This window comes from Acartia tonsa, chromosome 11, assembly GCF_053477335.1.
Source record: "Acartia tonsa isolate MP-2025a chromosome 11, ASM5347733v1, whole genome shotgun sequence".
NCBI lineage: Eukaryota > Metazoa > Arthropoda > Copepoda > Calanoida > Acartiidae > Acartia > Acartia tonsa.
This window is the reverse complement of record NC_137270.1, coordinates 9,094,994-9,239,172: the sequence shown is the minus strand read 5'-3', so window position 1 is coordinate 9,239,172 and position 144,179 is coordinate 9,094,994. Positions and strand designations below refer to the sequence as shown.

The following is a 144,179-nucleotide window of genomic DNA, read 5'->3' as shown; positions in this document are numbered from 1 at the left end:
CAACTTTCTATTAAAGCTATATAGTCTACTAGCGGCTTCGCCCCTAGCCTCTAGGGGCTTTGCCCCAAGAGGTTTTATCAAACTAATTTTTCGTGTTTTAGATTTTAAAGAAAATTTTTTAAAAATTAATTTTTTTGAGGGGGGGGGGGGTATTTTTCATTTTTTTGGGGGGTTATGGGTGTCCCATCCCCCCAAGAAAATAGTTATAAGCCTTCCCAGGACCTATTAGAAGCTACCCTGTGAAGGAGAACCCGATCGGTTCTGCGGTTAGCGAGATCCTTCGCTACAAACAAACAGACAAACAAACAGACAGACAAATAGAAAGACAAATAGAAAGAGAAACCAACAGTCATCGTTCTACTTTGTATTATAGATATGAACCCTTGAAATTGCATATAATGCCAACAATTTCAACAGGAATTGGTTTTAAAATGAAAGCAAATCAAATTACAGACAGACAAACTGACACCCTACTATCTAATTGTCCTAATTATTTATCATAAATGAAAGTTATCAAAAAAGTTATTGCTAATTGGAACAAATCATAAAAAAAGTTTTTTTTTTCAAAGCTTTTCTATAGTTCATTTTTTCGGCTGTTCATTTGGCTGTAGGAATGCTCTGGGCTACGCTAGCCTTTTCTATAAGAAGGATAATAATATTCTTGCGTAAAGAAACACAAGAAAAAATATAGATGGATAAATGGACAAAGTAGAGAACATTCAACATACCAAAAAGAAAAGAATTTGTCAATTTTGTAGCATGGTTAATAGACTGTCATAACAAGTAAATGTTTACTGTATGGGATATCTTCACAGATAATCAGCATTTTATTTTAAACAACAACTAAAAAATCACATTCTCCCCATAGCATTATGGATGGAAGGGCTGACAAAAGTGAGATAAATTATAGAGAAATTATTGAGAACCAATTAAAGCTCCATTAAAAGCATAGATGATCCAATCGTTCTAGTTTTTTTTCTAGACTTAAAATCATATAATACGGTAAAACACAGACAGACAAACATCTTTTACATTTAGTTATACATACAACTTCTAGATTTGATACATTGACATTTCAGCCTTTTTTATCCTATGTTGTCATTCTATTATAAGTATTAGAATGGAATACTAGAAAGTAATTTTATGATAACTTTTAGAACTTATTTTAACAGTAATTTATTAGTCACTGGCGGCTGCGTCCCTAGCATTTAGGATATCTGTAGTCCAAAACGCATAAAACCATCCCAAGACTTTAATATAGGCAGTGAAATGGATTAACGCCATCCAAGGACCTTTTTGAAAAATGGATCCCACTCTGTTAAGCAGTTAATTATCAAAATCTTAAGCATCATATAAAAAAACTACTTACTACTTTATAAAACTGGATAACAAGAAACAATAAGCACTATGGCTATTTACTCGGCTATTTATAATAAGTTAATTTCATAGCAATTCAAGATTTACCTTGAACTTAGATGTTTTTGTACTTAGCAATTCGTGTTTTTCTTGAATTCAAGATTATACTTCAGTTTTTAGTAGCGTAGCTACTCTATAATTCGAAATGTCCGGCCGTCCGTCCGTGTAAGACAGAATAGGGGAAACGTGATTTTCTCGGCTCCTATTAAAAATAGACAACTGAAATTTTTTGACAACATTCCCATTATTAAGCAGCACAATTAACTATAAAACATCAAGGGCGATCAGACCCTTTTTTAGCAGGTTTTAGGCTATTTTTGTATGTTTCACATTTTTCTCCATATCTTCAGTGTTTATGGTCCGATTTTAAAAATTTGTACAGTTATTGATATCAAAATTAAATTTCCTGTCGTTTACAGAAAACAACCATGACGGCCACACTGCTATCTTACAGGTTTTAGGCTATTTTTGTATTTTTCACATTTCCACCATATCTTCAGTGTTTATGGTCCAATTTTCAATTTTTTTTCAGTTATAGATATAAGAATTAAATTTCCCGTCGTTTAAAGAAAACATCCATGACGGCCAGACTGCCTTTTTGCAGGTTTTAGGCTTTTTTTGTATTTTTCACATTATTCTCCATATCTTCAGTGTTTATGGTCCGATTTTCAAAATTTTTTCAGTTATAGATATCAAAATTAAATTTCCTGTCGTTTAAAGAAAACAACCATGGCGGTCAGACTGCCTTTTATCAGGTTTTTGGCTATTTTTATATGTTTTACATATTTCCCCATATATTTGGTGTTTTTGGTTCAATTTTCTAACTTTTTTGGGATAAATCTACTTTTACGTATTTCCATCCACGATTTTTTGTGCTTCGCTACTTATGGATGTTGTCATCCTTGTTTAAATCTAATTAAAAAATCTAGGCCTTAGGATATTCTTTGGCAACCAAGTTAAATTATATTATACTTACAGCTACGCCCCCAAAAATTAGGGGTTGAGTTCAATCCCAATTTTCTATTTTAGTTTCAAACAGAAAAAAAGTAAAAGAACATGGAGATTTTTTAGGGGAGGGGGTTGCGGTACACTCCCAAAACAAGCTATAAATCTTCCCGGGACCTATGAGAAGCTAATCTGCAAGGAGAACCGTATCGTTTCAGCAGACAAAAATCTTTCTATTTAGGATTTATCTTATTTGCATTTGTAACCTTCCCCCTTTAATATCTTGTTTTGGTCCTTGCGTGACGTTTATTTCAGGGATCTAAAGGGAAAAGACAATGGCCGAAAAATTGATGTACTAACCCAAACACAATACACAAAACTACCACTTCTGTAGATTAAAATTAGTTGTTGAAACGTTTAAACAATCAACTTAATAAACTATCCAATCAAAATTCACTAATGTCCCCAAAGTTATTAGGCTAAAAAATAAGAAAACTTTGAGGACTAGTGTAATAAACAGCCAATTGTTCCCCCCTCTCTTTTTTTGCGTATGTACATCCTTGTTTAGAGCACATATTGTCCTTGGTTTAATACAATTTAAATTCCAAACATTGAAACGTGTAAAGGTATATGTCGAAAGCCTTATTTCTAATAGGACACTCTTAGTCTTTAAGTTTTAAAAGAATATATCTATTTACTCTACTTTTATGTTATTCTTTAATTTGTACGTTAAAATCTCACTGAGTTATCCCTTTTGGAAGATTCACATATGTCCGATGATAGCTTTATGCTATTTTGTATTAAGGTATCAGACTAAGGCTTTTAAGGTTTTAGGCTAATTTTCTGCATCGCTCCTCTCTGCTAGATGCGCAACCGTTGATAAATTATCAAAAGTAGCTACACGTAGACTTAAATTTATTATTACACTAGTTGTCAAACAAGGTTTTGGCCGACGAGATGATGCCTTGGCTACAAACCTTACAGATAGAAGGACTTGCTCTTTATGCTGAAGAGCTTCGTTTTTAAAAACTTTCCAAAACAAAACTAGTAGTCTCCCTTTTTTAACATTTAGCACATTCTTCCAGTAACACTTTGAAACATTACTGCTATGCAACATTTTTTGGGTTGTTTCCTCAAACCATCCAAATTATGGATCTTTCAATAATGCTTTTAATTTCTTTTGGTTTCTTAAACTTAATTATGATTTCTCTTGAATTAAAGATCGGAGGTATTTTTCCCCATAAAGTAAAAAACCTTTCTTAGATCTAAAAGAATCTTCACTGTAAAAGAGAATCATATAAGTTCAGCAGTATAGCGAGATTTAACAGGCAGACATCCTATTACCTTTATTCAAGGATAAACCACTAAAAATTTATTTAAGTCGAACAAATAAAAAATGTAAAAAAAAGCATTACATGCATAGTTACAGGAAACAGCGTAAAGTTCCTCCAAGAAAATGACATCATACAATTCAAAGTACTAATGATAGGCCAGTATGTATTGTGATCGACCAATGGTAAAATCTTATCGGTCTCTGTATTGTATGACGTCATTTTTTGGCGGCAATTTACGCTGTTTCATAGTTATATTGATATTGAGTGAGGGTAATCTCTATGAAACACGCCTTTCGTGCTAAAATATACAAATACAATAAATGTTTTTTTCTTGGCTAATCTAAATTTATCCCACATCGTAAGAATAAAAGATATTTTTCCATTTTTCAGTGTTTGGCTGCTGGTATTTTAATATGAAAACTTTTAACTTTTTGGCACTAGAACTTAGAACAAAAGAAAAAACAGAGAACAAAATTAGATTTAAAGATTCGGGTATAGTCCCTTTCGTGACAACGCCTCTTAAGGGGCGTTTCGGCGTATTTTCACAGAAGCTTTTCTTCTATTTCTAGCCCCTGCGGGGGGCTCTAACCCCGTGGGGCCAATGGCTTAATCCTGCGGGGCAATCACCTAATCTAACATAACCTAACCTAAAATAACCACTCAACAGCTACTATGAAAATACGACGAAAAGAGGTGTTGTCACGAAAGGGACTATACCCAAATATTAATATATCAACAAGAAAGTAGTCTTAATGTCGTTAATATGACAATATGTCAGCCATGATCACTTTTGTCTATAGCAATTGATATATTATTACTTGGATGTTACAACAGATTTATCACGTACTCTGATAATGTAATACTTGCAGCTGGCTAAAATAACGATATCCACCCATACCAAAATCCTTCCCACCTACTGGATAACAAACTGACCAATAAATTAGGTCCATATTAGCAAGCTAAATTGACGACAAATTTTCTTCTCACAGTATATTCCACGTATATTCTATATCCATACTTATAGCTTTTTCAATGGGGTCATTTGGATAATGGTATATCTATTATATGTCAGGCATGATCATTTTTATTTAATGTCATATAGTCGGTATAAACTAGTAATGGCTTTATTACTACCTGGATCTTACACCAGATTATCATGTTCTCTAGCCGGATAAAATAACGACCCCCCCTATTGTATGAACGAACCGAAAAATAAGTGATGGTTATGTTAGCAACCTAAATTAGACAAAGGAACAAAGTGAATTATAGATTAGATTCCTACTTATTTTTTAAAAAAGTTTACAACAAAATTAGCATTCAGCAATGTTACATATCCTTTTTTGAATTTTAAGCTCGACAGACAGTCCGACGGACAAAGTTAATTACATACTGGGTGCTCATTGATAAAAAAAAAATAAAAATAGGCCGTCCATCTCAAACAGCAGCCAGTTAAATCCCATTTCTCCATTAGCATTACAGACGGATGGACATATAGACTGTCATACAAAGTTGAATATAGAGTAGCTTTGATATCAAAAAGATTAATAAACATAATAGAACGTTAGAAAACCTGAAAAATCTCATATTAATAATAAATTTCCTATAATATGAAATTAAATGTCAATTTAAATCGTTTTTTTTTAAATATAAAAATATATTCCATCAAAAATACCTTTAGAAAAAATCATTTTGATTCAACATCCATAAAAGGGAAGCTCTAAAACGATAAGACAAACAAATATTACAACTTGTAGAGTGTTAGAACTTAACAAGCCGAATATAAATGTTTAAGTTTAAATAAAATTGTTGCAAAACTTTTAAATACAGGATACAGAGGACATACTTACATTTTTATTACTTAATTATAGAAATGCTTCGATTTTTTTCTTGTTGCAATAGGAATCAGCATTCCAAAAATTAGATAAGTACTGACTTTCTATTAACGGTTATAGAGTTGCTAAGCTTTCTTAATTGTACCTAACTCACGAAACAAAATAGGACAATTCTAACATTCGCTTTTGAAATCCCAAAATATTTTATGCCAGCATACTGCTACAAAGTTTAACAGGTCTTCCAGATGCATGTTGATGTAACGGGGTAGAAAAAGAATGGGGTGCGCACTTTTTACCCAACTTTAAAAGTTAATTTTGAGAAAAGAGACTTTTCTTATACTTCCACTCTACCTTCCATCTTAAAGTGTGAATACATTTCAACAAAAATACATCTGAAATAAGAAATAATGTTTTAAATCAGGGGCGTGCACAGGATCAGCTCTGACACCCCCATGAAAATAAAATCAAGGCGTGTGGTATTTTTTAAGGATACATAATCAACACACAAACTTTTTTTCTTCATCTTTTTATGAAAACAAATTTACAATTAACCAATAAGAAGCCAGTATTCACTGTGGTAAAATATATAGCGGCCTCTCATTGGTTAATTGTTATTTTTTTTCTGACGTCATAGTTCGACACTTTTACTGTTTTCCTTTTCATCCTTGCCTGTTTTAGGGGGTTGTATCAATAAGGTGTAGATTCTTGTCAAGTGGGGTATAAGGGACGTTCATCTTTGGCAGCCTTCTGTTTTAAATAAAAATTTAACAATGGTTTGTTTCGCTAAATTAAATAGTGAATTCAGAATCAAGAATCAACTTGGACTAATAATATTAACTTGCCCTTATCTATGTTAATTTAATGATATGTCAATATGTCTTTGTCCCTCGCGTCTTTTCTCGTAGTAATATCTAAAAAAAAATAAAACCTTCCTTTTACCATTACAAGACTTTATTTTGAATTATGAGTTCTTAGACTCACATAAATCAAATTATTAAAAAATATGACTTAAAAATTGCTATTTTTTTCTCATATTCTTATTTAGTTTTCAGGGACACTTTTGTTAAAAGTTTTTGTGTGGCACAAACGTCTAAAAGTGTTGTGTAGCTACTAAACTAAAACTTAAACATTTTACATATATTATCTATCTATCCATCTATCGAATCATTTAGCCGGTAATCTATCTATATATCTAATTTAAAGTCTCTCTATTTATCTATCTACCTATATATTTATCTATAAATTCAACCATCTACTTTTCATTTATAAATCTATCTATCTTCAATCTATCTATTCATCTATTAACAAGTGTATTTATTCATCTATCTATTCATAATCTATTTATCTGTTTTTTTTTATATATTTATCTATATATCTCTCCATCTATCAATTATTTTATATATCTATCTATTTATATTTCAATTTTAATATCTAAATATTATATTAATATACCATGTTTCTTCCAAAATATTAGCTATCTATCTAATCTATTCATCTAGGTATACTTAAATAGAATCATGATGGATAAAATAGTTGTTTAATTTTGTTGTCCTACTTTTAAAATGTTTATTCTTGTTTCTTGCATTTTGAATGTCCTAGTTGAAAGACATGTAGGTAAGTCTAAGTGCCAGAAAAGTATATCAAATTCTAAATACACCTTTTGTTTAAATAGAAAAACTTTAATTTTTTCTTCTACATATTTACTTCTTCGCAGTGGGAGAGGTGACATGATATGCTCAAAATTTTGGGTTACTTTTTTACAGATTTTTATTTTTATACCTAATCTCTGACCAATCCATATGTAACCATTGGTTTTGTGTTAATTAATGTCAGCTTGACTTTAACAAAACATTTAAAAATGATTTTATGAAAATATCAAGCAACGGCATGCACAGGACTTTACCAGGGGTGTTAGGAAATTTACGGGAGTAACCTATCCCTGTTTTCTTACTAAATTATTAAATAAAAAAATAAATATAAACTATTAATTAAAAATATAATTTTTATATAGCTTAGAGAACCTAATAATTATAGAATTGTAACGCGTTTAAAATTGTAATCTTGTTTCTAAGATTATGAATATTTTAAATCATGTTTATAGTTCGCAATTTTCATCAAAATTGTTTGTGATACGAATTCTCAAAAATACACAGTAGAACGAAGTCTGTCTCTCTATCTGTTTGAAGCTTAAGATTTCAGAACTGTTGAACTGATTTGGTTCTACTCTTCATGATATATAGCTTGTTTATTATTATTTATTAAAAAAATCAAAACATTAAAAAGGCAAGAATGCAAAAAAAAACTATAGAATATTTGTGATATTTTTTTAGTTTTTATGCTTTTTATGATTACAATTCCATATCCTGTATTTTGTATGTTTACATGTTGCAAATATTTTTTTAGTGACATGTCGTCGCTAGGTCCTAATTTATAGTTATCCATCATTATGATCTATCTTTCTATCCTTGTTGATAGCGAAGCTTTTCTACCTATAGTCCGTAGCAGGTACATCTGATTGTGAACTAAAGATTGTTGGAATCGATTAAACCCTTCAAGCAATTGGATATTTTTGAATATATAGATTTTTAAGAATGTTTTGACATCCACGTCCTTGTCCACAAAGTACTTGTGATGATATTTTCAAGATATGATTCCTTTAACGATTAGGCACGTGGTCATTCTTTAGTTTTATCTTTTTCAACATTACAAGAGGTGTCACTCCATATAGGTTCATTATTAATAAGTGACTAAAAAATCTGCCATTCGACGTCATAAAAATGAGGGAGTTGAGAGGAGAAATAGGAAAGAAAACCCCTAAAAAAAGGATGGATAATCCCTCATTTCTATGACATCACATCACTGGTTTTTGAGTCACTTTGTCCCACTACATGATTGTCCTATTGGGATTTGCCTCTATGAATGTTCCCATCCTTGTATCGATAGCAATTTTATTTTAGAATAGGATACGAAATTTAGTAAATCTTTAAACTTTATCTCATAGTCTTAAACTTTACTCTTACTAAATATGTAATTAACTGTTTTTGTTTCTTCTTTGAATTTCCACTTATTCTTTGTATTTACTATCCCTGTCAAAGATTTTAATGTCATGAGCCGTAAAATATTTTTGTAAAAAATGTTTATTGACACGTTTACTTATTTAGATGTAGAAATAAGTAATAGGATTAATAAATAAAAGCTAAGCCTAGCCTAATAAATCAGAGGTTTAGACAATCGAAAATTAATGAATATTAATATAATTTTGTGTTAGTCCATCATGTTTAATGCAGGATACTAAAGTCGGCATATATAGCAAGACTTACTTATGACATAGGACTGTATATTACACTGGTACCCAAAGTTTTATAAATACATTATCTCACTCGTTGGCCTAAATCCTTGGGGTACAAACATTAATTTATCATATCTCAAGATCCATGTGATTTTGGGAGTCAATTTTGATGTGAAATCTTTTTTTGATTTCTTAATTTTTGACTACACTGTTTTTCTATTTTTTTTTCGTATTGATTATTCTTGATAAAACTCAAAACGGCACGCAAATTTTTTAGGGCATTTTTTGCTTGTTTTTGCATGGGTTTATTTTAGGAAATTTCGCGAAATTTGTCTGATTCGTGCTAAATTATTTACACATTTGCGAAAATTGATTTTTCTATATTTAATTTCCAAGAAACTTGTTTTAAGGGCAAAAGTTTGGGCAACGAATAAAAACGAGGACAATAAGTCGACCGGGGAGGGAGGGGACATTGGGATTTTTATTATACTAGTCTCCAAAGTATTATAATCGTTTTTTTTATTCGTTTGCTTAGCAACGTTGGATACTTTTATTATTGGATTTTGATTGATTCAAGTGTCCAAACGTTTCAATCACCAATTGTAATCAATAAAAGGGAAATTTTGTCTATCATCATTGGGGACATCAATTCATTGGTCTTATGCCTTTAGATCTCTGGCAATAAGTAGCGAAACGTACACACAAAAATCAATTAAAATACGAAATACTCAAGCTGCTAAAATGAATCCGACTTGACTTGTTATTCCGAATCGGTAGAGGAATCTATAAAAAAATAATAGTAAGAAGGAGATAGAAAGACCAAAATAATAATAGTTATTTCTCACATCGTATTATAAACGGCTTTCCGCGGATATAGAATGTACACTTATAACCAGTTTTTTAAGCCCCGAGGTGCCGAAGGCACGGGCTAAAAACCGGTTTTTAATCTTATGATTGTACATATTTATATTCGTAGAATACTGGATAAAATACGATGCTAGACATAGTTTTTTTCGTATGGATAAGAACCGGTTCCTATCCACCGGATTTGAATGAATTCGAGAAATTAAGATATTGTGTTTAGAAACTTGAGGGCAAAGAATGATTAGAAGCAAAAAAAAGATTTTAGAAGAAATATGAATATATATTTTAATTTAACCAAAATTTTGATAAAAATCATAGTATTATTTATAGATTTATTATTTAAATAAACGAATCCTATTAAATTAAAACGTAACATTTACATCTGTTTGATATTATATAGATAATATTATCAATACATTAAAGTTTGTTTATCCTTTTTAAAAAGAAAGTTTAATTAATTTTATTTTAACTCTATTTAGACCTATGGATATATGGAACATAAAATTATTACAACTTTTTGGATCATTAAAAAAACACAATTATTGATTAACAATAATTTCTGAAATAGGCAGTAATATTCTTTTGTCTTAAAATATGTTGATATCTTATACATATTGCTGAGCTACATATGGACATAATAGTTCTTGTACGTTGTCTTAATTTATTAAATGTTTTTCTAGTTTGGCTTCGAAACCGATTAATATCCGCTGCTGGATTAGAACCAGTTCTCAGCCATACTTAAAAATCATGTTTAGCATCGTATTACAGACAATTTTCCACTTATTTTAGGATAAATATCTCAAATTTTTTATTTTAATATCTTTGGAAAGATGTCTATAATACGATGTGATAGATGACTATCAAAAAGCTTTAATGACTTTATCATAAATGATGCGCTAATTTTGAATAATATCATTCTTTTTCTCTCTCGAATATTCAAATTGATTTTTGAATATTTTCTTAAATACATTTGGTATGAAGACCAGGGGCGTCCAAGGTTTTTATTTTGGGGGGGGGTAAATACCCCCTCCTAAATGGTTGGGGGTGCCTACGGCACCCCCAGGGTAGGGGTAAATTTTGAATGGGGGGGGGGTAAAATGAAAAAAATTTTGGGGGGGGGTAATCGCCCCATTACCCCCCCCCCTTGGACGCCTATGATGAAGACATATTGACTGATGAATATAAACAAGTTTACAGTAAAGATTTAACAAGGATAAATATGTTCAATATAAGAGAAGCTTTAGAAAAAATGATGCTTGAAAAGATTTTCTAAAATATTAGCATTGATACCCCCCCCCCCCCTCCTTTTTTTTCTTCTTTAAAACAAACTTTAAATAAGTTGGAGGGGTTTCTTTGTGACTTACCTATTCAGGGACCCTAACCCTTCTGGGCTACCTGTTACCCAATATAACCTAACCTAACTTAATCTAAAGTAATAAATAAACAAACAAAGTTGATTTACTCAAGGAAGAGTGGGGTCAAGTGCCTAAATATTTGTTTAAAACAAGCTTTGCTTAAAATATCAACAACCTCCAAAAATCTTACTTTGCTGACAGACAAACAAACAGACATTAGATTCTCAGTGTAGCTTGAATACTCAATATGTCTCCATGCTAGCTAACACATGCGAAATTCATAATTATTTTGAAATTTGAACACAAATAAATAACCCTATTGTGTTATGAATGTTAAGCTCTCAGGGATGTAAGGTATTATTCTTGAATCACATTAAAACTAAAGACGTTAAAAATATGTTAAAATAGGATAAGGAATGCCATGACCTCAAAACAATCACAACTTTAAAAAACACATATAGAACTAACATACAAAGATGGTGCAATCAAAGTGTTGGTTGTCTGTTGGGTGTTACTTGACCTAATACTCTTGTTGTGAAAGTGGGGTCAGAAGGAATGTAATGACCATTATACAGAAAAAATTTATTACAATACATAGTTAGGCCTTACTGAGAAAGAAAGGTCGTGCAATTAAATTAAACGGTACATTTTCTATAAATATAAATTCAAATGTTGAATCTCCCTTGAATTTCTTTTCGGAATAAATTTTACAATCATTAGCATAAAATCATTAAGAAATAGATAATTGTAATATAACAAAAGGACAATTATGTTCAAAAGTAGCGCTAAGATTAAAAGCCAACATCAATGTTTTTTAGATATTGAAAGTATCATGCATTCAGAATATTGATTAAAGGACAATTAATTTTATTTTGGAGATTCTTAGATAAACAAAACGGTACGTAAATGTGCAAGGGTAAATATGGTTGAAAGACTAATTAACATACAAATCAATAGAGTATTTAATTCTATGTATAACATAAAGTAGTATTTTTTTGTTCTTCTTAGACAGAATCGACGGATTTTTTATTTTAGGATTACTTAAGTATAGAGACATTAAAACAGTCATTAGATCTACTAAAAAGCACTACAAACATCTTAAACCTAAAAAATAAAATCTTTGAAAATCTATATCCTTCTTTGAAAAGGATTCATTAATTAATATCTTAATGAAACAAACAATTCATATTACATACATATGTATATCTGTCGCAAATGAGATTTTAACAAGGAAAAGTATGCGTTAAAGTAGCGCAGCAACAAATAAAACTGTTTTAGTAGAGCAGAGTTTTTTTTCCATTGAAAGCTCATTAGATTTATTTATTCAGATTTATTAAATCTATTTTTTTTTGAAATTCTACTTTAATATTATATTTACATGGGCTGTAGGTTCTGTGTTCGAATTGGGCTGTAAAATAGCCTAAACCCATAAAGAGAGTTAATCTAAAAATATAATATCCCATAACCGATGTGGAGCTTCCCTATGAGTGGAGAACTATATCAGTTCAGTGGTTAGCGAGATCTTATTAACGGAAACAAAATATCATATTATCAAAGCTTATCTGAAAGCATCAATGAACTTTACACTTTCAGTGAATATTATCGTGCCCTATAATCTTGAACAAAATTTGACAAATAAATCATAAATTTTACGAAAAAATATCTATTAGAAATTCATTCTATTTAATTCTATTCTTAGATTTCACATTTAAATGATAAAGGATGCTTATGCTAAAAAAAAGAGCGAGTTTATCAAATATTTGATTGCTAAATTCTAATCTGACTTAAAGTGTTTAAGAAGATGCTAGATAATTGAAAATATACAGGTCTTTGGTTCAAAAAAAAACTTTTACAATATAGGTCTTAATGATTAAAATGATAATGAGGACACAGATTTCAAATCAAATGATTTTTGGGTGTTATTATTTTACTGAATGAATATCATTTTCTATCCTTAAAGTAACAGGATGTGTGTTTGTTTTCTGTATGTCTGTTTGTGTGTCTGTCTGTTTGTTTGTACCGAATGATCTCGCTAACTGCTAAACCGATCGGGTTCTCCGTAACCGGGTAGCTTCTTATAGGTCCTGGGAAGGTTTATAACTATTTTGGGGAGGGTACCACCACCCACCCAAGAGAAATCGCCTAAAGAATTTTTTTTTTCAACTAAAATTGAAAATGGGGGGGGGGGAAGCCCCCCGCCCCCCCCAATTTTTTTTTTACTTTTTCTTTTAAAATCTAAAATGATAAGTTGGGTTATCAAATTCGACTCCCTCCTCAATTGCCCCTAGAGGCCTCTTGGGGGCGTAGCCGCTAGAGTTGTTTATATAAATAGAAAGCTGTTTGATTTAACTTTAATTTTGATTTTTTAAGAAAATTAAATTTCATTTAATTTGAAGATTACTAGTTTCTAATATTAGACACTTCTCTCTCTTTCAAAGCGAGACTCTTCTAAACTTAATAAAAAATTTTATAATTTTTTTGACTGATCTTTGCTACTTATGGATGTTTTCATCCTTTTTTAAATATTATTTTTCTAAGTTAACGTCACCATTTAATTCAAGATTGATTTTATATCAAACAAAATGAATAACAGTTTGTCTTTTATCAATCAACATATAGAAAAATTATAATCAGATTTAACAATTTTAATTGTGTCCATGAATACCGCAGCAAGAATAAACTCGAAAAGGAAAATAATATATGTTTTTTTTTAATAATGGCTAGATGTAATTTTATAATTTTTAATAAATTATTTATTTTAACGTTTTAATGCACAGACAGAACCTATCTTTATTGTAGCTATGATACTAAAACTAGAATTAACAATTTTAACAAATCTACATATTTAATATTTATTTTAGTTAATGTATTAATATTTTGTGTTATGTCAATCAATAATCTTTAATACAATAATATGAATTAAAATTCCATATCTTTAACACATATTTCAAATATTTTTTTTGAGGTAGTGATTCCTGGGGCGATAAAATACAATGCTATGAGCAAAGCATCTTTATAATCAAGCCTAAAAATTGAGAAATGTCCTTTAACACGGTCCTTTTTAAATTCAGTATAGGATAAAATTTAAGTAATATTTCATTACTTTAAATCAATGTTATGCTTATTAAGTTAGTTTTGTTTTGGTCCAGGTTAGGTTTTAGGCTATTTGTTGGAAAGGTCTACCAACTCCAAAGAAAAATGGACCTTACAAAAAATAACCTCCCACCTAATTTTTCTTCCCTTTTTTTCTAAGTTCAGGAGGTTGCAAATTCCTCCCCCACTTGGGACGAGCCTTAAAGTCTAGGGGTGAAACCTTGTAGTTCTAACATTAAACAAGTAGATTTATCTTTTTTGACAAAAACTATAATTCTTTTCTTGAATTTTGTGCTTATAGCCGTAGAATAACCTATTTTAATGTACTAGAAGTCTGGATATTAGAAGTGCAGTAGAGTAAATAATCTCATTTTTGTTGTAATACCTTTTAGAAGCGGAGCTACTATAAAACTCAACTGACTGTCTGTCAGTCAGTTCGTACTGCTATGCGAAAAATAGATTTACTCTTTGAATTTTTGCAATTTAAGACAGCTGACTAAATCATAAATGGAATTATGTTATTAGGTGAATATCTATTTCAACATCATAATTTTTATAGCTTGCTGTTTCTGTACTTCTAAAAGACAAAATCATTCTTGTTTTTCTTAAAACTACCAACGATAACTCTACAAATGTTATCTCCAAAGTTTGAGTCTGAGTAAAATTATTCTAGCTAAATAGTTTCTATTCTTCTACTATTCTATAAAACTAATTATTTTCCATGGAATTGCGTGAGACTGCCACCAAGGGGTTAAACTTGGAAAATGTTCATAAAAATTATGCTTCTCATAAATATGACTTTACTGAAAAGTGCTTTTCATGAGATTGTTTGTTTGTTAAGGTTTTATCATCAGGAAGGGAGGTGATATTGTGCTGTTTATTACACTAATCCCCAAGGTTTTATAATAACGTTTTCTTATTCTTATTCTTTGGCTTGAAAACTTTGGTTAATATTGTGAATCTCCATTGGGGATGTACATCAATTTATTGGCGATTGTCTTATCAATTTAGATCTCTGTTTTGTTATCCACTTTACTATAAAAGTTTTCCATTTTTATTGAAGGCTCTTACTGGTCATTTGATGACAATTTTTAAAAAAAAATTTAGTCTTTGGAAGGTTCCGTCACTTCCGTCACTTCCTGCCCCATTACAATACAGAGCTCCTTGGTTCTAGTGACACAACCGCAAGTATTATATGAAATTTTAAGGTCTTTTTTTGTCTTACTGTTAATACCTTAGTAACCACCAATCTTATCAAGCTTAACTTAGGTCCTGAGATGATTTTGGGCTGTTTTATTTTAAGCTTAAGTATTTAATCCTCCCTTACACTTTATATACTATTTTTATTTTATTACTTTCAGGCAAAAAATATTGCTTATACAAATTTTATTAAAATAAATATAATTTCAAAGAATGGTTTTAACATTGTCCATATTTTTGAGTATAACTAACATAACTACCCCACTATAAGTTCCACACAGAGAAAAATTGAAACTTTTCCTTTTATTTTTCTTTTTTTTCTGGCAAATTTTTGTGCTTTTCAATTTGAGCTTGTTATTTTCTTTGTTGGTGGACAAAAGTTTCTTTTACTGCATATAATTATATTACTTGTTTAAACTTTCAGGGATATTTTCTTATTTCAGAGAATAAGATATCTAAAAACAAGGATGACAACATCCATAAAAGCGAAACTCTGAAATGGTACAACAAACAATATTAACACTTGTAGAGTGTCAGAACTTAACAAGTCGAAACAAAATTGTTGCAAAACTTCTTAAATACAGGATACTGTTTGAGGACATACTTACATTTAATTGATTATAGAGATGCTTCGCTTATAACATTGTACCTTGTTGTATTAGGAATCAGTATTCCAAAAATCTGATAAATAGTATAATTATCAGGGTTCGGAAGCCGCGCATAAGCCGCGTGTAAGCCTCAGTGAAATCTTCATTCTATCACTAGAAAATTCAGCTGGATGTATAAAACTGCTCTTTAGCAGACAATCCTTCTTTCTGAAATTTCTATTTCTGCTCACAAGCAGGTTTAAAACTGAGGTTTATGCGCGGCTAAGGCGCGGCTTCCGAACCCTGATAATTATTACATGTAAAAATCAGAATGTTGTAAATGGCCGTACGGACTGTTGGTAACGATTTAAGAGTTGCTACGCTTTCTAAATCATACCTATTTGTTATAGGAATCATTATGCAAAATTTGAAATCGATGGTACAATTCTAACCTGTTAAAATAGACGAAAATAGCTAACCATTCCACTGAGAAAGCTATCTGTTCGTGACGGACGTACGGACAGACCAACCGATCCTAATTAGAGAAACGCTTCGCTTTAATACAGATTTATTAAGCAAAAATGTTCTAAAACATTCTTACAGCATAAATAAGAGTGACGTTTTCTCCCCAATTAATTATTGTTTTTGTACAGCTTCTTATTCACAAGAGGTAATGACTTTTTGATTAGCAGTTAGACAGAATTATATTATGTAACCAGCAGTAACTTTTATTTGCAAAATATTAATCACTTGCGGCTTCGCCCCTAGAGGCCTCTGGGGGCATTTAATTGTTTTTTTTTATATTTTAAATATCTAATTTAAGAAATAATTTGTCTATGGTCAATCAGTTGTTAAATTCATGTCTCTACGCAGCGCCACTACGCTATGTAGCACAAGGACTCTAGCTACTTATAAAAGCGGGAAGTTTGTAAATATTTTACTCAACACACTAAATTGTTACAATTTTCATGAGAAATACGCATTTTATAAGGCATACAAAACGCTCTAATTTTCGTTCTATTTAACGTAATTTTGTAATTTTTTTTGCTGGTTATTTCATTTTACATATACTTTTATCATTTTATCAAAAAAAAATTTATCTTTTTTCATCATTTTTTGGAGAAATTAATGCTTAAACTAAGGGTATCTTTAAACGCAAAATTGACGCACTTAGAATTAAAAATGCGTATTGAGTACAAAGGGGGGATAATTTCAAGACATGCATGTTCCAAAGATATCTTTTTTTCCATAAAATTTTAATGTTTAGTCCACCGGAGATTACCCTGAAAATCATATATCAATTTAGGAAGATAATTTTTGTAGAATAGTTACTGAATTTACAACTTCATGTACTCCGAAAGTATAGTTAAGATCAAAGGCGTGCAAAAGGTTGGTGTAGGGGTTGTTTACACCACCCTTGTAAAATTAAGGGGGATGGATACACCTCCCTAGGTGTCCACCCATGTCCACCCTCTTGACAAGAGATTATACCCTCAGATACACCCCTCTATAAATTCCAAGGGGGTGTAAAGGAAATAAATTTACACCCCTTAAAATAAAGTGGGGATGGGGGTGTTTAAGGAGGGTGTATTTAAGCAAGTCACTGATTCAGATAATTCTATGCTATCTATTTTTAGGTAAATTAATTACCAGACTTTACTAAAAAAATCTTTCAATATTCTGTACAACTGTACTGTACAACTTTTAATTAGTAAATTGAGACATGAGGAAACTCTCATACATATGTAGGGGTGGGGGGGAAGTTAATGCAACCATCCCATAATTAATTAATCCAAATTTTGTTATAAAAATTGGCATGTGTAATCATTAGTAGGTCTGTTTTTCAAAATTTAACAAAAAGTTAAGCTTAGGGGGGGGGGGGGTTAAGGCAACCATCACGTAATCAATGCACAAATGGCACCTAGATTTCGAGTTTCATTACAAAACTTGGCATGAGTAATCATTGGTAGATCTCTTTTCCCAAAATGGAACAAAAAGTTGGAAAAGTAATGGCTAATGGCTGTTTAGCCATTTTTGGGCTATTTTCAGGGCAAATCCAGCAATAATTACGTAGGAATCATCCATTAGGGATAGGTTTTAATGGGTGTTGAGCTGAAAAATACTACCAAAAATAGTGGCAGCTGGGTAATGGCTTATAAGGATATAAAAAATTGAACATTTCCATGGAATTAAACTTTTCTTAATTAACATTATAACTTTATGTCATGGACATATTACTAAAAACACTTTTTTAATTTCTAGATTTTGCTGTCATAACAGCTGAAAACTGCCAAAAATGGCTGAGAACAGCTGTCAACAGCCAAAAGTATATATTGTAGATTAAATCATCCCGCCATGGAAAAATTTTGAATTTTTTTTGCCCCCAGTAAAAATGTGGTTGATTTAAGCAAAAAAATGACCCATGCTAAATATTTTTTTCTGTGATGCAATAATTGTGACCTCACGAGGACTTCAAAGTTTTTGAAATCTGCAAAAAGAATGTTTTTTTAGTTCTTTTGTGTGATCTCAATTTTAAAGATTTTTACAAAATTTCATTTCTAGTATGTAAAAATAAACCTGAAAGAAGGCGTATCAACTTTTTCACTTTTTATTTAAGATAGCTAGCCGGTTCTTTTAGTAAGTAGTAGATGTAAAATTTTTCATAGAATTCAGATATGCAATTGGTTTTTTTGTAGACCTCTTATTTTTTAAGTAATTTAAGTTTTTTAAAACGCAACAAAATAAAAGAAGAAAATGGCCAGTATGAACAAAAATAGTAAGATCTTTAATTTGACACCTTACTTTTAAAATTCTGTTGAGTAATTATTGAAGAAATCAATTTTTTTAACATCGGTTTAACTAAAACTTTGAAGTAAAATATAATCTCCCACAGGCATAAAAAATAGGGGTTCATATATACCTTTAGAATCAGAAAAATATTACGAATCCATTGTAAGCAAAATTGAAAAAAAGTAAAAAAATAAAAATAATAAAAATGGCCTAATGTATTATTTTTTACAGGTAACACTTAATTGTAATTATTAAACTAGCCAATCACAAGTCTCAAAAATTGACTAATCGGGAAGCTTAACCTCAAAACCTCAACCAATAGAATTGACAAAAAAAAGGATAATGTTCATAGAATATATACAATAGATACTACAATGAAAATAGTGATACTTACATAACATGTAAAGAACGAAAAATTATGAACAAATATGCTTCTATCTGTTTATAAACTTCAAAACAATGCAGTTAAAAATGCTTTATTGTTTCTTGTGTTTAAAAAATATCTGTTACATTGTATGTGTATTTATTTAGGTTTATTTCAAGTTTCAAGTTTTCAAGTTGTTCAACCCTTTAAAGCCGAAAATTATGATTCTTAAAATAAACTTATATTTTTTATTATAGTTTTATAAAACTTTTTCAATTTAGCTTACAATGGATTCATAATATTTTTCTGATTCTAAAGTTATATATGAACCCATATTTTTTATGCCTGTGGAAGAATATATTTTACTTCAAAGTTTTGATTAAACTGAGGTTAAAAAAATTGATTTTTTCAATAATTACTCAACATAATTTTAAAAGTAAGGTGTCAAATTAAAGATCTTACTATTTTTGTTCATACTGGCCATTTTCTTCTTTTATTTTGATGCGTTTTAGTACCTTAAAACCGACTTAATTATTTTTTTAAAAAACTTAAATTACTTAAAAAATAAGAGGTCTACAAAAAAACCAATTGCATATCTGAATTCTATGAAAAATTTTACATCTACTACTTACTAAAAGAACCGGCTAGCTATCTTAAATAAAAAGTGAAAAAGTTGATACACCTTCTTTACCAAAAAAATGGAGCAGTCTCAATTATAACATATGAAGGTGTAGCAAGAAATCTGCAAAGTCAAATTCCATTTTTGCAGTTTTTCTTACCTAACTTAAAAAAAATTTTAATTTTGTTTTTCTTTTAGATGTAGTAACTACTGGACCAGGCAGTTACAAAATTTTAGCTCAATATATATCAATTTTGCTCACCTTCTAGCACCAAACCCCACTTTATTGATAGGAAGACCATTAATTTTATTTGGGGTTTCCCTCAAAGTTTTTACACAGATAGTGTTCATATTTATAGTAAATTATGGCCTCAAATATTGTATTATTTATGTATGCAATTTTAAATTTGGAAGATGTGACATGTCTAGGGTAGGTTTTTTCAAAAACATACTTTTGCTTTAATGTATGTTAAATTATACCAATAACCATGTTTTAATTTTCAGTACCACCAACTTCCCAGCTAGAACTGGCTGAAAACAGCTGGAAGTGGCCAATAGTATGATAAGTAGATAGGGCTTTTGGTGTATCTAGGGGTAGGTATTTATGGGTGCTGAGCTCAAAAATACCACAAAAAAATTCATTTGGCAGCTTGCTAATGGCCGCAGCTCAGCTGGGAGCGGCCAAGAGTAGAATGAGTAGATAGGGCTTGTGATATGTCTCTAGGTAGGTTTTTAACAGTCTGTGTAACAGCCCCAGCTGCCAAATGGATGAACCCCCACTATTTATAGTAGTATTTTTGAGCTCAGTACCAATAAAAACCTACCCCTAGACATGTCACAAGCCCTATATATATACTCTTCATACTCTTAGCCACTCCCAGCCATTTTCAGCCAGTTCTAGCAGCTAGTACAAGAAATTTGAAAAATGGATATTTAAAGCAAAAATATGTTTCAAAAAGTTGATTACTATGCAATTAATGATAGTTTCGCCCTGAATATAGCCCAAAAACGGCTAAATGACTGAGCCGCCAGCCATCACTTTTCCAACTTTTTGTTCCATTTTGGGAAAATAGATGTACCAAGGATTACTCATGCCAAGTTTTGTAACGAAATTCGAATTCTAAGTGCAATTTGTGCATTGATTACGAAATGGTTGCATTAAGCCCCCCCCCCCTCCCCCTTAAACTTGAGTTAATTCCTTTAATGATCTTGATAGATATATGTTTATAACTTTTAATATATTTTACAATAGTTTTTAAAGTTAATGTTGGGAGGGAGATATATCCCAATCCTCTTTTTATAAAAAAAAAATTTAAAATGTAATAAATTTCTTATGTAAAGTAGTTTTGGTAAAATCTTAATAAAATCGCTCTTGATTTTAGTTAAAGGGGGCTGTTAAAAGTCATAAGTGGGGTGTCAAAAAATTTAGTTGTTAATAAATTAATGGAATATAACCTGATATTATAAATTTGAAACATATTTTTGATGTACAAAGAGATTAAAGGAACATGTATTACACTTTTCTTCATAGAAGAAATTGAATCATTTTTTATTTGTTTTTTTCAACACAAGGTTATTTGTGTATCTCTTGGTACAAGATACCACCATATTATTATTAGTTAAATCTAATTTTTTATAAATTAAGTGAATAAGTCTGTTAGACCAAGGAGGGTAGAAACTCAGCAGATAGACAGACAGACGGGCAAGAAGAATTATCAAAGTTTTACTAAAATAGACAATTAATTAGATAAAATCTAATAGAGAACCTGTGAATGATCAGACAGACAGAGGGACAGACAGACAGACGGACAGACAGACAGACAGAGGGACAGGTAAATAGTAACAGACAGTCTTTGAGGCATTAACAAATTAAAATTAGGCTATGCTAAATGATTCATTGAAATCCAAAAGAGAGGCAGTTAGACAGATAGACAGACAAGTGTCGGGACAGACAGACAAAAGGACAGACAGACAGAGGGACAGACAGACAGAGGGACAGACAGACAAATGGGTATTGCCTAAAACAGTTTGGCTGCTATATGAATCATTAAAACCCACCGTAGAAAAGAAATTTACATTAGTTTCTTATTACGATACTCAACGCCCCCCCCCCTCCCCCACTCAAAGGGGTATATTATTTCTTAAAATCAATAAGTGACTTTTCACTGTTTCAGCTTAATAATATTGAATGTACTTTTTATTTCATCAATTTATCTTAAATAGAACGAAAGTTATAATCATTTTATTGTCTACAAGAAAAATGCTTTGAGTAAAAATCAACATAATTGTCAGTAAAAACGTCATATTTATGCATATTTACACAGTAAATAAATTTTGAAATTGTATTTTATTGTAATGAATTACTTAAGGGGGTTGTATGAATTATCAAAAACCTAAAAAAAAACTAATTTGGTTAAATTAGTCCAAGTAATGATTGATTTAGTACAGTACGTATGAATAAGTTGTCAATTTCCTATCAGAGCCTTTGTGGTAGAGACATTCATACGTTGGCAACACTATGCGGCAGGAATATTTCAATTTTTTTCCGATTTTATTGTGATTTCTCTTGGGAGGGTGGTGGTACCCAAAATAGTTTTAAACCTTCCCAGGACCTATGAGAATCTACCTTGTTAAGGAGAACCCGATCGGTTCAGTGGTTATCGAGATCCTTCGGTACAGACACACAGACGAACATCCTGTTACTTTAGTATAAGGATTAGTAGTAAACTACTCTATAACAAGGGTAAGTGTGTCTGTACATCTAAAAATGAAGACTAAATCAGTTAAATCTGACAACATATGGGATAAGACAATGGACAATAAATACATATACATACAACCCTAATAAGTATAAACAAAATTATATTACCTATTTTGTAAAAGGACAATATGTCTTTTTAATGAATTAATCAATTAATTAATTAAGACAACGTATAAAATAACGTGGTTATAAAACTTTGGTTACCAGTTTAATTTACAGTCCAAAGTCACCTCTCAAAATAAAAGACTTTTAACAATTACACAAATAAAATACATCATATAAATTGCATACATTATGTTTTAAACCAAAATATAATCTGCATATTGTTTTGCTTGTCTTTGTTTGTTGTCCAATATACTTTTTATATTTTACATAATAAGGTATTGGATGACAGACAAATGAAGGGTCTAATTTTGTACAGAATATATACTTCATAATGTACATATGGCGTTTTCTTAATTTTTTCAAATATTTTGAAAAAGATTTATTTACTAAACTGTACAAAATAAAGATGATTATAATGTCAAATATTAATTAAACTTTATTAAGTAGTATTTTAGTTGTTATTTTACTTTATTCTTTTAAAATTTGTGTACATTCTTAGACTACTGGGTATCTTTCACTAGGGTAATTAATTAATAATGACGGATTCCAAGATTTATGATTAATGTAATTATTTGTATTATTTGGTATTTAATTTCCCAAAGAAACTGTTCTGGGAATTGTTAATTTGTTGTTATTGGTTTTATAGTCTGATATTTACAATCCTAATTTATTTCTTAATAGGGAGTATATATTGGAGCTGACGTAAATATTTGTAAATATAATTAATATCTTTCATTTTTACAATTTAGAATTTAATCTTCCTCGAAAAATAAGAATGTTGTATGATTTTAAAAAGGTTTCAAGATATATTTTAATTAAGTTAAATTTTTATTTTTTTTGTGACAATGCTCTATACTATATTTTGTTTAAAATGTCCATCCATAATTTTTGTGCTTCTCTACTTATGGACATTGTCATCCTTGTTATTTCAATAACAGATAATTCATGTCATTAAATTACTGTAAAAAAACAGTTAGGTTTAACCCGTGATCTTAAGGGATAAGACAATGGCCGTTGAATTGATTCATATCCCTAATTACGACAAACAAAACGGCCCCTTTATGTAGATTAAAATATTAAAAACGCTTAAACATCAAAGGTTTGTACAACCCAATGCAATTCCCAGTGGTTTTTAAGCCAACAAATTAAAAATTTCTAAACTAGTACCTGTATAGTTTAAAATCTATTGTGTCTTCTCTTTCATGGTTTAACAAAATTAAAATTTTAAAATATCAAAAGTTGGTCAGATGGATAGAAAGATAGAAAAATATCTTCTAAATAGTATAAAGCTTGTAAAATATTAAAAGTTTTGTTGAGATGGTGTGCTGAAGTTTTCAAGTCAAGTATGTTGCTCACAAAACTTCTTAAAGTCTATAATGAGTATAATATGTGTGGGTTATAAGAGGATGCGGTGATACAAAACAAAAATGCAATTTTTCTAAAAATAGTCCATCATTAGAACTTATCCACAGGGCCACTTTACAAACTTATATACCATAAAACGAGGGAGGGGCTATTATTCTATTTAAATTTCTAGATTTAAAATAAATCTATAATCAAGGCATGGCCCTTAATTTTTTTTTGCTTGAAAGCTCCATAAAATTACAAAAACTAAATTTTGAGTCACCACGTAATATAATACATTGAAGGGTTGAACTAGTATTTAAGCATGGAAGGTAGGTTAGTAGCATTATAAAGGGTTAATTACTCAACTTTTGATAAATTGATGCTATTAGGACAAGATTATGTAAATTTATAAAGTATGGGGAAAATCAAACTCAATATTACAGAACAAGGAAAACAAAGTTTTGTAGTAGCAAAATATGTTTGCCTTATAAAAAAATATTGTAAGACATAGTACTATAAATTACATTGGTATTCAAAGTTAAATAACTCTCAATCTTTGAGAAATTTTAATATATCTTGGGTCAAACAAGAAGTGTCCAAATATTTTAACCAATAAATTTATTCTATAGAATGATTAATTAGGGAAAGTAACCACAACACTAAAGTACATTAATACTCATATAGATTATGATAGGTTGATGTGACTATAACGAGCAATCTCGCCCACCCTAGGGTTGAGGGCTAATTCTACGGTCATGCTTATCCCGATAATTACACAAGTTAGGTTGGGTCTTTTGTATTTTTAAAATTAATCCTAGGTTACATTTTACACAACAAATTAATAAACATAATTTAGAGATAAAACACATTTGTAACAAGGATGTAACAGTAGAAAGGAGTGTGGCTAACCTATTATTCGTGGTTGACCACTACAAACACTCAATCTTCTAACCTATCTATCTCAGGGATAAGGGATAGGAAACGTAAGAAAATATTATTTCAGGCCTATCTAAGTACTAGGCCTAAAAAAACAGTTTTGGGATAGTGCAGTCGTTAGTATCCAAAACGATCAATTTTGTAGAAAGCTAGATGAGTGACCATATACCTGCTTACGCTTATTAGAGTCGTTTCTAAATGCATAAGCTGTGTTTAAAATATGAAAATAAAAATTATAGAATTATTGCTACAGAAATAAATAACTCTCAATACTATTTTATTTAATAAATAAATTGTTTTAAAATTTTCTTCTACATTTATCTAATTTTTTTTAAAATTTTAATTAGTATCTAATTAATTTTATTTAAAATCATCAATACAGAAATCTACGAAGAGAGCATTCTACTGCAACACACCATAATTGATTTAAAGCTTTGCTATTTTAATAAATGATTGTCTAAAAGTCAATCTAAAATAGTTTGTTTATTGATGTAAAAGAATTTCAAGAGGAACTTATAATCAAAGCTGTGTTTTTAAAAGTGAAGCTTTTCTATAATTAGGGTCGGTCCGTCCGTCCGTACGTCCATCCGTCCGTAACGGATAGCTTTTTTTGCTAATTTTGGCATGTTAGAATTGTCCTATTGATTTCATGGTGATTCCTTTGCATGGTGATTCCTGTAGTAGTTAGGTACGATTTAGAAAACGTAGCAACTCTATAATCATTACCAGAATGTCCGTACGTCCATTTTAAACATGTTGATTTTTTTACTTTTTTAACAACAAATTTTTATGTGATCTAATAATCTGATTGATCTGATTTTTGGTATACTGATTCCTGGGACAACAAAGTACAATATTATAAGCGAAGCAACTCTATAATCAAGTCATAAAAATGTAATGTGTCCATAAACATTATTCTGTATCAAGCAGTTTTTCAACAATTTTTGCTTCAACATTTTTACATTTATATTCTGATTATTCAGTTCTGACACTATACAAGTGTTAGTGTCCGTTTTTCCTACCGTTTCAGTGCTTTGCTTTTATGGATGTTGTCATCCTTGTTTATTGTGTAACTCCTGTTTGATGGCTAATAAAATCCCTTTGAATCAAAACTATAGAATTGCCGACGAATATTTCCTTTAAGTTTTTTTTTACCCAAACATTACTGAAAGACATTTAAGAAATTTTAAAATCCAGTTTCATTAAGAAGTCGAGAAAATTTCCTGTCCCCAGTGAAATAAAATTGTACAGAATAAATGTTCATAGGTCATAGAAATTTCTCCTAATATTTGAATCGATTTAAGCATTGCTGACAAACATAATGTTAAAAAAGTAGCATTTCCCCTTAGACTTACAGACGAACTGACAAAGTTGGTTATAGAGTAGTTGTTATAGTTTTAAACACTTATCCGTATCAGTTTTTTCTTTAACATGTAAGAAAAATTTATATTTACCTTACCAACCAAATATGTGTAAGAATTTAAACTAGGTACTTTTTGAAAATGATGAAAACTAACTTTAAAAAAATATCTTTATTAAAAACAATATTATTTAGAACAACATAACAATATCAATATCAATAACAAAACAATATCAATAACAAAACAATATTAATAACAAAACAATATCAATAACAAAACAAAAAACTATGTTTATTTAAAAGTCGATATTATTTTACATTCAATAGGCTAAACTCTATTCTAAAACCAAGTTTTATTACTCTAATTAGGTCTAGTCCCTTTCGTGGCACTGCCTCTTATGGGGCATTTTGTTGTATTTTCACAGAAGCTTTTCCCTGATTTCTAGCCCCTAGAAACCTAACCAACCTAACATATCAAAAGCCACTATAAAATACAATGACATGCCCCTTAAGAGGCAGTTTCAAGTTTTATCAAATAGTATTGAGAAAATTATTCCCGTTAAATATTGTGTTGTCCTAAGAGAGCAATTATCAAAATTGGAATTAAATTTAAAGATTATGCAAAAGATAAAAAAAAATAATCAAATTGAAATCTGTCAGGAAATGAATATTAAATTTAACTTTTTGGCGTTATCCTCTAAGAAATTTTTTTTTCAATTTTGAAAACTTGAGTAATGCCCCCCCCCCCCCCCCCCCCCAACAATGACGAAGAACTATTTTAGGTTAGGTTAGGTTTTAGGCTAGGGAGCCGAGCGCTGCGGCTAGGCAGGCGAGGGGGCCGAGTGCTGCGGCTAGGCAGGCGAGGGTGCCGAGCGCTGCGGCTAGGTAGGCAAGCGGGCCGAGCGCTGCGGACAGAGTTCATAGTTTGCTGTCGGGGGGCTGGGGGTTTGTTCTCAAAATTGAAAAAAAATTTCTAAGATGATAATACCAACTTTTTAAAGTTGTATAAAATCTAAGATTTAAACAACTTACAACTGTATATCAATTCCAATGATAATTGCTCTATACCTATTTGCTTATAGGCTCTAATTGATCTTTTTTTCTTTTTTTTGATCAAAAGGTTAATGCGTTTGATTCTGAAAATTGGTAATTTTAGAGATGGAAAATCATTTTTTATAAAGAGTCATAGGGATTAGTTCCATGCAGGGAATGAAACAAGTTTAGAAACCTATGTAATCTTGTTTGACTGATAAAATTTTAAAGTTTTAAAATTATAATTGTTTTCGTGAAACTGCTAAATGGATAATCACAAGAAATGTTTATTCCAAATCTAAAATTACCTAGAAAAAGTTAATACTCTAACAATTTTTTTTACAATAATTTCATCAAAATTATTATTTGTCGACATCACTTTTTTGACAACATCTCTAATAACGTCAACTCGTTTTAGAGAAAATCCATGATGTTTTTGGAAAATATTTGTTGTTTTACGAACCATGTTTAACACTTCATTTGATGGATATGTTAGTCCTCCCCGGCTTATCCTTCTAAATACATATAATTTCTTATTATCCTTTTAAATAGTACCTATCAATTTTGCTGTACGGGAGACATTCTCTATTAGGTAAAGACAACAATCAGATAGCAAAGTTTTTATTGCAAGTGTTTGTCTGTAAGTCCTAACTGTGCATGGCAAACTGTTGCACCTGTTTTTGGCCAATGCATTTCACCCAAGTTTTAATGTTACACAACTGACATAGCAGCAGTAGGAATCTTTTTAATGTCTTTGGTTTAGCTGCATGCAGAGGATTTTGCAAGAGGGGTTTTGAAACCTCCCTTATGATTTTTATACCCCATTTAAACCAAAATCGAAGGGGGGGGGAGGGGTGGAGAAGTATGCATTTGTAACCTTTAGGTGGGTGTATTACAGATATTAAGAGGAGTGAATTTTTAGTGTTAGGTAAAAAAATATTACTAAAAAAACTGTTGGTACCAACAAACATAAGAATTGAATACCATAATTTTAGCTTTAGATAACAAAAAAAATCATTTCCTTGTCCATTCATGTTTAGCTTCAATTGGTCAATTGGTATTTTCCTCTTGTAGCTGTCATTCATAGATTTTCTTACGGCCCATCCTATTTTAATGAAATTGAATTTTTATATTTACTCAAACACACAATTTTAAGTCACAATGTTAAATTCTATAATTGGACCAATGGAAGCAAATTGTAGGAACAATCTGACCATATTTCAAATTTGACTAGTTTTTATAAAGTGTAGAAACAAACCCAACATAATTTTTGCTTTAGTTTAGGTAATATTAGTTTTATTATTTTAAGCTAATTAAAGGTCACATGCTCCTCCCTTCCCTCCAATAAATATTTTGATTACCCCCCCCCCTCTCCAATAATTGCATTTGGAAGAAATTGTTATTATGCCATTACCTGCTATATAACCCAAACTGCATTTCTCTACTTTTCTTCTGCATTTTTTTTCCAATGGATACTTCAGAAGGTACCATTGAAGATGATATGAATTTAACTGTTTCTTCTTCTATCTTGACGTTTTTCTTTGTCATCAAGTAGGTTGGGCTCTAAAATAAAATTAACTATTATCAGTCAGGCACATTGCCACACCTTTAACAGTCAGGATGTGGGGAAGGGGGGGGGGGTTCGTTTAATAATCTGCCTTCTCTATACCCAAGTCACTCATTTATATACCTCTATTTTTCACACACAGAAAATGACATAGAAAAATGGAAGGGGGGGGGGCTGCGTTCATGCGTTAATTGGGATAAAACAAATTCTTTCATTCCCAGAATTTATAAAATTAACAAAATTTATGCCTTTACAATATGAAAAAAATCACTGTCCTTTTGTGTAAACTTCTTAAAATTTTATATTAGAACATTCGCACTAAACAAACATATTTACAATAAATAGCATGCACATTTTGTTTAGCATTTTTTTCTGCTATTAACACAAGTTGTGCAATTTGAGATGGACAATCAGAATTATAGAGAAGCATTGCTATTACAAAACATCTAAGAGGTACCTGGCAAAAACTGATTACCCTCAACCTGTTCAAACATTCCAAAGGAGTAGGATGGGTTTTGTGGTTGCCTAAGGCACGGATTAAACTAAAAAGATTCTCCTGGCAATCCTGCTCTAACCTGAAAAAATATCAATCAATTAGTTTAAATTTTGTGATATATTTTTTTCATTCAACACTTTTAAAAGATGTTAAATATATTCAGCAAATGTATTACTGATGAAACATTTGTTTTTGTTCTTATGAAAAGTCCCCTTTTCAATTACTGATAGTTTTAAAACTACATGGTAAAATATTTTTTTAGACTGTTAAAGTGTAAATGTTTCCATTTCATTCAAGTTTAAAATTTGATGGAATTACCTCTCTACATAATTTTAATTAAAATGTGTTATTAAATTAAGCCTTAAAAAGGAGGGGGAGGGGTTGGAGTTGAACGCACCCCCCTCCAGTTTTGTCTTTCTCATATGAAAATTTAAACTTAAGCAGTTCTAGCCTACATGACCTATTAATTAAATTATGTCGCCCTATTCCTGCCAACCACAGCGGCTGGCAGGTGTCATGTACAGCTGCCACCACCAAAATTTACATTTTGAGACTCTTAATAAAAAGATTTACTTAAAAATAAACAAAGTCCTTATAGTATAAGGACAATGTCACATGTTAATAAAACCTAATTCACATAAAAATCAACATACCTATTGCATAATAAGCTTGTTATGCCTTCTTTTGAAAGTGCTTGGTATAACCCCAAAAGCGATTTGCTTGCCACTATGATGCTCTAAAAATAAACAATTAAATGGAAACTGTACAAAATTCTCTAGAAAAATATTACATTAATTTTTTTTAAGAGAAGCTTTCCAATACTTAGCGTACGTCCTTCTGTTATATAAAGTTATTTTTTATTATTTAGACAGAACAACAGAATCTAAAAGTAAAAAGATGACATTTAGAATAGAGATATATCTTACATTTAGGCTAGAGATTATTGAATATGTTAATACCCTTTTTCGTTTTTTCTCAGTCTCTTTAAATAGTTTTCATTGACAGAGTAGCTTTGCAAAATTATAACTTTATCTAACTTATCCGAACAACCCGAGAATGAGGAAACAGCATTCTTCTTTAATTTTCCTGGTTTTTCATAGTCCTCATCTCTAGAAAAATAGAATAGAAATAAAATAAGGATGACAATATCCATTAGTATCAAAGCTTTAAATGTAAAACTAAGACCCGCAAATCAAATAAAAAAATAATCTTAACTAGGTTATGTATTGCATTGTTCAGTGTATATATGAATCATCTCTTGAAATTGTAGTGGTCTTGAACTGACATGATGGCCTAAGTAAATGTCTTATCTTCTAATAACATTACAGACAGTCTGACAGACAGTTAGCTACAGAGTAGATCAAAATTTAAAGATTCACACAAAACCAAATCAACTGGCTATCAGATGAGTAAATCAAACTTTTATAACTAAAGAGGACTATCCACGAACATGAGCAAGTGATTTTAAGCACCTTCCAACATTGATCCGTAGTATTTTTTTAGTGAATATAATAGGTTTATGTTAAATATTTGGTTATTCGACTAAAAAGTTATGCTTCACCATGGTTTTATATGAAAAAAAACTTTAAAATGTAAAGCATTTTAGGATACAATAATATCTACTGCTTTGTTGAGTTCAAAGGACAAAATAAAATAAAGGCATTAAATGCTGTAAATTGCAAAAGTACATTAATTAAACTGTTTAAAGTATTACAAGCTACCAACCATTTTTCTAAACATACATTTTTAATCAAAATGATATACTTTTGTGTCAAAGCTTTTAAACAACAGTTTGAACTCATCAAAACATTTGAGGAATTTGCACCAAACTATGCTTAACATTTCAAAGTTTTTTCATATAAAACCATGGTGAAACCTACCTTTTTAGTCGATAAACCAAATAATAAACATGAACCTAGTATATTCACTAAAAAATGCCAAGGATCAATGCTGGAAGGTGCTTAGAATCACTTGCCCTTGTTCGTGGATAGTCCCCTTTAAAAGACAGTCATAGCATTACAGAAAGACTGACTGACCAAATAAATGGGTGGGTAGTACAGAAACAAAAATTCCCTATAACAACAGAAAATTAAATTTCTAAACCCTTATCTAGAAAACCACAATGGATATTTAGTAGTTAATTATGCTCTATAATAATAGGAATGTGGACAAGAAGTTTCAGCTGCCTATCTTAATTCTGAGAAAATCATGTTCTATTGACAGACAGATGGACATTGGAATCTATAGAGTAGATTCACTGCTAAAATACATCCATACGTAAAAAAGCACAACAAATTATTGATGGACAAACGCTTAAAATTAGTTTTAGCAGATGTTCAGTGTCATTAAATACATACCTATAGATTTACTATTCTTACATAAGATTTATTATATTTATCTTTTGTTTACAAAATGTCTGACCGCTATGACTAGAAAAAGTAATTTGCTCTAAAAATACACATGAACCACCAGAAAAAAAATTACATCTCTAGCTGTAACAGGAGCCAAGATAGAGCCCCCCCCCCCCCCCAATCTTATAAGGTGGGAAATGAGGTCCGATCTGTAGGGGTTAAAATGGACATACGGATATTCTTGTAACAATTATAGAGCTAATGCAGTTCCTAATTTGTACCTACCTAATACAGGAATCACCATTCAAAGTTTGAATTCTATAGAACAATTCTAACATTCTTAATTAATGAAAAAAGCTATCCGTTCTTATGAACATAAACACCAACAGACTGACCCAAATAATAGAAAAGCTTTGCTTTAAATAATTGGTTCTATTGATTAAAGGGGTAGTTGCACGAAATGCATTTAAACATCCAAAGGGCATATATTTGAAAGAGTTTTAATTTTCTACCACATAGTTTTTAAAAAATCAAAACTTGAAAATCGTATTTTTGTAATATATGCAATTTATATAGCTGGCTAATTTTCACAAAGATAGAATGACTACTAATTTAGTTAAAAATTATATATGTTTGATGGTATAGTTGTGACTCATGTTGAAAATCATTTTTCTAAAATGCACTTCATGCAACTATCCCTTTATAAAATTAAAACAAATGAATAAATTTACACTCACCTGAAGTGATTATTACAGACACGTGAACTTTTGGTTATCTCATTTTTAAGATATAATATTTTTAACCATTGTCTCAATAGTATAGTTCCCCATTTTTTGGTAGTCTATGGAAATACTGAGCCGGAGAGGAACAGGAAATACAATTATTAACCATCTGAAAAAAACACAGAAATTTCAATGTTATACATAAAATGTTGAAAAAAGAAGCATACAGAAGGGGGTTGTATCTATCCACCCTTCTATGAAAATTAAGGGGGATAAATACACCGCTGCAGAGTACGACCTCAAAACCCCTCTATTACAGCCAATGTAGTGTCAGTTAAAAATCAAATTAAAAAATATTTTTCATTCGTGTTTATATTGTAACTTTAGGACATAGAAATTTAAATCCTCTTGCTTTGAGATAAAGCTCACTCCCTGTTTAATTTGGTTCTTGTTGGTTTTTAATTCTTTTTAATTATGCGCTATACTCAACCCAGGCAAATCTGTGTACACGCCACTGGTTGAAAACAATGTTACATGTCCCGTGCATGAACAGAAACAGTTTTTATGTACAAAGATATCAGCAGAGTAAACAGTTATCTTTTATACTCACCCTTACTCCCAGCCCCAAGAAAAAAAACGACATAAGGGAAGCCGAAGACTATTTCTTTCATTGTGGGGGAGTTTGATTACCATTGCAAAAATTCTAAATATATAATTTGTAATATACTTAACCCTTACAGATGGGGTTTTTTTTCAATCTCATTTTTTTAGGTAAGATGGAGAGCTGTGACATCATGACGTTTTAAGTTTAGTAATTATACGTCGGCAAGAGTTGGTTTTATTAGGATATCTGGTCTGTGTCGGTCGTGGTGTCCGGTCAAAGTCGGTTGGGTAGCACCAAAATTAGAAAAAATTCTAAATAAATCTTAATTTCTACATTATGACTTTTGTGTATAAGGTAGAAACCTAATTTTTTTTTGTGAATACTTAGATATCAATGACCTTCTAAAAAAAAGTGTTATGACCGTTTGACTGCACCCTGACCGACTTTATGACCGAATTTTTGTCTGGCTTTTACTATAGACATATATCATGAAAATCGTGGCTTCTATTACAGCTAGAGACTTATAAATTTTTTTGGTAAATCCTTGAGCAACAACAAACAGATAGAAATATTAATTGGCGCCGCCAACCGCCGAAAATGGCAGTTTCTGTTATTTGCCGTTTTTCGGTAATGATCAGAAAAAGTAATTTTTTTGTTATGAAAAATAAAAGTTCATCCTAAAATTTAGTTATCCTAGCTGTAAAATTGGCCGTTCTACAGCTGTTTTAAAATTTAGCGGCTAAGGAGTGGTCTGACCGCTATGACTAGAAAAAGTAATTTTCTCTAAAAATACACATGAACCACCAGAAAAAAAATTACGTCTTTATCTGTAACAGGAGCCGAGATAGAGGGGTGGGGCACTTGGAGCCCCCCTCCCCCCCCTCCCCCCCCCATCTAATAAGGTAGGAATTGGGGCCCGATCTGTAAGGGTTAATTGATCCTAAAAAGGCTAACAAATAAATATCTAAAGAAATAATTTGGAAGAAAGTATAAGAACAAAAGAAATAAACACCATAAAACATAATTAATTAGTTAATAGTTTTATACTTTTATAAACGATTGATTTGTATTATAACATTTTTAAACATCACGTAGTGTTTGCTTTCATTTTCCGTACTAATAAATGGAATATGAATGTATACAAACAGCTGTTTGTTTCTTACACATATGTTATACTAAAAGTCCTCTCTTTTTTAGTTTCCCCTTCTCTTCACTAACTTGTATTGGGAAATACATTAATTATAAAACTAATAACAATCACATATACACACAAATTTAAGGAGCGCAGTTACTATATAATTAATTTGTATTAAATATAATGAAAGGTCTATAAACACCTCTTAAAATTTGACTTTATAACAATGACTTTTTTTTAATTTAAACAATTTTAAAAATACAAAAATATCAGTAATGTTTTTAAGTTTGGTTTATTTTTATTTTAGAAGCAGAAATTTGTTTATGTTTTGAAATTTTTCTATAAAGCGCACTTTGCCCCGTTTTTTATATGGTCCAATTTTATTTCCGCCAATTTCTATTGGTTGGTACAAAACAAGCCCAAATCACAGAACACTATTGGTTTAGAGCGGTAGCTAATAGGAGCCGTCCGCCAGTAAGGGTATGAAATTAGGCAAATGGTAAAAGTTGCATCATACCTTTCAAAACCAGGCCGAGACCTAATTTATGGCCAGGTTTCCTATCCCTTATCCCTGCCTGGACCTGACTTGATAACTGCCGAAATGCTTAAGGCAGACATAGATCTTTCTGCTAGGACTCTGACTGATCTCTTTGATAAAATTTGGAGACAAGAAAAGATACCAACTGACTGGTCTAAAGGTATAATCATAAAACTACCTAAGAAGGGAGATTTGAACAATTGTGATAATTGGAGAGGAATTATGCTGCTTTCTATCCCAAGCAAGGTCCTATGTAAAGTTATTTTAAACAGAATTGATGAGAAAATTGACAGTAAACTAAGAGAAGAACAAGCTGGATTCCGTGCTGGAAGAGGCTGTGTTGACCAAATTTTCACCCTTAGGACAGTTATTGAACAATGTGTTGAATTTAACAAGCCACTCCATGTAAATTTTGTTGATTTCTCTAAGGCCTTTGACTCCATACACAGACAAACACTCTGGAAAATACTAAGAAGTTATGGTATACCTGAAAAGATGATAATTATGATAACTAAATTTTATGTGTTTCAGTTGGAAACAATAAGACATCTGATTTCTTTAAAATAAGCACTGGAGTTAGACAGGGATGCATTTTATCACCTATTCTATTTATATTGGTCATTGACTGGGTGATGAAGAAAACCACAGAGGACAAAAAACGTGGTCTCCAGCTGGGCATACTAGGACACCTAGAAGATCTGGACTTTGCTGATGACCTGGCACTGATTTCAGAAACAATTAAACATCTACAAGCTAAGACAGATAGACTAGTCAAATACGCAGGACAAGTCGGGCTCTTTGTTAATGTCAAGAAGACTGAAATTATGAATATACCTACAAACCCTGATCAAACTATAACAATAAATGGTGAACAATTGAAACAAAGCAACAAATTCACCTATTTGGGGAGTGTTATCAGCAGTGAAAATGGCTCAAAAGCTGATATTAAAACCAGGATTGATAAGGCTAGGGTTGCTTTCAACAGTCTACACAACGTTTGGAATTCAAAGAAACTTGCTCTGAAAACAAAAATCAGACTTTACAACAGCAATGTGAAATCAGTCCTTCTTTATGGAGCTGAATGCTGGAGAACTGTGAAAACTGAAACAAATCAACTTAATGCATTTCACAATAGCTGCCTAAGAAGAATTTGCAAAATATTCTGGCCAAACAAAATATCAAACATTGAGCTGTATGCTAAGACCAAGTGCAATAGTATTGAAGCAGAAGTGAAATTTAAAAGTCTAAGGTGGCTAGGACATGTGCTTAGAATGGAACAAAATAGGTTTCCAAAAAAGTGCTTAAAATGGAACCCCACCACTGGTAAACGTAAACGGGGACAACCAAAAATGACCTGGAGGCGGAGCACTGAAAAGGACCTCTTTAATTTGGAATTAACATGGGGAGAAGCTGAAGCACTTGCCAAAAAAAGGAATTCATGGAGGAGCAGGGTGGCCGTATTCTCTGGACTCAACAGTCCAAAAGAGAGACGCGCCTGAACTGATAATATACGTGGATATATTGACAAGGGAAAATTTATCATCGATTTAGCTTGATAATATGGACCTCATTTACAGGGGAGGGAATGTAATTAAGGGAGTGGATGGTAGGCATCGTTATTTTAGCCAACTACGGGCATCACGTTATCAGAATACATGAAAATCTGGTGCAACATCCAAGTAATAATATATTGATTGTTTATATATATTTCTTGTACCAATAAAAATAATAGATTCAGTGAAGTTTAATAATTTTATGATAGGTAATAAACTATCAAAATTTTTAAAAACATTTTTCCTAATCGTCTTATGGATCATCATTTCAAATCAATTAATAAGTTAACTCTTTCATACATTGAGACTTCCTCGTAATGACTTTAGAGATGCAAAAAGATTTTAAAGATTATTTATTTTTTTTATAGTAATTTTAAACTCTCAGATATTCGTCTTCTCTCTTCCGTTTTATGATTTTAAACTTTCCAAGCTGATCTGCTCATTTCAAAGCCGCCTATAACTGTTCTTTTTTCGTAATTGAAAATATTTTTTATGTTTTTCTAGAGCGTTTTCTCTTCTGAGGGTGGTGGTACCCTCCCTAAAAATAGGACCTATGAGAAACTATATTGTAAAGGAGAACCATATTGGTTCAGCGGTTAGCAAATATCTTTCGGTACACACAGAAATACATCATGTCATATATTTATGTTGTGATGTCATATATTTAAGTTTGCAGACATATTTTAGTTGTTACTCTTAATTACTCTTCAATTGCTCTCAGAAAGAATAAAGAGAAAATATATTTAAGTCAGTTGATATTGAGAGTCCTAACACAGAACATTATCTGGTTTGGGTTCGAGTCTTTATTAAGACCAATACAGCTATTTACAGACATCCTACTACTTCAGTTAGTTTGCATAGGCAGATATTCTACCCCTTCAAAGTGCATAGTTAATTAATACATTGTATTAATTAAACAGACAGTCATCCTGTTGCTTGGTGTCCTGATATACAGACAGACATCCTGCTACTTCAGAACTTTCCAGCTTAAATAATCAGTAGTTTTGAATTATTAATATATTTAATCATTTCTAAATAAAGTATCTATATATAATCTTATTTACTCAAAAACTGCATTTAATCCAATATAATAAATACTTAAAAATCTGTTTGCATTTTGAATTGAATATTAAGTCTACTCTATCATTAACTTATGTAAGTCTGTCTATTTCACATTTGGCGCAGTCTTATTGTGCTACGTGTTATTTAGACCTGCTGCTGAGTTAAGGGTGGGGGAAGTGGTGTTTAATTTGAATTCAATCACTTTTTGAGATTTTTTTTGTCTCGGATTTTTCACAGTTTTGTTTTAATTTTTTTATATTTCTAACTTGATTTATATTTTAGGTTTCTGTGGAATTTCATTCTTTAACTCTTCTGATCTAAATTTCACGGCGAATCTAGTTCTAGTGCTCGGATATGGCTGATGGAGAAAAAGGAGAGCGGGGTAAAAATGAAGGCAAGCGTGGACGGCCGCCTAAGCGTCCTCGGGAGACTGACAGTCAGGATGATGATGGAACTCCCGAAAATTGGGAGGAGGATGATGCTGTGGCTGAGGATGTTGGTGCAGGTGCCAATGCGAATGTGGAGTCGGCGTTGGGCGAGGTGGAGAATGACGTTGTGCCTGAAAGCATAAAAAAATATGTTAGGGCAATGTTAAAGGAGCATACGACTGTCAAAGGTCAGGTGGATAAGCTAACGGCGGCGAATAAACGGCTGGAGAATAAGGTGAAAGAGTTCAAGAATTCTGATGAGCATAAGAAGTTAGGCTATGATGTTGATTTGGCTACTATTAAGAAAAAGGTGGCGCAATTGCCAGCGGATGGGGATATTAGCGGTTTTTTGTATGAGACAAGTATGGGGGCTAGTGTATCTGCAGTCAAATTGACGGGAGATGATTCGTTTAATACATCTTTCATTAATCGTTTGAGTGTGGAGGCTAAATTGGATTCTACTAATTTCGAGGCTAAAAGGGTGAAAAGTGCTCCTGGACATCTGAAGTTTTCGCAGATTGAGTTTTTGGGTCCGGTTGGGAATGGAAATTGGATGAATGTTCGTGAGAGTTGTCTGACCGAATATGAGAATCAATTGTTGGATATATTTCCTTTAATTGAGGAAAGGGCTGAAGTGCTTAAGGCCTATAAAAAGGTGGCCGGCGGTAGTGTAAGCCAACAGACTGTAGAGGAGCAGTTTAAGGAGTTTTGTCTTGTAAGAGGAGTCAAGTGGGATAGTGATTTTGTGCGGGATGCTCCATTTTGGGATGGAAACATTGATTTTGAGGATTATTTCTTATCCTTATGGAGGGTTGCTCGGTTCGCAAAGTTGGAGGATCCTATGCTTTTCAAGGACGTCCTGTACAATAGGATTTTTGAGTGCAAAGGGAAGAAGATGGGGAGGCTTATTACGCCGGAGGCTAATTCTTCCCTAAGTGCTTTAGGTTATTACCTGTTGATAAGAAGGTTGGTGATACCCTTTGCAGATACAGAGTCAGCTACTGAATTCTTCTACGCCCTGAAACAAAAGAGTGGTCAGAATGTGGATGTGTTTTTCAATGCAAAGTTACGGCTGTTTAGGCTTATGCATCCTGGTCAAATTTCTAGACAATCTTGGCGTGATTTCTACAATAATGTGGCTAAGAATTTGCTGTTCTCTGATTTAGCTAGAGATATGGCTAATTTCATTGAATCTATGCATTACCTGGAAGATTACAGTGCTTTCTTGACTTATTTGATTCGCAGAGGTCAGCATTACATAAGCTGGGCCCGTTCTGGACACGTCTCACCTGAAAATGTAACGTCCTGTTATTCTCAGGCTATGGAAGGGTTGAAGCTAGAGGATTCTAGGGAGTTAAAAGCTAGGCCTGTAATCAGTGAAGTGCATGTATCTGATTTGGAGGGCAGGACTGAGATTGGCGATAATAATGCGTGGATTGAAGGGGATGATGATATTCCTTGGGATCAGGTTGAGAACGTGATTGGGGCTCTGAATTCGAAGGCTAAAACTATGATTTGTTGGTATTGTGGGAAAAAAGGTCATGTAGTGGCTAGTTGCTGGCAGAAGAGAGACGGTAAGCCGCCAGCTCCTGATTCTCGCATAGGAAAGACCAAAGCTAGGTTTTTCTCAGCGGGTAGCGAGAAGAAAGAAGGTCCTGGAGTGCCTAATAATAGGGTAATACCTGAGCAGTTTCTGAAGAAGACAGTCAATCAGGTGGGGCCTGTTGTGGATTCTGAAAAGAGCAGAGATGAGAAACAGTATGAGGCTATGATTGCTGACATAGCTAGGAACAATTTTCAGCAATATCCTATGTAATGGATATGATTGATTCGATATATAAATTTCATTTTGGGGTGAAATTTATAGATCGTTCTTTTATTCGTATTCATTATATAGGCTATAGTACTGTAGTTGATTTTTTCTGGGTTTGCTATGTGTAATTAGTTAATTTTGCTGTTTTGTATTCAGATAATTGCTCTCAACTTTATAAAGTATTACTGTCTTGCTTATTCTTCAGTCAAGGTGTGATCGTGTTAATGAAAACAATATATATATATATTTATATATATATATTTACTATATATTATATTCTGATAGGTACCTATGCAAAGTTGAAGTAAATGTTAAAACTTTGAGAGGTACTTACTTGTATGAGAAAAAACTTGGTGTATAGCTGTGTGATGCTGGTAGTCTGGAAGATGTACAGGATTTCATAAATCGAACAGTATGTTGGCGGCTGGTGACGGATGGAGGGCTGACTGCTGTGTAGTGGAATGATGTATATCTAAAATTTAAAATTAATTAACATGGATATATTAATTATTTGTAATCCTGCATTGAGATTTTAATTCGAAGATATATGGATAGAAATGACTTGTGTTTTCAAGAGATTGTGAAGTTTTTGAAGATAACGAAAATGCCTATTTGTGCGGATTTAGATTTCTTTGTGCCAGGGGCTGATATTACAGTGAAGGAGTTAGGAATTATTGATACAGGAAATAATTAGAAGAATTAGAAGATATATGGATAGAAATGACTAGTGTTTTCAAGAGATTGTGAAGTTTTTGAAGATAACGAAAATGCCTATTTGTGCGGATTTAGATTTCTTTGTGCCAGGGGCTGATATTACGGTGAAGGAGTTAGGAATTATTGATACAGGAAATAATTTTAATTCTTTAATATCTAGAGAAATTCTTGATAAACATGGAATTGAGTTTTGTCCTGCTAAATTATCAGCGTATTCAGTATATTTAAAGAAAGTTAATATTATTGGATATGTCGAGTTGAAATTTAGATTTGCTGGAACTCAAGCTGTGTTTACGGAGATATTCTCTGTACCTGAGGTGACGAGTAGGTTGGTGAATCTTGGATCTGATTTCCTGAAAAAGAATAAAATTAATATTTGTTTGGATGAGGATAAGTTTGAATTTTGTGGGGAATCTGTTCCTATTAATTCCTGTTTACAGAAACAGGTGGTGGCGGAGATACAAAAAATTCCTATTTTGTCCGGACGAATGAATTCTGAAATTCCATCTAAACCTACCTTGCCAGGGATAAAGGAGGGGGGTGGGTTTGGAGAGTTATATTCAACGAAGTATAATGTGAAGTTGCTGGACAAAACTATTTTTTATCCTGGAGGATCTACAGCTGTTGTGCATGTGGCTGGATTAAAGAATGATGGGTTTTGGTATGTGTCCCCTAATTCTTCTAAGATGACAAGTGGCAATGGGATTATGATTATTGAGGGAGTGTATCAGCCACGGAAAGATGGGTCCTGCGTGGTTAATGTAGTTAATGCGTCAATAAAACCTATTACCTTGCTGAGAAATGTGAAGATGGGGCATTGTTTCGTCATGGATAATCAAGATGTCACCTGTAATAAAACAATCAATGAGTTGGATAAGCCAGAAAAGTTGTCGGGGCAAAAAATGCATGAACGGGTACAGTTTATTATTCAAAAGTTGAAGTTAGATGAAAACCAGATGATTAAAGAAAATCCAGAATTGAAACCTAGAATTATTAAAATTTGTTTGGAAAATTTTGATATCTTTTCAATGAATGATTCAGATATTGGTGATTGTCGATTAATGACATATAATATAGAATTGTTACCTGGAGCTAAACCTGTGAAGGCCAGAAATATTCCGTTGAATCCAGAGTACGATGCTAAGTTGAAAGAACAGTTAACCAAATGGTTGGACGCCGGCATTATTGAAGAGGGTTTCTCGGATTGGTCTAGTCCTATTTTTGCTGTGAAAAAGAAGGCTGCACCTGGAGCAGAGGCGAAGTTGAGGTTTGTCATTGATTTCCGCAATTTGAACAACGTGACTAAGCAGGTGGCGTGGCCGCTGCCACTGATTTCTGATAATCTGACGAAGCTGGGTTCTGGCAAGGTGTTCAGTACTCTTGATTTGACAGCTGCCTACCATTCGATGACTATGGATGAAGACTCTAAACCGTTGACAGCTTTTAGTGCAGCAAACAGGATGTATTTGTTTAACAGGTTGCCATTTGGGTTGTGTAATGCACCCAGCCTGTTCTGTGCTCTGATGGATAAGGTGCTGTCTATCCTGCCAGGAATGTATGGATTCTGTATCAGTTACTTGGACGATCTGATCGTGTTTTCATCAAGTCCAGAGGAACATGTAGAGCATCTGCAGGCACTGTTTCAAGTTCTTAGGCAGGTCAACCTGAAATTGAATTTAGATAAGTGTGATTTATTGACTAGAGAATGCCATTATTTGGGGCATATTATTAGTGCCGATGGATTGAAAATGAATCCTGCATATTTGGAACGGATTAAGGATTGGGGCAAGCCTAGAACAGGGAAGGAGTTACAGAAGTTTTTGGGATTTACCAATTATTACAGAGGATATTTTGCTGATTATGCCAAGAGGTCGTGCATGTTGGATAGTCACAGGAATGACACTATAATAAAGTGGACAGAAGAATTGAATAGAGTATGGACTGAATTTATGGAAATGTTCAAGACTGAGATGTGTAAAGGCTATCCTCAATGGGATAATCCTAATCTTTTTATCGTGGACGTAGATTATAGTTCTCAGTATTTTGCAGGGATTATTTCACAAGAACAGGATGGTGTAGAGAGAGTGTTCGGTGTCTGTAGTAAAAAGTGTAATGCTGCAGAACAAAATTATCCTTCTTATAAAGGAGAATTAGGTGCATTAGTATATGCATTAAAGAATTTTTTACACTTTTGTAGGTTTCGTGAATTTTTGGTTCGGACAGACAGTATTTCACTAGTGCATTATAAACGTTGGGCTAAAGGATCAATAAACGGTGTCACCTATCGATGGATAACTTTCTTGCAAAGTTTTGACTTTACAGTTATCCATCGACAGGGGACTAAGCATGTGAACGTAGATTATTTGTCGAGAACTGAGTTGGATTGTAAGGAACATCGATTGAAGGATTGTCAGGAGTGTAGAGAGACAGATAATAAAATTTTGGATCCTTACCTGGATGATTCACCATTTCTGGATCAAATCTATTCCATTCTGCAGGTACATTCTGCAGAGGATGAGGTGGATGTTGAGTTTGTCTGGCAACGTAGTCTTCAGCAGGACGAGATTCTAAATGAAATAAGGTTATGGATATTGGAAAGGAGACAGTTGTCTTCTTATGAGAGGGCGGAGTTATCGGGCAGAAAGGAACTATTGTACAATCTTATTGGCCATATGTATGTGCTAGAGGGGGTTGTAATTTTCAGACAGCCTTTGGCCGAAGGGGGTTTTGTCGAGAGGCCTGTAGTGCCTCTTTCCTTATACAATGATATATTTGATTCAGCTCATGGTGGATATGGTTCTGGACATAGAGGTGTGCAGGAGACAATACGTAAAATAAATGAGAGATTTTTTATGCCTGGCGTGAACAAGTTTGTGGAATCGAGAATGCGAAGTTGTATTACATGTTTGAAAAAGGCTGGAAGTAATCCTAAACATGTTTCACCTATAACTCATTCTGTTCAAAGTAGTGAAGTTTTTGCTAATATGTCAGTGGACCTAGTTGGTCCTTGGACTCCATGTTATCATCAGGGACAGACGGTTAAATTTGTCTTAATCATGGTTTGCTTATTTTCTAGATATGTTTTTACATGTCCGTTGGTTGATGCTAAAACTGAAACAACTGTAAAGGCTATATTGGAAAATTTTGTACCTACCTATGGTTTATTTAGGGCTTTGAGATCGGATAGAGGTACAAATTTTACAAGCAGTGTGTTTAAAGGGGTGATGAAAGGATTGGGGGTGGATACTGTCCTAGTTCCCCCCAGGAATCCAAATTCGAATCCTGTAGAGAGGCAAAATCAGAGTTTGTATGCTGCTTTGAAAGTAGATGAAAATCATGGAACTAAGGACTGGGCTAAAAAATTACCTTTGGCTACGTTAGTGATTAACTGCTCCAAGAGTTCTAGAACTGGCTATTCTCCATTTTTTCTGGTTTTCGGTCGTCAGCCACGTATTCCCCTCGATTTTCTATCACCAGTTCCGTCTGTTGAATCTTCATCCTCGCGGTCGTATTTGGAATTTCTGAAAAATATGGAGGATGTAATTAAGAGAATTTCTACAAAATCCAAGTTATATTTAGAGGTTCAAAATAAACACAGAGTACAGAAGGAAGCATTGAGGGTGACAGATGTTTGTTATGCTTTCTTTAATATTGTGAAGACTGACGTGTTAAGAAATTGCAGTCTTTTTATGGGGGGCCTTTTATTGTAGTTAAGAAATTTTCGGATGCATTGTATGAATTGGCACCTTTTGGGAATAATCCCATCAAGAAAAATCAGGTTGTGGCTAGAGATAAAATTCGAAAAATTCATGCTCGAACGGAAGTTTTAGGAGAGGAGGTTAATTTTAACGTTTTTCCTTTACCTGAAATTTGCCCTTCCGATGAGATATTTTTGGAGGTGGATAATATGCCTGTAGAGAGGGCAACTGTAGAGGAGAGAGAGAGTGAAGATGTTGTGTATTTGTCATCTGAAAATGATGGTTTTGAATTGGCAGGGGAAAGACAGAGTGACGAGATCCAGGAGAAGGAGAGTGAGGTTGCGGTTGATAATGACAGAGTTTCAGGGGATGGAAATGAGTGGAATATTAATAGAGAAAATATACCTGTAGGTGAAGGAGTAGAGGTGGGAGTGACAGATGAATCTGTGGTGCCTGCTCCTGTAGTTGAGGGTAATTTTGACGAGGTTGAGCTTCCATCGGAACAGTCGTTTTTGACTATGGCGCCGCCGCAATCTTCACCTGAAAGATTAGTAACAATTAAGAAAAGTGGATCATGGGTGGCGAAATATTTATGGGACACTGGGAGGAGGTTAAGATCTCAAGTAGGGGGTCCTGTGGTACATGTTCAGATAGGAACTCGAGGACGGAAAAAGTAAGGAAAGGAGAGCTGATAATAATTATTTTTGAAAAAAAAATATATATTATAAAAATATATTATAATAAGAGTTCATGAATTGTTATTTGATTATTTTAATAACAAATATGTGCTGACAAAGCTAGTAGGTGGAGAGTTGTTCTACAATGAAAGGCTAAATCAGTTGATATTTGCGGGTGGACTGGTGAACAGTTATCAGCTAATAATGTCTGGTCATAATAATAAATTCAAATCAGGAAATGGAGATGGAAACGAGAGGCGGTATCAGCAGGCGTCTGGTCGGCGGGAGGAGCGTGAACCGTCTGTTGAGATGCTGGATGCTGGTAGAGCTAATCGGCGGCATGTTGTGTATAGAAGAGATGATAGGAGGCAGTATGATGTAGAGTCGCCCAGGTATGAGCCTGGGTATGATGACGAAGATGATGTTGGCAACGTGGGCCTTGAGGTTGAGCTTGATTCCAGGGATTGTCTGCCTAGTGAACAGAGTGGTTCGGAGCTAGACAGTTGGGCTGAGCCTCCAACGGACAAGCCTGAACAAAAGGTGGCAGATACTAGTTCTGGTGAGGGACGGCGCAGGTTTGGTAAGTTTGTGCCAAAACAGGCTGCTGGGTCGGTCAGGACTAAGGGAGCCAGCAAGGCTTATGATGATGCTGGGGAAGGTACTTCCAGAAGGGGCGTGGTCAAGCGGCCTGCTGGGGCAGATTCTCTTGGGCCTAAACAGAAGAGGGAGTTACCAGATTTGCGTGCTGAAGTCGAGAGAAATAAGGCTGAGCGCAAGAATGACAGACGTGGATTGGCGCCGCTCAGTGATGAAGATATAGGTAGAATCAGTAATTCTGTTGCTGTGACTCTAAAGCCTATGGTTGAGGAAAAAATTCGTGAGGCTGTAAAAGAATCAGTCAAAAGTTTGAACACTGCACAGAAACTTTGGCAGACAGACGGTCATAAACGGATTAAAGATATGTTGGCCACGCATAAGAAGGATCTAATGGAATGTATAAGGAAGGTAGATACGGAGGTACAGCAAATGGTGGCTACTACTGCACAGCAAAAGGCTTCTTATCTGGTACAGCGTGTACAGACAGCGATGACTGATAATTGGGAAAGTAGTTCAACCAAGTTGGGACAGCAGGTGGGGCAACAGGTAGAAAGTGTTTTGGCAGGGCAGGGAACTAAGGTTCAAGAGGCTATTTCTGAGATGGCGCAAAAAGAGGCTGAAGTGCAAAGGCACCTGTCTAATATTTTTAGCGAGCTGTCCGAGATCCGGCGCAGAATAAACAATGACTTACCGGCGGCGGCATATTGGCAGTTGCAACAGGCTGGGACTTCTGGCGGTGCTGAGGCTAACAACGGGGTGATGATGGTTTCGGGAGGTGTTCAGGTCGCTGGTGGTGTTGAGATGGAGGTGGCAATGCCGGCAGATGGGTCAGCGGTTGCTGCAGAGGTGGCTGTTGCGAATGATACTGCCTCGGCTGTAAATGATGCTGTGATGGTTGCTGTAGGAGGGCCAGTAGCTGCTGCAGCGAGTAATGCTGTCATGGCGGCAACAGTGGGTGTCTCGGCTGAGGTTGGTGGAGGGGCGCTGAACACTCCTCCTCCAGTGGGTGAAGGAGATGAAGGACTTGAGGCCGGGGTTAATTTCGATGTAGGTTCACCCAGTGAAGACATTGATCCCAGTTTGTTGGATCAGCCTGATGGATGGTGAAACCATGCTTAGCTGGATGGTTTCAGAAGGGGGTAAATGTCATATATTTATGTTGTGATGTCATATATTTAAGTTTGCAGACATATTTTAGTTGTTACTCTTAATTACTCTTCAATTGCTCTCAGAAAGAATAAAGAGAAAATATATTTAAGTCAGTTGATATTGAGAGTCCTAACACAGAACATTATCTGGTTTGGGTTCGAGTCTTTATTAAGACCAATACAGCTATTTACAGACATCCTACTACTTCAGTTAGTTTGCATAGGCAGATATTCTACCCCTTCAAAGTGCATAGTTAATTAATACATTGTATTAATTAAACAGACAGTCATCCTGTTGCTTGGTGTCCTGATATACAGACAGACATCCTGCTACTTCAGAACTTTCCAGCTTAAATAATCAGTAGTTTTGAATTATTAATATATTTAATCATTTCTAAATAAAGTATCTATATATAATCTTATTTACTCAAAAACTGCATTTAATCCAATATAATAAATACTTAAAAATCTGTTTGCATTTTGAATTGAATATTAAGTCTACTCTATCATTAACTTATGTAAGTCTGTCTATTTCACAATCATGTCACTTTTATATAAAGATTTTTAGAATTCTAGACCATCTTTTGAAGGTCTAATGAAAGTGTTTTATCACGTTCGCGAAATTGTCATTTACATATGAAATATGTCGAATGCATGTTACTCAAAAGTATACGTAAATTGCTATAGATATTTTTGGATTATCCAATGAATCTAATATTGTATTAATAGGCCCTCAGGTCTCAATAAGAAAGTTTTGCCATCCTAATAAGATTTTTATTTAATTTTTATTTAATTACATAAACAAACAGACAAAGTGGATTATAAAGCAGATGTTCAGTCATTCTAAAAAAAAGAAACAATTCGTGATTATAAAATAGTATTAAATCTTTCTAAAAATAAATTTATTTGTCTTTTATAACATGACCTACCAACTGACAGACAGTATTCTATCTTAAATGTCAGAAGATAACGTTACAAACGGACAGACAGACAAAGTTAAGTATAGACACTCCTTATCTCTACCTAACCTAAAGAATAAATTGTGTGTATGTAGTTGAACACTGTATGTGCAATTGAAAGGCCTAAAGGTTGTCAGGATGAAGATTACAATTAAGATTGATTTCTCTCACACTCAGGGATGCAAGGATATGTTAATGCAGTTTTAACCAAAAAAAAAACTTTGAGCATATAGGAGCTTTGTATTTTTAATTGGTAGGGAAGGGCATAATATAGCCTAAACCCATCCCAAGGCTAAAGCTGAACTCAATTGGTTCAGTAGCTATCGAAATATTTAGCTACTGACAAAAAAATCTTATCAAATGATAACTAATTTTTATAATAAATCTTATTTTTTTATTATTTCACTTAATTGATAGATGGAAAGACATATTAAAGTACATAAGAAATATGTCTTGAACTAAAAAATCTTCACACTGGCATTCACAGACATTTAGATAAATAAGACAGACGTATATAAATACAGATCGTTAGATAAATTAACAGATAGAAAGCTGGAAATATAAATAGATAGATCAGGGATAAGGGATAGGAAACCTGGCCATAAATTAGGTCTCGGCCTGGTTTTGAAAGGTATGATGCAACTTTTACCATTTGCCTAATTTCATACCCTTACTGGCGGACGGCTCCTATTAGCTACCGCTCTAAACCAATAGTGTTCTGTGATTTGGGCTTGTTTTGTACCAACCAATAGAAATTGGCGGAAATAAAATTGGACCATATAAAAAACGGGGCAAAGTGCGCTTTATAGAAAAATTTCAAAACATAAACAAATTTCTGCTTCTAAAATAAAAATAAACCAAACTTAAAAACATTACTGATATTTTTGTATTTTTAAAATTGTTTAAATTAAAAAAAAGTCATTGTTATAAAGTCAAATTTTAAGAGGTGTTTATAGACCTTTCATTATATTTAATACAAATTAATTATATAGTAACTGCGCTCCTTAAATTTGTGTGTATATGTGATTGTTATTAGTTTTATAATTAATGTATTTCCCAATACAAGTTAGTGAAGAGAAGGGGAAACTAAAAAAGAGAGGACTTTTAGTATAACATATGTGTAAGAAACAAACAGCTGTTTGTATACATTCATATTCCATTTATTAGTACGGAAAATGAAAGCAAACACTACGTGATGTTTAAAAATGTTATAATACAAATCAATCGTTTATAAAAGTATAAAACTATTAACTAATTAATTATGTTTTATGGTGTTTATTTCTTTTGTTCTTATACTTTCTTCCAAATTATTTCTTTAGATATTTATTTGTTAGCCTTTTTAGGATCAATTAACCCTTACAGATCGGGCCCCAATTCCTACCTTATTAGATGGGGGGGGAGGGGGGGGAGGGGGGCTCCAAGTGCCCCACCCCTCTATCTCGGCTCCTGTTACAGATAAAGACGTAATTTTTTTTCTGGTGGTTCATGTGTATTTTTAGAGAAAATTACTTTTTCTAGTCATAGCGGTCAGACCACTCCTTAGCCGCTAAATTTTAAAACAGCTGTAGAACGGCCAATTTTACAGCTAGGATAACTAAATTTTAGGATGAACTTTTATTTTTCATAACAAAAAAATTACTTTTTCTGATCATTACCGAAAAACGGCAAATAACAGAAACTGCCATTTTCGGCGGTTGGCGGCGCCAATTAATATTTCTATCTGTTTGTTGTTGCTCAAGGATTTACCAAAAAAATTTATAAGTCTCTAGCTGTAATAGAAGCCACGATTTTCATGATATATGTCTATAGTAAAAGCCAGACAAAAATTCGGTCATAAAGTCGGTCAGGGTGCAGTCAAACGGTCATAACACTTTTTTTTAGAAGGTCATTGATATCTAAGTATTCACAAAAAAAAATTCTACCTTATACACAAAAGTCATAATGTAGAAATTAAGATTTATTTAGAATTTTTTCTAATTTTGGTGCTACCCAACCGACTTTGACCGGACACCACGACCGACACAGACCAGATATCCTAATAAAACCAACTCTTGCCGACGTATAATTACTAAACTTAAAACGTCATGATGTCACAGCTCTCCATCTTACCTAAAAAAATGAGATTGAAAAAAAACCCCATCTGTAAGGGTTAAGTATATTACAAATTATATATTTAGAATTTTTGCAATGGTAATCAAACTCCCCCACAATGAAAGAAATAGTCTTCGGCTTCCCTTATGTCGTTTTTTTTCTTGGGGCTGGGAGTAAGGGTGAGTATAAAAGATAACTGTTTACTCTGCTGATATCTTTGTACATAAAAACTGTTTCTGTTCATGCACGGGACATGTAACATTGTTTTCAACCAGTGGCGTGTACACAGATTTGCCTGGGTTGAGTATAGCGCATAATTAAAAAGAATTAAAAACCAACAAGAACCAAATTAAACAGGGAGTGAGCTTTATCTCAAAGCAAGAGGATTTAAATTTCTATGTCCTAAAGTTACAATATAAACACGAATGAAAAATATTTTTTAATTTGATTTTTAACTGACACTACATTGGCTGTAATAGAGGGGTTTTGAGGTCGTACTCTGCAGCGGTGTATTTATCCCCCTTAATTTTCATAGAAGGGTGGATAGATACAACCCCCTTCTGTATGCTTCTTTTTTCAACATTTTATGTATAACATTGAAATTTCTGTGTTTTTTTCAGATGGTTAATAATTGTATTTCCTGTTCCTCTCCGGCTCAGTATTTCCATAGACTACCAAAAAATGGGGAACTATTGAGACAATGGTTAAAAATATTATATCTTAAAAATGAGATAACCAAAAGTTCACGTGTCTGTAATAATCACTTCAGGTGAGTGTAAATTTATTCATTTGTTTTAATTTTATAAAGGGATAGTTGCATGAAGTGCATTTTAGAAAAATGATTTTCAACATGAGTCACAACTATACCATCAAACATATATAATTTTTAACTAAATTAGTAGTCATTCTATCTTTGTGAAAATTAGCCAGCTATATAAATTGCATATATTACAAAAATACGATTTTCAAGTTTTGATTTTTTAAAAACTATGTGGTAGAAAATTAAAACTCTTTCAAATATATGCCCTTTGGATGTTTAAATGCATTTCGTGCAACTACCCCTTTAATCAATAGAACCAATTATTTAAAGCAAAGCTTTTCTATTATTTGGGTCAGTCTGTTGGTGTTTATGTTCATAAGAACGGATAGCTTTTTTCATTAATTAAGAATGTTAGAATTGTTCTATAGAATTCAAACTTTGAATGGTGATTCCTGTATTAGGTAGGTACAAATTAGGAACTGCATTAGCTCTATAATTGTTACAAGAATATCCGTATGTCCATTTTAACCCCTACAGATCGGACCTCAATTCCCACCTTATAAGATTGGGGGGGGGGGGGGCTCTATCTTGGCTCCTGTTACAGCTAGAGATGTAATTTTTTTTCTGGTGGTTCATGTGTATTTTTAGAGCAAATTACTTTTTCTAGTCATAGCGGTCAGACATTTTGTAAACAAAAGATAAATATAATAAATCTTATGTAAGAATAGTAAATCTATAGGTATGTATTTAATGACACTGAACATCTGCTAAAACTAATTTTAAGCGTTTGTCCATCAATAATTTGTTGTGCTTTTTTACGTATGGATGTATTTTAGCAGTGAATCTACTCTATAGATTCCAATGTCCATCTGTCTGTCAATAGAACATGATTTTCTCAGAATTAAGATAGGCAGCTGAAACTTCTTGTCCACATTCCTATTATTATAGAGCATAATTAACTACTAAATATCCATTGTGGTTTTCTAGATAAGGGTTTAGAAATTTAATTTTCTGTTGTTATAGGGAATTTTTGTTTCTGTACTACCCACCCATTTATTTGGTCAGTCAGTCTTTCTGTAATGCTATGACTGTCTTTTAAAGGGGACTATCCACGAACAAGGGCAAGTGATTCTAAGCACCTTCCAGCATTGATCCTTGGCATTTTTTAGTGAATATACTAGGTTCATGTTTATTATTTGGTTTATCGACTAAAAAGGTAGGTTTCACCATGGTTTTATATGAAAAAACTTTGAAATGTTAAGCATAGTTTGGTGCAAATTCCTCAAATGTTTTGATGAGTTCAAACTGTTGTTTAAAAGCTTTGACACAAAAGTATATCATTTTGATTAAAAATGTATGTTTAGAAAAATGGTTGGTAGCTTGTAATACTTTAAACAGTTTAATTAATGTACTTTTGCAATTTACAGCATTTAATGCCTTTATTTTATTTTGTCCTTTGAACTCAACAAAGCAGTAGATATTATTGTATCCTAAAATGCTTTACATTTTAAAGTTTTTTTTCATATAAAACCATGGTGAAGCATAACTTTTTAGTCGAATAACCAAATATTTAACATAAACCTATTATATTCACTAAAAAAATACTACGGATCAATGTTGGAAGGTGCTTAAAATCACTTGCTCATGTTCGTGGATAGTCCTCTTTAGTTATAAAAGTTTGATTTACTCATCTGATAGCCAGTTGATTTGGTTTTGTGTGAATCTTTAAATTTTGATCTACTCTGTAGCTAACTTTCTGTCAGACTGTCTGTAATGTTATTAGAAGATAAGACATTTACTTAGGCCATCATGTCAGTTCAAGACCACTACAATTTCAAGAGATGATTCATATATACACTGAACAATGCAATACATAACCTAGTTAAGATTATTTTTTTATTTGATTTGCGGGTCTTAGTTTTACATTTAAAGCTTTGATACTAATGGATATTGTCATCCTTATTTTATTTCTATTCTATTTTTCTAGAGATGAGGACTATGAAAAACCAGGAAAATTAAAGAAGAATGCTGTTTCCTCATTCTCGGGTTGTTCGGATAAGTTAGATAAAGTTATAATTTTGCAAAGCTACTCTGTCAATGAAAACTATTTAAAGAGACTGAGAAAAAACGAAAAAGGGTATTAACATATTCAATAATCTCTAGCCTAAATGTAAGATATATCTCTATTCTAAATGTCATCTTTTTACTTTTAGATTCTGTTGTTCTGTCTAAATAATAAAAAATAACTTTATATAACAGAAGGACGTACGCTAAGTATTGGAAAGCTTCTCTTAAAAAAAATTAATGTAATATTTTTCTAGAGAATTTTGTACAGTTTCCATTTAATTGTTTATTTTTAGAGCATCATAGTGGCAAGCAAATCGCTTTTGGGGTTATACCAAGCACTTTCAAAAGAAGGCATAACAAGCTTATTATGCAATAGGTATGTTGATTTTTATGTGAATTAGGTTTTATTAACATGTGACATTGTCCTTATACTATAAGGACTTTGTTTATTTTTAAGTAAATCTTTTTATTAAGAGTCTCAAAATGTAAATTTTGGTGGTGGCAGCTGTACATGACACCTGCCAGCCGCTGTGGTTGGCAGGAATAGGGCGACATAATTTAATTAATAGGTCATGTAGGCTAGAACTGCTTAAGTTTAAATTTTCATATGAGAAAGACAAAACTGGAGGGGGGTGCGTTCAACTCCAACCCCTCCCCCTCCTTTTTAAGGCTTAATTTAATAACACATTTTAATTAAAATTATGTAGAGAGGTAATTCCATCAAATTTTAAACTTGAATGAAATGGAAACATTTACACTTTAACAGTCTAAAAAAATATTTTACCATGTAGTTTTAAAACTATCAGTAATTGAAAAGGGGACTTTTCATAAGAACAAAAACAAATGTTTCATCAGTAATACATTTGCTGAATATATTTAACATCTTTTAAAAGTGTTGAATGAAAAAAATATATCACAAAATTTAAACTAATTGATTGATATTTTTTCAGGTTAGAGCAGGATTGCCAGGAGAATCTTTTTAGTTTAATCCGTGCCTTAGGCAACCACAAAACCCATCCTACTCCTTTGGAATGTTTGAACAGGTTGAGGGTAATCAGTTTTTGCCAGGTACCTCTTAGATGTTTTGTAATAGCAATGCTTCTCTATAATTCTGATTGTCCATCTCAAATTGCACAACTTGTGTTAATAGCAGAAAAAAATGCTAAACAAAATGTGCATGCTATTTATTGTAAATATGTTTGTTTAGTGCGAATGTTCTAATATAAAATTTTAAGAAGTTTACACAAAAGGACAGTGATTTTTTTCATATTGTAAAGGCATAAATTTTGTTAATTTTATAAATTCTGGGAATGAAAGAATTTGTTTTATCCCAATTAACGCATGAACGCAGCCCCCCCCCCTTCCATTTTTCTATGTCATTTTCTGTGTGTGAAAAATAGAGGTATATAAATGAGTGACTTGGGTATAGAGAAGGCAGATTATTAAACGAACCCCCCCCCCCTTCCCCACATCCTGACTGTTAAAGGTGTGGCAATGTGCCTGACTGATAATAGTTAATTTTATTTTAGAGCCCAACCTACTTGATGACAAAGAAAAACGTCAAGATAGAAGAAGAAACAGTTAAATTCATATCATCTTCAATGGTACCTTCTGAAGTATCCATAAGCTTGGAAAAAAAATGCAGAAGAAAAGTAGAGAAATGCAGTTTGGGTTATATAGCAGGTAATGGCATAATAACAATTTCTTCCAAATGCAATTATTGGAGAGGGGGGGGGGTAATCAAAATATTTATTGGAGGGAAGGGAGGAGCATGTGACCTTTAATTAGCTTAAAATAATAAAACTAATATTACCTAAACTAAAGCAAAAATTATGTTGGGTTTGTTTCTACACTTTATAAAAACTAGTCAAATTTGAAATATGGTCAGATTGTTCCTACAATTTGCTTCCATTGGTCCAATTATAGAATTTAACATTGTGACTTAAAATTGTGTGTTTGAGTAAATATAAAAATTCAATTTCATTAAAATAGGATGGGCCGTAAGAAAATCTATGAATGACAGCTACAAGAGGAAAATACCAATTGACCAATTGAAGCTAAACATGAATGGACAAGGAAATGATTTTTTTTGTTATCTAAAGCTAAAATTATGGTATTCAATTCTTATGTTTGTTGGTACCAACAGTTTTTTTAGTAATATTTTTTTACCTAACACTAAAAATTCACTCCTCTTAATATCTGTAATACACCCACCTAAAGGTTACAAATGCATACTTCTCCACCCCTCCCCCCCCCTTCGATTTTGGTTTAAATGGGGTATAAAAATCATAAGGGAGGTTTGAAAACCCCTCTTGCAAAATCCTCTGCATGCAGCTAAACCAAAGACATTAAAAAGATTCCTACTGCTGCTATGTCAGTTGTGTAACATTAAAACTTGGGTGAAATGCATTGGCCAAAAACAGGTGCAACAGTTTGCCATGCACAGTTAGGACTTACAGACAAACACTTGCAATAAAAACTTTGCTATCTGATTGTTGTCTTTACCTAATAGAGAATGTCTCCCGTACAGCAAAATTGATAGGTACTATTTAAAAGGATAATAAGAAATTATATGTATTTAGAAGGATAAGCCGGGGAGGACTAACATATCCATCAAATGAAGTGTTAAACATGGTTCGTAAAACAACAAATATTTTCCAAAAACATCATGGATTTTCTCTAAAACGAGTTGACGTTATTAGAGATGTTGTCAAAAAAGTGATGTCGACAAATAATAATTTTGATGAAATTATTGTAAAAAAAATTGTTAGAGTATTAACTTTTTCTAGGTAATTTTAGATTTGGAATAAACATTTCTTGTGATTATCCATTTAGCAGTTTCACGAAAACAATTATAATTTTAAAACTTTAAAATTTTATCAGTCAAACAAGATTACATAGGTTTCTAAACTTGTTTCATTCCCTGCATGGAACTAATCCCTATGACTCTTTATAAAAAATGATTTTCCATCTCTAAAATTACCAATTTTCAGAATCAAACGCATTAACCTTTTGATCAAAAAAAAGAAAAAAAGATCAATTAGAGCCTATAAGCAAATAGGTATAGAGCAATTATCATTGGAATTGATATACAGTTGTAAGTTGTTTAAATCTTAGATTTTATACAACTTTAAAAAGTTGGTATTATCATCTTAGAAATTTTTTTTCAATTTTGAGAACAAACCCCCAGCCCCCCGACAGCAAACTATGAACTCTGTCCGCAGCGCTCGGCCCGCTTGCCTACCTAGCCGCAGCGCTCGGCACCCTCGCCTGCCTAGCCGCAGCACTCGGCCCCCTCGCCTGCCTAGCCGCAGCGCTCGGCTCCCTAGCCTAAAACCTAACCTAACCTAAAATAGTTCTTCGTCATTGTTGGGGGGGGGGGGGGGGGGGGCATTACTCAAGTTTTCAAAATTGAAAAAAAAATTTCTTAGAGGATAACGCCAAAAAGTTAAATTTAATATTCATTTCCTGACAGATTTCAATTTGATTATTTTTTTTTATCTTTTGCATAATCTTTAAATTTAATTCCAATTTTGATAATTGCTCTCTTAGGACAACACAATATTTAACGGGAATAATTTTCTCAATACTATTTGATAAAACTTGAAACTGCCTCTTAAGGGGCATGTCATTGTATTTTATAGTGGCTTTTGATATGTTAGGTTGGTTAGGTTTCTAGGGGCTAGAAATCAGGGAAAAGCTTCTGTGAAAATACAACAAAATGCCCCATAAGAGGCAGTGCCACGAAAGGGACTAGACCTAATTAGAGTAATAAAACTTGGTTTTAGAATAGAGTTTAGCCTATTGAATGTAAAATAATATCGACTTTTAAATAAACATAGTTTTTTGTTTTGTTATTGATATTGTTTTGTTATTAATATTGTTTTGTTATTGATATTGTTTTGTTATTGATATTGATATTGTTATGTTGTTCTAAATAATATTGTTTTTAATAAAGATATTTTTTTAAAGTTAGTTTTCATCATTTTCAAAAAGTACCTAGTTTAAATTCTTACACATATTTGGTTGGTAAGGTAAATATAAATTTTTCTTACATGTTAAAGAAAAAACTGATACGGATAAGTGTTTAAAACTATAACAACTACTCTATAACCAACTTTGTCAGTTCGTCTGTAAGTCTAAGGGGAAATGCTACTTTTTTAACATTATGTTTGTCAGCAATGCTTAAATCGATTCAAATATTAGGAGAAATTTCTATGACCTATGAACATTTATTCTGTACAATTTTATTTCACTGGGGACAGGAAATTTTCTCGACTTCTTAATGAAACTGGATTTTAAAATTTCTTAAATGTCTTTCAGTAATGTTTGGGTAAAAAAAAACTTAAAGGAAATATTCGTCGGCAATTCTATAGTTTTGATTCAAAGGGATTTTATTAGCCATCAAACAGGAGTTACACAATAAACAAGGATGACAACATCCATAAAAGCAAAGCACTGAAACGGTAGGAAAAACGGACACTAACACTTGTATAGTGTCAGAACTGAATAATCAGAATATAAATGTAAAAATGTTGAAGCAAAAATTGTTGAAAAACTGCTTGATACAGAATAATGTTTATGGACACATTACATTTTTATGACTTGATTATAGAGTTGCTTCGCTTATAATATTGTACTTTGTTGTCCCAGGAATCAGTATACCAAAAATCAGATCAATCAGATTATTAGATCACATAAAAATTTGTTGTTAAAAAAGTAAAAAAATCAACATGTTTAAAATGGACGTACGGACATTCTGGTAATGATTATAGAGTTGCTACGTTTTCTAAATCGTACCTAACTACTACAGGAATCACCATGCAAAGGAATCACCATGAAATCAATAGGACAATTCTAACATGCCAAAATTAGCAAAAAAAGCTATCCGTTACGGACGGATGGACGTACGGACGGACGGACCGACCCTAATTATAGAAAAGCTTCACTTTTAAAAACACAGCTTTGATTATAAGTTCCTCTTGAAATTCTTTTACATCAATAAACAAACTATTTTAGATTGACTTTTAGACAATCATTTATTAAAATAGCAAAGCTTTAAATCAATTATGGTGTGTTGCAGTAGAATGCTCTCTTCGTAGATTTCTGTATTGATGATTTTAAATAAAATTAATTAGATACTAATTAAAATTTAAAAAAAAATTAGATAAATGTAGAAGAAAATTTTAAAACAATTTATTTATTAACCCTTACAGATCGGGGGGGGGGCTCAAAGAGCCCCCCCCTCTAGTTTTTTAAATCTCATTTTTTTTGTAGGTAAGATGAAGAGCTGTAACTTCATGACTTTTTAAGTTTAGTAATTATACGTCGGCAAGAGTTGATTTTATTAAGATATCTGGTCTGTGTCGGTCGTGGTGTCCGGTCAAAGTCGGTTGGGTAGCAAAAAAAATTAGAAAAAATTCTAAATAAATATTAATTTCTACATTATGACTTTTGTGTATAAGGTAGAAACCTAAATTTTTTTTGGTGAATACTTAGATATCAATGACCATCTGAGTTATTACCGTTTGACCGCTCCCTGACCGATTTATGACCGATTTTTGTCCGGCTTTTACTACAGACATATATCATGAATATCGTGGCTTCTATTACAGCTAGAGACCTATAATTTTTTTTGGTAAATCCTTGAGCAATAATAAACAGATAAAAATATTAATTTGCGCCGCCAACCGCCGTTTTACCGCCGTAACCGCCGAAAATGGCGGTTTCCGTTATTTGCCGTTTTTCGGCGATGATCAGAAAAAGTAATTTTTTTGTTATGAAAAATAAAAGTTCGTCCTAAAATTTGGCCATCCTAGCTGCAAAATTGGCCGCTCTACAGCTGTTTTAAAATTTAGCGGCTGGCCGCTAAAAAGCGGCTAAGGAGCGGTCTGACTGCTATGATTAGAAAAAGTAATTTTCTCTAAAAATACACATGAACCAACAGAAAAAAATTTTACGTCTTTATCTGTACCAGGAGCCGAGATAGAGGGGGGGGCTCAAAGAGCCCCCCCCCCGATCTATTAAGGTGGGAATTGGGGCCCGATCTGTAAGGGTTAAATAAAATAGTATTGAGAGTTATTTATTTCTGTAGCAATAATTCTATAATTTTTATTTTCATATTTTAAACACAGCTTATGCATTTAGAAACGACTCTAATAAGCGTAAGCAGGTATATGGTCACTCATCTAGCTTTCTACAAAATTGATCGTTTTGGATACTAACGACTGCACTATCCCAAAACTGGTTTTTTAGGCCTAGTACTTAGATAGGCCTGAAATAATATTTTCTTACGTTTCCTATCCCTTATCCCTGGGTCCAGGTGCTTTGTCATTCTTTAGACTATGTATAGCAGCTTTAACTTCTTGAACAGTTGGTGGTCTTATGTCTATGTCTATTTCATGTCCTGGTTCTGGTTCAGCAGTAATTTCAGGTTCAGGTCTGTTCAACACTTCTTCAAAATGCGATTTCCACCTTTTAGCAACTTCTTTTTCTGTAGTGAGTAATTTACCATCTTTAGCCTTGATAGTTTCACCACTCTTGTTGTTATATTTGCCACTTAATTGCTTGGTTATGTTGTATACTGTTTTCATGTTACCGAAGTCAGCTGCTCTCTGGGCCTTTTCAGCCATATTGTCAATGTAATCTCTCTTGTCTTTCCTTGTGCGCTTTTTGACTTCTTTGTCTTTAGCAGTATATTCAGCTCTTAAATTGCCCATGTCAGCCAAATGTTGAGCATTATGAATTTTGTTTTTAAGCTTCTTTCTCTCTTCTATTTTGTTCCATGTTTCTTCAGATATCCAGTCCTTTTTCTCTGGTTTCTTGTGTCCTAGGATTTCCTTAGCAGTAGATTGAAAGTTTTCTTTAATTGAAGTCCATGTGATCTCAGTCTCGTCATTTAGGTCCTCTAAGACTTGAAATCTATTTCTGAGTTTTAAGACAAATTTATTCTTTATCACTGGGTCCTTTAATCTTGAAGAATCATATTGTCTACCAATCTCACTCTTTTTATCATGGCCAGTACGCTTCAGCTTTAATTTAATCTTACTGACAACCACGTATATTATATATCCATTATAATAACCTAGATGTAAGCCAATATATTATACAATGTAGTAGGAATTATACAATACATTTGCGCCTTACAAATTTGCAATAAAAATATGCTTCACTGTAAAAAAATATGGTAAAATTTGTAATCAAACTCTATATTTGAAAAAATACATTTCTTTCAACTATTAGCTCTTTTATGGAGACTTTTATATACATAAATAGAAATTTTAGAGCCCGTTCAGCAAAGCATGAAGTTAGATTATAAGATAAATATTACAATATTTTTTGGAGTATTTTATTTTGTTTATATTTAGAATTATAGAAGTAAGTGGATCGCTAAGAATTCTACTGAACTTTATACAGCTATTTTTAAGTAAACTGTAACTTTTTTATTAAAATAAATTAGAAAATAAAGTACCTTAAAATTAACACTATTACCACAAGCATTATGAAACTTCTAATTTCTAAGATTTAAATTAAGTTTTTAAAATCCAGAGAGGGAAAGGGGAATGTTCTGTAAAGTCTGGTACCCAAAGTTTTATAATAATGTTTCTCGTATTCATTCGAATCCGGTGGATAGGAACTGGTTCTCATCCATACGAAAAAACTATGTCTAGCATCGTATTATAAACCGCTTTCTACGAATACAAAAATGTACAATCATTAGATTAAAACCAGTTTTTTTAGCCCGTGCCTTCGGCACCTCGTGGCTAAAAAACTGGTTTTAATCTTATTATTATACATTCTATACATTCTCTATCAGCGGAAAGCGGTTTATAATACGATAAAAGAAATAACTATACCATACTTGTTGGCTCTTAACTTTGGTTAGTTTCAAACTGGTACTGTCAAACAATTGTTAACAGGGTATAATTTACTTGCAGTACAAATTTTAAAAATGAATCTTTACCTGCAGTAAATAGCTATAAATCAGAATTGAATCCCTATATTACATTATCAAATAGAATCGTAATAACACAGATTAAATAGAAATATAGAACTTTATTCATTTATAGCTTAACTATATAGGAGAATTAGTAAATCAGCTATGAAAAGCTAACAACAATTGTCGTCAATTTAGAATGCTAACATGGAAGTTGTTTATTGGTCAGTTCATACAATGCGAGGGGAGTAAAGGTAAAGGGAATGATTAATTTAGCCCGCTGCAACTTTATTAACTTAGTAATCTGGTGTGAGATGCAAGTAATAAATACAATGATTTATAAGACTTGCTTAATCATTTATCAAAATTTTTGAGTCATTTTATAGCAAATCTATTTGATCATATTCTATGTTTTACAATCTAAATATAAATCTATATATTTCTTCTTTGTATTATAGAGTATAGACTACAGAATATAGTATATGTGCTGTGCAATTTATATAACATTAGAGAATAGACAATAATTCATATATTATTAGATTCTAGCGGATGCGCCCCTTTCATTTAGGTGCTCTATATTCGAAAGGATATGGAAGGGCAGTATAATAGCCTAAATCTATTTCAGGACCTATAAGAAGGAACATTGTAAAGGAGAACCATATCGGTTAGTGCTTAGCGAGATGCTTCTCTATAGGCAATAAAAGCTTACTACTTTATATTATAGGATAAATGTTTAGATATTAACAATACAATATACATACACACATCCAATATACATAAACTAGCGGCTGTATTCAAATGTATAGGAAAAGGCAGAAAAATAACCTAAATCCATAAAAAAAGAAATGGCTCAAAACCATTATGATATAATTTTATTAGAAATAAAACATTTTGAATTAAAAATTCGCATGTCTTTATATGAAATTTGTTTAGTCTTAAGAATACTTTTTTATTTTTTTAAATTTCAGATTCAAAATGTAGTAAAGAAAAATGTATTAAAAAGTTAACAGAAATCAACTAAAACTTGTGAAAGAATCTAAAAGTGATTAAAAAATCAGTGAAAATGAATTGGTGGATAATTTTACCAAACTCAAGACAATATTTCGTGAATTTTTTGTTTGTTACTTTACTTGTGGAGTTAAAAACTATATATTCTACAAAATTAATCAACAGACAATACTTTTTAAGGAAAGTTTTTCTAATAATTGTTTTAAATTATCAAAACAGTACTTGTTTGCATATAATTCATCTCAGTAGCGGCTACGCCCCTGGAGGCACTTTGAGCACTTGGGGGAATGGGGGATTTTTTCTGGGCTACTAAAAAATTCTTAACTATTTTCCTTCAAGAAACAAACCTATAATTTTCTCTGAATTTTAATGGAGCTTTCATAAATTGTCATCAATCAAAAATTATTAATTATATTTTAAGCTTTCTTATTTTTCAAGACAAATAACTTTCATTCAATTAAAATATAAAAAAATGTTCGAAAAACTGTTGAAAAATCAGGGAACCTGATAATCAAACAGCTGTCCAGGGAGAGCAAGTGACTTTACCCTGTAGAGTTCAGAATAAGGTAAATTCTATCCCATAATATAAAGTAGTAAGCTTTTTTGTCTGAAGCTAAAGATCTCAGAATCTTTAGGGAAGTTATATTAATATTTGTGTCTTTTTTTAGCCTTTTTTCTTGGCATCCAATGCTTTTCCCACGAGGCTTAGGGCAAAGCTATGAGTAAAATGACAATTGCAGAAAAAGGATAGATAGATGCATTGAAGGATTAATAAATGTGTAATGAAGCTATTAGGTAAAGTAAAAATAATTGGTTAACTATATGTGTTTACCTATACCAATAAGTGTAAGCTTTTTTATTATGGAGGGGGGGGGGGGGTTAACATCTGGATTAGGGGTAATTATCCTCCATAAAATTTATTGAAGGATTAAGTTCCATATTTTTTATTGGGTGATAAAATGAAAAAAATACAAAAAGCATCATACACCCCTTTCCCCCCTCCTTTATAGGACGTCAATGCCCACGACCAACAAGGCCATTATATCCATCCATTTCAGGTTGGAACCCTTCAGTGGACCAGAGATGGATTTGGACTTGGAGAGACCAGAGATCTTATTGCCTACAGCAGATATAAACTTATAGGCAGCGATGAAGAAAGTAAGTACAATAAATAACTTCCTATCCCCATTATATCAGCTCCTGTTAGACCTAGAGTTTTAAATGAATGTTTTAACAGTGACGTAGAAAGTATAGCACCTGCTCAGTTGAAAAAGGGTTCGAAGACTAGCCAAAATCATTATATCAGAAGACCTCAAAACAAACTCACCAAAGATTTACGAAAATCATTTGTAAAAGCTGTCTAAAAACAGTGTTGGCAAATAAAATCAGACAGACACACAGAGTAAGATATAAAATAGCTTTGCTACTAAACATTATAGATAGATAGAGAAATAGATAGATGGAGTAGTAGAGAAATAGAAGAGTTGGGAGGTAGAAAACTAAGATTACTTATGCATAAATTGAAAGATATTAAACATTTTGGCAAATTCTGTTTATTCTACAATTTTAGCAAAATCTCCCAGGAATTGTAATCATTATTCCTATTTTTACCACTAGCGGCTACGCCCCTAGAGGCCTCTAGGGGCACTTGAGAAGAGGAGAGTCAAATTTGATAACTCAATTTCTTTTTTTTAGATTTTAAAGTAAACACACACACACACACAAACATCCTGTTACTTTAGTATAAGGATTAGAAAACATTTCTAATATGAACAGTAAAATCTCTATTTTATAACGCAAATCCAAAAATATTCTTCTATCAGTTATGAATGATTATAAATTAATTGGGTAATCCTCCAAGATTTTAATCACTTGGTGGTAGAGGTGGCCACTCTAAAACCTACACTCAAAAATATAGGAAAAACCCAACATTTCTGTGGAAAATGAAAGTTTTTTTCAAAAAGATTTGAAACTTGAATTAAGTTACTCAAATGGAATAATCTTGAAATTTAAAGAAAAGAGAAATTTTCTTCAAAATAAAGATTTCATTTAAATATATAATTTGTTCAATTTGATAAAATTCTATCTATTTTATTGATATGTATTTGCGAGGAGATATATTTTGACATGTATATTATTTACAGATTTTATTAAAATAAGGATAACAATATACATAAAAGCTAATTTCATTATACAAATAGGGCATAAGGAAAGACACATTTTATATTAAGAAAAGCTTCACTTTGAAAAATTAAATTAAGATGGGTGAATTATAAAGCTTTAGTACAAAGGTCATGTAAAAAAATGTCTCTTTTTGTCGGTTGTTACTTGAATGAAAAATCAGATACAGGATTATTTTTCTTAACCTTTCACTTTATAAAGAAAAGTAAAAAAAGGGAGTGGAGGGTTTAAAGCACGATTCCTCTTGGAAAGGGGAAGGTTTTTTCAACTAAAATAATTATAAACCCTTTCTGGACGAATAAAAAGCTTTATTGTAAAAAATATGTCTATCGGTTCAAATGATAGCAAGAACATAAGCTAAACATAGATATACAGGGTGTTTTTTTTTTAAAGTTAAAAGTATTGCTTAATTTAACCCACTTGCCATTGACACAAATTAATAATCTATATCTTAATTTCTTCATTAATGTGGGACATTTTGTATGAGAAAAAAGTATTTGGCGATTTTTAACAAATTCTGCCTTAAAAACTGGTTTTTCCAAAGTATCTATTTTTGGAAGATTTTAGGATCAAGATGAATTTAAAGAGTGTGCAAAAATGCGTACATTTTAAAAAATCAAATTGCGCGGCTTGTGTTAATAGTAGAAAAATGTTACACATTTTGGAAATATATATAACACATACAGGCTATTTGTAGTATAGAAGCTACATTGGAAAATGTGAGAAGTGTTGAAAATTTTAAGTAAGTTGGGACATTTTACCACGTAGCTCCTAAACTATACGTAGCACAGGAATAGTTCTTAAACACCTAAAAAATAGAGTTTATGACGATTCTAACATATGCATAACATTTTTCTACTATTAACACAAGCCGCGCTATTTGATTTTTAAAAGGTACACATTTTTTCAAACCCTTTAAAATAGTCATGATCGAAAAATCTTCCAAAAATAGGAACTTTGGAAAAACCGGTTTTTAAGGCAGAATTTGTTGAAAATCGCCAAATATTTTTTTCTCATACAAAATGTCCCACATCAATGAAGAAATTAAGATATAGATTATTAATTTGTGTCAATGGCAAGTGGGTTAAATTAAGCAATACTTCTAACTTATTAAAAAAAACACCCTGTATATATTCTATTATTTTTAGAAGTTTGGCTATCATAAAATTGGTGATTGTTTGTTTGTCGTTTATTATCTTTTATGTAACTAAAAAGTTTTTAAAAGTACCCAATACGTTTTTAAAGCAAAAAGACTTTGAACTTTTATAAACAAAACTTGCAATTAAATTGTTTTTGTTGTGTATTTTAATTGCATATTTATAAAACTAGGAAAAATAATTTTAAAATTGATAGTTAAGCCGTAATTTTTTTTATATTAATAAAAGACAATAAACTGTAGTACAGTAATGCTGGAGAATTTAACTTTTGGACTTTTATTCTTGATAATTAAAATGGTGGACAATAAATATAAAAAGTCTAGATCAACAATCACTTAATTGAACCAATAGGAACACAGGTAAAAAACATTATTGGCTATAGAAAAAGTTTACAAAATTTTGTACGTATTGGCTTGATTTTATTCCTATAATAAGAATTTAGGGTTACGGTTTGATTGGAGTAGATTAAAGTCATATCTTCCAAAAAATTCTTAGTTGTTATTAAAGTGTCTGATTGGCCATCTATAGTAATAAATCTATAAATGATATACCGCGATACTGATACTAATAGATGTAGTAATCCTTGTTTAATAGATGCTTTATAGTGTAGCGGCACTACTTAAAAAAGCTGGTCTATAAAATGCTCACATGATATAATATGCAAAACGACAAATTGAGAATTCATGTTTTATGAAAAATAACAAGAATGACAACTTACATATAAGTGAAACATTTTAGAACTGTTAAAAAAACAATTGAGGTAACAGAGTCCAGTTGAAATGAACACTATAAACCTATATTTTTATAAATTGGTCGCTACTGACATAATTTTGACATAGTGTTTTAATTTGATTTAACTGATATTTTAGGTAAAAGTTTATATTATCAAGCCTCTAATCAAATGTTAAGATTTGTCAAAATAAGAAAACTACAATTGTTTGAACTAGCAAGAGACAGACATATGACCCAAACATAGAAATATCTTGCAATACAAAAATATGAAGAACTGGATTTAATCATGATATTCAGAAAATTTATATTAAATTCAACATTAACTGATTTTTGTAATATTTTAGAATTAATTTATTTAAATCTTTTTTTTTGGCTGTTAATTATTGATATATACTGTTGTTACTAAATTCATAAATTAGAACATACAAATATAAACAACTATAGAGAAGCAACTAATCATATAGGAACCAGTGCAAATGCAAAATTATGCCTTGTTGTCCAGGGTATCAATATTTTAAAATTATTTTTTTTTAAATGCCCTTCTATTCCTATATTTCTTTTTGTCAGTATTCTTTACACAGGTTTCAATTAGACAGAGCAATTATTAATTTACTCTCAGACCTTACAAGAAGTAAAGCTTTGCTTTAAAAAAAGTAATAAATTTGAAATGGAAAAAAAGTTTGAAAAATAGGATAATTCAACTATAAAAGGACACAAGGTATTAATTTAAATTTGAGGGGGGTAATGTTGTAAAGGAAAGTGTCCTTACAAAATACACAATAATAAGGAGCAATAATAATTTTCCTTTTGTTTGTTAAGTATGATCCCGTAAATAGCCATTCTGATTGATATGAATGTACCAAATTTAATGTTCTATTGATAATTATTCTTTTCTTAAACTAAAAATAATCAAATTAAGCTGCTATAAGAATTATTAAATGAATTTTAAACTTGTTCATTGTATGATAACTGTTGTAAAAGGGATAGTAAAATTACAGGAATAAAACGAATCAGTAAAGGAGTAAATCAAAATTGAATTAATTTAAAGTCTCAAAAATGATCTTGTAAAGTGGACCGGACATACAATACATATGAAAGTAGTTACTAAAGCACAATGGGGAATTTCAGGAATTTCACAATAAGACAAATTAATGATAGTCTAAAACCTTCCAAAGTGCAATGCTTTACTAAGTATTAGTTGTCTAGAATAAGTTGTCTGATCTCTATTGCTTAAAAAAATCTTGCCTATTCTCAGCTACTCTATTTAACAATACCAATTCCATTTCCCTGACAATATCATGAAATGAAAATGTAATTTGAAGTAATGAAAATGTGCAGCTCAAGCTCAAATCTTTGCTAATGGAAATTGAGAAAACCTTTTGTGCACAAGTTGGGGCCCTAACTCAATACTTACTACACCATTGAGGCTAGTTGGGACCTTAACTCAATACTTCCTACTTCCTTGTTACTCGACGGGGCCCTAACTCAATACTTGCTGCTTCCTTCTGACTAGTTGGGGCCATGACTCACTGTTAATAGTTATGGCCTTAAGCTTCCTTTTTTATTAACAATTAAAGAAACAAATGTGATTATGCAATTAATGTAAGAGTATATTGCCTCATAATTAACCCTTACAGATCGGGCCCCAATTTCCACCTTAATTTTAAAGCTAGGATCAAATTTTAGGTGGAACTTTTATTTTTTATATCAAAAAAATTACTTTTTCTGACCATCGCCAAAAAAACGGTAAATAAGGGAAACTGCCATTTTCGGCAGTTACGGCAGTTGGCGGCACCAATTAATATTTTTATCTGTTTCTGATCACAATAAAAGACTATATAAAACATTTGGTTGGTCTATATATAGCTGTTTTGAAATTCGGCGGCTGGCAGCTTACAAACAGCAAAATTACAGGTAGAAAATCAGACAAAAATCGGTCAAGGACAGTCATGACCTTTCTACTCACGGAAGTTTATTATTGCTAAAGGATGTACCACAAAATTTTTTTGCTGTAATAGAAGCCACGATATATATGATAAAAGTCCATATTAAAAAGCAGGACATAAAATTGGTCATAAAATCGGTCAGGAAGCGGTCAAACGGTCAAAGGGTCATAACACCACTATTCTCAGATGTTCATTGATATCCCAGGATTCACAAAAAAAATTTAGGTCTCTATCTTATACACAAAAGTCATAATGAAGAAATTAAGATTTATTTAGAATTTTTTCTAATTTTGGTGCCACCTAACCGACTTTGACCAGATGCCACGACCGACACAGACCAGAGATCCTTATAAGATCAACACTTGCCAACATATAATTACTAAACTCAAAAAGTCATGAAGTCACAACTCTCTATCTTACCTACAAAAAAATGACATTGAAAAAACATTGAAAGGGGGGGGGGGTCAATATGCCCCCCCCCCCCCTGATCTGTAAGGGTTAAGAACCTTGCAAATACTATTTATTAATAATAATGATATAAAAAGTCTTGATTAGTTTTATATACTAAAGCCAGCCATTTAGAATTATATTTAAAGGGTTTCTGAATTTCAAAGAATTAAATTTGATTTGAAAAATTTTCTTTATACACAAAGGTAAAACTAAATTTTTCCTAGTGCATTTTAAATTAAATTATTAAAAATCATTGCAATTTTTCAGCATTATTATTTGATGATGCAAATTAATCTTGCTATTAATGCAATTGCAATTTTTTATTTGTTTTCAGTAATGATGAGTAGCTATTTGATTAGCCACAAGATCAACCTTACTTAATTAAAGCTTCCTGTCATAGACTTGATATTTTAAAGATGTATGTTAAATTAGAGAATTTTTGTAGATGAGCTGAAGGTATAGCTCAATCCAATTTTAGTTATGTTACTAAATCAACATCAATTTGATTTACCACATTAAAAATAATTAAAATTGGATAAAACAGGAAAAAAATGTTTATTTACCAAAATTTTGTGACAATTCTAGAAAACATTGAAGAATTTGCTTGAACAATAATCCAATTATTTTCTTTTTCCTTGTAGAGAATTCTATTTTAATTGAAAAGAAAACATTGCATTTATCTGAGATTAATGTTGAAATAGTAATCATGAAATACTTTTTATCATGCAAATGTTTTCTTCCAATATTTCATTTTATCCTTTTACTTTCAAAAATATATAAGTATTGTACAATAATATTTAACATCACTTTAAACAGTAAAATCCTCTTTTATCCAATTGAGTAGCAGGATTTTATTCTGTCTTATTAAATTCAAAATTTATCCTAGTTCCCAAAAGACATTGGTTTGGTTTTACTTCTACAGGTTCACCCAAAGAAAGAATTGGTTAACCTCAAGAAGTCTTTTTTTGAACCTGGCGTTTCTTTTTGTAGGAAAAATTTTCCTACAGGACTTATGTAATCCTCAACAAACTTAACCTAATCATTGAAAAATATAAACCTGTACTCAATATTAAAATATTTTTCTTGTGATGGAGGTGGTTTTGAATTAGATTAAGTATAAGTTACTAGCTACTTCAAAATTTGAAGTGTTGAAAGATTTTATAGTAAAATAAAGTTAAATTCTTATTTCTATTAAACTCTTGAATGAAATTGTAACAGCCACTTCAGTTTAAGTGGCTGTTAAAAAATTAATCCTGTAACATTTTTATACTTTATTTGCAACCTTTACTAAAATTATTATTTTTAATTAATATTGTATAATGTTTTTTAACATTAATACTTATTTAGGTTATAATATAATATTCAATAAATTTATTATGATAAATTGAAATGTTGTTAATCATATGAGGTGTAAAGATGAAGAAAGTATGCAATAAGAACATTTAGAGTATGCAGAATTATGAATTAATTTGTGTGCATAAGTTGCACAGATTAAGCAATGGTTAGGTAACCAACCACCCCACAAATCACCCTCTTTCAACTCTGTTTAACACCCCTTTAATAAATTAACACCTCTTCCCATTTGCTGGTAAGACAATATCCAGGATAATAGGAATTAGAATGTTGTATAAAAACAATATGAAAGTATGAAGAATGAATAAATGTTTTCTGTGAATTACAAGAAAAATGTGATGTCTTCACTATTGAAACAAAAGTTGAATATTGGATAATCTCTTTGGTAAAATATAACAAATAAATATTACTTAATCTCTTTCTAACTATCCCTGGAAATTTATATTTGGTAAAAGCAGGGTGTTGTAAACAATAATAAACCTCTAATACACATTCAGAGTGGCATCTCTCTCTCTCTCTCTTCCACTTTCTTGTCCCTGCAATTCAACCTTTCTAAGTTGAAGATCTACAGGTATTGGACAACCTGTAGAAATTCTGAAAAAATTCATAGATTGTTATCACAGCAAAATAATGTAAATTGCCCGAATATAATTTTTGAAAAAACTCATGTTATTAAAATAAAATAAAAACTTATCTGCTACAAGAAAATGATTAAAAGTAGAACATACATGCAATTAAAATATACTTTGTTTCATAATTTCTTATCATTTATGAGATTAAACAAATAAAACATATTTGATATATATTATATTAATCCAATAAAAAAACCTTAAGGAAATTTACTTACCCAACAGTATTTCTATCAAAACCTTTTTGTGTTATCATAAAAGTTTTAAAAATTTATATACACAAAATATGAATAAGATCCCCAACTTTTAAAGGCAAACAAATAATACATATATACATGTATATATACATCTATAGTAGCTGAAATGCATCTAAAGGTGTTTTATTTATTCTTGGTTCCTTTCACTTCCATCCAGTTCTTACCTATACCACAATGCAATATTGATGGTAGTTTAATCTATTTTGATTTACCAGTTGTAGGTAGCATGGATGACGTGTTATAATATACTTACGGAATAAAATAATTGTTCAAAGTTTTGATACAAACATTAGTTGGCATAACTTTAAGTTTTATTATTATTATACAAAATATTTAGAGGTCAATGAATTGACCACTGTGTGTCATCACTCTACATGCACACACACACACAAACACATATACAATGTCCTGTTCTTCCAAGAACCATACCTGACAGGCCAGGTTTCATAAGTTGGACAGGGCAACATTTCATTGCTAATTTTAGTTTTAATATTTTATAAGTAAGCCACAGCTGAACGTTCAAAGTCAATTTAACTCTTATTTTTAATCAATTATTTTAAATGTGTTATAAGTCACAGGTTTTCAAGTTCTTAAATTAGTACTTACTGTTATTATAATTATTGAAAATAAATAAAAAAGGATATGGAATCTCTTACTTATGGTTAATAATGATATAAACATATTACAACAACAACAAAAACAACAGTTGGTTGTTTGAGAAATGTACACTATTTTAAAATTGTTACTGACAATTTTTTTTCTTATGTTTATTAGTTTTTCAAAAACTTTTGTTTTGAAGTATTATGTTTTTACTTAAATATTGCTGATTAATTTAGCAAACTAATAACTCTTTAACATTTTATATCCTGAATTCTTATCAAAACTTTTTTTATGATAAAATTAGTGGACATTGATCTTATTCGTGTTTTGTTGTCCTTGAACTCTTCCTGTGGCTTGGCTTGCATCTGATAACAAAGATAATAGATTAGAGGGTTAGCTTCTGTACATATCTAATATTTATATCTAGTTTGTATGTATTACTTAAAATATTACTACTTCAAAACTGAAATGGAAATAAGAAAAAATGTGTAGTCTAATTAAAAATCTTGTTTTCATTTTTGGGGGAATATACAGCAACATATATAAAATAGAAGTAACATGATGTTTGTCTGTGTGTACCGAAAGATATAGCTAACCGCTGAACCAATATGGCTCTCCTTTACAATATAGCTGCTTATAGGTCCTGGGAAGGTTTATAACAATTTGGGTATAGTCCTTTCCACGACATATCTCCATAAGGAGCGATTCTTCGTATTTTTCACAGTAGCTTTTCTCCTATTTCTAGCCCCTGCGGGGGGCTCTAACCCTGCGGGGCCAATTACCTAACTCTGTGGGGCAATCACCTAACACAATATAACCTAACCTAACCTAAAAAGCCATTTTAAATATACGAAGAATCGCTCCTTATGGAGGGATGTCGTGGAAAGGACTATACCCAACAATTTTAGAGGTGAGTATCACCACCCTCCAAAAAATCGACCACAGAAAAAATTACTCCATCCCAAAGAGGAAATTTTACTTTTATTGTTTAGCTGTATTGTGAAACTTGCATTTCCTAACCCACAGGCTATACGCACCAATATATATTCTTTTATTCCATTGTATCACAAAACATGTTCAATCCTAGATTTTCTGTTACTTTAATGTTACAACAAAGTTTAAAGTTGCTTAGAAACGGCAGTTAAAATGTATTATTATTTAGTGGCAGAATATATTATTTCTAGCACAATAAATGGTCAATGTAAAACTACTAATGTTAACATTTTATGCCTACCTTACACATTTTAGCCTATTTTTTCAGAGCTTTGCTGTTATTTTAAGTTATCTTCCTTGTTGGAAGTTATTTATATTGTGGCTCATGGCTACGCCCCTAGAGGCCTCTACGGGCTCCTGAGGGGTTGGGAAAGTCGACCCTCATGTTCAATTGAAGTGTTGAAAAAAAGCTTAAATTTTTTTTGGTGGGAGATCAATTTTTCTATGGTAATAGGTCTCCCATAATATTTACAAACCTTCCTAGGACCTGTAAAGGAGGACCATATTGTTTCAGCGGTTAATGCTATTACCTTATAGTGGCTTTGAAATAAGAGTTGAGTTGAAATGTTGACCTTTTCTACCCATAAAATAAATTTTAAGAATAGAAACTTATTGGTCAATTTGTTGGCAAGATCTTAAAGATGATTAAAGTCCTATAACAGATTATGAGGTCATGCGATAAAATAACCAATGAGAGGCCAGCATAAACTTTACCATTGTTCAATTGCAGTGTATACTGGCCTCTCATTGGCTATTCTATCGTATAACGTTATAAACTTTAATCATCTTCCAATAGCTTGAATAACAAACAAATAATCAGCCAAAGACAATTCCACTTTTGTTGTATCATAGTAGTCTAATTCTCATTATAAATTTCAGAGGACTGGACACTGCAAATCAAACCTGTACTGCTGGAAGACGATGCAGTTTTCCAGTGTCAAGTGGGTGCTACGGACGAAGCCTTGCCAATAAGGTAACTTTTGTCACTTATCTGAAAGCGATGGGACAATCGACCCAAAGTTAACAAACACGATCACTCAATTTTTTACCTAAAAACTTAAGGGATTTTTATTAAATCTTGATCTGGTTGTAAGAACCTTTAGTGTTCAAAATTTTCTAACATAAATCTAAATGGATAAGGTCCTACCCCAAACGTAGGAGTCCCAAACGTCGGAGTGGACAAACGCAAGAGTCCCAAACGCAGGAGTCCCAAACGTCGGAGTGGACAAACATAGGAGTGGGAAAAACGTCGGAGTGGACAAATGTCGGAGTGGACATTGCTTAAGTAGAACGCAGGAGTGTCCGCTATTTTAATAATATGACAATTTTGAAAGTTTTTTATACCACACTGTCTACAAAATAATGGTTATGGCCGCAGCGCTCGACCCCCTAGCCTGCCTAACCGCAGCGCTCGGCCCCCTGGCTTATAACCTAACCTAACCTAACTAAAAAAAAATAAGGGGACCGAATAAAGGGGGGGGGGGGAGGGTGGATAAAAAATTCAAAATTGAAAAAAAAATTGGGACTCCTGCGTTTGTACACTCCGACGTTTGTCCCAAAAATCCTGCGTTTGTCCACTCCGACGTTTGTCCCACTCCTGCGTTTGTCCCACTCCGACGTTTGGGACTCCTGCGTTTGTCCACTCCGATGTTTTTCCACTCCTACGTTTGTCGTGGAACCAGGGATAATACAATGGCCGATGAATTGATGTACATCCAAAATGATGATACTAAAATTTCCCCTCTTGTAGATTACTTAAAACTTTGGGTTCTAGTGTAATAAATAGCCCATTATCCCATCTCTCTCTCTCTCTCTCTCTCTCTAGTATATTTTCTTTCTAGAATAAGAAACTTAATTTTCTATTCTACTTTTTAATCTTGTTTTATTGTATGAATGAAACTGTCCCTTTCACCTTTTTGCTTCTTTTTACACGACATTGTCAAGCAATTGTAAAATAAGTTACATTTTTCTCACTTGGAACAATATTCAAATTTTTTCTCAAACTTTGAACAGAAATAAAACTTTTCCCGCCCTTTGGTCAGCAAGAAATAATGAAAATTGTTCAAAAATATCAAATTATTTTTACTTACAGTAAAGAAAACAATTCAAATAAATTAAAATTCTTATCTTGAATGAATTAAAACTGAAGCTTTTTATACTGCCTATAAAAATGAAGTCATAATGGCCCACTATTGGTCAATTAAAATGTAAACTGTCCTGCCATTGGTAATTTAGTCTATGTATTGGTCCATCATTGGTCTTTTGTATTGTATGGCGTCAGGAGTGGGAAAGAAAATTTCTAAAAAAGGTATGGATAATCCCTCATTTTTATGACGTTACATAGCTGATTTTTGAGACACTTTGTCCATTTACTTATTTTATACAGGCACTATAAAGAGCTTCATGGAAATTGATGTAATTGTGATCGTTTGATCTACTTGAATCTAAAGTAAATTTGTGTGTTTACTTGCATTTTTAAACAAATTGGAAACAGGCATAAAAAGTCTAAATAATAAACAAAAAAATAATATTTGATAAAAATCAAAAATGTTATGTTAAGAAATAGAAACATTGGGAATATAAAAATCTAATAAAAAATTATATTGCTAGCTTATTTCTTTGCTGGCTCTTACTAGATATCTTGTCCTATAACATATCTAACTTAAAATGATGTTAAATTAGAAAAAAGATTTAAAAATAAATTTATACAAGACTTGTTTTCTTAGATTACTTTTTTCTCATAAAAAAAAAAGAAATAAAACATACACCTAGACTCTAAATAAACAAAGCCAGGACATTTTCAAAATAAACTTTTGTTTCATGTTAAATTTATATATTACCTTCATTTATAGATTCACTTTCTGATTTTAAGTGACTAGTGTGATTAATTTACCAGCCGTCTTATCATCAAATATTAACCCATTACCAAAAGAACAATCTCACACAAATAAATTCTGAGGGAGATTCAGATTAATTCACGGGCCTAACCGATTAATATCCGCTTGATTAGAACCGGTTCTCAGCCATACTAAAAATCAGGTATATCATCGGATCACAGATAATTATTCACCAATATAAATCATAAGATTGGTTTTGATCTTATAATTTTTCTTTTAATATTCGCAATAAACTGTCTATAATACGGTGCGATACATAAGTATTATTTTATTCTCAAATTCTCAAATGCGTTGTTTAAGTCAAACTAACATAAATTGGTTAAAGCTTACAACCCCTCATCCATTATTTTTTGAATTAACAGAATAAACGGGGGGGGGGTCTTAACCACAGCTTAGGGCTCTAACTTTGCGGATTCTATAACAATTAAGCTCTAACCCCACGGGGCTACAAAGTACCCACCAAAGCCTAAAATAACCTGACCTAAAGTAATAAACAAACAAACGAAAAACAACTACCTATTTATTTTTGTAATGCTAATATTATAGCTTGCATTCTAAACAACATATGATACGTTTTCGTGTATTTTTTCCTTTTTCAATATCATACCTCTTTGGATCTTTTCTTTCCGTTGAATATTTTATAAGTTTAGCTGTTGAAAGACAGACATGTAAAAATAAGATAAACTTGTATACACAGACATAGAAACAGACAGATGGATAGTCCATCTTTTAACAAATCTTTTTGAATGTCTGTTATAAATAATTGATGTCTATGAATATTCTGTACATTACACCTTTTCCATAGACAAATAATTTGTTTAGATTTTGAATAAATCCAGGTTTAAATCCTATATTGATATGTCGTAAATGTGTCTAAATTTTTAATAACTGAATAAATTTCTAACAAAATAAAAGGAAAAATATAATGATAATTTGAGGCCTTTGACTTTTTAGAAATACAAAACAAAAGTACACATATAATATTATATAATATATTACAGTTTGATTCATAAAAAAATACAAAAAGTAAAGAAAATGTGGGTTTCCTATTATATAAACAGTAAGATTGTTTGTCTGTATCAAAGGATCTTGCTAGCCACGGAACCAATAAGGTTCTCCTTAACAATGAAATTTCTTATAGGTCCAGGGAAGGTTTTAAACTATTTTTTAACCGCCCCCACCCCATATGTTTCCCTAGAGGCCTCTAGGGGCGTAGTCGCTAGTTTATAATAAGGTATTTATTAACTAAAATGTATGGCTAAACAATTGCGTACATTTTTAAAACCCCTTTCATACGCTGCGCGCTGGTTGTACTTAAATCTTTATCGCTATGGGAGAAATGTGATTATGACAGCTATTATTCAATATTGACGGCTAATTTTTTTGTGTAAAATTCTATATACCAATGAACGTTCAGAATATAATTCATTTTGTTCGTTAGTCGGTTTACAAAATATTAATTTTTGAACACATAAAAATACATGAGAAAGGTTTCTGTAATCTTGCTTTCAACAAATGCTCTTTAAATCTCCTTGAAATACATACGATTTTTTTGCTTCGCTACTTATGGATGTTGTCATCCTTATTTTGAATCTAACTGTATGGTTGTAGTACTCATATCCTCACATGAATTATGAATATATCTGTAAAAGTTTTGGTATAAGTTGTGTTCTAGATGTAAATATACATGCTCTACAAGTATAGCTTTTCCTAGAATTGAAAGGATCAAAAACATAAAAGATATTTGTTGGGGATGAGATAGTTAAAAAAAGTTCAATAATTTGAGTCATATTGCCTCAAATAACCCTTCCTTTCCTTCCAAAATTTGTAAAATTTTTAACTATAAATGGGATCGAATTAATCCTTTGTGAAGCTTTTTATATACTGTCTATAAAAATGACGTTATACTGGCTTACTATAGGTTAATACAAATATATACTGGTCTGTCATTTGTAGTTTATTATGTGTTTTGTCTTATCATTGTTCATTTGTATCACGTTATATGCGCACTAAGTTTCTACCTTCACTATTTTTTATTGGTCAAATCAAGGCATTAACAATCTAGACCATATATATTTATTATAGATATAAATTAAGGTTTTATTAAAATGGCATAATAATTGCGGATATTTTTTATCTTCAGAAGCAGTATCCTTGTTATCCTTGAAAGAAATACATGTTGTTTGAAATATACAAAAACTTTTCTCTTTCCTTATCTCACTTTCAAATGTCCATTGCTAAGCTAGGCTGGGCTGGGCTGGGCGGGGAGATGGGAAAAAATTGTTGGATGTGTAGATAGGTTCAATTTTTCATTGCTCTTCGCTTCTCCCTTGGGAGAGATAGGACAATTCTTAAAAATAAATAGGACAGAAAAAGAATATATTGAGTCAAAATATTTGTGAAATGACTGGTCTAATTTTGTTGTTTGTAAGGCCATACTTATATTTTAGGATTTGATTATGAGATTACTCGCTTAAAGTATTGTATCATGTTCTCCTAGGAATCATTTTTTAAAAACATCAGAAAAATGGGATAATTATATCATACAAAAAAATTGTTGTCATGTAAGTTAAAAAGTAGCATGTTTTTAATTGACCTACGGACTTTTTAGTAATACTGTTTTATAATGGCTTTTTAAATCGTACCCAATTGTTACATAAATCATCATATTAAGTTTGTTTCCAATAGGATAAATCTAACATGCCTAGATTAACAAAACAAAACTGTAGCATACTGACGGACGTACAGACCATAATTAAAGAAAAGTTTTGCTTTTAAAAATAGCAGAAAAGAACACTTATTTTTTCCTTTAATTTTTAATACTTGTCACTGTTTCCAGTTTTCCACATTTCTCTTACTATTCCGTTTTTCATTTTCAAAATTTATATTCTCTTTTCTTGGAGTTATTAAAAATCAATATTTACAAATGTCACTTTTTTTGGCTGTCTGTTTGGTTGACAGTAATGACATAATGACGTTGCTGAATATGGAAACTATCTTGTAACGATACATATTTTTTCTTTGCTTCGCTACTAATAGATGTTGACATCCTTGTTTTTTTTGTAGAAAACTTTTTTCCTGTATTTGTTAATGAAAATTTTTACCTCATATTTAAAATCCAGTTTTTACCTTATATAGATGAATATTTATATGAATATAAGTTTAAACTATAAAGATATGCCTTAAACTTTTACTATTCAACCTTCAAAGAATTCCACGCTTTTTTTCGAGATGGAAAATTTACACACATTTATTTTGAAGACCAATCCATTCATCCAAGAAGATAATTTATATTTTTTTTTCTGTTTTAGGTCAAGATTTGCGAAAGTAACAGTTTATGTGAAACCTGCTAATCCAGTAATTTTAGAGGTAGAAAAATTACTTTTAATTTTATAGAAGTTATATTTAAAAATCATCTACCTTAATTACATTTTCTAAAAAAAAACATAATAATTATATAATACCTACTATATGCTATCCCTTTATTTAAAAAACTACATTTTAGTATGGCCTCGAATCTTATTTATATACGCTGGATTAAAATCTGTTCCTAGCCATACTGGAAAATTATTTGGTATTATCCTCTTAGAAATATTTTTTTCAATTTTGAAAACTTTTAAGACTAATATTTAGGGTCCCGTATTCTCAGCACGTGAGGGGGAGTATTCTAGATTAACCTGTGTCTCTCCTGGAGGAAAACCTGCCGCTCATGTAAGTATACATGGATGCAATATTCTTTACCTTTTCAGGGAAAATGGTGGTCTATAAATTATAATAGTCACAGTTATAAACCTTGTCTCTTATTCGCTGGCTTAAAAACATAATAGGTTTAATTAAATCATGATTGAGTGATAAATTTGTTAATCAAAAAACCAAGATACACATCCCCGATTTAGATAAACAAAATTGCCCCTTCTGCACGCTGAGACAACTTATTGGTTAAAAAGTTTGAACACTGCTAAATTAAACCTACCAATCAAGATCTAAAAGTAGTTCCCATAGTTTTGGAGCCAAAGAATGAGATATCATGTTTTTAAAACTTTGGGTACTAGTGTATTTGTATTTGTAATTTGTAATTAAAAAGACTGTAGGTATAGTTTTATTAGAGTTTGTGTGACGGTGATGGAAAATTGACAATTAACAATATTCACTCGGAGATAATCCTTTAACATCAGATGTTTTGAATAATGTCCATTTATTTCTTTTTAGATTCTTTGGTATGACGGAGATGGCAACAGGATAATTGACAATATTCACCTGGAGACAGTTCTTCTAGATGACAACAAAAGATTTAATTCCACATCAACTTTAACTTTTGTCCCAAGGAAATTTGTAAAAATAATTCTAGTCATTTTAAATCTATTTATGTTTTTGTCTGTGAAAAAATTGTCCGCCCTTTAAATTGGGGGACTTCTTGGTTGCTAGTAAAGATAGATGGATAATGGTTATTTGTTAATATTCTCATTATTAAAGAACATTAGCTCATTTAACTCAAGTTTGCCGTTTTTATCCAGATAACTAAACATACCTAATACAGATAGAAATTTTATAAGAGAAATAGAAACTGCTTACCTGCTATTAGAGATAGAGAGCTATTTTTACAGATAATTATTCAATTTATATTCACTTCTGTTTGCCTGTCCTTACATCCAAAAGCTACATTTAAATTATATAGATAATTTTCTCTCTTTTTCCTTCTTTATTTTTTCTATTTGTCTATTTTGTGCCTCTATTGTTCTCTCTTTCTCTCTCTCTCTCTCATTTTCCAGTTTGATTCTCTTATTGTAATTTCTAATACAGTTCAGTCAAAGTTTAATTGCTTTGGACTTCCCTTGGATTTGAAAGGGATAAACATCGAGATGGATAGATAGATTTTAAGAAAGATAAAAAGATAGATAAGATAGAAGGATATAAAGATATATAGAAAGATAGAAGATAGATGAAAAGATAGATAGTAAGGTATAGGCCTTGAAACATAAGGAGATTTGGATATAATATCAAAAATTAACAAGCCTAACCCATCTTAATAAACGTATAAATTAATAATAATTACTAGAATTTAATTGAATTATTTTACTCATTAAAGGAAGGAGAATCATAACCAAACATTTACTTGCTCTGCTTCAAATGTGGCTGACAGGTACATATTATATGTATGTATCTATCTATCTTGCTTGCTAACTATCTATCTATCTATCTTTCTTGATAACTATCTATCTAATTTTACCAAATATTTACTTTCTCTGCTTCTAATGTGACTGACAGGTACTTATCATATATCTATCTAGCTCTCTTGCTAGCTATCTATCTATCTTACTTGATATCTTTCTATCTTACTTGAAATCTCTATGTTATCAATCTATTTTATTATCTATCTTATCTATCAAATTAAATCAAACATTTACTTGCTTTGCTGCTTCAAATGTGGCTGACAGGTACTTATCATATATCTATCTAGCTATCTTGCTTGCTATTTATCTATCTTGCTTGATATCATTATATTCAATTAAACCAAACATATAAATGATCTGCTTCAAATATGGCTGACCGGTATTAATTAGGTATTTATCTAGCTATCTTGCTTGCTATCTAATTGTCTATCTATCTACTCAATTAAATCAAACAGTCTCGTGTTCTTGTTTTAAATGTGGCTGACAGATACTTATCATATATCTAATATCTATCTAGCTATCTTTCTTGATATCTATCTATCTAACATTAACTTGCTCGGCTTCAAATGTTGCTGACAGGTACTTATCTATCCATCTTTAGTTATCAAGTTTATGTAATTTACAACCCTTCATTTCTCCCAAATAACAATTTTCTTGCTTTAAGGGTGGGAAGGAGGTGTGGGGTTGAATAACATTTATTTTTCATTACCCTATCCCTATTGATTTTTAGTTATATTATATACTATTTTTCTAGATAAATGTTATCCACCTGTCTTTATCTAATTTACTAAAAAATCTACCTCAAAATCAATTTATATCATTATATATTATAACTTAACTAAAGTAAATACCATTTGATTATTATGAATTTTTGAAAATATTTGTCAACAATAAAGGGCTTATGTTCTACAACGATTTGATTACGTTTCTCTCAACCAAAGGCAAACAAAATCCTACTTGTATTGATTGTACTGTAGTTAAAATTGAAATAAAATACATCGCATTAAGAATAAGAGGAAAAAAGAAAAATTCATATTAAGAAAACAAAAAGAAATTAAATAAAGAAAAACATATACTTCTATATAAACCTTGTTTTTTCTTTGTACACAAATTTTAGAGTTAGAAAAGAAAAAAGAAAATGAACATAGAATGATATATGATAGAGTAAATACCACGTTTTCTAAAGTAGATAAAAAACATTCTAGGATTATTGAATTAAAACAAAAAGCTTCAGTTTTGATTATCCCACTCTTATGTAATGTAAAGGTAAAACAGTGGCTTGCAGAATAATTTATAAGAGGAGTGTGAAACCCTGAAGGGTGTGAATAGGTTGAAATTTAAATTTTACAACTCTTTTTGCAGGATTATTATTAAAGGGTTCATATTATGATTAAATATCTCATATGTCAAACGCCTGGTGCACTTTTAACTATAATAAATAATGTATAAGTACCCAAAGTTTTAAGCGAACATATGGAGAACATCTCATGAGGTTCTGTTTTCATGTAATTCTATTAATTTTTATTCAATGACAAAGTCAGAGCTGAAAGTGTGAAGTAGAAATTTACATTTATTCTGTTTTCCAAGAAAAATTGATTTCTACATGGAACCCATATATATTTTAGCTAGTTTCCAGAACTTGAGCCTACTTTTTATTCAGCTTTCTGTATTTGTAGCTGCTCTATAAGTTTACATGAGTTTATCTGCAATTTCACCTATCAATCACTTTCATTTCCCCTTCCCTATCTCTTCAAAGTCTCCCTCCTTTAGCTTTCCCTTCTTTTTCTCTTTACATTCCATTATCTTGTCTTTCCATTTATTATCAGTTTTCTTCCCTTCTTTTTCCTTCACCTTGCCTTCAATTTTCCATCACTTTCCCTTTACTTTCCCTTCACTTTCCATTTACTTTCCCTTCACTTTCCCTTCGCTTTCCCTTCACTTTCCATTTACTTTCCCTTCACTTTCCCTTCAGTTTCCCTTCACTTTCCCTTCACTTTCCCTTCACTTTCCCTTCACTTTCCCTTCACTTTCCCTTCACTTTCCCTTCACTTCCCTTCACTTTCCCTTCACTTTTCCTTTACTTTCCCTTCACTTTCCCTTCACTTTCCCTTCACTTTCCCTTCACTTTCCCTTCAATTTCCTTTCAATTTTCTTTCAATTTCCCTTCACTTTCCCTGTATTGTGCCTTCACTTTTCCTTTAATTCTTCAACGTTAATTGCTAAAATTAGACGTAATTGTCTTGTTCAACTCAATTTAGTTGCTTTTTTCTCTTTTACTTCCCTTTCTTGTCAAAGTCCCTTTCCTTTTACTTTTCCTCCATTTTTATCTTATTTTCCCTCCATTTTTTATTATCTATATAAAAATAAGTTCCATCCCTTCTCTTTGCTGTAGCTTTGCTTTCAACATGTACCATTATTTTTAACTCATTATTTTCTATGTTGATATTGTTTTTTCTGAATCTTTAAAAATTGACATTTAGGCTAGAATTAAACATGTTTAAAATATAAAGGACAAAACCTTATTGTAGATAAACATACGAAAATAAAATGTGTACATCACTTTTAAGGGAAGGGGGCCCAATCCTTTGTTCCTGTTAATTTTTCCTTTCTCTCTCATTTCCAATAACTTGGTTGTGTGATTTTCTGAGATATTTCTTTTTTTCTTCTTATCACAACCCATTCATTTAGAGCATAGCTACTCTATAATTATCATATATTTTGATTTTTTAAAGAGTATTTCCAAGATCAATAGATATTCTTAAACATAGTTTGTTTTGATCCACCACTATATTTTTTTAAGCAAAGTAAAAAAGTTTTTAGGGGAATATTTTTATATGGGCAAATTCTTTCAGGATAAAAAATATATAATACCTATCCCAGAAAGTGCCATAATGGTCCAGTTTATTGTATAAATATAATATAAGTAAATAGTATATTCAATTATGATGATATAAGTTCAATAGCATTAAAAATGGCTTAGTTTATTATTATCATATTAAAATAAGAAAGAAATTATTATTAGAGTAGCAGCTAATGATTTGACATAATCTTTAATTTCTAAATTAAATATTATTATTTAATGATATTGTTATTGTGAGCAACAATATTACATTGATGTTAGTATTTATATTTACTTTAAAATAAAAAGCTTTTTTTTCTGATAACAGACAGAGAACAATGTTTTAGTGATGTTTGGACTTTTTTCCTTATTGAAAATTTGCCCAATTGTTTCTTTTTTGTTTTAAAAATCATTTTTCTATTCTTTGATTGTCACATATGAAAAAAAAGTAATTCCCATCTTTCATTTTGGAAAAGTCACTTTTTTCCATATAAAAAAGTTCTGCAATTATTCTCTATAAAAATAAGAAGGAAAAATGAATGTAGGTTTTACCATTCATTTTGTAATTATCTTGATTGAAAAATGTTTTATAAACAAAAGTCTATAACTATACATTTTATATTAATAGTAAATAAATTAAATTTTTGTAACTTTCAATAAAATTCAACATGTTATTAGAAAAGTAGCTACTCTGTAAATATTATTTCCCTTTCTGATTCTCTAATTAAAACCTTATTACCACAGGGTAAATTCACTATATTCGTAATTTTTTAGTTTTGTCAAGTATTTGTATTGTTGTGTGTCCTTTTATATGTATAATAACTTTATTCTTCTGTTATCTAAAATTGAATTTCATCATTAATTACATTTTTTGTAATGTTAAATATTGTTATATCATTACATTTACAACTGTTTTATATCTTATCAACTATCGTCTTCTTGATAGGTTTTTATCCATTACCATTTCTAGAACTTATTTACTTTCAATGTATTTTTTCTTTCTCTGTACTGTAGGAACAAATACAAATTTTCCATTGATTGAAGTTTCAAAAATGAAAGACAAAGACAAGTTTGAACTAATCCAAAGATTTTAATCATTGGCAGGGACTAGTTTTCTAAAAAAGATTAAGATATTGATTGTCTTGTATTTTCATAGCTTTTATTTAAGGCTGCCAACCAGTGGCGTGTATAGGGTTTTACCCAGGGACAAGGGAATGATATTCTGACAACTATAAAGGAAAATTTCCCCACAACCCACTTCCCCTTTTCATCCCCTTTTTTCCCACCCCTCTTCACTTACATGACAAATTTAAAGTATACCACCAGATTCTTACTAAGGTTTCGTGATTTTTTTTGTAGAATTGTTGGTTAGACTGGCTACCCCTGGGTTTTATTATTTTTTTAAAAATGGGTTGGGGGTTGACAACTTCCTGCTGCAAGTCTAAGATTCAAACTGTTTGCTACACAACCTAAGATTGAATGTAAACCTAATTAAGTCATCGAGGCCTACTTGAAAACTAAAAATGTATTGTTTTAAAGTTTACAAAATAACTGCCCGTGTCCCTATTTTTGACCTACTTCATACTATGAAATATTTGAAAAATAATAATTTTGATACAAAACTTCTATTTTATATGAAAAGTTGTATTTGATTTGTTCAAAGACTGTGTATCTATCTAACAATTTATCAACATATGGGCTATCTATCTATCTATTTATCTATTTACCTATTTATATATCTTTAAATTTTTTCAACAAATGGGATATCTACCTATCAATTTATCAACCCATGGACTATATATAAAATATTTATCGATCTATCTTTCATATGTATCAATCAATGGCTTATATATCTATCTTTACATCTATCAATTTATCAATCTATGGGCTAGGTATCTATGTATTTATCTAACTATCTAGGACTCCAAGATCGGTGACAGTAAACCTAAGTATAGAGTATAGCCCGAGTATTCAGCTGACCGTCAGTCAAGATCCAGTTTTTGAAGGGGATACGATCAGCTTCGCTTGTAGGGTAAGCTTTTATCTAGTTTTCTATAATTTTGTAATCAAAGTGGGTTGCATAAAGGTGGCCATCTCTGACATCTCTCTGACATCTCTACAAAAAGATGGTATAATGACAACTAAAAGATGTTGTAAAATGCAAAAAAAAACTTATTATGTATTTACATCCTCCGTCTGCTGTAAAATAGTAAGATTTTTTCTTTTCAAGCTTAAGATTTCAATAACTACTTAACTGATTAAGTTTTACTTTTCAGAAAAGCTTTACCTATGAACTAGGATGGTTTCAGGCTTTTTTTACTCTAAGAGCTTGGATGGTTTATTGCTATTTTTACCCTCTGCTTATCATTAAAATACAGAGCCCCTAGTTGTTATAAGGCGCAACCACTAGTAGTAAATACATAGCTTTTCTGGAAATCTAGGATAACTAAAGGAAAACAAAGACAGAAGAAATATGTCAAACTATTTTTCTTGGAATAGGATTAAATCTGTTAAAATCTTGAGAAAGGTGTTTCATCAAAAGAGTTTCAATTTAATTTATTTGCTATTAAAAAGTAGAGGGCAACATCCATTAGCGCGAAGCTCTGAAATCATTCTGTAGAACAAACGAACATGAACAATTGGAGAATGTTAAAACTTTATTTGAATAATATTAATTTAAATGTACATAATCATGATTGTAATCATTGTTTAAAAAAATAGATAAATAAGTTAAGTTTACCATACCAAATTCTTTTGACAAAAAAACATTGAAGATCAGAGGAAGAAAGAAAATTAAGTACAGTTATATTTGTATTAGAGAAATATGCATAGACAATAAACCCTGAATTAGATATTTCTATTCGAATTTAAATACTTGATAACAATCAAGAAATTATTGGTTATAGTAAATTTTAATGAACAAACATATAACTCTGTATGGCAGTGTTACTGCGCTGCTAAAAAAAAGTTTGCTTTATCTTTGTGTGGATAAAATGCACTTTTTTGACATTAACACAAATTATTTCTTTCTCCACCTTTTTCTCACAGTTCAGTCAAAACAACGGTTGTTTTTTGTTGTAGCGTAGCTACTTTTTAAGGTATGGTGTCTGTCTGCCTATCTTTCTTGTTATTTCACTCTACATCTTTCCTAGATTTTTTTCTTTCTTTGCTGTCTTCACCTTTAACTATTAATCTCTCTATATCTCTCTCTCTGTGTCTCTCTCTCTTTCTCTCTGTCTCTCTCTCTCTCACTCTATCTCTTTCTCTCTCTCTCTCTCACTCTCTCCTCTCTCTTTTTCTCTCTCTCTCTCTCTGTATGCCCTATAATTATGAAGGATATATCATTTCCATTCAACTTAGCTTTTTTCATCTGTTATTAGCTTGAAGGTCCTTTTTTGCTATTGTATTTATTAGTTATTTTATTGTTTAACCTATTCTTAATATTCTATATCTATCTACCACATCTATATAAAATACATAAATATATGTAATTTTCAATATCTTAATGGGTATAAGATAATAAAATTATATTTAAAAAAAAGATGTTTTTCTGAACAATTTTTACCAAAATATAATTTTAGGTAACAAATCTACTCGAAAAGTAGTATTTGTTTTACTATTTGTATGAAAGGCATAAAAGTTCATCACAAAATATCATGATATTAAATTTTGGCACTTGTCATATTGATTTCAAACTTTGTGTGATAAATTCTATTACATTTAGATATGTTTTTTAAGCTTAGCAACTCTATCATTGCCCAGAAAGTAAGCTATTTTTGTTGATTTTTCAATTAACCCTTACAGATCGGGGGGGGGGGGGCTCAAAGAGCCCCCCCCTCTAGTTTTTTTAATCTCATTTTTTTTGTAGGTAAGATGGAGAGCTGTAACTTCTTGACTTTTTAAGTTTAGTAATTATACGTCGGCAAGAGTTATTTTATTTAGAGTTATTTTATTAGGATATCTGGTCTGTGTCGGTCGTGGTGTCCGGTCAAAGTCGGTTGGGTAGCAAAAAAAATTAGAAAAAATTCTAAAAAAATCTTAATTTCTACATTATGACTTTTGTGTATAAGGTAGAAACCTAAATATTTTTTGGTGAATACTTAGATATCAATGAACATCTGAGAAAAGTGGTGTTATGACCATTTGACCGCTCCCTGACCAACTTTATGACCGATTTTTGTCCGGCTTTTACTACAGACATATATCATGAATATCGTGGCTTCTATTACAGCTAGAGACCTATAATTTTTTTTGGTAAATCCTTGAGCAATAATAAACAGATAAAAATATTAATTTGCGCCGCCAACCGCCGTTTTACCGCCGTAACCGCCGAAAATGGCGGTTTCCGTTATTTGCCGTTTTTCGGCGATGATCAGAAAAAGTAATTTTTTTGTTTTGAAAAATAAAAGTTCGCCCTAAAATTTGGTCATCCTAGCTGCAAAATTGGCAGCTCTACAGCTGTTTTAAAATTTAGCGGCTGGCAGCTAAAAAGCGGCTAAGGAGCCGTCTGACTGCTATGACTAGAAAAAGTAATTTTCTCTAAAAATACGCATGAACCACCAGAAAAAAATTTTACGTCTTTATCTGTACCAGGAGCCGAGATAGAGGGGGGGGGGGGCTCAAAGAGCCCCCCCCCCCCCCCCGATCTATTAAGGTGGGAATTGGGGCCCGATCTGTAAGGGTTAATAAAATTGCTTTATTAAGTTGAATTTTTAAATTGTGATTTATAGTACACTTATAAGTTGAGCTTTACTTTAAATAATGTTTTCATCCTCGTTTAAACAACAACTTGTATTTACTTATATTTAGGTAGCATACTGCGCTAGTGTTCACTAATATAAATATTGTTTTGTTTTTCTTTCAAATCACTTCATTGTTATTATAATAAATTAAAATTACTTTATACTAAAGTTAACTAAGGATAAAGGGATACATTATACTTTAACAATATAAGATGGGGATGGTCCCCGTGGACCCTGTGTCGACTTTCAATCGGGTCTTAGAACATCAGCCAATAGCATAAGGAATAATAATTAACACAATCAAGTCTCTAATAAAGAGCAGAAAGCAATTTGCAAGTTGATGAAGGGTCCACAACATTGGTTTAAAGAATAATAATCTCACTACGAATGCCGCACTCTTGGAGGTGTCTCTAAAGGAAATGTCGTCATTGCTGATTTTTCGGAGTAAGGATTAATGTGTATGAGAATTTTCATTTAGTACACGACACAAAGACTCAAGGAACGCTTCTTTTCCGATACACTATTAAAATTTGGAATAATGTATAGCCTATTTTTGTCTTGTATAGTTTTTATCTGTGTGTAACAGGTTCAAACCCACCTGAGAGGTAGGCAACTTGTGTAATTTTTTTAAAATTTGCAGTGTCTGTAAAGTTAAAGTTGTCACACATATAGGTATTAAATTATTAAGGAATTTGGTAATTTCAAAATCTCAATGGGAATAAAGGGCTATAGATAAATAGCAGCTCGAGAGTCAATTAAAAGGTTCCAGGACAAACGCAGTAGTCCCAATTGTCGGAGTGTACAAACGCAGGAGTGTTAAAATAAAAATCTAATTAAGTGTTTCTATGCAGATTAGGTTAGGTCAAGATATGAATGTACAAATAAGCTCCCCGCAGGGATTAGGCATTTAAAAAACCTATAAGATGGTCTAAACTAGGTTAGGTTAGGTTTAGTTTTCACTCCTGCGTTTGTCCACTCCGACGTTTGGGACTCCTGCGTTTGTCATAGGACCAATTAAAAGCTATATTACTAGTAAAAGTAGTTGAGCTCAGGAAGGAAGAGGATATTAAAATGACTTTTCATAATCTTAATTGTGGGTTACATCATAACAATGTTCATTTCTTATGGACTTAAACAAAGTTACCCCATCTGTAGATTAAAATTATTTGTAGAAAAGTTAGGACACGTCTGTCTTAAAACTTGAACAAATATTTAATTAAGTTTTGAGTGCCAGCGAATGAGATTTAAAAAAATGTACCCTTCCCTGGTCAAAAAGAAGTAAAAATTAAATAAAGAAACATTCATTGAAATATTTTCCCCAATATAAATTAGAAACAATTTTTCAGTGTTCATATGATGTTCGAATAATTTATGTAGCAAAATTTTCAAATTTAAAGATATTATTAGATGATCAATATTTTATTGGTAAAATGACCTTCATATTAAAAAAAAAGTATTTCTTTTAAGCGGAGCTACTCTATGATTCAGTTTGTCTGTCCGTTATACCCTTGCCAAAGATCATTTAGAGTACATATAACTTGGTCCATCGATTTATCGGTCTCACTACATAAGAAATATTCTTTTCTCTCGTTTGCCTTTTTTTTTGAAAATATACTCTGTAACTTGCCTTGTCCATTTGTCCATCAATTTTGATTTAGTTTCGCTGCCTTTGGGTGTTGTTATCCTTATTCTTGCGGGGCCTAGGGAATCCTGGAACCTAACTGAAAGGGTTAAATTTTTCCTTTGAATACTTTGTTTGAACCTCAATTTACAGTCTAGACATATGTGTCATTATATGCAGGGAGGGAGGGGACATTGGACGTTTTATTATTCGTTGGTTTAACAACTTTGGGGACTTTAAACTTGATTTTGATTAGTTGGTTCATTAAGTTGAGTGTACAAATGTTTCAACCACTGATTTTAGTCTATGGAAGGAGAAATCTTGTGTATCATCATTGGGCATGTATATCAATTTATCGGCCATTGTATTATCCCTTTAGATCCCTGGATTATATGTGTGCGTTTTTTAAAGCAGGGATAGGATACTGCTGTCGACTTTAATGATACTTTGCAGTTTGAGATTAAAGAGTTTTTTTTCATATACAAACAATAAATACAATAATCATAACCTCTTTACTTTTTATATTGTTTCATTTAATGAAATAAATATTCTAAAAGCATAAAAGAGTTTTTTTTCTAAAATCTCAACACTATCCCCACTATAATCAATCTTTTTTTATACTTGAGTATTGTGGCATTAAAACAATTATATTCAAAACCAAATGACCAATTATTTGTATTGAAATCGTAAATTTTATTTGTCTATTTTTAGAGTAGTTGTGTGCTAAATAAATATGTAGCATTAATCATAGAATAAAATTCTTTTCCTTTAGACTCTTTTCTTTTTTTGTCCCTTATTTACTATTTCTTCATTATGAAATCTTGAATTTTTTTTTTAACTTTAATTATTGTATCTCTCATCCCTGGCATCTAATTGAAATTGTATCCTCTTTATTTACACTTTTTAAATGTCTAAATTTGTGTAAAGAAATTTACTGGGAAAAATGTGCTACACTGTGAATGGAAACACAGGGGTATGAAGGGATAAGACAATGGCCGATAAATCAATTTACATCCCAAATAATGCACACAAAATTATCATGTTTGCTTATTATAATTAATGGTTGAAGCGTTTGGACACTCAACTTATTAACCAACCATTCAATAAATGTCCCAAAAGTTATAAAGGCAACGAATAAGAAAACGTCATTAGAAAACTTTTAGGACTAGTGTAATAAACAGCCCAATGTCGTCTCCGGATGTTTTCTTCCCCACCCACATTAGTTTCCATTGTTTTCTCTCCTACTAAAGGGCTAAAACCATGCCTTATTTCTACAGAGTACTATTCATGCAGGGCTTTTCTAATCTTTACTTTGCCTAACCTAACCTAAAACAGGCAAAAAATACATTTCTTTGTGGTCTAGATTCAATTTGAGGGAAACCGCCAATTTGTTTGTCTAACTCCTGCAGGGATTGCAAAACCTTTTTCTAGTGGGACTCTGATAACCTATACTCGTCCTTTCATAATGTGATTTTGATGATGTTTTATGAAATTTGTTGTCCCATCTCTAAATTCCTGATATTTGTAGACTACAGAGGCTGTTTTGTTTAGAAGTACTGGGATTAAATGTCCAAGTTAAATGTTTGTTTATTTATCACAAGCCATTGAAAAAGTTGTAACATCCCTTATTACGAAAGTGTACCATTCTGAAACCCACATTATTTTCATATTATAACAGCCATTAATGGTTAGGAATCTCATTAGGGATTAGAACAAAATTTTGAGAATAAAGGTATTTTTAATGTTTTTTTTGCACAGGTTAAGTTAGGTTGACTAAAGGTTACAAAAATCCCTTATGGATAGTACCCTGTAAAAATAAAGTTATAGCCCCTTACAACTACTATAATTATGTTTTGGCTGCGAGTGGAAATCAGGAATGGTCCACTTACGAATTAAATGATGTATAATACAAAGAAGTAGATACAAAGTAATTTTAACTAACACGCGAAGCTTATTTTGAATTTGATTGTTAGTCGACTTGTCTTTTTTTCAGACATAGACATTAATTATTTGCTCATTTTTTTATTTATATGTATTTACGCTCATTTAATTTTAAATAAATTATAATCTAAATCATTTAGCATTTAAGAATATTGTTTTTACACCTATTTTTAAATGATACCTACCGAAACAAAAAGACTTTTAAAATCCCTCACTTAGTAAAAGTATTTTAATCTGTATCGTTCCTCACTATCATTCTATCTCTATTTTGCTTTCTCTCTATCTTTCTTATTCTCTTTCCATTGTATTTTCTTCCCCCTTTCTTTAATTTTGTTCTCTTTTTTTTTCTTTTTTTCTCACCCTTCTCTCATTTTCTTATTTTCATCCTTTCCATTTCCCTATTTCCCTTTTTTATTAAAGTATTTCTAAGCAGGTGTATTAGATTCTTTGTCTGTAAAAATCTCTATACTTTAATCCAAATCTATCTATCTATTTAAAGGCTCGCAGCTACTATCTAAATAAATACTTTTTAGCCTCTTTTGTGTCATATTAGTTGGTATTTATAATTGGTTGTTAGTTTGCTGCTCTACTTATGGACAAAAAAAGGTATTGTACTTGGTAATCTAAGATTCTTACTCTACTCCTGTTTTCGTCAGAACGTTTTTGACTCATTTGAAATTATTAATACACATGAATTTGCTAAGATATTATAAAACTTACAAAAGTGATTATAACCAAATAATACCATTTATAAATTTTTCCTTTTGTTGTCAATTTAGCTTGTTGTCATCAGTATTTTAATATCTATCTATCTATCTAAATTGATGCCTTAATCTAGTAGCTAAAGAAAGAATGCTTTAATCTCTGTTCACACACCCCTGCCTTGTCTGCATTAATCCTCTGTTGTCTGAAATTCCATTTGTTTTTTATTTAAATTTGTTTCTTTGTACGGATCAAATTTAAGATTCTTAATGACATGAAGTCTTTCCTTTCAAAATTTCCCCCCCTACTATCTTTAAGAGTTGGGTACTTGAATATAAAAAATGTATAGTATGGGCAGGGAGTAAGGGAGGGGACAATAGATCGAATATTCAATTTTTAGGAGTCTCAGACTTTGGGGACTGGCTTAAAGGGAACATGCAAGAATTTAGCAGTTTCTAACCAATCTTGGGGACCAATTATGAATGACGTCACGCAAAATCATGCATAATCTCGCGGCAAACTAGCGCGTCAACAAAAAGATAAACAATAACAAGTAGACAGAATATTTTGATTTTGAAAATTATTTTGTAAATTGAATTATTACATTTTTTATATCTAATTCTTGTTTAATGTTAATTCATTCCGATTAGTGCGTTGTAGAAAGAAATTATATTAAGATTATTAGTTATTATGAGCAAAGCCTTCCTATAATTAGGTCCCGCACATTTGTACGTCCGTAACGGTTAGCTCTTTTCGTTACTTTAGGCATGTTAGATGTTTCTTATTGATTTAATGTAAAGGCAAAAGTTTTTTGTCTTTAGCTTAATATTTCTGTAATTAATGATCCGATTAATTTCAAAATTTTAGGGAAAATTCACGAAGTCCTGAGTTGTTCAAGGTTTGTTTATCATTAAAATCTCAAGATGGTGTTATTTTATTTTCCTGTCCTGGATGCTAGGAGCGCAGCTACCAGTTATCCTAAGATATGTTACTTAAACCTTAAGATCTTTAAAATTAAGATGTACTTATGTTCTCAACTATTTTATTTATGTAGTATGAAATTTTGACGCAAGGTATCTCATTTTTATTTCCTTAAATGAAATAACTTGAGTTAAAAGTTCTGTAGGAAGGTAATTGTTTTAGTAAGTTTTGTAATATAATTATTTAAAGGCTTTTTCATGTCTAAGCTTTTTAATAAATACAATAAAAAAATTTGGGTAAAAGATGTTGTAAAAGTAAAATGGTATGTTTCCTTAATTTTCCGAAGTTCAAATAATAACAATTATGGAATTGAATTGTAAACAAGGGTTTCGATCTCTAGAATCAAAGGCTTGTAGTAAAGCATCAGTTTAAGGATGCAATGGTGCATTTCGAATTAAAAACAATTCAAAAAGTCAAAAATTTCCACTAAAGGTTGCTATATTGCAAATACTTGTTTTATCTGGAAATATCTGGGTTTTCAACCTTAAAGGGTCACAACTATAAAATTGAATTAACTGCCCATTGTCCCCTCCCTTACTCCCTGAGTATGGGAGTTTTTCGTTAGAATAAATACCTAAGGAAACCATTTGAGAACATGATTTCTAATATGTCTAAGTTATAAATTACTAGATGTGAAAGAGCCAACAAAAAATATAGAAAAGATTTTTAATTACATAACAAAGTTTGACATCACGATTAAAAGAATTTAAAATTGGCTCAAAATCAAGTAACTCTCTGTTAAAAGAAACATCAATAATTTAAAGAAAGACTTAAGGCCTACCTACCTGATCCTAATTGTCGAAAAACTTTGCATTTAAGACTAAGAAATAGCCAAATTTATACATCTGAAATATTTGAATTTATTTATAATTCAAAAAAAGTCTAGTATCCATGCCAAACCTTTTTTCCTTAATTTCTTCAACTACTTAGTTATATAGAAAATTTTGAAAATTAAATTTGCTAGGGAAATTTTTTACATTAGCAAATAATTTAAGACAATAATAGAATAAAAGTAAAATTTTAGGGTGAAAAATTATATCTGATGAAATCCTTTATATGGATTTTTTTATCATCCTTAACCATACCAATGCAGTATTTTTAGTAGATCCGCGAATCTTTAATAGGTACAAAATCTCTGTCCGTCGTTTATCAACGGTTTAGAGGCAGGACATTTTATTTAAATTTTAGTTTTAAGCAGTAAATTCTAAAAACTTTTTATGAAGTTATGATCGTTCTTTAGACCTGTAATAGGCTTTACTGTAAAGGAGAACAAAATCGGCTCAGCGGTTAGAGAAAGCTAACACACACATATAGAGAGACGGACATCCTGTTAATTTTATAAAAGGATACACTTTTTTTATTCTATGCTTCGATCGTTATTAAATTTTTCAACCTTTTTTTCACTATTGGCTAGTTTTCTATTATCTCTTACATTGAGTTTGAAATATTCTGTTCTATTTTAGGCGCATAGCAATCCTGGTGTTATCCGGTACAGTTGGTTGGTTGACGGTCAGCACGTAACAGGCTTCAACAGTGATTTCTTTCTCATAGCAAATATATCCAGGTATCTATATCTATCTATCTATCTAGTTATTTATCTAACTATCTCTATATATATATAACTGTCTGTCAGTCTCTCTGACTGGTTGTCTGTCTGCCTGTCTATCTAAATATATGTCTGTCTGTCTGTCTGTCTAATTGGTTGTTGATTGATTGATTGATTAGCCATAGTTTCTTAGGGTTTGGGCCTAAGTAGTCATGGAGAAGGCTGGGACACTTTTGTCTAGCTACTAGGGCTATCAAGCTCCAAGTTCAAGCAAATTATGACTTGAACCGCTGTCTCATAAGAGCTACTCATTATTACCTCACCCTCGCCGAGTATGGCAGGTGTCCCCAATTAAGTCACCGTAATGAATGACGCTTTCCGCAGAGGAGCTTGGGATAAGGATAGTACTGATATTGTGTAATTGACTATTGAGTATCCAAACTTACTCGATAATCCCCTTCTAACACAACCAGGGGAAGTTGCGTGATTGAACTCGAACCCTCACCACTGTAGCTCAGTGTGTTACCACTGAGCCACGGCGCCCCTTTCTAATTGGTTGTCTGTCTGACTAGTTGTCTATCTATCTATTGATCTACCTATTTATCTATCTATTTAGGGTGTACCATGGTTCAGTGGTAAAGTGTCAAGTAGAAAATAAAATAGGAATTTCTGAGGAATCTATTACTGTTAATGTTCTATGTAAGTATTTTATAATTATAATGTTAAGAGAAGCTTCTTATTGGTTGTTCATAAATTTTGTTTCTTTTAGCTAAAGGGGGGGGGGGGCAAATGGAGCACAATTACAACCATTTCGCAAATGAAAATATTATGAATATAGCAAGATTTTCAAATTTTCTGAAAAAGAAAAGTATTTTGACATATAGTAGAATACAAAATAGCAACTAAGTTATTGTAAAAATTTTTCTCGTATTCATTCGAATCCGGTGGATAGGAACCGGTTCTCATCCATACGAAAAACTATGTCTAGCATCGTATTATATCCAGTTTTCTACGAATATAGAAATGTACAATCATAAGATTAAAACAAGTTTTTTTAGCCAGTGCCTTCGGCACCTCGGGGCTAAAAAACTGGTTTTTTATCTTATAATTGTACATTCTATATCCGCGGAAAGCCGTTTATAATACGATGCGAGAAATAACTATTATTTTGTTTAATTGTAGATACCCCCAGAGTCAGATTGAATCCAAGTAACAAGGTAAGTGAATTTTTTTCTGGTAACAATTATAGAGTTGCTCATCATTGCAATTAACTGTTGCATGGGCCGTCGTGTTTTAAAAATGCTGAGATAAGATCCAACTATTACAGATTTATATAAAGTTTAGATGTATAATCCAGACAACTACCTGGATCTAGTGTAGGGGACCTTTTCCATCTGCTAGCAAATCGCTTTCTGCTTTTTTGTTGTGACTTGGCTGTGTTGATATTTCTGACGCTATTTGCTGATATTTAAAGGCCTAATTGAAAGTTGACACAGGGTCTAAGTAGTAGGGACATCCATTTATTAAACCTCTTCCCCCTCTATTATTTTATTTCATGTCGAGCCGACGAACATACGGACATAGTCATTTTATTTTATGCGTCGCAACTCTTCATTTGTGCGTATACTTTAGGCTGGAGAAGATGGAGAAACTGTAACGTTAAGCTGTCATATAGACTCCAATCCACCTCCAATTTACACATGGACAAGAGGGACATCCAGACAGGTATGTACAGACATCTAGATGTCTAGAACGGTTATTTTTACTTGGATAAGAGGGACGTATAGTAAAACGGATAATCAAATTTTTCCTACCTTGAATTTAGAATACCTAAATCTACTATTATTTATCAGGGCTCGGCAGCCGCTCTTCACCAGCGGCTAAGCCTAAAAATAAAATTGGATTGTTTTAATATTCTTATAAGAGTGATTGCCATATTTTATCAGAGCTTGATCTTTAAATCATTTTAGTGGTGAATCAGATCGGGGTGCGCGAAATTTCAGCCAATCACAGCGCGGCATTTTAAAAATGCCGCGCTGTGATTGGCCGAAATTTCGCGCACCCCGATTTAAATAACCATTAAAATCATTTAAAGATCCAGCTCTAATTTTGATGAGATTGATTTTTTGAGGCTTACATGCGGCTGACGCGCGGCTGTCGAGACCTGATATAATTAAATAAAATATTGGCATCTAGAGATACAAAATTAATCAAATATTTAACTTATTTATAATTTTTAAATCAAATATTATTTGCGAGGAAAATGTAAATTATAATTATATTTTGTGTTATGTATGTTGTATGAAAATAAAATTCTTACAATTCTTTTATTATTAGCATTAATGATAATTGTAAACCAAAACAGCAAAAAAAATATTAGTAAAGATAGGTGGCTAAATTTTTTAAATTTTTTTTTTATAAAATTGTATGTTTGATGCTTGATTTAGAGTAGTCTAGGTGAAGGAAAGGTTAGAAGATCCGCGCGGGGATAGGGCACATAAGGATTAGAGCCCCTCGCAGTTGATAACTATAAAGATTTAAATAAGGGTGAGGTTTCGTGGTCATAAAAATAGGTTTAAGTGAAAGTACCAGTATTGTATTTTTGTGTTATATATTTATTAAGCCTGTAAATTTTTCCTATCCCTTAAGATCCCTGCGTTTAGGCATAGCAGTTTTAGGTAACAGTTAATTATTTTTCAGTAATTTTTCTGTTAGGATTCATTTGCAGTTTCCGCGGACAACTTTGTGCTAATTAAAACAAAATTTTGTCTGGCTTCTTTTTACCTAATTACAGTCATAGTGACAAGGATTTAGGTTTTAGTTGATGCGGTACTACCATAGTAAAAAAATAAAAAAAGATTCTTAGTAGAAAATAGGCAGTTGGACTTTTGTGAAGGCACCTAAAGGGATGATATTTTGGAATATGAAAAATTGAAAAAAATATTATGCTACCCCTTATGAAGATTAAAATTATTGGTTGAAAAGTTTAAACAATGCTAGTCAAAACCAACCAATCATCTATAATACAAAGTAGAATGATGTCTCTTTGTCTGTCTGTTTGTTTGTTTGTCTGTCTGTTTGTAGCGAAGGATCTCGCAAACCGCTGAACCGATCGGGTTCTCCTTTACAGGGTAGCTTCTCATAGGTCCCTGGAAGGTTTATAAATATTTTCTTGGGTGGTGGGACACCCTAAACCCCCCCCCCCCAAAAAAAAAAAGGTTTTTTAAATTTTTCTTTTAAATCTAAAATACGAAAAATTGGTTTGATTAAACCTCTTGGGCAAAGCCCCTAGAGGCTAGGGGCGAAGCCGCTAGTTACTTTAAAAGTATCCAAAGTTTTATGCCATACTTATTTAGAGTACTCGTTCATAAAACCTTAGGTAGCAGTTTAAATTACAGGTCAATGTCCCCTCCCTCCTGGCGTTTTTATGTCATAATTTGCTCATGTTCTATACTTCATATTTTATGTGCTTTGTTAGGAATATTTATTCCTATCCTTGATTTTGACATAATTACAAGACATAATAATTATTTTATTTACATAAAAAAACATAAATTTTTATTATACGAAAAGCTCTTTATATGTACAGTTAAAGTCAGTTCATCTGCAACGGATAGCTTTACTTTAGTTCATTTAATAAGGCTTGTAAGCTTGAATAATTGTATCGATTTCAAACTATTTCTGAAACAATTAGGTATAATTTAAAAGATTGTTCATTTTGGTTTTAGTGCCCCCTATTTTTATTCCTAAGCAATAAGTCACAGAGATATATGTAAAGCTTAAGTATCCTTTTAAAGCGTTACACACACACAGCGAAAGAAAGATAGACAGACATAAGAGGTTGAATTGTAGAATACAACAGCTTAACTATTACTAATGATAAGTTGTTATTTATTCATTAAATTGAGAAAAATAAGAAATTAACCAAATTAATAAATATGGAATTTTTTCAATGCTTTGATAAATAAGGTCAATTTAGTGGTTACCTAATATGTTTTTGCATAAAAAAATAAATTAATTATATTATTTAATTTCTTACATCGAATAGAAATAATCAAAAAGGGAATAATTAGTAAAGGGATATGGTAATCAAAGAATGGATGAAAAATATGCGAGGATATTATGACAGAGGACAAAGTGTCGTCAATTTAGGTTGTTAACATGTACATATTTTATTAGTCAGTTTGTTTATTAAGTAGGTGGGTATGGGATGGGACAAAGGTGGTTGAAGGGGGCGAAACGTTATTTTAGCCAGCTACATGTGTAACATGAAAATCTGGTGTTACATCCAAGTAATAATGTATCTATTTATCCAAGTATATAGGACACTTATAAAAACAAATATAATTTCCTTTTTTCAGGCGGTTGGATCATCCCAGAATTTATCCGTTGTCGTGTCAAGACGTACAGCAGGGGATTATTACTGTCATGGCATTTCTGAGGTATAATAGATAGATAGATAGAGTTAGAGTAGAGTTAGATAGATATAAAGATGAACAGCTGTCGTGTCAAGACGTACAGCAGGGGATTATTACTGTCATGGCATTTCTGAGGTATAATAGATAGATACATAGACTTAGAGAAGAGTTAGATAGATATACAAACAGATAGATAGATATAAAGATGAACAGCTGTCGTGTCAAGACGCTCCTCAGGGGATTATTATACTGTCATGGCATTTCTGCGGTACAATAAATAGATAGATATACATTAAGATAACTAGATATAAAGATAAACAGTTGTCGTGTCAAGACGCACCGCAGGGGATTATTACTGTCATGGCATTTCTGAGGTATAATAGATAGATAGACATGAAAATAGAAAAACAAAAAGATATATAGATAAGCAGATCTGCTGAGAATTGAGGTATTTGATAGTGATAAAGAAGATATGAGATTTTTTTTCAATAATGTAATATAGAACATGAGACTAACACACAGCAGAACATTAACCTGTCAGACAAACAAACAATTACAGTTACAATCAAATATATTTTAGGGATTCGAACTTGTGACCACACGACCCGCTAAAATTATGGTGAAGGGCCCGCCAATTATTACCTCAAAAACAGTAAGTTTTATCATTATTAAACACTGCTACTTAACTATTATGTTTGATGTCCGTATTCAAATCCCAAAGCACATCATTTCGTTCTCGGGGAACAAGTTAGGATCTAGACCCAAATGCATCATAATTAAACATGCTAAAAAATTGTACCTAACGCTTTTTACCATGCACAGTTAGGACTTTCAGACAAGAGGTGGTGTGAGCAATAGGTTGGTTGTTTTCCATAGTTCAACCAGTTTTGGTGGTCCCAAGGGGCTGAATTGTATTTAATAAGCTATACATAAATTTTTAGTATGACAGAGAACCGTTTCTAATCCAGCTGATATTAATTGGTTTTGAAGCGACTCTGGTAAAAAATGACTAAATATATAATATTCAAAATAAGTTCTTACATAAAATCTTACGTTATGTAATGTTAGGTTATTTAGAAGTGACAATTTTAAATTCTTTGATTTAACCTTTTAACTTTTTCTTATGTCTCCCCTCTCTAAATCCCTCCTCTTTTCTATTTCTTTTATAACCCTTCCTTTATTTCATTCTGATAATCCCCTCTTCCTTTACTTTTAGGGTTTTAAGTAGCAAAGCTACTCTGCTGCAGTCTTGTATGGTAGCTATAAATGTGTCATATTTGCAATGGATTTATCATTACTTGGATCTTAGACCAGATTATCATGAACTCTGATAAAGTGAAACTTATAGCTGGCTAAGATAAGGACCCACCCCCTCCTCAACCCCTTTACTACTCTGCTACTCTGCTGCAGTCTTGTATGTTAGCTAATGTGTCATATTTGCAATGGATTTATTATTACTCAGATCTTAGACCAGATTATCATGAACTCTAATAAAGTGAAACTTTTAGCTGGCTAAGATAACGATTCTCCCGTATACCCATTCACCCCTTTACCCCATCACATCTCCTCCTACTGGATGAACGAACTGATCAATAAGTAAAGTCCATGTTTTAATATCAGGATTATTTATATTAAGCCTTAGTAGCCGATTTGATTTTCTTTAAAAATATTATGGGGTTAATTGCAACTAGAGGGAGGGGGGGGTGCCTTTAAGAGAGAAGTATTCCTCCCTGATTCCTCCTACTAAAAATATCCAACAAAATAATACTTTTGCGCTACTATTAAAGATTGCTTTTTTTGGTTGTATTAATTTTAAGTTAAAATAAACATTATTCTTTTTAAATTTAAAGATATCTCTGTTATTTCCCTACCTACGAATATTCTTATTCTTGTTTTTTACTAATTATTAAAGAGGAAGGGTCAGCAGATCATTAACAGTATCCTGTTAACTCATTAGTTTAATCACATTTGGGGGATTTTGCTGTTTATTATACCAGTACCCAAAGTTTTATAATAATGTTTCTTTATTCGTTACTTACGGGGAATTTTATGAAAATTTTATTGATGGGTTTATTAAGTTACATGTTCAACCACTAAATGTTATCTACAGAAGGAGTAATTTGGTGAATCACAATTGGGGATGTTCATCAATTTATCGGCCATTGGCTTATCCCTTTAGATCCCTGAGTTTAATCAACTTGGGGGATGATTTTATCACAAAAACTTAAAATTTCTGAATTTGCCGCTGAAATAAACCAATAACATTTCTCCTTGTCAAAATACCAGCATATTATAGTTGTGTTTTAATACGTCATTGGTTAATTTTTGCGACAAAATATGAACTTGGAAATTTGGGTTGTGTTATTAGTAAATTTAGATTTTGGAATACTTTAAATGTCTAATAAAAAATTAACAAAAGTCATCAACCTTATAGAATAATATTAGCTTAATATTTATTATTTATATTCTTATCGCAAAATAAGATTACAATTCTGAATAAAATTACTTTTAATAAAATTAAATCTGATAAAAATGTCATTTTTATCTAAAAGAAAAAAGTTTATTTTGAAATTTATTAGGAATCTCAAATTCAGAGAGTTGAATTTCAAGAAAATATTAGTTTTTCTTAGGAAAAATAAAGAAGAAAATAATATTAAAAGACTCATAATAGCATTTTTTCTTAGCAGCTATTTAACTCATTTTCTACTTATTATTGATAAATTACTTACAAATTATTTCATAGTATAGATACGAGAATTGTTATTTAGCGCAGCTTTTTATAGAGAGCTTTCCGTGGATATTAAATTTTTATTTTTTATTTTGTCCCGAGGGCCCGTAGGCTCGGGCTAAGAAATCTGTGATTATTTTTATGGTTTTAATTTCAATATTTGAGGAAATCGTCTGTAATATGATGCTATACATGATTTTTCAGTATGAACCACTTATTAACCAGCGGATATTAAACGGTTTTAAGCCATAATAGCAAAATATTTCAAAAACTGAGGAATAATGAAATAATTTGACTAAATTGTTTTAAGGGTTCTTCATGCAAAGTTTATAATCGATTTGATGTTTCTAACTATTTTAATTTTGCTTCTTAAAAATTATTATTGTCATTCTTGTTGAAAAGAAAATAATTTTCTTCTAAATCTGTATGTCAATATGTAAAGATTCTATGTAAATAGATATGGGTTGGGTATATTATTATAAATAGATAGAAATAAGATACCTACTTATTTATAAAACAAGGAAAATGATTTTCTAAGGAAACGTAACAAGTTATTTTACAATTAAAACTGCCTACTTTTACCATTGGGCTTATTTAAAAGTAAGAACAGGAATTGTTTGTTTGTGTGTTTTAACTGAAAGATCTCAAATGAACCATTGTGACTTTCGGATCATGTTACTTGTCGATGCAGCGCTGCACTTACAAGTAACATGTTTAACTTTGCTGCACTTACAAGTAACATGTTAAAGGGAGATAAAAAAAAGGACATAGGCAGACAATGTTAGTTATATTTTTATTGAAAATAAGCTTTAACCAACACACAGGCCATTGAGTTCTACTGGAATACCAAGAAGACTCATATCAAAGCAATGAGAGGTTGTCACAGAACCTTCTTACAAAGTTATTTGGATGAATACATTTGGAGGGATCGCTATAATGATAATGTATTTTACAATTTGTGCAACCAGATTGTTATTCAATATCATGTGTAATTATTTAATAATATTTTTGCATATATTCAAAACCATTACTAATAAATGTTTAGCTAACGAATTAATTATAATTGTTTCTATTTATAATTAGTATCTCTATAGGGAATGGAGGGGGGATATTGCTGCATCTACAAGTAACATGTATGAGTTTGCTGCATCTACAAGTAACATGTGATAAGCGCTGCATCGACAAGTAACATGATCCTGACTTTCATTTAATATAGCAACATTTTGTTCATTTGTCGACTGGAAGTAGTCAATAATCTGCGGACGGATGGACGGACGTACGGACTGACTATACATAATTGTAGAGTAGCCATATTGCTACTTCAAAATTTGTTTTATGATTGTAATACTAAACGGTGTAATATCAGCCGCAGTGATAAGTATATAAAGAAATAATTCATTTGAAAGAAGACATTTTCATTCTTCCATTGTTGTTATAGCACTTTTTGTAGCGTTTTTTAGGTACTGTAATATTTATTTGTACAATACAATTTTACATATAACTTTTGTCTTGTCAACCATATAGAACTTCTTCAAAATTATTCCTTTCCTACAAAGGTAATAAGTTTAGAGAAATGGGGGGGTGGGGGGTATTTTGTTAAGGATATATGAGAATAGATGAGTTAAAAAGGGATAAAGAGAAAGAAAGGCCAAAGTCAAAATCTAGATAGTTAGAAGAGCATGGTTGGTAGAAAGAGAAAGAAAAAATATTCATATGTTGCATATTTTATAGTCTATAACCAGAAGCTTAAAATCAGAATGATATTCAGACGCGTGAACAGAGATTTTACTTTAAGGGGGTTGTTAACCCCCCTTCCCTACTGCACGCCCCTTATACATCTATCTATCTATTTATTTTGTCCTAGCTTGAAACATGAGCCCTTATTTCCTATCTGTTACTTATAACAAAGGCTTCTTCGAAAAGCATAGCTTTTCTAAATATAGGGTTTGTCCGTTTTGTCGTAAATATTTTAATCAGTTATCTTAAGACAATTGACTAAAAATTAAAGATATCAACTTTGATGATAAACAACATTACAAATTGAAACGGCTATTTTGAATCTTGTTTGAAGATTTAATGAAAGCACCCAAAGTTTTTAAGCCAACGACCGAGAAAGTAATGATACATTGAGTACCAGTGTAATTTTTGGTCCGTTCCTCTTTGCATTTTTGATTTGTGGTTATATGAGAGCTAATTTGAATCATACTTTTGCTGATACTATAAACAAAATAAAGCTTACAATTAAAAATCTAAATCTCCAATAAATACTTACTTTCATAAAGTATTTCCTATTAATTTTCTTTTGTAAATGCATGTAAATCTAAACATGAAAGACTGACCGACAAACTAGCACATTAGAATTAAGTTTTCTACTTAATCTAATTGTTAAAATATACAAAATATTGTATCCAATTTATGGTCATTCTTTTTAAAGTAATGATGTATCATAAAAGTGTAAATATTTTAACATATATTTATTTTCTATTTCCTTTACTAATTTGGGCTTAAAACATTCAAGTACATGGATAGATCTTCTAAAAAAAACCAGTAGTGCAGCCATAATATAATTGTTCAGAATATCTATATTATAGGAGCTTTCAGCAAATCGTTAGGGATTATCCAAATAATGATAGATAAATTTGCCTTGTCTGTAGATTAAGATTATAAGTTAGTAATTCACTGTTAGTCTGTACAAACAAATCAGGAATAAATAAAACGAATGTAACCAATGAATGAGAGAACGTGTATATGTAATTGGATATAAGTATAATTTACAGTCTAATGTCCCCCTCCTCCCAAGTAAAAACAAGGCTTTCATGTTAATGCAGGGGCGTCCAAGCTTTTTTATTTGGGGGGGGGAGGTAAAATTTTTTTGAGGGGGGGGGGGTAAAATGGTGCGCGAGGGGCGCTGCAAATTTTTTTTACCCCCCCCCCCCAAGAATTTTTTACCCCGGGGGTAAAATTTGCTTTGGGGGGGTAATTAACCCCCGTGAAATCTGTTGGCAGGGGTAATTTTTTTTTGGGGGGGGGTAATTTGATAATGTATTAATATTTAGTAGTAAAAATGCGCGCGAAGCACGCCAAAAATTTTTTTGTTAGGAATTTTTTATTTTTTTTTGGGGGGGGGGATATTTACCCCCCTAAATGGTTGGGGGTGTCTACGGCAACCCCAAGGTAGGGGTAAATTTTAAATGGTAGGGGTAAAATGAAAAATATTTTGGATGTGCCTACGGCACTCCCAAATTCGTTTGGGGGGGGGGGGGTAATCACCCCATTACATATTAAGAAATATGTTATGATAATCTATATATCTTTCCTGGAAAGCGGCATGTCCTTTTTTTCTACATTTGACCCTCCTTCTTATCATTATCTCCCTTCCGTTCTTTACATATACAATAAATGTAATAAGTATAGATATAATAAGTAAGTGTAACCAAGACAAACACCTGGTTCCTTTCTTGGGGACCATTTTCGTCTGCTATCAAACTGATTTCTGTTCTTTTGTAGCGACTTGAATGTGTTAATATTTACGACGTTATTGGCTGATATTTAAAGACCCATTTTAAAGTCGGCACAAGGTTCATTGGTTGGGGAAATACAGTTATTTAACTCTTTATCCCTCTATTGTTTTAATTTTATATGTATATACTCTGCATATTGATGTACACTAATGAGCATTAATGTTTTATAATCCTATTTTATGAGAAAGGTTCTTTTTGTCGGTCCTTGAATGAAATGTATTCATTATTACTTGGATCTTACACTAGATTATCTTGTACTCTAATGAAGTGAAACTCTTAGCCGTCTAAAATAACAACGCCCCCCCCCCACATCAAGCACCTTTACCCATCCCCTCTCTCCTATTAGATGAACAACCTTACCAATAGATGATGTCCATGTTAGCAACCTAAAGTGACAATTTTTCCCCTGTCATAATATCGACGTATATTTGTACACCCACACCACCGATTACCTTTAATTTTTTGTGTTTCTTATTTTAATCAAGAGATAAATATCTAAAAATAATTTATTAGCATTAATTTGCATATTTATTGTAAAATTTATCTTCATCTTAAATTAACAAAGATAGAAAAATATCTTTTACTTCAATGCTTCTCTATAGAAGACTTTCGTTTTTATTTGTCGGTTTGCCCATTCGTTAACAAGGTTAATTATATTCATAATAAGTACATTCTTAAAAGGCGAAAATTAATTAGTTAACAAATTAAATAAAAGTATAATCTTTATATTCTAATGAAAAAAATAAAAGGGTAGTTTTTCATTTGTTTATTTATTATATAATATATATACTATAAGTCATTTTAGGTTAAGTTATACTAGATCTTTTTACTATTAGCGGAAAACGTCTAAGATACGATACATTGAATAACTATTAATTTATTCGTTTTTAAAAACAGATTTTCTTGGATATAATCATTCCTTGTTCCATTATACTGATTAGATATTTGTAATTTGACGTATTTTAGAGTTAAAATATAGAATATCTACGTCATTCCTTTAAATATATTATTCATTATGAGAACTTAAAAATTTGTCTCGTTTCGTTTATGAAAGTTTAATTATATATCTTTCTATCTATCAATATCCTTATATATTTTTTTTATTGAAATCTATTTATAGCGAAACTACTCTTATGATAATTTTGGTTCAAACGTCTGTACACCTCAACTTTTTACTTTACAGTAAATATACTGTTTACCATTTCTAGCTACGCAATCTAGACTTAACAGTCTATCGAAATGGATGCAGAATATATTGGATATTACGTATCCAAGTAATAATATATCCATTACCTATATATATTTACTTTTTATCCTGCTTCCATCCCTTTATACATCTGTTCATCCATCTATTTATCTATCTATCTATTAATCCCGTATCTATCTGTTTTTATCAATCTATCAAGGTGCATATAGGAGCAGAGGGTAAGAATGTCCGGGTGGAATGTTCCGGAATATCTGTACACTACATCTTTATCTATCTATCTAGGTACAGATAGGAGCAGATGGTAAGAATGTCCGTGTGGAATGTTCTGGAATTTCTGTACCCTATACATTCATCTATCTATCTATCTAGGTACAGATTGGAGCAGAGGGTAAGAATGTCCGTGTGGAATGTTCCGGAATATCTGTACCCTACACTACAGCTGTAGCTTGGTCCTACATGGGCAAACAAATTCAAGAAGGTAAAATATGTATTGGATGCTAATGGACTCTAATTAAGTGAAATAAAGACTCCACTCCACCATTACCATATTCCATTTCCTCCTACTGGATAAACGAACTGACTAATAAATGACAGAGGAAATAACAACCTAAATTGAGGATAATTGTTACCCTGTCATAATATCCACGTACATCCATTGGTTTCTATATTTCTCAAGGAGCTCAAGTTGTGTTTTGTGTCTGTGTGTATTATTTAACGGATTAGTTTTCCGATAGGTGTTATTTTACTGTACAACCTGGCCATAGAAAATAGATTAATACACATTAAAGAAAACCATAGATATGTGTATAGTAACTTTGCTCCAAACAAAAACTTTAAAATTTATGTCTCAAACTTTTGGTTTTCAATGCAGGCAGTGTAGTGGTTTAGAATTGTTGTTGCAAGCCCAAACTAAAAACTAAAAGCTAATAGTTCTCCCTCCACCTTTTTTACAGTCATCTTTTCTTCGCTTTAGAATGGGAAAAACTTTTAGCATATTATCATTATCGTGTTGCATAGGTATTAGAAAATGAAACATAGAGTACAGGGATAGGCCAATGAGTTAATGTATTACCGCCCAGTCCACTCATGAACCCTTCCCAAACAATCTTAACCAACCAATGGAAGAACGAGTTATTAGGTTTTAGGAGGAAGAATCTTATATAGTACACTTTTTTACTACTTTAAATAAAATCTAAACATTAGATTTTCTTGGCTACTAATAGAGATAAAAGTCAGTATCTATAGAATAAGTATAATAGTGAATGTTTTTGTTTGAGCATTTTAAGATTAGCAGTCAGGCTGCTTCTTGGATGCTATCAAGGAGCTTTCTAATATAGTAATGTTTATGTAAATACCATACCAATGAATAGGCAGACAGACGGATACCTAACACCTGTAAAGTATCTTCGCTTTAATACATGTTTATCCATATTTTCAGAATCGCGAAAGTTTGAGATACTAACATCATCTACGCCTAACTTTGGATTTAAAAGCACACTTCTTATTAGGATTGCAGGTATCCATATATTTACTAACCATTAATCTATCCATCTATCTATCTATTTGTCATTCCATCTATCAATCTAATTTTTGTCTTTCTGACCTTAGGTAACGTTCTGAAAATTTTATTTTGCCAATATTATATATAAATTTTTCCCCAAAAGAAATATTTTTAACGCACTACTAAAAATAAGTAAAATTTCATTAGATAGGCAGCTATAGACTAATCTATACAAGAGATCATTTGAATTTTCACTAGCTATTAAACATGAACTGTAAAAGTAAGTTGTCTTTAAATTTCCCTTGTTAACATTTCTAGGCTACTTTTGGATGTTGTCATCTTTGTTTCGTAGTTATCTAGGCACCTTTGTTTAACTACCTGTCTATATATCTATCTAACCCAGTATCTATTTATCTATCAGAGTATCTATCTATATATTTATCCATATTTCTACCCATATATCTATACAATCCATCAATATATCCTTATATCTATCCATCTATCTATCCATCTATAAATCCATCTATCTATCCATCTATTTATCCATCTATCTATCCATATATCTATACATCTATCTTTCCATCTATCTTTCCATCTATCTATCCATCTATCTATCTATATATCTATCTATCTTTCTACCCATCTATATATCCATCTATCTATCCATCTATCTATCCATCTATCTATCCATCTATGTATCCATCTATCTATCTATCTATCTATCTACCAATTTCTGAACTTGATTATAAAGTTGAAAGGCACAAAAAGTGATTTGTATAAAAGTTTGCATCTAGCTAAAAAACTGTCTAAAGATAGAAAAGTTTTGGTATTCATATGTTTTTATCTTGCTAATGCAGTTTTAATAGATGTTCCCACACTATATATTTAGTAGATGCTGCTATGTCAGGTGGGTTACAATAAATTAAATAGTTGGTTGTCTTAATGGATGATTCAATGAGCCATTACTAGTATTGAAGCCTTCATTGTTAAAGATTCCAATAATACCTTTAGTCATAGTTGTACAAATGTATATGTCTAAACAATAATTATAAAAAGTCTAGATGGTCAATTCTTTAATAAGACCAACATTAAATGTAGGAAGAAATCTGGCCAGATTATCAGTTAGAAATAGTACTTTTTAAGTACGAAAGGACAGTTATCTGTTCATTGAAAAAATTGTGTATGGGGAAATTATAAGGTCCAAACATTTCGGCGCTCGTATTATGGAATTTGGCAGCCCAAAAATATTGAAGGCTATGGAAAGCTGAAAATGAATTTTTGATATCCAGCCGCGATCAGCAGCAGCTTTCCTACTATTAGCAGCAGATAGAATTTATAATATTTTGACTGAAAGCTTTTGTGAAAAATGTAACCAATACTGTACAAAATCGTTCTTGTTGTTGTTATGTATAAAATGCAGATTTTTTTCCCCACAGGACAAAGTTAGGTAAGTCACAACCATTAGAATCCTTAAGTTTATCCAACTAGCTCTCTTTAATACAGGCACAGTTGTAAAAACATATCTATAAATTGGATTTTAAAAATTTAAATGATAAATCATAACAGTTGAAATATTTTAAAGCATCAAATACCTATGGAAATGATACATATGAAAAATTTTAGATTTTTAAAAGAAAAATCTATTATAATAACATAAAAATCAGAATTAAGTACTGCAGCTTGCTTTAACAATACTGTGCGTTTTCTGATGTTGTGTAAATTATTATTATTAAACTAGCAGCTACGCCCCAAGATCTAATAACTCTGTATTCAAAGGTAAGAAAAAAATAGCTTTAAACCATCCCAAGACTTCAAACATAATTACCTAAATCCCATCACAGTACTTACGTGAAGCTTACCTAAAAGGGAGAACCCAATCTGTTCAGTAGTTATTGAAATTCTAAGCTTGAAATAAAAAAAAAACCTTCAGACTTTTTATAATATGATGATGAATATTGCTATCTTGTTCATGCTGCTATAAATCTGGAAAATTAAAATGTTCTCATCTAAAAAATATCATCTATAATACAAAGTAGAACGATGTCTGTCTGTCCGTCTGTCCGTCTGTCTGTCCGTCTGTCTGTCCGTCTGAAGCTTAAGATCTCAGTAACCGCTGAACCGATTGGGCTCTACTTTTCAGGGATTATACCTACTGGTCCTGTGATGGTTTTAAGCTATTTTCTTGGGGGGTGGGACACCCCCAATCCCCCCAAAAAATGAAAAATACCCCCCCCAAAAAAAAATAATTTTTCTTTTTAAAACTAAAATTAAAATAGTGGGGTCGACTACCCCCCCCCCCAAAATTTTTTTTTTTTTAATTTTCTTTTAAATCTAAAATACGAAAAATTGGTTTTATTAAACTTCTTGGGGCAAAGCCCCTAGAGGCTAGGGGCGAAGCCGCTAGTAATCAATAAAGCGAAACTACTATATACTATGTCCACGACTTTTCAACTGTGTTTTTCTGCCACAAGGACAAACATTAGAATGCTTAAGTCAGCTTGAAAACTTTACACCAAGCTAGCTGTGGTTTCAATGGGTAGCTAGACTCACAAATTGACTACAATAAACTTGGATATTTTTAAAGCGCTGCTTATCTAGATGTAAACCCTATCGTTCCGTTTGTCTATGTATCTCACAGAAACATAAGATTATAATTTAGCATATTTTTTTTGAGTGAGAATATTGTTTACATTCAAACTCATTAATTGTATGCACTATTTAGCAATTTCTATCTATTATGTATTATATTGCAAATCCTTGACGTTTTATTAATCTTATATTAATCAAGATACAATATTTCTAAAACTTCAAATGACAAAACCATTGTTGGCGAAATCTGAGATATATTGAATGGGTTAGAAGGAGCTTTTTAGAGAGGGTTTGTGAATGTTAATTTTAGATAGATAGATAGAAAAATAGGTAGATAAGCATTAGAAAAATAGGTAGATAAGCATGAAAAATATACAAAGAGATAATGGTAGAGCTTCAAACTTGTAGTATTTCTAATGTTGTTGAGCATCATATAAAACTAATTAGAGTGTCCAAATTATGACTCCCCTCTTAAATCAAAATCCGGGGGGTTGTAGGCGGAGTTACCCCTATGGGGATGTAATACAGGCAATAAGAGTTTTATTGTCAGTGGATTGGATACACAAAGCCTTGAGGTCAGGTTAGGTTACATTGGGTCTCAGGGTTAAGCATACGGAAAAACCTATTTTTGATTTATTCTTTAATAAAGGGGTTATCAGTGCTTAACCTGCATTTTTTTGTGTGTAAAAACCTAAATTTGTATCATATTGATTAAGTAGCAGCGCTACAAAGAAATAATCCCTCGAATTCTATCCTGGGTTTAAAACAATGAATTTAAAATCTTTGATAAAGTATGAAGTGGGTTGTGCCTTTGATTCTGCATATTATCTCATAATCAAGTCTTTTAGAATAGCAAAAAATGAATGATTCAATTTGTAGTTTTATTCTTTATATAAAAGTAATAGGATGTCTATCTGTGTGTCTGTAGCAAAGAATCTCGCTAACTGCCAATTATTGTTCTCCAATAGCAAAGCTTGTTCAGTTCAGGGATGGTTAAAACTATTTTTAAAACTATAACTGTAGCCTGTGTGTCGACTTTTCTTCTTTCCCCCAGAGGTCTCTAGGGGCACAGCCGCTAGTGATGAAATAATGTGATATATGTGCGCAATTGATAAAACACCATCAAGTGCTCTTACTCCATAATTTACATAAAATCTTTATCAGCTTAAAATTTAACATTTCATAGATAGTTTTCTGAGATAAAATTTTTGTATCTATTGATCCATTTTTTAAAAACCTCTTCTATTTATTTATAGGTTATCTAAGTTTTTTGGTCTATCTACAGATCTAATTATCTGTATATGTACAGTATTGAGTATGACACCTGAAAAAATTGAATTAATGGTTTACAGCCCTTATATGTATCATCAAAATTAACATATGACCTTGTTCTCTGTACAATTTTGCACCAGAATTAAAAAAAAGAACACAGTAATAGTGTCTGACTGATTATGACGTAACAAAAAAATGAGAGGCCGTTATTGACTTATGGTAAAATTTATAGTGGCCTCTCATTGGCTAATTTTTTTTGTTACGTCATAATCAGTCAGACACTATTACTGTGTTAAAAAAAAAAAATTATTAATTTATCAAACTATATATATATCTAATTATCTCTCTATACCAAATCACTTTCCAATATATTTTAGAATCTATGGATTTTGGTTATTATGGATGCTCAGTAACAAATAGAATGGGTATGGATGAACAATCCATCTTGCTGGAAAGAGAAGGTAATTATTATAGACTTAGTTTTTATGTCTGTCCGTCCATATAACAATTTGTTTGTATGTAATGCCTAGTTTTTAAATCCTATATTTTTTTTTAAAAGCGAAGGGTAGGTCAGTACGTCCGTCACAAACGGATAGCTATTTTCGTTAATTTAGGCATGTTAGAATTGTCCTATCGATTTCAAACTTTGCATGATGATTCCTTTAGTAGTTAGGTACGATTTAGAAAGCGTAGCAACTCTATAATCATAACAAGAGTGTCCGTACGTCCATTTTAAACATGTTGATTTTTTTACTTTTTTAACAACAAATTTTTATGTGATTTAATCATCCGATTGATCTGATTTTTGGTATGTTGATTCCTGGGAAAACAAAGTATAATATTATAAGCAAAGCAACTCTATAATTAAGTCCTAAAAATTTAAGTATGTCCATGAACATTATCCTGTATCAAGCAGTTTTTCAACAAATTTACTTACAATTTTGCTTCGACTCTTACACATTTAAATTCTGATTATTTAGTTCTGACACTATATAAGTGTTAATGTCCGTTTGTCCCACCGTTTTAGTGCTTCGCTTTTATGGATGTTGTCATCCTTGTTCTATTAAAAGTTTATTTTTACAATCTATAATATTGAACCTATTTTAATTCTAATGTAAAAGTACAAAATGTCCGACTGTCTTCTTTACAGTGAAGCTTCTTACATGTGAAGAGGGGGGGGGGGGGTTCAAACCATTTTTGGAGAGGTTAACTACAATCTTCTATAAGAAATAACCCCTTAAAAAATCCTTTTCATTTTAAAACTGACATTAAAAGATAATGTGGAACTACCCCTCCCCACCCTCAAGTAAAATAAAGGCCACTAGGGTCATGTTATACAATTTAAAAAAAAAGAATTTTACTTTTTTATTATAGATGGTATATCTGTAGTAATGGTTACGACAATAGTTCTGGCAAGTTTAGCCATTGTCCTTCTAGTCATCAGCATCTTTTTATATGTCAGGTATTAACATAGAATATTTTATGATAGATAGAATTGTACGATTGACTTGAAGCCTCAATTATTGATGCAATGTAAATAAATAATGGTGTGAGTAACAATAACAAAGTCCATTTAACTAAATTATCCATGATGATATTTTTTACCTTATTTTACAACAATTTTTCTATGATAAAATTAGCCTATTCACTTGATATTTAAAATATTGATTTCTATCACAATTACGTAAAATGTTATAAGTGGAGCATCCCTATGTCCCTTTGTGATCATCTAATGTACCATTTAGATGACTTAACTCATTGAAATTCAAAGTCAACATAATGCATCCGGGTTAGTCTTGATAAAATTAATTTCATTCCATTAATTTTGTTGAAAAGATAAGTAATTGAAATGATAAAGATTATTTTTTAATCACCTAAAACATTTTGATTAAATCTATTTAATCAAAATACATATCAAATTTATATAAAAGTTTTAAATTATCATGTCTTGGTTTCTTCCTAATGAAAGTGTATTTCTTATGGATTGTAAGGGATAGTTTCATAGAAGATAAATTTGAGAGGACACTTATTATGATTGTAATAATTGGTTAACAACATTGGACACAGGATTTAAAGGAAATCACTAAAGTTTCAGGCCAATTAATAATATACATTTAAAAAACTTTGGGAACCAATACAATTTACTGTTCCCCCTTCCCCGTTATTAAAATATCATGCTTAATTGCCTTGAATTGATAAAAAAAAGTAAAACTTGTTTAGAAGTAGCTTCGCACTTTATAAAAATCATTAAGAAATTAAATATTTTTACTGGAAAAAAAGTAATCCAATAATTTGAACATACCCACAAATCACTTAGACATTAACCAAAGCTGTTAATAGAAAAGTAGTAAAATGTTTGTATGTATGAATTTATTATGTCACTACGAAAGAGAAATTAAAGTCTTTTGTCTTCGTAGGTTATTAAAAAACTGTTTAGTTGCTATAAGACTTATATTTTTCATACTCTTAATGCCTGTTTGTTTGTCTTAAGCCTAAGAACTCTGCTGGACCAAATTTGTTCGCATTTACAGTAAAACCAGGGAAGGCTTATAACTATTTTGGTAAAGGGTACCTCTAACCTCCCAAGATAAAAACAAAATTAAACCAAGTTTTGATTTCCCGTGCCTTCGGTCCCTTGGGACTAACAGAACTTGTTTTAATTATAATCTTTATTTTGATGTCTACAAAAAGCTATCTATACTACGATGCGATAGATAACTATTGTACTTTGATAAATAAACATTGTAAAAGCCAAAATTTCTAGTTTGCATGTCAATTCATATTAATCAAATATACATATAAGCATTTAAGCAAGTATGACTTTCTTCATAAGTAAAAAAAAGGTTAATACCATTTTTTATGAAAAAGAAAGAACATTTACTTGTTATACAGTATTTTTTCATATGAGACAAAAATAACTATGGCGAACTTGGTTAACAGACAGACCAAAGCATCTGCGTAAATTTTCATTGGCATTTAAGCTTATTAAAAAAAACAGGAAATATTATTGTTGCCATACTTACTCACATAATTAACCTTGTTTAAAATATCCCAAGGTTAATCATTTCCATGGTAAGACGTGCCATTACTTCCCCCAATTTGTTTGTGCAAAATGTTTACTTTTTGCAACATACGGACATTTGAGTTACAGAGCAGATACTCTTTGGGAATGTTATCTTCACACAGCATTCTACCTTAAATAGTATCCGAGAAACTCAATATTCCCCCCCCCCTCAAAAAATGCATAGGGTTGACGGTCGGAGAGACAAAATAAATTAAAGACTAGCTTCGCAACTTTAGTCATGAGAGTTAGAAGGGATAAGTAAAGAAAGGGGATAGCTGCAATATGTGCTATAGAGAAATTTTGTGGATCTACTGATTTCTGACTTTATGTGGAAGTGATGTTACACCTTATGGTAAATATGATTTGAGTCTAATTATAATAATTCTATTCAGTTTTGGTTTTTTATCATGGAAATTTTAACACCAATTCCTTTTTTTTTTGTAGCGAAACTAATATTATTCAGTCTGTTGGTATTTCGGTGTTTTTGACAGTGAAAACAATATAAAATAGTTCATGAATGTACATGGAATACACGTGGATTTTATGAAAAGGAAAAGTTGTCGTCTATTTAGGTTGCTAATATAGACATTAATTATAGATCAGTTCGTTCATCCAGTAGAGGGGAAGGGAGTGGTTGGGGGTGATTGTTATTTCAGCCAGCTACAAGTTTAATTTTATTAGAGCACATGATTGTCTTGTGTAAGATCCAAGTCATGAAAAATCAATTTAACAAAAATATGCTAGAAGTAAACCCAAAGAAAAAAAAAATAAATAAGTTTTAGAAAAAATAAGAGAAGTTAATTCAAACAAAGACCAAATTATACAAAAAGAATAACAATAACTTTTTGCCTAACTAATGTATCAATATATTATTATAAAGTCTTATACTGTTGAATGTACTGTTTATGTAATATAGATTCCATTTGAATATTAAAGTATTAACTATACAAAACATCTATTGCATATCATGTAAAAACATGAAAATAAATTTGATATTCAAATGAACAATTTCAGGTATAAATGATTTATACACTTTATTGGTATGAAAGCTTTTATGCTGTATTGCCTGCTATAATTGCCATAAACAGAAAAAGTAATTAAAATCTAAAAGTAATCCTTAATTTTACTGCATATAAGTTAAATGCAAGCTTTTGAAAGCGAGGCTTTTCTATAATTAGGGTTGATTTCTTTAATAGCTAAGCCTGATTTAAAAAGCATAGCAACTTTGAAGTAGTTACCAGAAAGTCCGTACGTCCATATAAAACATGCTGATTTATTTCTTAACTTTTTCTTACTGCAACTATTGTATGCTATTTTCATCCTATTTATATAATTTTTGAAACACTGGTTCCATGGATCTTTTAATTATTATTATTATTATTAAGTTTTCAAGTTTGTTCTACCGTTTTATTTCAGAGCTTCGATTTTATGGATGTTGTCATCATTGTTTTCATGAAATTTAAATATATATTTAAAATGTACTAAAACTTAGTTATTTGTTTTTGTACTCGTACTGTTACATTTTTGAATGTCACTAAATACCTATGTACTAGGGTGGGTCGATTTTGAACATTTTTATCTGAGACCATGCACATGATTTTTACAAGTATAATATACCTCTAAATTTATCTTGATTATAAAAAGTGCTTGCGACCACACATTTAATTGTACAGCTATTCTTGAATGGGAGTAAAAAATTTATCGAATCAGATCTATGACTTCAAGATGCTACCTGAAACAACCAGTCAGGAAGATGATAAAAGTCCATCCACAGATTATTACATCATACGATAGAATAGCCAATGAGAGGCAAGCATTAATTTTATATTGGCCTCTCATTGGCTATTCTATCGTATGACGTTGTAATCTGTGAAGGGACTTATATCATCTTCACCAGTCAATATAACTATGTTTAAAACAAGCAATCAATCTATCTATTTATAAAATTACAAATCAATCTATCTATCTGAAAAACAAACAAACATTCTATTTAAGAAACCAAAAATCAATTTATCTATCTGTTAAACAATCATTCCATCTATCTATCTGTAAATCAGCAAATTAATCTATCTATCTAAAAAAATCCATCTACCTATCTATGAAAGTTTCAGTATTCTTTTACTCAACTGAAATTTCAACCTTTTTCTTTGAAGTTGGAAGTAAAGGATTTGATTTGAGAATACAAGAATAATTTACTACCTTTCACAGGATATATATCTATCTATCTACCTAGCTGTATTTCTTTCTATGAGCTATTGTTATATGTATCTACACTAGATAAACTTACTAAATTTTATAGGATATCTTGTTTTATCTTTTTATATTATTTTTTTTTATTTCAATAATGATTTCAACTTGTCATATCAAGCAAAGGGTTATATGTGTATTGTGTATCCTTCTTTCTAATTAGTTATCCACATTTAATTTTAAAATAAGAATTCTTTACTCCTTCAATTTGATTTTTTCTTTTGCTTTTAGTTTTATTCATCTAGATTTTATTTCTGAAAGATAAAAAATAAATACCTTAAAAGGATATCTATCTAATAGCATAAAAAAAGACATTTAATCTAAATCTATATCAAGCAATTTATTTTTTATTTCAGTCTATTCCATGTAAGGCTTACCTGATAGCGAACTATATTTTTTTATATCTTTCAATTTAGGCTGCATGATAATACAACTTATTAGCTACTGATTTTATTTCTAAACAAGTAGAATGATTTAGAGAATCCTAGTCTTTTGATGAAAACAAAATATTGAATATTGACAAGAGTAAATAGGGGAAATAACAGTTTAATAAAATATTGGTAAAAAAAGTTAAAATTTACTTTATACTTAAAATTTGTATTTATAGCTTTCTAGTGGATATATCTGTATTTTTGTTCCTATGTTTTCATTTATCTTACTATCTATCTATGAATCTTATTATCTGTCTGCCTATGAATTTAACTGTCCGCCCATCTATCCATCTATGAAAATATATGTAACTTTTGAGATTTTCTATCTTTCTATTTAAGCTCTCTCCTTTGATAATTCTTTCTTTCTATTTTGTTTATTAATTTTTATTCATAAATATTAATATCTTGTATTCAAGTATTGATCTTTATACATTTTTTCTATCTTTTATCTATTATCTACCTATCTATTTAGGAACTCTTGCTGTCTTGTGTCTGGTAGAGAGCACTGTGAAAAATCATCCAAACTAAACAATATTGACAGGTAAAGGGAGAGACCACAGTGGTAAAAAATCAATAATAGTTGAACCTTTAAAATATGATTAGATATTTTTATTGAGACAGTATAATAATTTCTATAATTTATAAGTTTAAACATTATATTGTTTTCAATTAAAAATTATGTTATATCTTTTGAATGGCAAGATCTGCCAATGGTTGATTTGATACTGAATAAAGCCTTAATTTCATTTCAAAAAATCATTTCCAAACATTGAGATATTTTATACAGATAATATATGATAATGAAGAAATATCTCCTGTAGAAAAAAAATATCTTCAATTTAGAAGTTGGATATTTAGAAAAATTTATTTACTGTGCATTTATTATTAAAATACCAAAAATATATCAAAGTGCAAAGAAGAAAAATAAAAGTAACAGAAAGACTGGTAAGTGGGGAGAATGAGTAAGGGTGATGGGATTTTAAATTTAGTGTAAAAATAAGAAAACTGGAAACTTTGTGTGGAAGGTAGAGAAGTCCATACCAATCAGGGTTTTCAAAGATCTCATAGTAAAATGATGGGTAAATATTTGATATTATAAGATTTGAATATTAGAAAATGTTAGAAGTTTATATCAATTAGGATTTTCAAGATAACTTCTTTAATGGTTTTAATATCTGTGTAATTCTTGGTATGAAAGGTACAGAAGTGGATATCTTGGAATGGTTTTAAAAGATCACAATTGTAAAGTTAAGTGATCTCTTTGTGTAAGACTTAGAGCATTTCTAATTGCCATTATTTTTTATTTCTCCTAGCAAAATGTTTACTTTTTAATCAAAAACACTAACCATTTGTATACATGCAAGTTCAAATTAGAATTCTCTTTAATTGAAAAAGACAGGTAAGAAGGATTTTTTGTTTAAATCACATTGTTAGGCTTTTATCATCATCAAATAAACTGTAAAAAATTAGATGAAAAGATAAACTTTAAAAGAGAAAAACAAAGAAGAGAAAACTGTGGCAATAAAAAAATAAATGCTTTTTAGCAATGTTTTTTATACTACTATCTTTGAAAGTTTAAATTAAATCATTTAAAATCAGGGGATTGAGTGCATCAAAATTCATCAAGTATTTTCTTTCAAAATCCTAACTGTGCAAGTAAAAGACAAAGAAGAGAAAAATATTGAAATAGTAATAGAATTCCACAGCAGACACACAATTCCTATACAAAATATTTTATTTTTTTTTCAAGGACAGTAGAAGACATATTTTAAATCAATTATTGTATATAAAAAATAAAAAATAAAGTTTTGAGTAAAACTAAATTTTTGGCAGATAATGCCAATAAACCACTGAGTATAAATTCTTGAGTAACATCTATTACCTTCAGGGTAGCTTATGGTTTTGGGAACTATAAAACCAAACAAAATAAATTTAAAGCAGTGACTGACAATTTATCATTAGAATATTTAGAAAAGCACTTTTTTATATTGTTGAAAAGAATTAAAAACAAGAAATGGATTAATCCTTGGACTTTAATTTATGTTTCTTAAAACAATATGATACATGTTTTTTCATCATAGTTTTTACTCTATAATTCAAACCCAAAGTTTTTCATGTACAAGCTCTATATAAGTTAAATTAATATTAGAAATTAATTGGTTTTTTTTAACAAAAAGAAAAAACTCAATTATTGATTATGTTGCATTATTTATTTCTTTACTGTTTCAAACAGTATACCCTTTTTCAGTTGTCGATACTATTCTATTGGAGATTAAAGATTTATTTCTCTGTCTTCCTCTAATATTTATCAATTAAGTCCAACTTTTCTCAGATATTTAGGCAAAATCTGTTATACAAATCCTGTACATATTACCCCCCCCCCCCTCTGCATTATCCTTAATTTCTTGTTTAATGGCATATTTTTAAAAGTCTGTAAGCATGAGTTACTAAACACTAATGTAAAGTTATTTGAATTAATATTAGCTTTAGCCTTACTGTATAAGACTTCACTACATTCTACATTTTTTCTTATGTTAAATTAGATTCAAAATAAACTTTCTAAAAGCATAGCAGGGTTAAAAAAGTTTAGAAGGTATTAGACAAAACGTTGCCTAGAGGGGTAGGGAGGATAAGGTTGTCTACTTCTGGGTTATTGGAATTTATTCGAAGGGTGCAAAAGAGGGAAAATATCTGTCCATCTATCTGTATATTTTTATCTATCTCTACATCTACATATCTTCATATCTTTAAACCTATCTATCTATTCATTTATCTATCCATCTTTCTATATTCAGTGGAACTGGTCAGTTAATGTCAGAAGAGAAGGATGACGACCTCTATAACCAGAGAGTTCAACAAAACAAACAAAATCAAGCTCCTAAACCGGTTAGTAATTATTATTGAGATAACTTTAGAAATGGATATATTGACAGGGTAAATTTTGTCACATTTATTGGTCAATTATTTATCCAGTAGGGGGGGAGGGTTTGGAGTAAAGGGTTGGAAAGGGGATATCGTTATTTAGCCATCCGGAAGTATCACTTTATCACAGATTGATAAGTAAAAACAAAAATAGAGACAAACTTCCTGATACCAAAAATATAAAAATTAGAATTTAATTTTTGTTTATTTAAAGTCAGAGAAAAAAGGATAGGTTAATTGACAATAAAAAGTTTTCAGTTAAGTTCCAGAATGTTTTATTCTGCTATTGAGAATATCATCACGTGGGGAAAAATGAATAAATACAAGCTCCATTGTCCCCTTCCTCCCTGATTTAAACTATATAAAGTAAAAACTTAACTCGAGACTTTGTATTAACTTTTAACTTCACAAATTTGGTGTTTTTAAATTCTGAAAATAGCCGAATAATAACAAACTAATAGTATTAGTATTAGGTAAAATATTCAAAGCCTCTTATTTTGAGGTGGGTAAATAATCTCAAAATTGGTAAACCCCCTGCCTTCAACAAAAAAATAAAATTTTCTCTGTCTGGTTACTAAATATACACGGTAGATACCGACTCAAACGATCGTGCGTAAAATATCAAAACTAATATATGTGTATGTTGTATTCATAATGGAACCAAGTAAGTTAAAGAGAATATTTACTTAGGCTAGGAGAAACTTCACAAAAAAAATCAGCTATCTATCTTAATTAGCTGACAGACGGAAATTTGTACTGCCCAAAAAACGCATAGAATTGTAATATTTAAAAGTTGGAAATTTCATATGGGAAAAAATCTACAATTGGACGTAATTGTCGTCGTTGTCTATAGAAATTAGTAGCATCGGATCAACGTTTGTAAATCAGAATAAATCCCCCGGCTCTAATCGACTAACTAACAGGATAGAAAAGGATTAACACTATTTAACATTAAGTAGATAGATAGATAGCTTTGTATATTTATAAATAGAAAAATAGATAGATAAATTTATACACATAGACTAACTGTGTACATGATTAGATAGATATTAAGTTTGCTTAATGATAAATGAATAGATAGATTGAAAAGTTTGAAGAGACATTAAAAGATACATTCATAGATGATATATTGCCTATCAATAGAAATAGGCTCTTGAAAAACATAATCTCCCAAAAATATTTTTTTAACACTAAAATCTTAAGTTCTAGTAGATAATTTCTATATAATCTGTTTAAAATATTGTTTTCTTGTTATTCCTGGGCTACTTTTGGAAATTGTTTGGTTTCAAATATACAAAGAAGTTTTTGGTAGAAAATTATCTATTTTTCTATCCAGGATTTAATAGCAACTGGATACCCCGGATTTAACGCCAACAGTGTGCAAGATTACTCCACCTTTCCTAACAGCGACAGCCAAACCTCCCTCCAATCCGCCGGACAGCTCAACAGCAATACAGCTGCTGCTTCGAATGGACAGCCGCCAACGACATCGAGTCTAAACAGTCATAGACAGTCTACGCTGTTAGTTACAGATCCGAGGTATTTTGAATTATCATTTTTCAACAATCATACATATATATTGTTCAATATATGTATTACTAGTGTCTTCACCCATAGAATATAGGTTTTTAGTATTCGTAGGAGGAAGGGACTTTCCTTGAATCGTTCAGTGATTAACAAAAAATCTTACTACTTAGTGTAAAAAGTCAAAACATCTAGAAACGAGAAGTTTAAATGGACCTATTAAAAAAAACTATATTGTATCTTTATCTAAATAAATCCATTTATTAATAAACATTTTTATTTTTAAGATTTAGTGCTCACTATGGAAACCACTATCTACGTTCCCCTGTGCCCCCCTCAATTAACCACCAGGGTGTGGGGGGTGCAGGCGGGGTGGCAGGTGCCCCAAGCCACTACTCAACTTTTAGTCCCCATGGGAGCTCGAGCCCGATACCACAGGAAAATTGTCACACAATATCAATTGATTATTTTAATGAGTTACTTTATGTCTGTACTAGCGATTTCGCCCATAGCATCTTGAGATTCTTTGTTCGAATAAGAGGAGGTTTAGACTTAATTTGGAAAATAAAATAGCCTGAAACAATACCAAGACTAGTTTAAGGCTTCCCTTAAATGAAAGACTCAATCGGTTCAGTGGTTCAAACAAAAAACTATACTACTTCATATAATTGTTAATTTTTGCTGTACTTTTATCAGACATAATTGCATTGTACTTCACTATTTTAAAATTTGAATTTCTCATTGGGTATATTAATCCGAGAGAAAATGATGGTAATGTATGACAAATTTCTTGATAGGTTGCCTCTGGACCAAATAGAAGCAATTTTCTGACGGGACAACAAACTCCAAAACTTAACTCAGTAAGTTTTTAATTTGATATTTTGTACATAGTAGTTAATTTTGTGTAAATATTTTATCCAATTATTCATTTTGTCATTATTAGAAATCTTTTTATTTTTATTTCCAACTATTTTAGCCAACTGACATATGTTGGTTTTGAACTACATTGAAGATGATTTAAATTTAAAAAACACAATCAAATGCTTTGGTCAAATCCAATTACATCTAACGTATTTTTTTCCAATTATTCTTACTTTTTTGAATGAAAATAGTAATCTTATAGTTTGCAAGAAAATTGGGATGGGGCAAAAAAATCAAAATTATTCAATTGTTAGTTTTTTTTGTAAGAAAAAGTTGTTAAGTTCGCCAAAAAAAAGGTGTTAAGAAATGCCAATACAATTACTATTTATTTAGTTTATTCCTATACTTTGAACTTAAGTTCTACTGAAGGGAAATATAAGTTTATTAGGTAAACTAACGTTTAAAAGAGTCTAAATCATATCATTTGATAAGAAGTGCCACTATCTTAATACACAGAATATTAAGAGGGAGGTTGAAATATTGTCCATTTCAAAATTGAAGATATTTGAGATGCTTTCTCAATGTCAATACCAATCAATTTCCTGGTTATGGATCTGTAAACATGCATTTATGCAACAATATCTATCTATCTGCCTATTTACCTATTTTCTATCTTTATAACAACTTTGCTTTCTTACTCTCAATTTTAAGTCCATCCATTTTTCTGATTATTTTAACTTGTTCTCTTTCTTTGATATCTAATTGGTAATATTGATTTTGAAATTTCGTTTTATTCTAATTAGATATATCAACAGTTTAATTGTTTAAAATGCTGGAAAATTGCCCATATTGACTATAGTAAAGTACCTTAAATCGTTCTTAAGCTCTAAACTTAGAAGTTAAGACAAGTAGTAGTCACAGATAATTTGCCTGTTCGTGTTCATAAAGGCTACAGGCTTAAAAGTAAAGTAATGGAATCGGCACAGATGATATTCTTTTGTTCACAAATCCACAGATACACAGTACACTATGCCAGTTTTGACTCAAAACCATGGATACATTGGGTTTTAAGCAACTATAAATTAAAATTAGGAATTTTTTAGTTTAAAAAAATTTAGATTAAAGCTATTAAATTTTGCAGGAGAGAATTGCACTGGACCAGTTTAGCACAACAGAGAGGAGTCTTTATGATGAATACACCAGTCCTGCTAGCTCCAGGTAGAAATCCATTGATTCATTGCTTGTTAGATTCATATATTTGATTGATTGATAAATTGATTAATAGATTAATTGATATATTAATGGATGGATTATTTTATTGAAAGATTAGTTGTTAGATTGTTTGACAGATTATATAATAAATTAATAGATAGATCATTTGATAAGGTCAATGGATGAATCATTTGACAAATTAATTGATGGATTATTTGGTAGATCAATTGATGGATCATAAGATAGATTGGTGTATGGACACCTGATTAATCTTTTGTTGAAAAGATTATTAGATAAATTGGTTGATTCATATATAAAGTATTTAATAGTTCAATTTCTAAACAAACATTTAAAAAGTTGTAATTTTAAAAAGGTATTCGAAATTATTAAATTATCCTTGATTTTTTTATCCCTATATTCTTGTATTTACTAAAGGTTGGGTGAGTTGACCAGCACAAACCTGAGCCTAGATACAAGTACAAGTAGCCAGCCACATATTTCTGCCCTGGACTCCACCCATCAGAGGTATTCAATTGAGTACCAAATTTTCAGTAAAGTTTTTAGAAAATAGAAAACAATATGTGAAAGATACAATGAAAATAACATTCTAAAAATTTGAATTTTTAATAAAAGTAAAGTTTTTATCAATGGGATTATTCATTTTATAATAAGAACCATCTTAGGGTCATTGCACCTAAATCAGATATTTTATCTTTATTGATATACCACAATATCAGACATACATCTGTCTAGGATACCTGGTTTGGATTCCAGCCATCCTAGCCATCCTCCACCCCTCCTGTCAACTTCCAACCAGTCCTCACCACTGGGCATGGGCAGGGGACAACAGCAGGGCAATGGGCATTCCTATCTTCCATCCATGATGAATGTAACTGGGGGGATGCACTACAGACATCCAGCTTCAAGTGATATTTATGCCCAGGTATGATAGACTGGTAGTACAGATATGAACACCGTAAAGATTTAGCTTTTTAGATCAATTTATCAAAATAAATTTTGATTAATTGACCAATAGAAAAGAAGATTTTGAACCAAATTTATAAATGTGCATAGATAGATTAATAAATTTATTGAAAGATTGGCAGATAGACATTTGTCAAGGCTCAGTGAGGGAGGGGACTTTAGGCTGTTTATAAATCTTTAAAGCAGTCCCCTAAGTTTTATAATGATATTTTCTTATTTGCTAATTTAACATCTTTGGGGACTTTCATTGAATGTTGATTAGTTGATTTATTAAGTTGATCGTCCAAGTGCTTCAACGTAGTTTGCAGAATTTAGTGAATCATCATAGGGAATGAACAATTACTTACAAGACATTGTCTTATCCTTTAAGATCCCTATAACTATCAAAACTATAAGTAGATGTTATGATTGAATAGATTTATAAGTATTACTAATGTATTCATTTTTAGGTCTCAAGAGCGAACCCTCTAATACCTTCCAATGGTTTGTATTCTGATTATTCAATGGGTCAGAATGGTATTCCTACCACTTCTTCCAATAATGGTTTCTCAAAGGTATTGTTTAACTCACCTATCTAAGTTATAATATTTCTAAATATTTAAACTAAAGAGTCTTGTTTTAGCTAATTAAAGCAGTAATGATAGGCAGGTCTTACAATTTAATGCTTTCTGTTTTTGAATAACCTGTTCTTGTTTTTAAGAACAAAAAACATAGTTGGATAAATTATCTTTAAATAAAGCCTTGTCATTGATATAACAACTTTTTTAAGTTAATTCTTTAAATCTAATCTTCTTCTTAGATTCCTGCTTTTCACATTTTTATTTATTTTTGTGTAAATTTATCTATCAAAATGATATTCTACCCACATTCCAAGTTTAAGGGCAAGGACATTTACACAAATGGGTTTTTAATAAGAGTATCTGAAAAAAGTGTAACAGTATTAGTAAAGTCCATGTCAAAATGTAGAAGAAATTAACCTCTAAGAAAAACTTATTTTTTTACAAATTGTTTGAATTAAACATAGATATTACTTTTTTATGAATTAAGCAAACAAATTTTAGAATGGGTGATGATATTTTACTTTATTTAAAAACCCATCTTGGTGGTAGGTGCTAAGGAAGGCTAGAAATTTAAATTCAATAAGATCTTGCAATTTCTATTTGACATTTTGCTAGAATAATGTGTGTTCATGTGTGTGTGTGTGTGTGTGTGTGTGTGTGTGTGTCTGTTTGTGTGTGTGTGTGTGTGTGTGTATGTTTGCATTTCTGTGGGAAAATATGTGTGTAAGTGAATGTTTGAAATCCATATTAACTGGATAGAATGTTTTTTAAGTTTTTTATAAGACGAATATTTAGTCTGAATTATTAAACATATGTTTTTTTTTAATTAAAAAATCTATGAAATGTTGTTTTGGTAATAACTAAAGTTGCCATACAGGAAAAACAAGCAAAGCATGAATTACAATTGTATTTTACAACCATTTTTAAATAAACTTAACTTTAATTATTTATTTTTAGAATTATAGAAGCATAGATGCTTTATCCATTTAAATTTTTTCCAATGTTTGAGTATTGTAAATGTTAAATTCAGTGGTAGGTAACTGCTAACCTACCTTCAACCAAAACATTAAATAATTCTCAATATACATGCATATGTAGTAGGTATATTTTATAACATTTACAACATCAGGGAAGGAGTTACTAAAAATAATCTAATTTATTTCTTACTTGATCAAGTGAGATATAAAAAACACATTTTTCACAAATTAAAAGGTATGATTAAATAACATGTATTGGCCTATCCTTGAGTATATCTATATGCATATATAAAGTACTTTTATATGTAAGAATATCAGTTTGGAATTTGAGTAGGACCATTTTTACTGATGTTTTTTTTTCTATAATTCAATTTTAAATTTGTATGTAGGTAAAGGCTGTTTTAACTTGTATTATGAAAGTTCAAAGACCTGAATCCTCTCAAAATATATTTTTTTAAAGTATGAAAACTGTTATGTTATTTCATTAATCATTTTGAAATCAGATTAAAAAAAAAAAAATTTACCATCATCTTATTCTTACTATTGAAGTACTTTTAAAACTGAAATATACAAACAGATTTTAAGCAGTTAAAACATACTAAAGTCAATTCTTATTCCCGATAAAACATTGTGACATATTTATGATATAACCTTTGACATGAAGTTTACATAACTTCACTCTGGAGGAAAACTTTTTATTATTGGAATCTTGGTTATTCAATGTTAAGAGTTAAATAAAGATCACAATCCCCCCCCCAAAAAATTGTGTTATTGTTTATCTATCTACTCAGCCAGTTTAGGTAACTCCTAATTAATTGTTATTCTTATTTCAGATGTTATCAAAGCCACTGTTTAATGGCTCTGCCAGGTTCAGCAGTGCAAACATCATGCAGCAATCATCAGATTCCCAGCCCAACAGACAAAACAAATCCCCATCAGGAAGTCCAACTCCACCGCCACCGCCCCCTTTCCCCACAGCAACAAGTGTGGCGTCCCCGCTGTACGTGACAGTGGCGAATTCAGCAGATTTGGGCACACATGTTTAAACAGCTGATTTTCCCGCCAAATAAACAAAAAGAAATTTTGCAGCAGGGTATCCAACCCCAAAATATCACCACTTTGTCACACATAGACAAACGAACCTCCTTTGGGCATTAAAGAACACTTTGTTGTATTTAATTTAAAATTTGGCATCCCTATTGAAAACTGATTTCCCGCCATAAAAAAAGAAAATTGGGACCAAAAAAATAATTTATAGTCTTGAATTCAATTAACTAAATTTACAATACAAATATGTAAGTGATAAACCTGCCTATTAATCAAGTATAAATAATTTTTTTTCAAATATGATGAAATAATCATCAAGCAATGTCAAATTAAACATTTTAAAAAAATAACGCATTAATAATATAAGAAAGTGAACAAAATACTTATGAAATAAAAAAGTTGAAAGTAACATTTGAAAAAGTGAGAAAAAAGTACAATTTAAAATTGTATGAAAGTCAATAAAAAGTAAAATAAATAACTAGTGACGAGTTTGAAAAACTTTGAATTATCAACCCAACCACAGAACATCAAAAAGTTAGGAAACCAAACAAGAATGAGTATATTCAAAAGTAGCATTGATTTCATCATAGAGATGCATTCATTTGGTCTTTTTATTCTCATTTTCTGTTCAAAATTCCCTCAATTTATTATTTCTCCTATATATTTTCCACTCATTTTGACACACTTCAAACAAATATATGACTTATAAGACTTTTAGAGTAGCTTTGCAACTAAAAAATACTTAGTTTTATGTTTATCATTGCTGTGTTTGTATGATATTAAAAATGCTATTTTTGTAATTTTTTTAATTATTAAGTAAAAAATTATGATTACATCTATTATTGATAATTTTATAATCTTCCATTTAAGCTTCATTTTTGTTATTTATATGTAATGTGTATCAAAATCTCTTTCAAAACCACCTAACAAGAACAAAAAATCCGTAAGAAGCCCAGCAACAAATCTTTAATGAAAAAGTAAATTATACTACAGTAATTTTTATGGCATTATTGAAATTATTTTTTAATGGATTGTAATTAAATCACTGATATTCAAGTAAGGAAAATCATAAAATTGTTAAGTTAATATCATTAACTAAAATTTGCTATGACGTACAAATACACCTTCTGTTATGATTATTAAGTAGCTGCGCTGCTAAATATATTCTAAAAATGTATTTATTCTAAGTAATATTTAAGAATAAGTCAGTTATAATTGTCAGAATAAAATCAAATTTTTCTCCCTTTATATATTTATTTTAATTTATGTGAACTGCTATTCTATAACTCACCATGTCTGTTAGTCTCAGTAATGAGATCCAAAATTTACATTCTAAATTCTTTATGGAGCATAGAACTAGCATCTGTAATGCAACAAATTGGAGGAGGGGCAAAAAACTAGAATATAAAATATCAAGCAATTTAATTATTTATAGAAATATATGTAGTTTAATTTCCATCCTAATAGTTTCGAATATAATAATAATTCCTACAATCAAATAGTCTGAAATTCTAAATACATATGACAAATATCATTTGTTATACAATTTAAGCTCACATGGACATGGTAAAACATTTAGAAAAATGAATTACTTAGTATTGTATTGTAAAAAAAATAGCCCTGCTTTTCAATTTAAAATTTCTTATCTTACTTTTTTAAAAATCTGTAATAAATTTAACGTAAGGTCACCTTTACAAAAATTTAACTTCTTAACACTTTTTCTTGAGTGTTATATTTGTAAGGACCTCTTAAACAATGATCTCAAAAAAGATAAAAACTAAGATGGTTTCTTTAAAAAGGGACATCTAAGCTTTTATTTTGTGGGGGGGGGGGTTACGAAATTGGTAGATGATAAATATCCCCTTCCCCCACCCTTAGACATTTCTGCTTACACTTTTTTTGTATGTTGTAAAAGGGTAAATGTATATTATTTTCTTTTGATTAATTATTTGTTTTTGGGATTAAAATTTTCTGCTGATGGTTTTGCTTTGTCTATTGACATTTCATTTATGAATTTACATTATTACATATCAAACTAGATATAATAACTTAGGCACACAGGGATATGACAATGAACATAACTTTTTATTTTTGGGCTATTCTCCATCACAGCATGTGAAGCTAGTAAAAGTGGCGGCACAGATTAAGACGTAAAAAAAATTAACCAATGAGAGGCCACTATAATTTTTACCACTGGTAAACTACAGTGTATCCTGGCCTCTCATTGATTAATTTTTTTGACGTCATAATCTGTGCCGCCAGTTTTACTAGCTTCCAGCATGTCATTATCCTATTCTAAAAAGTAATAAGGTTTTTTCTCCGAAGATCAAGATCTCAATTACAACCGAAGGTATTGGTTTCTCTGTTTTAGGGAAAAGGTCCTGTGATTGTATTAGGCTATCTTATGTTCAGTTTTAATGGTTTTAAGCTATATAATCAATTATCTTCCCAATCAAAATTAAAGGCTTTTTAGAATACTTATTGTGTATTATACATAGTGTTTTTTACATACATATTTTAAACTACATATATATCTAGAATGAATGCTCGAATTCATTTGTTATATTATTATACACAATAACATTAACAAATTATTATTTGATTTGATTTTACACCCTCTCTTAGTAATCTACAAGGAAGGAAATTATATTGGTATTCCAAGGTTTCAAATTATACGTTAATGTACATTCATTAAATTTTTTTTTCCAAAGAAAACTTTAATCTACAGTAGGAATATTTTGTCTTTCATAATTGGGGGTGAACAACAATTTATCTACATTGTCTTATCCCTAAGGATCCCTGATTTTTAACCATTAACTTTAAGCTTTGCTACACTAACAAGGATACATAAATGCATGACAAAAGGGATTTTATTAAGTTTTTTCTATGCAGTTTTTATTGATATAATTAGTCTTTAATGTTCTATAAACCTAACTTAACACAATATAACCTAAAATATTTTTACTTTATTGTAATTTATGCTTTTAAAAAAAAAAAAATATAAATTACAAGAAAAATATCATAATTTGGGTTTTAATTATGAAAAAAGATTAAAAAGTAAAAAGTAAATTCTATTTATATCTTATTTATCGTTTATTCTGAAATTTAATGTAAGATTAAACTGTAATAAATAACATTAATACCAATTGAGAGAGAGCTTTCAAAATTAAACAAATAAATGTTCATCTCATATTCGTTGTTCTTTTAATGCTAGAAGAATAGCCCCTCTAAAATTCTTTATACTGATTAGTCTGTAAGTCGCTCAGCCGGTGGAAGTCCGATTTTGTACAATACATATATGTATGTATAGTTTTTTTCTCTCCAGCTTTACAATTTTCAAAAGCAAAGCTTTTCTATAATTAGGGTCGGTCCGTACGTCCGTCCGTCCGAGATAGATAGCTTTTATTCGTTAATTTAGGCATGTTAGAATTGTCCTACCGATTTCAAACTTTGCATGGTGATTCCTGTAGTAGTTAGGTACGATTTAGAAAGCATTGCAACTCTATAATCATTACCAGAATGTCCGTACGTCCATTTTAAACATGTTGATTTTTCTACTTTTTTAACAAAAAATTTTTATGTGATCTAATTATCCGTTTGATCTGATTTTTGATATATTGATTCCTTGGACAACAAAGAACAATATTATAAGCGAAGCAACTCTATAATCAAGTCCTAAAAATGTAAGTATGTCCATAAACATTATCCTGTATCAAGCAATTTTTCTACAAATTTACTTACAAATTTGCTTTGACTCTTATGCTTTTATATTCTGTTTATTCAGTTCAGACATTAAACAAATGTTAATGTCCGTTTGTCCTACCGTTTCAGTGCTTCGCTTTTATGGATGTTGTCATCCTTGTTTAAAATGATTTATTAGTAAAATTTTACAGTAAAAAAGAGTTTTCAGATTAAATATGATTTTAAGCAGTATTTTAGTGGTTTTTGCAATTGTATTAGAAAAAAAGATCTTTTGCTATTGAAAATAGTTAGCTGTATGTCTTTGTGAAGATTCTCCTGACTAATAAGCATCTACCATATAGCTTACTTGTTTCGCCCGTATGTCCAGAGTGTCATAGTAGATAATATAGTTTATTGAAGAAATTTATTCTCTTATTCTATTGAAGATAGACCGCTTGGTTTTGAGATTATTATGATTACTACACATCTACTCTGTACATCACTCTGTCTATCGGTCTAACGGTTCTTCTTGGCTGTTCTTCGTACTTTTAAATTGTTATCCTTGTTGCTATATAGCTGACATTAGACCAAGACCTATTTATATAGTAACTGCACTTATTGTTGAAGTTTTTAATTTTTATTACTTACTTTTGAAACTTATTGAATGTATATTATTTTCTTAACCACTAATAATAGAGGAAAAATATGTTATCAGGTTTAATTAACAAGAAAGATTATTCTGCAAATTTAGTCAACTTTAAAAAAATACTTTTATTTAAGTCTGTAGTTAATGTCGTTAAATCAGTGGCTTTAGAAAGTGAAAAAATGAGTTTTTGTTAAAATTTTAATATTGAGCTTTTTCACAAAGACAGGCTAAACAATAAACTATGACAAGCCCTAGTTATAGAGTAGCTGTGCTACTAATATTACTTTCCCTTTCCATCTTTTCTATAAAGTTTGAAGGTAGAGGTCAGTTGTAACTCGATCAAGGACAATTATGACCATAAGTAGTTTATCAAGGACAATTCTGGTTGATATAGTTGCAGAAATTATTTTTTAAAAAAACAGGGACGATTAATTTCAGAAGCAAAGAAGCGGAACTCTTATAAAAACAGAACGTTAAATGAAGAAAGAGAAAAAAAGAAAGAAAATATATCAAAATTAAGAACATAGTTATCCTCTTTAAGGTAGCCTGCATAGTTTTCTACTGTTTTAAAATGTAAAAAACAGACATAAAGACGGGTATTTGGACCTATAAAGTAGATTTGCTTGCAATAAAAATAAGGGTAAATGCTATTTATATTAAGACTTTGTGATTTGGTGGAAAATTTAGACTCCTATCCTCAAAGGCACCTCAGAAAATCAAATTTCAATGTGCCTTTAAGTTGGGAATTTTCTCAAAAACAAAAATATTTCTATCTTAATATATGCGAACATACTTATTCAATTAAAGAGAAGATTTACTAATATAAAAAGTGCAAGCAAATAAAAACTGTTATTTATGTCTCGCAGGTTCTAAATTGAAAGTTAAGTTGTGAAAGAGAGAAACACTAACTTACATATAACAAAAAGGTTTTGGCCAATAAAACAATTGTCAATGTGTCAACTAGACTTCATGCATATAAAAGAATCTGTCAATAAAACCTAACTATACGCTTAAGCTTTAAAACGAACTAGTGGCTTTGTCAAAAAGTAGCTTAAAACTTGTTAAACAGTTATTTATGGACAAAAAAATGGCTTGCATTCATTTTGATAAATTCAACATCGATATAATACTGTCAATTTAAAACTAATTAATGTCAAAATGCCAACTGATTCTAAATTTTAATATAGCTGTACTTTTGTCATATGAAGTGTATAATCTTTTTATTAAAAAAAATTCACATTTTACAATTATTGGTTGGTGAATTTGTTGTTGTAGATTATCATTATAAGGTAGAATGCTTATAGCTTGTAAATGACTGGGATGGAACCCATTTTGAGTCAATCTTCTATGACAAACTAATACTGCCAATACAATAATAATTAAGGACAAAATATCTTGTATGGTTGTAGATTGGTCATGAAAACAAAATGCCAACAATTATTTAAAATTTGCATTTATTGGTTGTTGATTTGGCCGGTACCCATTTTGATTTATTCAGTTGTGACAAACTAATACTGTCAATACAATACTATACAGGATATAATGCAATGCTGTTGTGTTTTTGTATTTTAACAAACAAACATTATAATTGATTTTATTAATTAAATACACATTATTTTATTTTATCACAAATACACAGTCAAAGGGTTGGTTTTCTGTTTGATGTTTACCTGTTCTGTTAAGATGCTCAGCAGCCTCACCCACTATGCATGAGTCAAACTTTAAAAGATCCTTACAGACAACCATTTTTTGTGTAGGTTAATATAAAAATAGCAGAATATAAACATAGCAAATAATTTGGCTGTTTAAAAAAAAGGATTCTTTTCTTTCTTAATTTCTTGCTTAGCATAGCTTATGCGGTATTAATCTGTAATTTTATATGATTATATATGTAAAATTTGTATTACATTTCTTATCTATCTATTTACATAATTTTATCATCAATATTAATGTCAGTTTTTTTGTAGCGAAGCTTTTCTATAATTTCAAAGGTATGTCCAAAAAAACACGGCTGGAATTTATGTTCTGAATTATAGGACATTATTATAAACGTATCATTTCTAAAATAAAGTATTAAAAATGTAAAAAGAAGTATGTCCTTAATCGGTTTCCTTTTTTTAGACACTTAAAAAAATACTATTACTCTGCTTAAGTTCTGACACGCTACAAGTGTTAATGTTCGTTTGTCCTACATTCTGATTCTAGAGCTCCGCTTTTATGGATGTTGTCAACACCACAAAGATCAGCGGACAGCCGACGTGTAAAAATAGGTATATTGTACAGTTGAAATATACATGACCTATTAAAATACAGTGTAAATAAAAGTGAAAAATTAAACTAGGTTTAGAAATATTGACAATTATATTAGAAACAAATTGTTGATGTTTCAGATTTGATAACAACTTTATGTTTAGCATCGAATTAGATAATATATTCCACTAATTTAAAATAAAAACAGCTGTCTTTAATAGGTATTTTAATATTTATCCTTGTTTCTGATTTTCAAATTGACCCAGAAACAGTTTAGCGTAGTATTGACATTTTAGGATTTAACAATTTCCTATCATGACCAATATTTGGTATTTTTATTCATACATTTTATAAAAAAAAATCCGTGCCTTTTCAATTTATGCATTCTCTCATCGTCGGGAAAGTTATGGGTTTGAATCTGTGCCTCTGAAAATAAGTTAAAAATGGTTCCCTTTGTTGCTATGTCAGATGCTAGGCAAGTTATAAAAGGGGATCTACCCCCTTTGAAAATTAAGTGGGCGGATAAACCCCCGCTCCCCCTACACTCTCCTTGACAATATTCTTTCTACAACCCCCTCATCATCAAAGGTAAAAAAAGTAACAATGAAATACGTTAGTACCTAAATCTCAAGCATCCTGTATTTTAGCCATTTTGAAAATTGGAAATATTAACATTTACTCCAATGTGTTGGTTGTAATATCGCCGTAAATATTAGGCAAATAAACCCTAAATATATAAAGAAGTTAATGTGTTTCTAAAAATGTATATTTTATTTTTACCATACTTGGTCTTATTACTACATTTCTATAAATGCACAGAACGACAGAAATTGAAACAGAGAAAGTAAAGGAAATAGTGAGTGAAAAAAACAGGGATTTTACGGGATAAGACAATAAAATATAGATTGTTGTCCCCCCCCCCCCCTCTTTCCCAAGTGTGATAAAAACCTTTAGGATATTCAATTTCTTTAATTTACATTGAGTTAAACTTTCAGCGGGCTAAATAACGATTTCCCCCTTCCATTGTTATCACCGTATTACAGAAAATTTTTCACGAATATTAAAAAAATAAGACTATTACCATTATTATTTTTGTTTGGCTTACAAAACTGGGTATTAATTTTTCATTTTAATATCTGCGGTAAGCTGTCTATAATACCATGCGATAAAGTAGTAATGCTTTTTTTTGTCTGTAGCTTAATATTTTGATAACTACTGAATCGATTTAGTTCTACATTTTAGGAAAGCTTTACATAGTTATGGTGATGGTTTAAGGATATTTCATTATTAGTTTTAAGTCCTAGGATGCTTTTAGGCAATTTTAAGCTGTTATTATGAACCTTTGAATAGGGGATCCCTTGGTGCAAAATAATTTTTTTATTGGATAGCTAAGGATAGCATGACATGATACTAAAGTAAGTAACAATAAAAAAGAAATAATTTGATTATTATTATTATTATGGCGTAAACCAACTCCCTTGGGTCTTATTAACACACCAATGCTTACATTTATTACAGGACTTCGATTCTAAAAAATCATTATATTATGAGGGGTTTATTCTTAAAATATTATATTTGTGACGTAGTTCTACTCCATTCTATCTTATTAAAATGCTTACACTTATTTCAGGGACTGAATTCTAGAAAATAATCATACTATTATGTGGGTATATTCTCAAAATAATATATTTATGACGTAAAGTAACTCCCTTGGGTCTTATTAACACACCATTGCTTACATTTATTTCAGGGACTGAATTCTAGAAAATAATCATACTATTATGTGGGTATATTCTCAAAATAATATATTTATGACGTAAAGTAACTCCCTTGGGTCTTATTAACACACCATTGCTTACATTTATTTCGGGGACTCTATTCTAGAAAATAATCATAATATAATGGGGGTATATTCTCAAAATGATATTTCTATGGCGTAAAGCAACTCCCTAGGGTCTTATTAACACACCATTGCTTACATTTATTTTGGGGACTCTATTCTAGAAAATAATTAGGATATTATGTGGGTATATTCTCAAGATGATATATTATATGGCGTAAAGCAATTCCCTTGGGTCTTATTAACACATCATTTCTTACATTTATTTCGGGGATTCGATTCTAGAAAATAATTAGGATATTATGGGGGTATATTCTCAAAATAATATATCTATGGCGTAAAGCAACTCCAATAATTAGGATATTATGGTGGTATATTCTCAAAATAATACATTTATGACCTAGGTCTACTCCCTTGGGTCTTATTAACACCAATGCTTACATTTCTTGCAGACTTTAGAATGACTTTGACACTATGGGGATATGAATTATAAATTGAGGGAGAAAAGGAGAGAGAACTTGAAAATAGTAAATAGAAAATTACAAAATCTATTTTGTAGCATGACCAACTAACCAACAGACCATGTATGTAAATTAAATACTGGATGTTCATTGATATAAGGCTTCTCCGCTAAAAAATCATATTCTATTATATAAAGTAGAAAGGTTTTTTGTCTGATGCTTAAGATCTCCATAACTACTAAACTGATTGGGTTCTCTATTTTTGGTCAGCGATACGTAGGTCCCGTGATGGTTTTAGGCTATTTCCTTTCCAGATTATGTCTTGAAATGGTTTTAGCTATTTTTCTAGCTCCTTTGAATACAGAACTCTTAGACGCTAGATGTGCAGCCGCACGTGTCCCTCCCCCAGACATACAGACGTAATTTTCAATTTCTATAGTAGACTCAGTACTAAAAAGATACACAAATTGATAGTAGCACATTTACCAAGACTAATAGGACAAATATTTAAAGAGATAAAAGAGCACTTTATAAGGATTACCAATCTATTACACATATTGTTTTAAGAGCTACAGCTTATCCTAAATTTGTTTTCAAGCCCCCTGAGAAATATGCAGACAATATTTCAAATATTATGGTCAAATATATTGTGTTGTCATGTTTGAATTATAAACTATATTCAAAATTCACCACCACTCATTCTTTATTTCAGTCAAGAAAAAAACATTTCAATAACTTGTGTTTAATATTATGAACAATATGTTGTTTTGTTACTAATAATGAAACACTATGTATTGGCAGGGATAAGGCAATAGCCGATAAATTGAGGTACGTCCCCAATGAGGATACAAAATATTACCCCTTCTGTAGATTACAATTGGTGGTTGAAACGTATGGACACTCAACTTAATGAACCAACCAATCCAAATTTAATGAAAGTCTACAAAGTTTTTGAGCCAACAAATAAGAAACTGTTATTATAAAATTTTGGTGACTAGTGTAACTAACAGCCAAATGTCCCCTCCCTCTCTTATGTACTGAACTAGTAAACTCTGTTACTACAGAAGGCTATTAACTTTAAAATTATACTTTTGTCAAGATGTTTCTATTTAGTATTTCTACAGGATCTTGGACAAAGTAGCTTCGGACAAAGTAGCTTCGGACAAAGTAGCTTAAGGACAAAGTAGCTTCAGGACAAAGTAGCTTCAGGACAAAGTAGCTTCGGACAAAGTAGCTTCGGGCAAAGTAGCCTCCACTGATAATAAAGTTCATGTCCGCAGCGCTCAGACCCCTGGCCTGCCTAGCTGCGGGCGCGCGGCCCCCTAGCCTATAACCTAACCTAACCTAACCTAAAATTTGTAAAAACATCATTTTCAAAAAATTGTAAAAACTATGTTAAAAATTGTAAAAATCTACCAACCACTTCTTGTAAAATCCACGAAATTCCAAACCACCTATGTATCAACAGTTGAGGATATTTTGCTTAAATAAATGTCCTGAGGCTAACATAGATTAGGTTAGGCTAGGTTATAGGCTAGATGGCCGAGCGCCCGCGGCAAGGCAGGCCAGGGGGCCGAGCGCTGCAGCCATGACCTTTATTACTATTGGAGAATAAATTTTCTTAAGAAGCTACTTTTCTTAAGTAAATGTCCTGAAGCTACTTTGTCCTGAAGCTACTTTGTCCGAAGCTACTTTGTCCGAAGCTACTTTGTCCAACATCCTTGCTACATAGTATTCTTATTTTTGATAAATCTTCTTTTTCCAAGTATAAAAAAAGCATAGAATAACTTTTTACAAGTCTAAACAAAATTACATGTAAATTTGTTGGAAAATGGCTTATTACAGGATAATGTTAAAGGACATACTTACATTTTTTAGGGCTTAATTATATAGATGCCTCTCTTATGATATTGCACTTTGTTGTTTTATCAATTAGTTTTACTAAAGTCAGATAAATAATTATATAATGAATTTTTTTAAAGTATAAGCTGCATGTTTAAAATGGACCTACAAGCCATCATGTAATAATTGCTACGCTTTCTGCTAAAGGAATCACCATGCAAAGTTTAAAATCGGTAGGACAAATCTAAAATGTCCAACTAGCTTTCGTTACGGACGGACCTAACCTAATTATGGAAAAGCTTCACTACAAAAAAAAAACATTTCTAAATTGACCATAAATCGTCGTATCTATCCAAACAAAATTGCCAGATTTATCCAAAGCATTATACAAAGTGGTTCAATAAGACTGAGAATTTGAGGTATAACATGGATATTTATCAATAATGTCCATAAATAGCGCAAAAAACCAAGAAACTAAGATACAATTTAGTAAACTGGCGGATACGCCCCTAGCATCTAGGGGCTAGAAAAATAGCTTAAAACTATACCAAATTCATAAATCTGAATATAAAATAGCCTAAAACCATCACAAGACCTATGCAAAACTACATAGTAAGGGAGAACCATATCAGTTCAACGGTTAGCTAGATCCTTCGCTAAAGACAAAAAAAGCATTATTAATTTATATAATAATTATTATATGTATAAACACATTTAATTTTTTAACTATTTATTGGTGGAATACATTTGTTTCTCTATAAAAATAGATCATCAGTTCCAATTAAGATGTATAAAATAAGAGTTAAAAAGATATATGTCCATGCATTTTGAATCCTCTTTAAAGACTAAATGTGAAAGAAGTGTTAGAAAATTGTGCCCCCTGCGGGGTTTTTTACTGCCTATATCCTCTTGGTGTTGGGGGGGAATTAGCATATTTATATAAAAAGGGGGAGGTGTTTAAAGGGAATCTTTAAATAGACAAAAATACTGCTTTGAATATGTTTCACGTCATGCACTTTGAAAGAAGGAACTTTTCTCTGTGTGGACACTTGCTGAAGATTTCATTTCTGGTGTTTAAAGTTTGTATGTTAGATTTGAAAGGGATTAATACATTTACATGACATTAAGTGAATAAGGGTGATTTATTAAAGATAAACTAACCGCCAATGTATAATTTGAAAAGCCTCAATGTTTCAGCAAATAATATTATTTTCTAAATATTTCCGCAATCAACTTTTGAAATACTTGTTTAAAATGCCTTGAACATTAAAATGTTAAAAACATGTAAATCATTTCATAAAAAGGTGCTCTATCTTAAGTGTCATTGAATACATTTAGCAGAATAGTTGTGTAAATATTATTTCAAACTCTTTTAAATGTGTTCTTTTTTCAGCGAATCTATTCTCAAAAATACTCGATAAATTTGTACGTTCGTTTTCTCATGAAAAAGATATCTTTTGGGGGGTGCGTGTATGTTAAGATTTCGAACCCTACAAGTTTTCTAACCAAATACGAAAAAAATGATTAAAATGGTTTTCGATAAAAATCCTTGTAATAAAGTAACAGGATGTGTGTTTGTATGTATGTCTGTTTGTTTGTACCGAAGGATCTCGCTAACCGCTAAACCGATCGGGTTCTCCTTAACAGGGTAGATTCTCATAGATCCCGGGAAGGTCTATGAGTGTTTTGGGGGAGGGTACTACCACCCTCCCAAGAGAAATGACCCCTAGAAAAAATAACCCAACCAAAGAAAAAAAAGTTTAAATTTTTTAAACTAAAATTAAAAATAGGAGACGGGGGAACCACCCCCCCCCCTCAAAAAAATCAAAAATAATAAATTTGATTATCAAATTCGAATCTCCCCCCTCAAGTGCACCTAGAGGCCTCTAGAAGGCGTAGCCGCTAGTGAATAAATATAACAACAAAAAAGTCACCAAAAATACATCTAGAATTTTGCATTCTATCTCTATAACTAAAAAAAATTTTAAAATTGATTTATCCATTCTAGAAAAAAATATTAACAGAAAATACATTGACTTCTATCTATAGACAAAAAATTTATTCAGATTTTGTACAAAAATGTAAAGTTATTTTTCAATTCCCAGTTTTTTTTTATTGAGTTAAATTTAAGAGAGTATTATTTGTAAAAAATATAAAAAAAAAGAAAAGCAAGTTAAAGAGCATATGTAATGTAAACAATTTTGTTATAAAAACACACTTCTTTCTAAATCCTTGTAAATATATTATCTTATTGGTATATTTATCAAACGCTGTGTTGAAGTCTAGGTAACACAAACTCTCAAAAACACAGTTCCCAGAAAATATTTTTGATTAAAAAAAAATCCTAATAGATTATTATTGTCACTAGCTTATAAGAAGCGAAGTATGGCCGAAACATTGATATACATCCCCATTGATGATACACAAAATTACCCCTTCTTTTGATTACAATTGGTGGTTGAAACGTTAGGATACTCAACTTAATGAACCAACCAATCAAAATTAATTTCAAAGTCCCCAAAGTTATTGAGCCTACAAAAAAGAAGACGTTATTATTATATTACTTGGGGAATAGTGTAATAAACAGCCCAATGTCCCCTCCCTTTGATCTAAAATCTTTGCATTGATGAAAAATTAAGATTTTTTTCCTTTTCTTGTGATAGTTGTATGTTTTGAAAGCAAGTTGCAGTGAGGTGTGTGAACTCTCTTGTGTAAACAACTCTTCTCAACCCCAATATCAAAATTAAAATAAACAGATGCATAATGTCAATACTCAACAATCGCGCTAAGAAAATACGCGCTGGTGCGGCAGGCTGTTGGTTTAGTTTAAGTATGATAGTAAACATTTTATAGTATGGCCTCGATTCGAAACCGATTAATTTCTGCTGTATTAGAACCACTTCTCATCCATACTGAAAAATCATGTATAGCATCGTATTACAAACAACTTACCACGAATATTAAATTAAGAATAATAAAATTAATACCAGTTTGTAATGCGATACATAACTTTTATAAGTTTAATCTGTCTAAAAACCAAACTATACTCGTTCTAAAATAATCATTTTAAAGCATCTTCTATTAAAAAAAACAGCATAAACATTGCAACCCACAGCTTTAGCCTAATTGATAAAGTGTAATGCAGCGTCATATTAGAGACATTAAAAATATTCCTATTGCTGCTATATTAGGAATTTAAAGTATAGGAAATTTCTTACCTCATAAACAGGGACAAATATTTACAATACACAGTTAGAACTTTCGGTTCAATGTCAAACAATCAATATTACCCAGTTAAATTACCCACAGGGTGTTTAAACAGCTAATGACTTAGTTGTTGGACATGACATTACAGTGTCTTTGACGCTTCGCTATGAAATCTGAGTGTTGCAAAAATTCCATACACAAGTTTTAAGTATATCCTAATATCATAATAGCGAAAGAAATATGAAAACTAAATAATCAATGTTTTCTTAAATTATAACAAATCCTTTTAAAAATCATTCTTTTTTCCTTCATCATCAAAATCATATTAAAAGAAGGTCATGCATGAAAGCTAGGTAAGGCTTAATTTGGTTAAATTGATCTTCAACCCTTTTATCCCCCAAACAACAAAAACTATGTTTTCGTTGCAGATACAAATCTAGAAGATACATTACATCAAAATTGTTTGACAGATTTGGACACATTTGAGTTTTTGCAATCGTCAGTTTTTGTTGTAATTTTGATATTTTGCAGGTGATTTTTCGACATATTTGGATGAAAATTAGTTAGTCTGGTTCAATTTACAGGTAAATCAAGTACACATTAGTATTTTTTTATAACATTGCGACTACGCTCCCACCATCTAGGGGCTGTGTTTTGAAGAAAGAACAGAAAATAACCTAAACTCAATTTAAGAATAAAATCTGAAAACATAATAGCCTAAAACCATCCCACGACAAAGGTGAAGATTCTATAAAGTGGAGAATTTTATTAGACTAATGGTTATCGAGATCTTAAGCTACAGACAGAAAAACCTTAAATAATAGGATAAGATATCTTTTTAAATGTTATGTCAAATTTTAGCTAAAAATGCTGAACTAGGTCTTTTATACATAAGTAACACAGGTTTTAACAATTAAAATATGTGTTTAATTAAAATTTAGTTTAAAAGTTTTAAAGTAAAACATAATTCATAAAATTTGCTATTTAATCTTTTTTTTCTTTGGGGTTCTAAAATAAAACAATTAATTTATAAAATGTAACAAAAGTAATAAATAATGTAATAAAATAACCTATTATATTTTATTACATAAATCTATGTTTTTTTAGTTGCGAAAATGCTCCAAAGCTCTCTTTGTTTCTAGTTTCTATAGTTCCTTTTCTTTCACTCTAAGCAACAATCTTATTATATAAAGTAGTAAGGTTTAAGGCTTTTTCTGACAAACCCCAAACTGTCCCATTTTGAGCAAGACGATTCCAGGTACGTCATATACGTTTCGGAAAAGAAAAAGGGAAAGGGGGAAGAAAATCTCTTCAAAAGAGATGGGAGAAAAGGGTGAGATTTTCTTCCCCCTTTCCCTTTTTATATGACGTCACAGAAATCGTCTGGCTCAAAACTGGGACAGTTTGGGGTTTGTCCTTTTTCTTCCCCCCTTCTACTCTTTTGAAAACGGAGTCTCTAGATGCTAAATCTCTACAATTAGTGCTATTTATGAAAGCTTAGTATTGACATTAAGGGGATTTGGGCTAATTATCCTGCTTTCCAATACCCAATATTAATGTCCCTAGAGGCTAAGGGCACAGCATAATACAAATGCCTTTTAACCTTTCCGAGCGCCCGCGGCTAGGCAGGCCAGAGGCCGAGCGCTGCTGCCATATTGGATACTATTCTTCTTAGGAAGCTACTTTTCTTAAGTAAATGTCCTGAAGCTACTTTTTCTGAAGCTACTTTATCCGAAGCTACTTTGTCCGAAGCTGCTTTGTCCAAGATCTCTGAAAACGATCTTTCTTGTTATATAAGATTAATATTACTTTCTGATTTCCAATCTGATTTCGAGGTCTGAGTTATTAACACACATCTCCCTTACAATTTTAAGGTTGAAAAATTTCCAGTGGCTTTGAAACCGAACAACATCCTATTGATTAAAATACGGTATAATCGTGTATAACATGGTATTGCAGACAATTTTCTACGAATAATAAAATAAAAATCATGAAATAATTCCAGATCTGTCAATCTATATGATATCAATTTTTCTATATCTAAGCACCCATCAACATAAATATAAAACAATAAATCTACCTGTCTATATTTAGGCATAATTATATCTTCCTAAATTTGCATATTTAAAAAAATATCAAAAAGATATTATTTGTCTAACTACCTTTCTGACTGATATTAAGGAGTGGTGTGTATAGAATTGTAAATCAGAAAGACACAAGTGGTTAGCAGTAAAAACTATCCTCTCCAAGGATAGATATTAATATTCTTAATATAAGAACAAGCATGATTTTATTCCATAGTAGCAAATGTTTATTGTTAAATTAGTGAATATTAATATAACCATAATATGTACATTTTTCCATTTATTCAGCTTCAGCTCTCACAATGTCCGTTGTTAATTTATAAAAAAAAATATTTTCTTTGATTCTGGTGTAAAAATGTATAGAGAACATATTGTAGTAAAATATCTGTCCGTCTGTTTTGCTGTCTTAGCAAGCACTAAAATGATTACATAAGGCTTTCTAACTTCAAAGAAAGGGGGGGATGTGGGATGGGGAATTCACCTCCCTACCAATAATATAAAAAGGAAACTTAAAAAGATCTACAACTAAATATTTAATTTCATACTTTTTTTAGATTTAATTATGTGAAACTGACTTCAAGGCTAGGAAAGATGATTATCACAGAAAACAGTCAAGAAAATAAGTTCAAATGGTAAATCTCAGTAAAAATGTGTTTTTAATGATTTTTCTGAAAGCTTGTTCCTTTCACTGCAAAAGAAGATAGAATACGGGTGAAATGTTTTATTCTTCTTTCCATTTTATCTTTACGGTTGAATTATGTAATATGAAAAAAGTTCTACGTTCTTGATATGTTTTTGGTCTTAATTTAAACTGTAATCTATAAATTACAGTTTAAAACATTGAATGAATTTCATACATTTTCGCTTAAAATTTTAATATTTGCCTTCTACCTATGTGATCAAACATTCACAGAATATTTTGTACGGCGTTGCTACAAAAGACCTACTCTTCAAAAGACCTACCCCTACAAAAGACCTACTCGTCGGTTCTACAAAAGACCGACGCCTACAAAAGACCTACTCTACAAAAGACCAACGTCTACAAAAGACCTACTCTACAAAAAATCGTAATGCTAGAAGGTCATGGCCGCAGAGCTCGGCCCCCTGGCCTGCCTTGGCGCGGGCGCTCGGCCCCCTTGCCTATAACCTAACCTAACCTAACTTATATGTAATAATGTATGAATGTTTATCGTACATTAACTTAATTATATT

The 144,179-nt window shown here is 31.2% G+C and overlaps 2 protein-coding genes and 3 long non-coding RNA genes across 8 annotated transcripts; 2 read left to right on the top strand and 3 right to left on the bottom strand.

Annotated features, from left to right (window-relative positions):
- Positions 1-26,638: 26,638 nt before the first annotated feature.
- On the bottom strand, positions 26,639-27,726 carry LOC145332303 (uncharacterized). The gene is made up of 3 exons (XR_013884129.1): positions 27,538-27,726; positions 27,266-27,333; positions 26,639-26,773 (listed from the first exon to the last, which is right to left on the bottom strand). It is a non-coding gene; the product is annotated as an uncharacterized LOC145332303 (long non-coding RNA).
- A 972-nt stretch (positions 27,727-28,698) lies between these two features.
- LOC145332657 (uncharacterized) lies at positions 28,699-32,449 on the bottom strand. 2 transcript variants are annotated; one of them, XR_013884252.1, is made up of 4 exons: positions 32,381-32,442; positions 29,946-30,028; positions 29,254-29,371; positions 28,699-28,792 (listed from the first exon to the last, which is right to left on the bottom strand). It is a non-coding gene; the product is annotated as an uncharacterized LOC145332657 (long non-coding RNA). The 2 variants fall into 2 exon arrangements; XR_013884253.1 differs by lacking the exon at positions 29,946-30,028 and having other exon boundaries at positions 32,381-32,449.
- Positions 32,450-39,787: 7,338 nt separating this feature from the next.
- On the bottom strand, positions 39,788-42,605 carry LOC145332524 (uncharacterized). Its single transcript, XM_080177524.1, has 4 exons — positions 41,299-42,605; positions 41,003-41,059; positions 40,525-40,565; positions 39,788-39,970 (listed from the first exon to the last, which is right to left on the bottom strand). Exons 1-4 carry the CDS (start codon positions 41,486-41,488, stop codon positions 39,788-39,790), a joined length of 471 nt encoding a protein of 156 aa, XP_080033650.1. The 5' UTR covers positions 41,489-42,605.
- A 7,401-nt stretch (positions 42,606-50,006) lies between these two features.
- Positions 50,007-56,103, top strand: LOC145332138 (uncharacterized). Of its 3 annotated transcripts, XR_013884033.1 has the most exons (6): positions 50,007-50,151; positions 52,503-52,585; positions 53,160-53,277; positions 53,739-53,892; positions 54,792-55,270; positions 55,762-56,103. It is a non-coding gene; the product is annotated as an uncharacterized LOC145332138 (long non-coding RNA). The 3 variants fall into 3 exon arrangements; XR_013884031.1 differs by lacking the exon at positions 55,762-56,103 and having other exon boundaries at positions 54,792-55,595; XR_013884032.1 differs by lacking the exons at positions 52,503-52,585; positions 55,762-56,103 and having other exon boundaries at positions 54,792-55,595.
- Positions 56,104-60,352: 4,249 nt separating this feature from the next.
- LOC145332522 (irregular chiasm C-roughest protein-like) lies at positions 60,353-128,202 on the top strand. Its single transcript, XM_080177523.1, has 29 exons — positions 60,353-60,369; positions 61,653-61,719; positions 62,212-62,311; positions 72,331-72,424; positions 77,660-77,717; positions 77,982-78,059; positions 78,558-78,676; positions 79,438-79,488; positions 84,279-84,390; positions 93,809-93,909; positions 94,508-94,590; positions 95,074-95,108; positions 95,524-95,616; positions 98,253-98,333; positions 98,890-98,961; positions 106,135-106,243; positions 107,204-107,281; positions 111,505-111,588; positions 112,502-112,589; positions 117,342-117,410; positions 119,665-119,755; positions 121,128-121,330; positions 121,603-121,754; positions 122,114-122,175; positions 123,318-123,394; positions 123,824-123,913; positions 124,142-124,331; positions 124,822-124,926; positions 126,743-128,202. The coding sequence occupies exons 1-29, from the start codon at positions 60,353-60,355 to the stop codon at positions 126,953-126,955; spliced, it is 2,772 nt and encodes a 923-aa protein (XP_080033649.1). The 3' UTR covers positions 126,956-128,202.
- Positions 128,203-144,179: the final 15,977 nt, after the last annotated feature.

What these genes read in the sequence shown, in the direction of transcription:
- LOC145332524 (XM_080177524.1), bottom strand. Translation starts at nt 41,488, where the DNA reads ATGACAAACCTCAACTTCGCCTCTGCTCCAGGTGCAGCCTTCTTTTTC. An exon ending in CTTCACAGGTTTAGCTCCAG is followed by an intron (nt 41,060 to 41,298) that starts GTAACAATTCTA and finishes GTTTTATTACAG; the next exon opens with GTGACATCTTGATTATCCAT. An exon ending in TCTTCACATTTCTCAGCAAG is followed by an intron (nt 40,566 to 41,002) that starts GTAATAGGTTTT and finishes ATTCTTTTTCAG; the next exon opens with GAAATCAGATCCAAGATTCA.
- LOC145332522 (XM_080177523.1), top strand. An exon ending in GACGAAGCCTTGCCAATAAG is followed by an intron (nt 72,425 to 77,659) that starts GTAACTTTTGTC and finishes TTTCTGTTTTAG; the next exon opens with GTCAAGATTTGCGAAAGTAA. An exon ending in ACCAGTCCTGCTAGCTCCAG is followed by an intron (nt 123,395 to 123,823) that starts GTAGAAATCCAT and finishes TATTTACTAAAG; the next exon opens with GTTGGGTGAGTTGACCAGCA.